The sequence below is a fragment of the Sebastes fasciatus genome, chromosome 17 (assembly GCF_043250625.1).
Source record: "Sebastes fasciatus isolate fSebFas1 chromosome 17, fSebFas1.pri, whole genome shotgun sequence".
Classification (NCBI taxonomy): domain Eukaryota; kingdom Metazoa; phylum Chordata; class Actinopteri; order Perciformes; family Sebastidae; genus Sebastes; species Sebastes fasciatus.
Genome location: NC_133811.1, coordinates 10,293,241 through 10,437,419, shown reverse-complemented (window position 1 = coordinate 10,437,419; position 144,179 = coordinate 10,293,241). Strand labels below are relative to the sequence as shown.

At 40.1% G+C, this 144,179-nt stretch overlaps 5 protein-coding genes and 1 long non-coding RNA gene across 9 annotated transcripts; 3 read left to right on the top strand and 3 right to left on the bottom strand.

Annotated features, from left to right (window-relative positions):
• The first annotated feature begins 24,710 nt into the window (after positions 1-24,710).
• On the top strand, positions 24,711-89,725 carry kpna6 (karyopherin alpha 6 (importin alpha 7)). 2 transcript variants are annotated; one of them, XM_074613932.1, is made up of 14 exons: positions 24,711-24,791; positions 78,462-78,595; positions 78,727-78,819; positions 78,986-79,085; positions 79,195-79,289; positions 79,696-79,827; positions 79,968-80,056; positions 80,181-80,280; positions 81,637-81,800; positions 81,893-81,971; positions 82,486-82,611; positions 83,079-83,206; positions 85,286-85,470; positions 85,930-89,725. In XM_074613932.1, exons 2-14 carry the CDS (start codon positions 78,497-78,499, stop codon positions 86,115-86,117), a joined length of 1,578 nt encoding a protein of 525 aa, XP_074470033.1. In that variant the 5' UTR covers positions 24,711-24,791; positions 78,462-78,496; the 3' UTR covers positions 86,118-89,725. The 2 variants fall into 2 exon arrangements, with proteins under 2 accessions (XP_074470033.1, XP_074470032.1); XM_074613931.1 differs by lacking the exon at positions 24,711-24,791 and adding an exon at positions 73,580-73,713.
• A 6,017-nt stretch (positions 89,726-95,742) lies between these two features.
• Positions 95,743-106,326, top strand: txlna (taxilin alpha). Of its 3 annotated transcripts, none has more exons than XM_074613120.1 (11): positions 95,743-95,886; positions 97,291-97,537; positions 98,133-98,393; positions 98,606-98,697; positions 101,387-101,557; positions 101,919-102,113; positions 102,276-102,395; positions 102,522-102,596; positions 102,702-102,794; positions 102,886-102,981; positions 103,365-106,326. In XM_074613120.1, exons 1-11 carry the CDS (start codon positions 95,797-95,799, stop codon positions 103,695-103,697), a joined length of 1,773 nt encoding a protein of 590 aa, XP_074469221.1. In that variant the 5' UTR covers positions 95,743-95,796; the 3' UTR covers positions 103,698-106,326. The 3 variants fall into 3 exon arrangements, with proteins under 3 accessions (XP_074469221.1, XP_074469223.1, XP_074469222.1); XM_074613122.1 differs by lacking the exon at positions 95,743-95,886 and adding an exon at positions 95,945-95,967; XM_074613121.1 differs by lacking the exon at positions 95,743-95,886 and adding an exon at positions 95,981-96,122.
• A 1,150-nt stretch (positions 106,327-107,476) lies between these two features.
• On the top strand, positions 107,477-113,339 carry eif3i (eukaryotic translation initiation factor 3, subunit I). The gene is made up of 11 exons (XM_074613234.1): positions 107,477-107,617; positions 108,760-108,852; positions 108,958-109,045; positions 109,187-109,252; positions 109,361-109,510; positions 111,080-111,207; positions 111,488-111,598; positions 112,174-112,263; positions 112,385-112,458; positions 112,637-112,729; positions 112,826-113,339. Exons 1-11 carry the CDS (start codon positions 107,615-107,617, stop codon positions 112,905-112,907), a joined length of 978 nt encoding a protein of 325 aa, XP_074469335.1. The 5' UTR covers positions 107,477-107,614; the 3' UTR covers positions 112,908-113,339.
• A 3,542-nt stretch (positions 113,340-116,881) lies between these two features.
• Positions 116,882-127,136, bottom strand: hdac1 (histone deacetylase 1). Its single transcript, XM_074613933.1, has 12 exons — positions 126,954-127,136; positions 123,071-123,183; positions 122,372-122,489; positions 122,015-122,089; positions 121,473-121,611; positions 120,757-120,898; positions 120,571-120,663; positions 120,372-120,480; positions 119,907-120,287; positions 119,608-119,763; positions 119,471-119,516; positions 116,882-117,876 (listed from the first exon to the last, which is right to left on the bottom strand). Exons 1-12 carry the CDS (start codon positions 127,000-127,002, stop codon positions 117,849-117,851), a joined length of 1,449 nt encoding a protein of 482 aa, XP_074470034.1. The 5' UTR covers positions 127,003-127,136; the 3' UTR covers positions 116,882-117,848.
• On the bottom strand, positions 123,913-126,896 carry LOC141754841 (uncharacterized). Its single transcript, XR_012590733.1, has 3 exons — positions 126,592-126,896; positions 125,241-126,527; positions 123,913-125,203 (listed from the first exon to the last, which is right to left on the bottom strand). It is a non-coding gene; the product is annotated as an uncharacterized LOC141754841 (long non-coding RNA).
• Positions 127,137-132,876: 5,740 nt separating the features above from the next.
• On the bottom strand, positions 132,877-135,298 carry marcksl1b (MARCKS-like 1b). The gene is made up of 2 exons (XM_074613198.1): positions 134,984-135,298; positions 132,877-134,043 (listed from the first exon to the last, which is right to left on the bottom strand). Exons 1-2 carry the CDS (start codon positions 135,068-135,070, stop codon positions 133,465-133,467), a joined length of 666 nt encoding a protein of 221 aa, XP_074469299.1. The 5' UTR covers positions 135,071-135,298; the 3' UTR covers positions 132,877-133,464.
• Positions 135,299-144,179: the final 8,881 nt, after the last annotated feature.

Below are 144,179 nucleotides of genomic sequence, written 5' to 3'. Positions count from 1 at the left end.
CCATTTACATGCATTTTTTTTATTAGACCGTTCATAATTTTGAAGGCCTGATAACTAATTCCATCATATTTTATTTGCTAGATTGATATAAATATATAAACATAGGACATATAGGAATAGCATTCATAGTTATGTACCTCTGATAGATCTCTGAAACCAAACCTACACACTTGATTTAGGCAAAAGCTAAACATCTGCATGCTAAAATGCTCACAATGACGATGTTCACCATCTTAGTTTAGCCTATTAGCATGCTAATTAGCATAAAGAATCAAAAGTACAGCTAAGGCTGATGGGAATGCTATTAGTTTTGCAGGTAATTGTTCATAAACCAAATTATTAGACAAATTAAAATGTTGACCTTTGAAAAAGTCAGGGCATCACCAAACATTTTACTATTTACAAATTTACAATTCATCTTAAGGGGGACCTGAATGGCTATACTAAATTTAAGGACAATCCATATACAGTAATAGCTGTTGGGACATTTAACTCAAAACCTCAACTCTCAACCTTGTGGTGGCGCTAGAGGAAAAGTCAGGGATTCACCAAAGCAGTGGGCTGCCTCCGGTTCTGAAAAGTGAAGCCAATGCAAATGGCCTTAAACTTGTATTCTTTCTAATATCCAGCAGGGGGCGACTCTTCTGGTTGCAAAAATAAGTCAAATTGTATAGAAGTCTATGGGAAAATGACCCTCACTTGATTTATTACCTCAGTAAACATTGTAAACATGAGTTTATGGTCTCAATCCCTAGTTTCAAGTCTTCTTCAATACAGCATGATGTTCATTTAGTAAATTATGGTCCCATTTAGTGTTGAATAGACCATGGCTACCTTGTGATTGACAGGTTGCTACCATGGCATTGTCTGGTCTGGGTGTGACCTTTTCACAGTACATTTTCAGTTAATGAAAAATGAGTTGCACCCTCCCGTGTCACTTCTGGTTCACTTCACTTCTGGCAAAAAAACGAAGATGGCGACTGCCAAAATCCCAAACTCGAGGCTTCAAAACGGCAGTCCACAATTCAATGGGTGATGTCACGGTGACTACGTCCACTTCTTATATACAGTCTATGCACCAAAGTCATTAGAATAGACCCCCTGGGCACACTGAATATCTTCACCAAATGTCATTTCAATCCATCCAATAATTGTTAGAGACATTTCACTAAAAAAAACGGAAAAGTCACCTCATTGTGATGTTAGATGAAAAGTTAAGAGATCACCAAACTTATTACAATTCATCCTCTGGGGAACATGAATGTCTCTACAAAATTTCACGGCAACCCATCCAGTAGTTGTTGAGATAGTTCAGTCTGGACCAAAGTAGTGAACCATCTGTCATGGCATGGCTAAAGATCCATTTAGACTGACAGCCAGAGATACTGTACAGCTGGTACGGAAGCAGCATCGCCATCACTTTCATTCCGGTAAAGGGGTGATGTTGCTAGATGAGCTAATCCAATATAACCGTTGCTTTGGGCCTACAACACAGACGAATGTGTTAACGATCGGCCAATCCCAGCTCCCTTGGCGCCAAGTCAATAACGTAAAGAATGAGGCATCCCTCGGCCTTCTGCCTTTCAGCTGATTGACGTCTAGTGCCGCGCTAATAACAACGCCGGCCTGCGGCGAGTGCCATTAACTGGAATCAAACCAATGCAAAAGTTTAGTCCACTGCAAAGCAAGGATCTAAAGAGTATGTTTCCATTTTGAAGTAAAGACGCTGATAGAATGGAATCGAGTAGAGAGACATGTGGGGAGATTATCTCATCTTACCACTGTTGGACTGATGCTGATTCAGACCCAGACATGGTGAGGGAAGGATTACTGCAGGCTTTTAGAATATCTCTTGAGAAAGCTCTTCAAAGGAGGTATTATACAAAACATCCAGCAATATCTAAGTGCTCTTTGTAAAAGTCTTACCAGTGCCCTCCTCTTTGTAGCAGTTTGTGTCTCACCTCTCCGTCTCGCTCTCTGCCTGTTCACTGGGGACACTCTAAACAAGAATTCATGAAGGACATTTGCTAATTAGCATTCCCAAACACAAAAGCAAAGCAGAGGTGAGGAATCCAAAGAGCTTGTGTGAAACAGGTGCCGAGCGGTGCGGAGGGGCGCCGGCGAGGCCTTATCGCTGGCACAGATGTGCTTGTCTCCTCCATGGCTGCATGGTTAATGATGAATGATTTCCTCTCTGTCTAAATGCTTGTTGTCACATCCCTGTCAATGATGCCGTGAGTTACAGTCTTGTAGGAGTAATGGGGTTGGCATGGCTCCAGCCGCGCGGCGTATAGCGGAGAGCCGCCGACAGAGATAGGAGAGCCGTGGAAATGGAAACTGGTTTAAAATGACATTCCCGAACATGTCAACAACAACAACCAGCCTCACTCTATCCTGCAATTTTTTTTTTTTTAAATTAGTGATGCAAAAATTGCAAGGGATTTCCTCAACTTGAGCAGCTCATTTTAATAACTCTGAGGACATAATAATTTACCTTTAACAAAATTGCTTTTTTTTTCTACTGAGACTCGTTGATGCACTCTAAGCCCTTACAGCTATGTTGAAGTGCTCAAGATGATCTTTTAATAATTACCATGAGCTAGGGGGAAATATAGTGCTCTTTACTCGACTACATTTATCTGACAGCTATAGCTACTTTGCAGATTAAGTGTTCATATCATAGATAGGGATGCACCGATCCGACTTGTTCAGTCCCAATACCTGGACTTTGGTTATTGGCCAATACCAAGCACCGATCCGATACCAGTGTTTGATTGATAAGCTGTATGCCTCTTTTATGTGTAAGGCAACATCAGGTTTGACTTAAAGTTGCTTTCCTAACTTTGTAAAACAAAATGTAACAAATAAATACATAGCCTGGATATACATTTACTGTATTCTATTAAAATAATAAATCATGCACCAGCAACTTGGTTAAAAATGTTCAAAATTAGCAGGAATTACAATTCAATTATAAACCTTTTTAATGCAGCAACAAATTTGTCAAAACAACAGGAATTACAATTCCGGTATTAGTATATAAACATAGAATTGAATTGAATTGATCGGCCCATTGTCACTGATACCCAATCCAGCTATTTGAGTCTGTATCGGCCTGATATCTGATCCGGTATCAGTGCATCCCTAATCAAACACTGTATATAAGAAGTGGACGTGGTCACCGTGACGTCACCCATTGGTTTGTGGACTGCTGTTTTGAAGCTTCGAGTTCGGCATTTTGGCTGACGCCATCTAGGTTTTTGGCTACACCATCTTGGTAAATTGCAACCAGAAGTGACATGAGAAGGTGGAGCCCAACCCAACGCTGAATAAGACACTTTTAGGCAACCAAAAAGGTTATAATTAACTTTCATGAACTGAAAACACACTGTGAAAGGGTTAGAGTTGTAAGATGAAAACACGGACTCCCAGACCGGACAACGCCGTGGTAGAGACCTGTCAATCACAAAGTAGCCACGCCCTAAAGCATCCCCTGCTTTATGGTCTATTTGACTCTAAATGAGACCATAATTTATTAAATGAACATCATGCTGTATTGAAGAAGACTTGAAACTAGAGATTGAGACCATAAACTCATGTTTACAATGTTTACTGAGGTAATAAATTCAGTGAGAAGTAGGCTCATTTTCTCATAGACTTCTATACAATCAGACTTCTTTTTGCAACCAGAGGAGTCGCCCCCTGCTGGCTATTAGAAAGAATGTAAGTTTAAAGCACTTCTGCACTGGCTTCACTTCTCAGACCCGAAAGTTGCCCACTGGTTCATATTATAAAATATAATGCATTGCTATAGATTGAACTGCCCAATGGTGTAAAGTTGTTAGAATGACCTCTACTTTGACCAGCTACAACATTAAAAGCCCTGAAAACACATTTTGTCAAACAGCTTTTTGCTCAGAGCTTTGTAGTTCAACATGAACAAGTTTTGGTTAATTCACATGGGAGATTTCTGAAAATGCGTTCGTGTCTTTGCTTTTCTCACCCGTTTGAAGTGGGTGGGAACTCTGTTGGAAAACGGTGATGTTGATTTTTCCCTGCACCAATCAGAATGCAAAATGTCACGACAGTTTTGGCATTGTTTTCTTGCGTTGCAAGGCCATTGTCAAATCTAATGGACATCCGCCCAGTCCTGATGAAGCGTAATGAAGAGGTTTTGAGTTTTAAATTCGTAATAAACAATAGTTAAGGATGTTTTTTGTTAAACTTTAACTTTTATTCGGGTCATGAATATTTAATGTTATGGGGAAAATCTTAAAACCAGATTTAAATGCTTATTACACATCGCATTGGTGTTAATAATTCAATAATATAATATATAATAAAACTCTGCTGCATAATGCATACTTTGTGATAATTTATGTACATTTTGCATATAGTAGTTTTACTTAAAACAAGATTTTGCTGGACTGTAAATTCTAGTAGTTGCCTGTAATATGAGGTTAGGGTACATAATTGGGGAAAAGTAAAAGAACAAAGGAGAGAAGAAGAAAGAGAAGAAGATGCAATAAGGCTACAAATGAAGCAGACAAGCTTCGTTAGGCTAGTTAGCTGCCAAGGCGGAAATTCAAGGCATCATTGCGGTTTTAATATTGCATGGAAAAGGTGTTAATATAATGTCTTTTTAAATGCTTTGTATGCCTTTTTTCCTCTTCGTCTGTCTTAAAGCGCCTTTTGCACTTTCATTCTTTCCCTTTTTCCTCTCATTTTCTGACTTTCAGTGAATGCCGGATCCACATAATTATGCTGCCATTTTGGCCATAACTCTCAAAAAAAAGAAAAGAAAAGACATTTAGATCTCAGCAGACCTTGCCGGTTAAATAAGTTCCCCTGCATTCCTGCACGTCTACATCAGCAAAATACATAGCATGAATGCAAAGTCTCATTTAATTAGCTGACTCTCAAAGAAGGACTTTACATCTCAAACTCTGTATTATAACAAGCTCATGATTGGCTGGTGTGATTGTCTGCGGTTGCCAGTCGCCATTCCAATTTGGCACAACATCCCGACAACTTTCAATCTCTGAGTAATGCCTTTGAATAAGAACTACTCTGAGATAATGAATAATACACAGCAGACAGCACAATAAATAAATAGGGAATGCTCACTCCAGCCCTCTATCTGTCGCCATGCAATAACAATAACTGGCACGCCGTACACTTCAACATGAAAGGTAAACAAAACATTCATTTGGGAGGTTATATTTCAATGTCATTCACTACGGCATCCCAGGTTGAACATTATTATGAAAAATAATAATGAAAAAAGGGGTTGGAGTGTCATTGAAAAGTAATAAGGCTGCATTTAAAACATACACACACTCTCTCTCTGACACACACACAAAGGATGATCCTCAAAGGAAATATAACCGTCTCCCTCTCCACTTGAAAAAAAAGAATGAATTTCAGGGTTCTAGTTGGGAGTCACCTTGAGAAGTGTTTGTGTGTGTATGTGTGTGTGTATGTGTGTGTGTGTGTCTACACTTGGGATGGATAGGATCAGGTGGGACCCTGAATGGAGCCCTGTTGAACACCTTTTTGGTGCCAAAGAAAAAAAAAATCAAATACCTCCCCGCCAGCTCTCCACGTCTTTAACGAGGACCATAAAAAATAACGAGCCATCTTAACCTTGAGGTCAGCTCAGGAAGTGAACACTCACAGTGCACTGAGCTGATCAAGGTGATCTTTTATTTCTTAACCTCCCTCCCCTCCATCCTCCTTTTAAGTGTGTCTGCCATTAACAAAGAAACTAGTGCTTTTTAAAGAGAATACAGGTCAGCTTTTTCCTCTCTGGGTGTCATCCTCTGAGCTATGAATATGGATCTGCAGTTTTGTTTTGCCTCATGTTCCCAGTTTCGATGGTGATGGATGGTAGCAGGTATGTGGGAATGTTACAATTAGCGTGCTTCATGTAAAGCTTAGCGCTGACCCCCGCGTCTGCTGCCTGTAGCGCTGTCATTAAGCCCAGCAGCTTGTGCTGCATTGTTCTCGATCTTTTTTTTTTCTCTCACCTCTCCTTTTTTCCCTCTCCCAACCATGTCTCCACGTCCTTGCTTTCATTCCTCACAAGCTAATGATCCCAGTGCACGGCGAGTTCGTCCATCTCAGCGCGGCACTTTTGTGCCTCCTCAGCACGACCCGCCACTCTGGCAGCCCTTTCAAGACAAATGATGAGCGGCGTAAACAGAAATATATAGTTCAATTTTCCTTGATTCGCTCAGAAATCTACATTTAACATCTGAACTTGATACGGAATATTTTATCACGCGGAGCCGATTAATTATTAATAACAAAGAATTGATTATGGCTGCTGGCTCCCTCGAGTTAATCTCGGCGCTGATGTGATTAGAAATAAAAGCGGTTCCTGGGAGCTGACAAATTGACAGATCGACAGTGAGCTATAAGATTAAGTTTTAAGTGAAGGGAGTGAATAAATCAAATCTTTCTACAACAACTTCAAAAACAAAAGGCGGCACATATGCACAAACTTGTGTTGTGTAAATCAGCATTCTGAGCAGATTCTTAATAATCGATGTTTGTCAAGGCCATTGCACATGACATATCCCCTCCAGCAAGACAAGCATGGAGCAAAAATACCCCAAATGAAAGCCAAAGCCCTCCATCTCCCCGACACTCTGCAAACACATGCATAGTCATTCAGCAGAGCACACACACACACACGCGCAACATCTGCTCTCGTACACACACACACATGCTGAAACACATATGGAAAAACAAACATCCTCACACAAACATGTAAACAAACACACACATGCATACAGATGCAGCAATGTGTGCTCAGTCTCTCAAGCTCACACAGGAAGTATAGATGTGCACACAAACACAGGAGTACACACACACCCGTACACACACACACTCACAAATACACATCAATGCCTGCTCTCTCTCTGTCTCTGTTACACACACACACACACACACACGCCTGGCTGTAAGTTCAACATGTCCATTACCATCCCTCCCTTGACCATCTTATGAGTCACACTGGTATATTTATAATGGAGCTTTTGAATCTTTGGTTTGGATTTCAGCTTGTTGGGCTGCTGGCGCACAATAAGACAAGCTTGAGACGATGATTGCACAGATGATTCCCTCTGAGGCTCACTTATTGAATATGTTCCAAGGATTTCTTGGATTTCAAGTCGGTGTCAAACCGTTTTTAACATAAGCCTTCTGAAAGCTTGTGCAGCGAGTGTAGTGTCTTCAAATTTAGAGTGTAGAGCCCTTTTACATCTGGCATTAAAATGTGTTTTGGGGGTGATCAGTTGCAATCGGATGGTTCTTGACCACACAAAAGTAGAGGTGTAAAACAGTGGGTCTGAAAAATGAAGCCGATGAGGAAGTGCCTTAAACGTGCATTATTTCTAATAACCAGCAGGGGGCAACTCCTCTGGTTGCAAAAAGAAGTTGAGTCTATGAGAAATGAGCCTACTTCTCACTTGATTTATTACCTCAGTAAACATTGTAAACATGAGTTTATGGTCTCAATCTCTAGTTTCAAGTCTTCTTCAATTCAGCACGATGTTCATTTAGTACATTATGGTCCCATTTAGAGTCAGATAGACCATAAAGCAGGGGATGCTTTAGGGCGTGGCTACCTTGTGATTGACAGGTCGCTACCACGGCGTTGCGCAGTTTGGGAGTTGTTTGTGTTTTCATCTTACAACTTTAACCCTTTCACAGTGTGTTTTCAGTTCATGAAAGTTAATTATAACCTTTTTGGTCACCTGGAAGTGTCTTAATCAGCGTTCAGTTGTACTTTACTCCACCCTCTCGTTTGCCAATAACCAAGATGGGGACGGCCAGAAACCAAGATGGCGAAGGCCAAAATGACGAACTCAAGGCATCAAAACAGCAGTCCACACACCAACGGGTGACGTCACGGTGAATACGTCCACTTCTTATAGACAGTCTATAGTGTAAATGCACCCAAACCACCTCTGGAGGTGGTCAGGGAGGTTTTGAGACGACATTGAACACAAGTATAAATGCAAATGCGTTTTCAATTCACATACAACAAGTACATGGGTAGAAATACACACGGTCACATCACAGTAATCGCATGGACATTTACTGTGAAGTTACAGTTAAGCACAGTGATTATACAGCAGCATACTGCTAAATCACAGTAATGTACTGGCATAACTACTGTGAGGTCACATTATACAGCTGTCATTTCACAATTACTTACTGTAAAAATGATACAGTAACTTGCTGTGAAAGTAATGCAACTAGTAGCCAGTCATTTACTGTAAATGTACAGTCAAATCATTTACAGTGTATGCTCGTAAAACTCAAACAAATGTCAGCCAAACGACTCTAAACTGAATGGTGGAAGAACATAATGTTTATGTACTTTGTGTGGTCATTTATCTTTCTGTCCGTTCCCATCTATCTAATACGCATTATGTTATGGTCACAGTAATTTGACTTTGCATTAGGACATAACAGACACTCACTTGTTCAGATAGATACTGTATGATATGGAGAAACAGAAGGAAGACCGAGACCGAGACCGAAATAGAGATGCAGTTGAGCTCTGAAAGTGATAAGGCAGCCATCTTGGAGCGAGTCCAAAGCTCTCAGCTTCCTCTTTCATATGCAGATAAAAATCTCAAAAGGCATCTGTCTTCTTTTCTCGCACAGGCAATAACAATATAATCTCCCATCACCCCTGTTGAAACTCGGCCTAACCGGACACCGTTCATCACATCTATGGCTGCCGTAATGTCAAACAAATGTTCTCAGAAGGGTGTTAACGCCTGCACGAGGGGATGCCGGAGGTTTTTCAAACTGCTCGGAGTCATCTCCTCCAAGGCTTCCTATTGTGCGCGAGGCAAGAAGTGGGTTATGGTTGCGGATTTAGCATCTCTCATTTTCCAGAGCAAAGAGGCCATTCATGTGCGCTCGGCCAAAATCTTCCCCCTGCAATGGTGAGGGATAAGCTGCTGGTGAGGACTAGTAATAGGCTTTTCACACCACAATGTTAGCAGGGGCTGAGGGCGAGTGTGTGTGTGTGTGTGTGTGTGTGTGTGTGTGTGTGGGGGGGGCTGTTTTGCCTCCGCCTCTAACACGCGCCAAGGATATGCATTCATTTGGTGCACACAGAGGGTGCTGAATGAATAATGTCTGGGTAATTAACATGCATGCAATTTTAGCCTTGATCAAGGGCATCAGGGGCTCTAGTGAATAGAGGGATATCTTATTTAAAAATGATTGCGACTTAGGATGAATGACGTGAGCGCATCTCCCAAACCCCCCTCCCCACCCCCCGCCCCCACCGGCCTCTAAATCTTTCATTCCCAAGCTTCCCGGTGACTTTTCTCATCACCTGAATCCCTTCCTGCTTGTGTAATCGCATCTCTTCTACCTCCACCCAGCTGTCATTACTCGCGTCTGCTGCTTCCCATCCCCTCCCTCCCCACCCACCTGCCACCATCCCCAAGTCCACCCCCCCCCCCCTCCCCCTCTCCCGTTCAACCCCCTCTCCACTTACCCTCCCTGTGATTACATTGCAAAATCTAACTCCGGAACCTGCAATCTTCCTCTCCCCTGCCTATACCATCTCGTCCTTATTTTTTTTCCTTCAATTGCAGTTCCCCACCCCTTCCTCCCTTTTAGTTTTGGGTTCACACAAGAAAGTAACATCTCTTCTCCTATCCCGGTGCCCCTATAATGAAATTGCTCCTCCAGCGTTGTTCCACTCTGACTTCCCCCTGTTGCCGACAACCTCATCCCCCTTTTTCCCTTCATTTTTCCATCAAGTCACTCTCCACATGCCTCGGAACCAGGAACCCTCCACAGACCCCACCTGCGCCGTCTCTTTTCATTTCCCCATACTCTCCCCTCGTCATCCCTTCTCGCTTTGCCTGCCTCCCCATTTTTTCCCTCCTTCGTTCACACCCCAACCTTCATTTCCTCCGACTGCCCCCTCCACCCCCGAACCCATCACTTTAACTACTTCTCCATCCCAATTACCAGGTAACCCCCTGCTGCAAGCAGGCCCTTACATCGCTGCCTTTTTCCCTCCCTGACCTCAAAACGCCTCAGCTCCTACCTCTTCCTTCTCCTTCCATCCTTTTTATTAAGCGGAGCCTCGTGGCAGCCGAGGGTGCCTGATGTTTGATAGCTTGTTAACGCGCATCCAAAGGAGACTCTGATTAATTCTGGCATTTCAGAGGGAATTATTCTGTATTTGCCTCCATGTCCAGCCCCCACAACCACCACCACTGGCTCCTTTTCCCTCGGGTATCTTGCAAGGGGGAGAAAAAGCCCTTGATGTTAATATGGGAAAGAGGAGGTAAGCTATGTTGGTATGGGCGATTGGAGCGGACGGACAGAACTTCAGCCTTGCAGGTTAGACAAAGATCAGTCGGACTCAAGGATGTCTCTTCTCCTGAGAGGCTGCGGCATTTGAATATGAGAGATAACAAGGCTGGACAAAAGCAGTGCTGTTTCTGTTGGTGCACGATGAAGGCAATGTGAGGTGCTGGTTTCTCGGACACATGTTCCAATTTTTATTAAAAAGGAAGTCACGCTTTTAATATTTGGAGAACCTTGGATGGCCTTTTGTTAAAACTAAATTCTTCAAGTATTTCATATTTTCAAAGCCTCTTCTTTATCTGTGTGATGTTGAAAAACTGGGTTGTTACATCTCTGCTAGCAGCGCAGTATGATTATGCACGGAAGCAAGTTGGTGGTAGTTAAATAGAAACAAGCAAAAGGATCATATCCATCTCTTCTTAATATTACCACGCATTATTATTCACAAGGGTGCTCCTGTTTTCATCATCCTTCCGCTTCTATTTCCAACATCCACCACAGTTTGTTCATCATTGTTTCATCTTTGGTCGACTACCCAGTTGGTGGCGAGCGCAGGTTCACAAGCCTCGTGGATAATATGTGTGCTAAACTAATTAGCGCCAGCCATGCTGTGATGAAACACGGGGATTTTTCAACCACTGATAAAAAGACAAGACATCTCACAAAACTCTTTGACAAAGCTGCCCTCCTCAGATGGGAGTGTGGGGAGGCAGGCTGGGCGCTCCTTTAAAATCCGGATCTGAGCGGCGCTTGAACTGCAGAAAAGCTCCTCGCTTTTAGCTCTCCTCTCCCAGGCCTCCGTCGTCACTTTTCAAAAAAAATAAACCATCATGTTCTCGTGTCATCCTAGTTGGATCCGGGGAACACGGCGTGAGAAAAGGCTCCAAACTTTTAATGACTGTTGTACCACTCAGGACTGTCTTCTTTTGCTATAGTTCTGCCTCTGATTATGCACTATGAACGAACTGTAGATGTTATTGAACTAATACAGCTTGGAGATGAACCTGCAGTGCACCGACTGATGTACATGCTTGGACAGGAATAAGTGATATTAGTGATAGTACGGCTTAAAACAGCAACGCTCTTGAACTCAGGGTGTGTAATTATCACAGCTGTAACCGAGTGCTGGGAAAATAACATTGAAATTGATCAATTGATCATATTAGTTTACTAATCCCTTAAAAAGTAACTTCTGTATTTCTGAACTTGGACTCTATTTTCCAATGTTTTTGGCCTGTCTGTTTGTTATTGCGTGTCTCGCTCGGAGAAGTCTCATTCTGAAATCTGGTCGAGTCTTGTCCACATTGTCAAAATCATCTAAATATTCAGCCATGACATTGACAGTCTTTTAGACAACACTAAATTACGCTCTCTGTAGTCCAACACAACAAACTTTGACGACACCGATGTCCCGTGGCACTCCTCGCTCCACTCTCACTCACGTTTCCATCGTTTTCTTAAAGCAACAAGCCACATGACATAATAACAAAGAGAAAGTGAAAGGTAATATTTCTCTGTAGGGTCCTTTTCATAATGTTGTCAGACAATTATAACAACAATCTGAGCCTTTCAGTGGCAAAAACAAGCACGTTTAGTGGACGTACATCGATGGTGAGCAGTTGCCTCCAGCGGTTGCAGCGCCCTCCCTCAATACTGGACCAGTTTCAAAAATTGTTGTCCCCATTAGTCACTTAGACACAAAAACATGAGAAAATAGGGTGCAGGTTAAAAAATACCAAAGTGACCCTTTAACAGCATATGGTTTTAAAGTTAAACCAACAGCTTGTATGGCAAATATTTTTTTTGTTGAACTACTTTGTGTTAAATACAGACATGTGGATGTGAGAGCCACACTGATGATGTCACAGGCCTAAACTGTTTAGTTTACCTCATGTAACATATACATCATCACAGATTGGTATAACACAAATGCAAACTTCCTGTTGAATTGGACCCATAAATTGGAACAAACGTTTGAGACAATCAAAGAAACAACAGGCCTTTTTCATAGCTGACAATGTGACTTGTCATAGAAGGAAAAGCACAGACGTTAATAAAAACATTAACAATGGCTCCGTCATATTCATGTGTCCCTGTGTGGCTTTTTGACAGTGAGCCAGCACGCACAATACCAGGAGCCTGAAACTGAAGCAGCTAAATTGGATTCAGCCATCATTCATTGTATTATTTACACCTGTGCTTTTCTTCCTGCGATATGTCAAAATGTCTTTTGTAAATAAAGGTCTATCATTTAAGGAGAATATACAAAAACATTTAAATAATTGATCAAGGTAAATACTGGGACATCCTTAAAGAGCAACAGACTTTCTACACTGACGCATCTCTGCAGTTTTTTGGCATCTTATCCCTAGATATTAGATCTGGCAGTCATCCAGAACTCATATTTGGGGGGTCTAGAGGAAAATAACTTATGTTGTACTGAACACTATAGGGACCAGGATCAATTGATAGTGTAATGAAATGACTGTGCGCATAATTCCCTAACTCAAAAAGTGGATTTACTATTGAGTTACTCTTAAAAGAGGCATTTGCCATCAGCAGATACAGACCTTTTATATAACCATAATATTATGAAACCTTCTTTGAACAATGGACTAAAAGCTTCTGAGGACCTGAGGTAATTTATATGACATTGAAAGCCTTGAGTGTTAATCCCCTGTTTAGGTCTGTGATATCATCAGCCTAATTGAGACAACTGAGCAATCTGCTACCGGGACCCCAAGTAGTTATTAGCTGTTGCTATTTGTTAACTGTTTCGTACCACCTCGACCTGCTCCTGGTGCAGCCCCGTGTCACGGCAAAGTGTGTAATAGACCCGCATGTACACCGGAAGAAAGCGTGTCAGTGTCACGTTTTGTGTCGCCGAGACTTGAATATTACAAGCCTGCATGAAGGTGCATTGTTGTGTAGTGACAGAAGTCTAACGTCAGAGCTAGTTATGTAGTATATAAAGTCAGAAAGACCACTAATTGTGGGCGGGTGGGGAGGTGGGTGGGGAGGTGGGTGGGGTCCAACAAACACAGGACTGTCAACCGGGACACCTGTGTTCGAGACCGGTGTTTTGCTTTGCAAGTTACGTTAGTGATGGTTGGCATGTGATGTTTTTCATGTGTATTCCGTACTGACGTTATGTTGTTTCCGTACGTGTTTTACTTAGTTTACCTACTTATTTTAAGCCCAACCATGGCGTTTTCCCTTAACCTAATGTGGTATATTTTCAAGTCTTGCATTAGACAGCGAGGCCCCTAATTGTAAACATATGTGAAAGAAGCAGGGCAAAGGTCAGGGGCTGAAAGATAACATGTAGGGAATACCTAAGGCATGAGTTCATATCTTAGCTCAGGGATTGGATGACCTGAACCCGATATAAGGGGGTGCGAGGGACCCAAAGGGCAGGACTTTCAGATTCGACTTGAGGCCTCCGGACTGCTATAGACGTCCGTCATGACATGTGTGGCTTGTTTGTAATAAACTCTATTATACCAGCAAGAACAGTGTCCTCGGAGCATCCTTCATCATCACTTCAACAGCACTGTCGCAGAAAAGATACGACACTAACTAAGTGGTTTTATTGCCTGAACCTAAGTCTGTGGCTTTGTTACTCCCTGCTGTTAAGGCACGTTAATACAGGCGTGTAATATTCACGTTTCTGCGAGGCAAAACGTGACACTGACACTCTGTACTCTGGTGGACAGGCGGGTCTATTACACGCTACGGCGTGATACGGGGTTGCCTGGTGATGGTTTTCAAATAAAATAGACTTGAAGAAAGCTTGAAGCAAATATACATACATATTTCTTTTTTTTTTCTTACTTTAATATGTGCTAAATGTGGACCAGCAGATCTCCTGCTTGTGTCTCCTACAAAATGATGTTCCCATACAACTTAACTGTATTCTCAGTTACGTTTCAAGGGAAACATATTTTCTCCCGCATTATGGTCGCAGTTACAAAACAGAAACATAACAAAACTACTAGGTTATATAGGTTTATAAAAAAATCATGTTTTGGCTTAAAATTACTATGTATGTTTGTTACATTATTAAAGCTATGGACATAGATGAAAATAAGTGAACATTGACTTTTGGTTTCACACTGGACACAGCGCAACAGCGGTCTCCTGGGAAAAAAGTCCTGTGTTTGTTTTACCATCCATCACCCTGGCCTCCTCCCTACGCGGACTTCCGCAGACTATCATTAAAAAACTTATTTGTGATACGTCAAAAACAAACATAGTCCGCGACAAAATATGTTTTCCCCGAAATTTAATTCACACTGGCGTTGTATGGTAACATTATTACTAGGAGACAGGGCTGAACAAGCAGCCAGTGTATGGTTTGGAGATATTTTCATCAGCATCAACAGCTAGCTTATCATACTGCAGTGCAAAGGGTGATAATTCTCTGTGGATTCATCACTACGAAAGATCCCTTTCACATACTGTACATGTCATGTAGTTCATTGTTAATATTTAAATTCTGATAATAGCCACAAGTCATTCTATTACCATAACGCAGTACTTCGTAACCCATCAGTGTCTTTATCACATTCAAATCCTCGGAAGCTCAACAGGGAAATTCGCTGAGTTTATCCTCTCAGCGTTTCTGTATCCACTCTGGTATGAGCAGGGACAGAGCATTTACCATTATACAGCAGCAGGTACATTACCTAGCTCCATCTCAAGCCCACTGCGTTGCCCTCATTAGTGACATTAATAAGTAATTCAGCTCTCTAACTTCTATCTCCCCTTTCTCCTTGTTCTATAACTGTAGACGCCCTGCCTTTGAATCTCCATCCTTTTCCGGCCCGCTAATTGCTTTCCTTCCTGCATAATTCCCCCCAGCTTGCAATATTGCCGGACACATTGTCACTGGTGGATATGTCTGACACACGGCTGGTGAGAAGTTAAATGGGGAGGCTAAATGATGCTTCGTGGCCTGGGTGATGATTCGGATGATAATGACCGCAATGATAAAGGACGCTTCTCCGGTCTAATAGCATTTGATTTCCCCGTTGGCCAGCGAGGAAAGAGATAGGAGGTATCAGGGTTGCTCATCCAGTGAGAATGACCTTTAATTTCACAACAAGGCCCCGCAGATAGCAGGCGCATCTCTCTCTACAAACCCTCATTAGATCGCAGAGCTGGGAGCAGCAGTGAAACTTTACTTGGCTGCGAGCTGGAAAAGTTTACAAGGTCAACTGCCATCACTGGGTGTATGAATTTTAAAGGATCGCTGTCGCTCTTGAAAACATCATCTCCCAGGAATAACGGGGTAGAAATGTATAGACAGAGTGAGGACGTGGTCTGAAATCAATATACAGCCTATATGTCAGCCAGAGGGGAACAAAATCGGCGCTAAAATAATCTATAAAATTCTGAACCAAAAGCACCCACTCGGTTTTCCTCGGTTTCTCCTCTGTGTTGTGAATACTCGGAGTCATACTTCATCAAAGCTTTGCACACAGCTCCCTGCCTCAGAGAGGTAATATAAGGTTAATATTTTCCCTCTGAAATCGTTTCGCGGATGACTTTAACTGGCGACGACAAGCTTTGCCAGCGAACACTGGGAAAATGTAATTTCTCCACAGTTTATTCAATTACAGAGCACAAAAAAAAATCTTCCTCCCCAATGTTTTACCCAAAGAAAATGTCTTATCGTCTCAGAGAGCTGCTCTGAGAATCTGAATCCTGTGCCAGCGGAGGATATATGTGGGTTTGCTTTACTCCACGGCACTGGAGCAGAGAATGAGGGCATAAAGCTTGTCCCCGTCCTCCCTTCGTTCCTCTCCTCTCTTGACAAAACCGAATAACCACCCTGTGTTCCAACAATAGGCTCCAGATAAGGGAAAAAAAGAGAGAATAATAACGCTCAAGTGCCATGGAGGGTATCTGTTTTTATCAACCCAGCACTCCAGAGGACGGCCTCAAAAACATTGTGTGTGCGTGTCAGTATGTGCGCGCCAACTCAATGGCAATGAAAAATAAAATTTTTTATCTACTTCCCACAGCTGCCCCTAGTGACCCTCACCGCGGCGGAGAAACACCAAAAATACTCACCGATAAGAGAGGCCTTACAAGGGGAGAGTGAATTTTAATCACTTAAGAACATGTGTTGTGGCGATACTGTCATGTTCCCTCGGCAGAGGTAGTTAGTATAACAGCACAATAGTGGAAGGACTCCGCAGGGATGCCTATATAAATATGACAGTGTTGTTTATGCATGAGCTCCTCTTGGCAGGGAGGTGAATATCCGACGCTCCTGTTTCTACAACGCAGGGAGCTTCGCCAGATATATTTGGACACGTGCTTTCTGTCTTGGAGGTGCTGTCAATTACCTGATTGTATTAGTTTGCTGCTTTTCTCCACTGTTTCTTTAACAATAGCTGTTCTGAGAGGAGGGAACTGTCTCATGCAAAGTCACACCATGTTTGAGTGTAGATGTCACAAGTGGTTTTGGAAAATGCCGTCATGCTGCAATGTCATTTCAGTCCTCTGCTGTTTTCTTCTTTGCCTTTATTAAAGGGACAGTGTGTAGGATTTGGCGGTATCTAGATGTGTGGTTGCAGATTGCAACCAACTAAATACCCCTCCGCTCTAGTGTTAACACGATACTGGAATTTCTAATTTCGATACAATGCTTAGAAAAATACCATGGGAAAAAATTGACTCAACATTGAGGGTATAACATTTAGATTTTTATTAAATTAAATTAAATAAATAAAAATAAATTAAAAAATGGTGTGTGTGTCACCTTGCTGTCGAAGAGAAGAGAGATCAGAAAGCGCAGCTGGTACCCGTGTATTGATACTGCGGAAAATGAGTATTGAAACGGTTTCAAATATTCAGCATCAATATGTATCCATTAGGGCTGTCAAAGTTAACGCGATAATAACGCATAACGCAAATTTGTTTTAACGGAACTAATTGCTTTAACGCATAAATGCAACTTGAGATTTTTAGATTGTAGCGGGCTCAGTTTTGAATCTACAGTGAAAACACTGGCATCATATGAAACTAGAAAAATCTAAGAAATCCATCGGTACCAACCATGTCATACTAGCTTGTCGCGAAGGAGGTTAAATAATGCTGCAAAGTTACGCTCAATTTTGGTTTTCAAAGGGGTCCCTTGACCTCAGACCTCAAGATATGTAAATGAAAATGGGTTCTATGGGTACCCATGAGTCTCCCCTTTACAGACATGCCCACTTTATGATAATCACATGCAGTTTGGGGCAAGTCATAGTCAAGTCAGCCCACTGGCACACTGACAGCTGTTGTTGCCTGTTGGCGGAGGGCCCGCTCCCTATGTGGATATGAAGGACTCATTCTAATTCTAACAAAAACACAACAATTCTTAGTTTCATGTGATTATACACTAATGAAAACATAGTTATGAATATTCTATTCCATTTCTGCAAATAGATACCCCGAAATGCTACACACTGTTCCTTTAACCAATAGAAGGCATTTCTCAGTTTTATTCTCTGCCTCTTTATATCTGGAATATGCAAATGAAACCATTCAGCAGCACAGAGCGTCTCAATTAAATTAGTGTTTCTCAAGAAGTCGTCTGCTTCTGTTAATTTAAAACGGTGGGTTCTGGGAGTGAACAGGCAACCCTGACAGAGGAATCAGCACCCGGCAACTCTGACATGCTACTCAGCTCCTCCAAAGGCCCCATCAGTCACCGGCGAGACAGGAAGCAGATAGAAACAGGAAGCAAGAGAAATAGTGGAGACAAATGACAGACAAGCTTGTTGGGTAATCTGACACTGTCTGATTGGACTGTTCTCTCTCCCGCTCGCTCGTGTCCTGATGGTAGATATCAGTGGAGATTCACTCTGTCCACTTTTGCTATCTGATGGTCGCGCTCATTGCTTAAAAATGCTGTAATTACGATCTCGTATGAATCTATTTGTCCCTCCATTAGGGGGAACTCTCAGAGGGCATGGCGAGAAAACAGAGACTGGATAATGAGAGCAGAGCCCATTAAAAAGCTTGAGGCTCCTCACATGATGAATTATACAGCGCATGCAAGACATACTTAAATTCTGCTTGCTGCCCGCTCGTCCCGGCCAATACACTTAGGCCCGTAATGCATGGTTAATGGGAAAGCTGGGAATATCCTGAGAGACAAGAAGTTATTTTGAAAGAAGGCACTTCAAAAAAAATATGCGGTCGGAAATATACGCTTTTAGCGCAGAGAGGTCGGCGAGTCAGGGTTCATTTATCATGTGAAATACATGGCAGAATGTCAGTTGTGCAGCTTTTCTCACTTGCGGAGGAATCAGCGGACGGTTCAGTGCGAAGCTCACGTTGTTCTGACACTAAGAGACAAATGAAGAAAAATGAGGCTCTGATGTCAGATATTATCAGGTGCTTTATTGCTGGACCAGGGTTTTGGGAGAATCGCACCAGTTGTTGATGGTACAGTATTGGCCGCACCTCAGTGTATCTGAGTCCAATTCAATATCTCATTACTTTTGGTGTGAATAGGTTGAACGGAGACGATGGTCGGTGTGTCTTGACGATACGCCAGAGTACATACAGCAAAAGGCCAGCGCTTCTTTCTGATATTAAGTATTGATTTGAAAAGATTGATCTAAACAGTATTAAAAGAGCACTGAGAGAGAACCAGTCAAGCAGATAGTGTAAAAAAAAAAAAACACCAGCAGAGACCAAAAATAAAGAAAAAAAAATTAGGAAAAGCGGCAGATACCTGAGTATGTGCTGCGAATGCGCCTGGGGCTAAAGCGATCGGAATTAAAGGGTGAGAACAAAGCGAGAAAATGGAAGGAGAAAGTGAGCCATGTAGAGAAATGCTCCAGACTCCAGGAGGTGACACTAATTGGGGTGTTGGCGGCGTAAGCTTGAGAAGGATCCTCATCTTTTTGTTGAGCTGGATTGAGGAAACGCTCACACGGTTGTGGCAGATGTCAGGAATGCTTGTTTTAGTGTCAAATCTTCACCGTTCCCATGTAGGAGAGATGCTCTCGATGTTAACAAGAAAGGCAGAATGGAAGAAATAGGGGACGGTAAGGAGAGAGAGGAAGAGCTGGGGGGTAATTTGTCAATACTACTGCTATGCTTTAAGATATGACTTAGCTCCGTGCTCTTTTTCTATTTAGTTTACGTCATTCACTCTGGGATTCACACGTTCCTCCAACCACTGCTGGCCAAAGAAAGTGTCTTGCTCAAGGGAAACGTAGTGTTTTTTTTATTTATTTCCTTTGGTTTGGTTTCATAATTTGGAATGGCCAATGTGTACCACAGTTGGTGTCAATGCTAACATCCTCTGCAGGGTGGAGTCTGTCCATTGGTGGTTTATTCAAATACCTAAAAGTGACACGAAGGCTGTGTAGTTCAAGTCATATCTCTTAAAAACAGTAGGTTTATACCATAGACTGTATATAAAAAGTGGACGTAGTCACCGTGACGTCACCCGTTGGTTTGTGGACTGCCGTTTTGAAGGGTTGAGTTCCGCATTTTGGCTGTCGCCATGTTGGTATTTGGCGTCGCCGTGTTTTTTGCAACCAGAAGTGACAGGAGAGGGTGGAGCTAAGTACAACCAAATGCTGAAGAAGACATCTTCAGGCGACCAAAATGGTATAATTAACTTTCATGAACTGAAAACACACTGTGAAACGGTTAAAGCTGTAAGATGAAAACAGGGACAACTCCCAGACCGGACAACGCCGTGGTAGCGACCTGTCAATCACAAGGTAGCCACGCCCTAAAGCATACCCTGCTTTATGGTCTATTTGACTCTAAATGGGACCATAATTTCAGAAACATGAATTACGGCATGTTGCTCTAACATTAACAATAACGTTTCATTAAAATAAATAAACCTGATTAGATTAAATCTTTTTGTCTTAAAGACAGATAACAAGTCTGTTCACAACAACTTTAATATGTCAATGTTGTGTGTTTACAGCTTGTACTGCTGCCCCCAAAATAATGTAAATAAATAAATTATTGCTGCTTTAAGAAAGTTGTTTTCAAATCAAGCTTAACAACAGGGGTGGCAGATCAGAAAATGCTAACTTCCTGACACTCAAATGGGTCAATTTGGAAGACGAAGGAGCTGTATGATTATTTCTTGGTTCGGAGGGAGACAGAACCTTCTTTCAACCAGACAGCGAGGAGCTTCACCAACACAATGCCTAGCCAGCCAGTAGCTAGCGTAGTGACAAGGACCTGATCCCTCACCTGTTTCCCACCCACAAACACTGCCACAGCTGGAAATTACACATGTTTTACCCTCTGGACTTCCCAGATGCAGCTTGATGGCAACTCTAAAAATGTTATTTATTAATTTTAGCCACCGACATATTCCTCTCCTAGCCACACTAACCCTCTTTTTTCTTTTTTTGTAGCCAACACAAGAAAGGGAAATGAGAAAATGTGATTATGTAATGTGATTGCAGAAGTTTCTTATAGTTCGGCTACAGTATTTATCTAAAAAAAGGCTTTGCATATGTAAAAACATACATCTACCTGTGCGTGTATATAAAAGACGGGACATTTTTAGCACACAGACAGAGCAATTTTCTGTAATATGCGTGTGCGGAGTTCCTACGTGCGCACTTACCTCAGGGACAGCATGATATATGGCAGGGCCTTTTAGCGGTTCCGTATTTTCTAGCTACGCCTATAGATGATCCATGGAAGTGCTTTGTATGTGTGTGTGCGCGGAGAGGGTGCGTACATGCCGTCCTTGGGGAGTAGACCTAGCTATGCGGGTCAGGGTGGCTGTGATCTGAATGGAGAGCATTAATATTTAAACACAGGCTCCTGAGGGAAAGAGACTGTAAATGATTCATGATTTATACTGTGGGCTCTCAGCAGCAAAGGCTGGAGCTCCGTAAAGATTCACTGATTCCTCCCTGCTTATGTGCCCTGCTCTGTCCTCCTGTTCCTATATGGGATGCCTTTCATCTTGCATTCAGTCTCCAAGGGTAATGTCTTCTTCACTTGCTTTTCTTGATTATTTTATTATTTATTCTTCTCGCTAACTTTCCATCATACTTTCTCGCTGTCAACTTTCTGAGCCCTTTTGCCCTAAACAGAAACATGATTTTCAATGCAGCGTGGCCATCACAGCTACAGGAAAGGAACTTGTAGGACATTGACTTTTAACTGAAGTGTCATATATTTGGGGAGGTACAATTATTTAGGTAGCAATACTGTCCGCTGATGCATTACGGGTGTTTTACATGGCCTCACAGTAGAGAAGCACTTTCACACCCATTAAAGCTGAACTGAAATTTTAATTATCCTCACTTTTTGTGTTAGAAATTTAAACTGTATGATATATGGCAGCTATTGTGCATATTTTTACATTTTTCAAAAATGGATAAAGCCGTTTTGGACGTTTTTATGGATGCGCATTAAAGCCTCTGCATGGGTGTTTCCATGGCAGTGGTTAACTGACATTTGAGGGCCGGCGTTAGACGTGCTGTTAACTTCCGTGGTGTGCTACTCCCAGAAGAACCCTGTATATCCTACCAATGCTGATACAAGACATTTTTCTTTTCCACTTTTCAACAAGCCCGCATTTCATTGTTTATGTACAGTCAGTTTTTTTTAAATCATCTACCTTTATAACAATCAAAATCCCGGCTCTGGGTTGGCGGCCATCTGCCTCGACCGAATCTGAATCACAGATACCGAAAGGTGTCCTCATATGGGTCTAACAACATTAGCTGACTGCCTGTGTGGCCGGTTGATTTGAAGTGAAATTATTAACTATTTGAGTGCCCACCCTCACAGATATTACACCAATCATCATTACAGTACCAACAACTCATTCCCAGGGCGTCAAATACCAAGACTTTGTCACAGCCGTCGGCCCACAAGGCACCCTTTAGTGCCTGTATGAGACGCACCTGGCTTTCCATTAACTACAATGTAAACCCATCCACGGCAACAGTAAACAGTCAGAGAAAGTGCGCCAGGAGTGACTGTGGTGACGTAGCTTCAAGAGCGAAAAGACACACAAAGGGCGGGCAGGAGGGGCGGTGAATGGGTCCAACAAACACGAGGCTTTCATCCAGGATACCGCTGTTTTCACTTTCACGTTACAATCAGCTGTTCGTTCTTGTTCAAGTTGGGATGAGAATGTGTTGGATATCGCGCCAAAGCATGTAATAGACCTGCCTGTCCACCAGAAGAGAGCGTGTTAGTGTTACGTTTTGCCACACCGAGGCGTGAATATTACATGTGTGTATGAAGGTACAGTATCAGCAGGGGGCAAAAAAACGTAGGTTTAGGAAAAACATCATGGTTGGCCAAAAAACAGCGTAACATGTTATAAACTAAAAAAAAAACACGTCACTAAAGTAACTTACACAACAAGACACCGGTCTCCTGGTTGCAAGTCCTGTGTTTGTTGGACCCATCCACCTCCCCTTCCGCCCACCATCAGCAGTCTTCCTCACTTTTTATTCTACGTTACTAGCTCTGAGCGTAGCATATTCACTCGGACATGTTTACATTGCAGTCAGTACAGACTACATGGCGTACAAATGACACACCTAAAGCAAGACCGGCGTTTGTATTGCATGCTTTTGCCTTGCGCATTATAGGGCATTTACACGCCTTTTCATGTGACCGGGTTGAACATTGTCAGCCGCCCCTTTGAAAACACAATTTAAAAAAAAAAAAACTTGAATTTGTTCTTGGTAATTACGATTTTGACCAAATAAGAACAGAAGTCAACACCAAGGATACATACACCAACGATATACTGATTTCTAGCAAAAAATATTTTTAATTTCAGTTCAATTTGACATTCAAAAAATAAATTTTCTCTTAGGCATTGACACATGAAAAAAAACAGAACAAAATACAAACAATATGTCTTTCTGATAAAAATGTCATCACAGGGAGGGGTAGTTTGGCGTCCCCTGTGTATAATAAATCAGATGTGGGGTATTTTCCTGAGATTCAACAATACTGTCTGCAGCCTCCGTTACTAATAGCTGGCGAGCAAAAATGCTTTAATGGTTTATCCCCCCGCTCAACACCACTGCTCCAACCCCTGCTGGTGTCAGTGTCTGTTCGCCAGGAGAGAGATGGATCGAGAAAGACAGCGGGAACTGTGTGCTGGAAAGAGAGGGCGAGAATAAGAAAGAGATGCATGGACAGACAGGTCTGAAGTGGCAGCAGTCAGCCCTGATGGAGACTGATGGGAGGAAGAGGAGATAAGAGCGGAGAAGGTGGAGGAGAGGCTGCATTCGTGAGACGCGCCGCTTGCGGAAAAGCCGGCAAGATAGATGGAGAGAGGGGCTACAGGAAAGTGAATCAGGACTCGACAGAAATGATGAGCACCGAGCACGCCTCAGTTACAAAATGGAGGAGAGGAAAGAGAGGGGAGAGAGAGAGAGCGTGGCGAGGAGAGATTTATGGAAAGAGGAAATTAGGGAGAGAAAGGAGGGGGTGAATATGTAATGAAGGCGAGGATGGCGTTCAGCTGCATTTGTGGGGCGAGGGGAAAGAAACAGGAGATGGGTTAGGTTCCCCTGTGCTTCCACGAGCACTTTACTGATCCACCACAGCCACTTAAGTCTATAGGAGCTCAGAGCCACCGAGTGCTCCGCCGTCCGCTTCATCGTGTCCACAACAATTATCATCCAACCCTCGCTCACTGCTGCAATTTCATAGACAGCGTACAGCCTGGAGGAATGAATGACAGCCATAGCACAGGGAGAATAAACACCACTCAATTAATTACAACATCACAGTTTATCATGACAACAATCTTCACTAGAGTTTTTATTCCGTTTCCGTTGCATAAATCAGGATGTAGTGAGTGTGAATGTCAGAATGACAGCATTTGATGTCATTTGGGTGTCCTGAAATATCAGCGCATGACATCCTAAGATATGTCACGGTGCTGTCACTCCCACACTGGAGACATTTTCAGTCATTAGATTGGCATTGTGACTCATTGAATATCATGACGTTTGCCTTCATACAACATTATATATGCGTTTTACTTTATACTGTTTTACAAAATTAGTCAATTCCTGGAAGATATCATCGATGTGGGTTTTTTTATGACACGGTTTTATGTCAAGACAGCCTGTTTATTTGCTTCCAGCCACCTAATTTGCATTTAGCTCAATGTGAGCTTGTCAGTTGGATGCAATGGAGACGTAGCTATTACTGTTCAGACGAGGCCTTTTAAACATGCTTCTTTTCATTATTTTCTATGGCGGAGCTCACTCAGGGGATCAGCTCGCTCCTCTGCCAAAAGCAAGACGCCCTGTTTTTATGAATGTGTCATAAGTGAGAGTTTCTCTCCTTCTGTGCAGGGAGGAAAAGATCATCCTCGAGGAATACGAGCATCCAGAATTTCATGCAGTTTACCATCAGGCTCATCGCCACCTAAAGGGGTTACCACTGTGAGTGTTTATGACTAATTAAATTATTTTAATGATGATTTCAATGATTACCTATCTGCTCAGTGTAAACACTTAGTGGTGTGTGTGCCACTGGTGGTTCGCAGCATATAGCTAATCATACAACTGCACATGAGGTAACCATTTGAAAACTCACTGATCCTCTAAGTACAATCCTCCTTCATTCAACAACTGATTATCCACATTTTCACACCCCGTATTTAACTACCTTCTATTGTTGCTTAAAAATGATTTCTATCAAGTGGACTTAATGCCTCCTACAGGTCGGAACAAAGTTCACGTAATTGCTATAATTAATTGCAGACCGTAGTCATTTAGATGAAGTGGTTCCCAACATTATTGGCTCGTGACCTTTTAAAACAAAGAAAAGTCTATCCACGGCGATTTGTCACCGGCTGCTTATTTCTGTGAGCCAAAGAGTTATAAACCAGTGTGTCACAATCAAAAAGTATAAATTACAGACAACAGAAGTGTGTGCAGCAGAAATATGTTTTTGCCCTATTGTTAAACATCTTGGCACTCACAATCATCAGGCAACTCCTTGGAGGTTGGGATTGTAAACCATATCTTTAAGTCAGTTTGGTTGGTTTTAATCTCTATAAACAGGGGCAAGATTTTGTTATTGGAAGCGTTCCGGTTTCACTTTGTAGTTCGAGTCGTATTGACCAATCACGTTCGAGCAGGCTTTGGTTGAATGTAGGTAAACAGTCCGTATGGAGAGCAAAAGAGGCGTCTGACAATGATTTAGCTTTTTATTGGCTACTTGTGAAACAATCTGGTCGTAATCTTGGCCCGGATATCCGCTGGCTACACCAGAACCACAGAAATATAGCTCCTTGCCTCCAGAGGCTCATCCGTCTTCAGACCGATAGCCGATGGGTTCTGAAATTGAATTGGTTTCACCAGTGGTTATGTAGCATGAAGCATGAAGTATACTCTACCTTATGCACTGATTTAGTTCAAAGTACTCACAGCGAGTAACATTATCGACTTAGTATCGAAGCAGGAAAAGTTAATAGTGTTTGTTTTGTCCGTTCTGGGCTACTGTAGACAGAAATATGGCGGAGCAACATGGCGGACTCCGTGAAGAGGATCCGCTCCCTATGTAGATATAAACGTCTCATTCTAAGGTGACGAAAACACAACGATTCTTATATTCAGGTGATTATACACTAAAGAAAACCTACTTATTAATATTATATTACATTTATCCTAAACGTTACAAACTGTTCCTTTAAGAGAAAGTTTCAGTTTCATAACGTCACCTGTATGTGGTCTGAGAGGTGATACTCGGGGTGTACTACTCATCCCAACACCTTTGCAATGCATCATTTTCGTTCATTACGTGAATATCTTTTGTGCAGCTTTGATGAAGTCTTAGCTGTTGTGTTTTTCCACCGAAAGTGTGAATGCGTGTTTGTATTTCCTGTTGTCGTCTAGTTCTTAGTAACTGTTATGAATTAGTATGAGTAAAACTGCTGAGCGACTTTGAAAATGTTAATTTCAGGAAATCCATCTGGACAGGCATTAAAAGACCCACAGGCACCAGAGTGATGCAGAATTCACAATGGTGCTATTTTCTGTCTGTCTAATGGTGTGAATAACACTGTGAGGAATGCTATCATAATGTAACAAGAGGCTGATCGATACACTGTCAGCTGGAAAAAAACATGCACAGCTGCAGTGTGTGTGTCCGCGTGCTTCCGTCTCCACAAAAAACACTGATGCGAAAGGCTCACAGCATTTTATTAGTGAGGTGTACATATTCATGAACTCATTCCAAGATCCACACTCACATATTTGGAGACGCACTCTGCAGTGTTGAAGGTTAACGCCTACATTTTGTTCAGATCCGTACTCCACAGATAAGGAGCTCAGTTTCAAGTTTCAGAGAGAAAAAAAGTTTTCCGCCTCCATCGTCGCTACAGGCTCTTTTGAGGCAGCAGCTAGACACCCTCCTCTGTGATTAATGACTCTCTATGAATAGAACACACGGCGTTAAAACATTTGATTGATGCTTTGACGATTGCCAAGCGTCCCTGCATACATCATTCCAGCTTTTCATTCTCCCTTTCAGACAGGGGAAGTGAGCAGCCAGTGAGCAAAAATTACTTGAGGAGAAAGCGTGCTGTTCTGATGAAGACAAAAGCCGCCTAAGTGACAGTCACATGGTGTTTTTCAAACCGCCACAACTGACTGTTTTCTAAACATCTCCCATAAACAGGAATTTTTCTAATCATAGTGTAGCAACCGTAGCTGTCAAGCTTTGGGTTTCTCCACTAAAGAGGCGTGCATGGAGGCGTGCATGGGTAGCAAGAGGAATACTCTGCATTTACAGAGTATTGAGGGTTGTGTCTTATGGCAAGGCGTTTGAACATTAATAGCTAGACAGGATATTCATTAGAGATATCTGCAACGTCATTTTGACGAAGCAAAACTCTAATTTTAGATATCCATAATTACATGTTGACTGGTACGATTCAAACTACTTTTGCCATTCATGTGTATGGGGTTTGTCATCACGGATATCCACTACTCAGTTATATCCGCAATGTGAATTACGGAACAGGGTTTTTGTTTACTAAGAATTTCGATGGTAAGTCTGCCACCATTTTTGTAAACTGCCTGTGTGCCGCACAAGAGCTCAGGGGGGGACAGGGCTTAGAAAATGGTCGGTCAATTCAACCTGTTATCATCCTCAACGTCTTAAATTTCTCCTCAAATGCCCTGACACTTTTCTTAGATGGCTTTATTTTGTTTATTTAAGCATATTTGTTGGTGCCGTGCTGGTCACCAGATGCAGCCCTACCTGTGCGTGTGTGTGATATTGTGTTGTGTTTGGAGTATACGCTCTCTGGCACCTGGTTCCATCTATAATTGATGGGCAGGGCCAGAGGACATGTCAGAGCCACTCCACACAGCGAGAGTGTGTGACAAGGCCACACGGAGTGACAGGGCAACACGCCGCTTCCTCACTCCATCTAGATTCAACACACACTTCACACATTTCTCTGCTTCTGGGACGGGCGAATCACACCGGGAAATGGAGGTAAAAATGAAGGAGAGAGGAGCAGCGCGGGGGGGGGGCGGGGCTGAAGTTGGGGGAAATATATCATGGATTATCATGTTTGTGTGTGTGTGTGTGTGTGTGTGTGTGTGTGTGTGTGTAAGGGCAAGGGCTGAATTGCAATAAAAAAAATAATGGAGCATTGAAAATGCTTCCATGCCAGATGTGCACACACACTGCTATATGCAGATATACAGATGTGAAATCCATGCATACACATAAACATTTGCAGACATGTACATTTACACACATACAGTTACTGCACACACACACACACACACACACACACACACACACACACACATTTTCAAAATCACAATCTATAGAGTAATCCTGATGATGAGGCTGTTTTCCAGCGTCTCCCAGCTGTTATGGGTGTGATAATGAGAACGTGGCACCTGGTAGACATTAAGAAGCACATCACTCTGTCTGGCGTGTCTCCTGCTTATACCTTCTCACAGCGATTTGGATGATGCTCCACGACGGAGCCAAAGACAGCCCGCTTTTTAAGCTCTTACTGGCTGCTGCCTCCTACGCAGAACGTACTGGAGAACACTTAAGCATTTAAGGCCCTAATGATCTCTATAGCACAAGTAAACTTTACAAAAATGGTTCTTATTGAACTGATGGGTTTCAATCATCTAGGCAATAAGGCAATCTGTAAATAAACACCCACATGTAACCGATGAGATGGAAAGCAGGTCCCTATACAGCTCCATATCTCTCTACTGCTCCACATGGCACTGTATTAACTAAGCCACGGGCCTCAAGTGATGTCACTTGAGGCAGCATTGGTTGAGTCTGAAGACTACAAATTTGAAAATGAAAACCATCTGGGGGTGTGGAATTAGAAAGAAGTGAGGTTACCAGACCTCCGTAGTCCCCTCCTCATCTCTGTGTCGGGAGTCACAGGATCTGAGTCACAGGATCTGTTTTACTGATTGGCTGCGGGTATTCTCTGGACACACTTTGCCACTAAATGTGAAACTTTTCACAACTTTTGTTTGCCCACACTTCGTCGCAGAGTCAAACGACCGCAGCTCGCTGAACACGGGAGCAAACGCCGCAACTTTTTATAGACATTGCATGGTAGCTCGCTGCAGGCCGCACTACGCCGCTGCTCTGGTGTGAATTCGGCAAGTACTAAGTTTATTCAGAGTTTAAAAGCCCAATTGTTTTAAATGGCCAAACACACACCAAAAGCATTATGAGGTGCGTCAGAAACCACAGGTACTTTGCTGCCAATGCTAGGTGTTAATGTTTTGCTTCACGAATAATTCAAATCACCATTACAATTATCACATACAGCATTTGCTGACATCGTGGCTCCGATCACAGCCTTCCTTCCCCATTTGCCAGCAGTGTGAAGGCCCACAGCGATAGAGGTAAAGACCTGTTTTTCTCTGCTCTTTAAGACTGAAGAGCAGATGGGAGCACGAAAAAAAAACACAGAATGTGAGGAAGGGCAGACTCAGAGATGATGGCATTTGCTTTGTCCGCCACCTGTTTGTTGTATAGGCCCAAATCACACAGCCTACAGAACTGCGAGTTGTTAAAGTGGATATAAATATACGTAATATATACCAGAAAATGAACTCACAGCATGAGCAGTAAGTATAGTTCTTTTTTCTGATTCATTCACAGGTTTCGCACAACAGATACACTTTTAATCTGTACAGGCCACATAATGGCTCCTGTTTCACCCATCACTGCTACCCAAAGTGTTTTTTTTACCCAATATGGAAAGCAGTGACAGTCACTCCACTTAGGGCTGGGCAATATATCGATATCGTGATATGAGACTAGACATCGTCTTAGATTTTGGATATCATAATATTGCGTAAGTGTTGTCTTTTCCTGGTTTTAAAGGCTGCATTACAGTAAAGTCATGTAATTTTCTGAACTTAGTAGCCTGTTCTAGCTGTTCTATTATTTCCCTTTACCCACTTAGTCATTAAATCCACATTACAGATGATTATTTATCAAAAATCTCATTGTGTAAATATTTTGTGAAAGTACCAATAGTCCTTAAATATAGTTGTAATATTGATATCGAAGTATTTGGTAAAAATATTGTGATATTTGATTTTCTCCATATCGTCCAGCCCTTACTCCACTGCCGCAAGCAGTGCTCGAAGTGGGCTGGTACTCACCGGTACGCAGCACTTGGCATATCGTGACTTTTTCTTGTGCACCGGCATTTCTCACAAGCCGCCGGCCCTCTCCATATCAGGTTCTCTCTGCGATTCATAATATACAGCGCCAGCGTTTTTGCGCCGCGCCTCAGCCGTATGAACATAAAAACAATGTGGAGAGCATCTGGACGTCACGGCAACGAGGGTTATGTAACTTACCGATACAATGTTCACGTCTTTTTTGTAAAAATAATTAGTGAACGGTTTGTCATAACTTTTTTTTATTTGTGAACAAATATAATTAATGAAACATTATTTAAAAGTTTTCTGAATCTACTCTTTTGTTTTGCAGAGTATGATTTTACAGGGCAAACATTTCCAGAAGAATGAAATGTTCAGACGAAGGCTGTGATAAATAGTAAAATAATTATTTATAGCTAATACGTTTTGTCTTTTTTGGCACTATCTATAGTAATAATAATGGTCCAATATGGTCAAATACCTTTTAAATTATCAATACAATCAATTATTATTAAATAATGATAAAAATATAAAACAATATATAACATATATTATTAAAGCTTTTTTTATGTAGATAAAAATTTTTTTTTTTACTTCAAGTGCTGTAAGTGTGGCGCTATAGAGGTGTGAAGAGTGTCTGACAGACATAACTTGTCTTTATTCCTATAGTCCCACTGGCCAAATGATTTCCAATTAATTTAAACAGAGCAAAGTACTGGAATGATTTTTGTGCCACAAGTGGGGCCATACTCTGCTTTTCTGATTGGGAATGGAAATCCATGAAACGGGAACGGCATGTTTAAGGTATCATTGTGCCTAAGCACATCTGGGGAAATCAGAGGTATCGGCAGACCGCACACTGCGTCTTGGCCTCAGCGTACCGCCTCTGGATAACGCCGGAGAATCAAAACAGCTGGAGGGAGAAAACAGGCTTACGCAGCAGAACAACTCCCCCCATCGGCTAACAAGAGGTCTCCCACGACCCAATTAGGAAGTCAAGCTGGGAAAAAAAAAAAACGAAGACGGTGAGGGTGGTTTCCATGAAGACATGATGTAGAAAAAGACAATGAGTTTACTGTGGGGACACCACATGTTGATGTGTGCAAAAATAGCATGAAGAAGGGAAAGTAGCGACAGTAGAGGAAGCTGTACCCCATATGGAGTAACCTGTATATGTGTTCAGTATAACAAGCTTAGAGGTGTTGAATAAGCTTAAAGCAGCGTGCAAGAGCAAATAAGGAGAAAGGGAGTAAGTAAGGAGACAGATTTCCAAGCAGGCCACCCGTAAAGAAAGCCTTTACACTTCACAGTGTTTGCATGCTCTTCTTTTGTGGCTCTGCACGACGTCAGATGAAAGAAAAAAAAAAATGTGCGTCACATCACACGATATGCATTTAAACCCCATACCGAGTGTGACTTACGCAACAAGAGTGAAACGTTCTTCATCAAGTCAAGCACCATGTTATTGGCCAAGAGAAGAGAGAGGGAAAGGTGTGTGGACAGCTACAGGATCATGCTGTGAAGAACACAATCAGTCAGTGGGGGGCTTAATTACAAGAGCAGTGCCGCCCATATATCCACTCTGACTGAGACGCTCTGTCTCACGGACTACAGCGCTGGCTGTTCAGCTTAAACGAATCAGTCTACGAGAAGAGAAACGGAAGTGAGGAAAGCAAGCCAACGTGTAAAGTCAAGAGGAAAAACACAGAAGGCTTTTCTCATTTTACATCTTCATCTCATCTGATCATTCAAATACACAGATATTTTCACATCGACATGGTCATCTGGAATGAAGCTAAGTGGTGTGAAAATGGTCGGCAAACGCCGCTTTGTTTCATGTACGTATCATAACAACGGCTTGTATATCCGCCGTCCTCGGTTTTCCAGTTTCCTTTTTTGTATGACAAATACATACCACCGCCGCCTGCTGGTGTGGAGATTTATTTCATCTCATGTAGATGCATAACGTACGTGACAAATTGCCGTCAGCTGTAGTCTTTACGATGTGTTCAAGTGAGACTTGTCAGCCAAGACAAGTGATGCGACGTAACAGTCGGCTTTCATAGCTGCAAGTTCTTTGATGTCGGTTTGGTGTGTCTGGGCCTTTATTCCGAAAAAGACAATATTCCTACTAAGCTGTTTAAATGGCGAATGGAAATGATATTCCACTAATATTCCCGTTTACATGCAGCCGTGCATACTCCAATTAGCGTAACCGGTGGCGGACTTGTTCCACCGTGCGAACACAGCCTCCCTCTTTCATTCCTTCAACCACCTTCTTGAAAAGGTTGGTGTCGAAAAATCCATCTTGTCAGGCTTCAAGTGATGCGTTTGTGTCTGGCAAGCCAGATCATGGACCAATCAACGGGCGTGGCTTAGATGTGTGTGATGACACGGAGAGGCGACTGTTCAATCTAAACAACAATGGCGGCTCCTTAAGAGGTTAGTATAACTGCAATAGCATCAGTTACATCAGAACTGGAGAATATGTCTTCATTGAAAGAAGAGCAAAGAACGGCACTGAAGGCTTTTCTTGATGGAAAAGATGTTTTCACTCCCGAGTCCGACTGGCCGAGTTTGATTGACAAGTACATCATTCAACCACTTAGAAAGTATTTTTTGAAAGTGCCTCCACTTTTGCAAACAGTTTCAATAATGGCTTCTCAGATGCTTCAAACCATATAGCGAGTCAGGTTAGCTACGCCAGCCTTGCACACTGTTGGCTAGTTGGTTTGTGTTCAACGCACATAGATGGTCGTAAACAGGCAAGAGTGTGTCTCTGTATACATGTTTAAAGAATGCTCCTAAAACCTGAATAATATCAGCATATCCCACATGTCTTCATCGGAAAATGCTCCATTTGAAATAAGGCCTGAATCGGACTATCCAAAAGGAATATGCTGTTTACATGACCCATATCAAATAATGAATATTGCCATATTCGGAATGATAGTGGAACATTAGTGTGCTGGTAAACATGGTCACTGTTACTCCTCTCTCTTTGCTTTCTCCACACCCTGATACATGATCATAGTAGTCCCATGATGCTTTAAATGTGTCTATCTGCACGTGTGTATTTTAGCATGTTTTTATGAAGGAGAAGAGGGAGCAAGGGGAAAAGTTTATCGCTTCATGCTTTGGCTCCATTTGCTAAATTCAATAGTTTGGAAAGTCAGAAATTTCAGTTTGTAATGCGGCTCAAGCTGGGCAGCATATGGTCTTTCTATCTCTCTGGGCGATGATGTTATTGCAAACAGGCTTGGGGCGCCTCGCTTTGGCTTCACTCAACCCTTTGACTGTCCAGGGGGATCATTTTCGCTTTTCTTTTTCCTCTCCTCAAAGGCAGATTCACCTTTCCTCCTTCGTATCGTTGTCTCGTCCGTCTTGTTTTCCTCGGTTCTGTCCTCCCGTTGCTCCGGCATAATCTTCCCCCAGAAACCATTCCAGAGCTCTTTTGTTAAAGCAGCACAGTACATGAATTTTACATGGGTTGCACACAGTCTTCTGTCAATACTCCCACTGGCCACGGCGGGTTCACTCTTCCCATACAGCCGAGCACACAAGCATACGCATTGGTGCAAATACACACAACCTAGCATGACCCCATAAGTCCATGAGAGCATGAATACAGACTCGCACACACAAATCCACATTTCTCCTCTTAGACGAATATTGAAGCATGCAGCATATTCAGAACACAGATGAAATGCCTCAGATCAAAGACGCTCTGATGGCTGCCTGATGTTTTATTGATCATAAACCATGTTAAGTATTTTTGAGGGGTGAATATTAGCTGCAAATATTATTTATTTCTGGTGGAGTTGGAATATTTTTTGCACTCAGCAGCAGTGGGTCTGACAGAGGAGATGATGCTCCTAATGTGACACATTAAAAGGAAAATCTACCCCCGAAGCACATCTCCTACATGTTACTCTTATGATTTTGGATAGTTGGGTCTATGGTTTATGGGCGTAAACAAGCCTTCAAAGGCAGGAACAAGAAAGGCAAGACACTGAAAGGCTTGTCTTTGAGAAACAAATCTAAGAGCACTTCCACGCTCTGTGAATAACAGAGTGGTAACCGTGAGCACACAGTGACAGTATCCTGGCTGATTAAGGGTACAAGTACATTTTCTCCTAACAATATTACATATAAAGTTGAATTAGATGTTAAAGCTTAGATAAATATTGTATTCTGCACAAAGACAGGCTTCACTCTATTTAATTTCTACGCATTTGACATCACAGGCTGCAGCCTCGGGTTTCTTGAGCTCTTCACAAACATTGACTGAACTGTCTGAGATCAGCGGCGAATTACACGTGTGTGATTTGTGCTTTGGGTTGGTGTTTACCTTAAAGCAGCACAAACAAGTAATCTTGGTCTGGTGGGAAAGGCTGTTTTAAAGGCGCTAAATTCCAAATTCAGAGCATATCCAACACGTTCTTTACGGTCGCAGTAAACACGTGGTTAACCTGAATTCAAGCAAAAACACTTGCTTAGGTTTTGGCAAAAAAAAACACTTAGTTTAGATAGTTAGAAACATCATGATTGGGCTTAAAATTACAACACGTTTGTAAAGTGAAAATTTAACTTTATGCACGGAACATGAACAGCGGTCTTTGGAGACGAAAGCCCTGTTTTTTTTGGACCCATCCATTTTATGATTTTCACTCTTAAACTACGTCACCACATTCCCTGACCTCTTTCTCTGAGCATTTAATATTGACGCAGATGGGTTTGCATTGTACTTAAAAGCATGGTGCATCTCATACAGACACTAAAGGGTGCCTTGTGAGTCGGTATCACACGCCGAGGGGCGTGACAAAGCGTCGGTATTTGACGCACTGGGAATGAGAACGGGCTGGCATATCTATTATTGAGGGATTTCCTCCACATGGCTCTCAACATGGCGACAGCTGAGCCGGCGGCTAGCAGCTAACGGTGCTAACAGTATGAACAGTGAAAACGATGGCAACAGTGCTGACAGAGCTAACAGCGTTTACCTAGGGGGGCGAACCAGAGGGTGGGCGTTAAGCTTCCCTGACTACGGCATGGGTCGGGACGGTGTTTTGTTTGGTCACGTGTTTTTAAGTGAAGTTTGTGACAGGTTTTCCATACGTATGTTACGTTGTTTCTGTACGTATTTTGTTTAGTTTACATACTTATTTGAAGCTCAGCCATGCACGTTTTCTTTGTTGCCTCAACCTAACTGCAGACGTTAACTTAGTTTTGTTGCGTGGCGCTCAAATGACATGCGAAAAGCCTAAAATGCGTTCTCATGACATGTGGAATGTCCGTGTAATGTGTCATTTATAAGCCTTCCCGTGACGCCAGGTTTCATTATCTGCTCAGGTAGACATTCACTATATCTTTACATTGCAAATAGTTGTTTGCTGCTATATTAATGCTCTGAATTTAAAATGTAGCATCTTTGAACCTACTTGATTGTGCTGATGATGAAGCGACAGGAAAAGACAAGGTCTACAAGGAAAGACTGAGAACACACATGGATGCGTTTGAGTGCAGTCTGAGTTTCCAGTCTGTTCTCCATCCTGTTCTCAGCTCGACGAAATGTAATTGACCTCGAACATCTACACACACCCACCCCTGCAGACAGTCGGCCGATCGTCTTTTCTGGAGGTCCTGTTCTCTCTGTTGCCATCTATTTCGAGTTAACTTGCTGATTACATTACTGAGAAAAAAAATAGGAGAGAGAAAGTTAGAAAGTTGCTCAACTTGTTCTTGCAGAGGAGGAAGTAGAGACAACTCAGAAATGGAGGATGTGTTTAAGGTTAATGTTGCTGACCTGGAAACTGTAACAGGCTTGGATTTTCTACAGACCTGCTACTTTTTTCCCTCTCTCTTTCCAACATTGACATATTCTGTGGTGTAGCTAAAGTCGAGACAAGTTCTTAGAGAATTTGGGCCTCAGGGGGAGAGCCCTGATATGCACTGTGTCCAAAATGTGAGGCGCATAATTTGGACGGGGATTTAATAACCAGAAAGCCCAGACAGAAAACTAGTAGAGTACATTATTTTAGCTAAAATTTGGTTATGGTTTAAGGGAGAGTTTCACTGACATTGATTGCTCTGGTTGAGTCCACACAGTAACATGTATTGAAGAAAACAGTGTCCCATAAATAACTTTAAATTTCCCATCAGATCAGGTGCCGTATACTGGCTCATGCATCACAGTACAGACACACAGCTTCAACTTGCTTCTTGTGCTATTTCACAGACAGTTTGTGACATTTCACCTCAGAGCTGTTTTCAATAGCCACAGTTTGCACCCTACAGTGAAGCCACTACATTATCTCTCCATGAGACATGGTTTACTATAAAAACTCTACAGGCTACAAAACACAGTACTCTTACTCTATCCCTGTTGTCTATGAAACAAATTTATACATCAATAATTTGCTTTGCCAAGTACGTTTCGGAGTAAATGTAACTGGTGCCGCTTCACTGGCAACGTCTTTTGGCAATGTCTGTGGGAAGTGTCTAGAAGGTAACTGACTGGTTAAGGTTAGGCATTTACCTCAAATAGTTACGGTTAGGCATTTACCTCAAATAGTTACGGTTAGGCATTGACCTTGAATAGTTAAGGTTAGGCATTGACCTCAAAGAATTAAAGTTAGGCATTGACCTTGAATGGTTAAGGTTAGGCATTGACCTTGAATAGTTAAGGTTAGGCATTGACCTCAAAGAATTAAAGTTAGGCATTGTCCTTGAATGGTTAAGGTTAGGCATTGACCTTGAATAGTTAAGGTTAGGCATTGACCTCAAAGAATTAAAGTTAGGCATTGTCCTTGAATGGTTAAGGTTAGGCATTGACCTTGAATAGTTAAGGTTAGGCATTGACCTCAAATAATTAAGGTTAGGCATTGACCTTGAATGGTTAAGTTTAGACATTGACCTTGAATAGTTAAGGTTAGGCATTGACCTTGAATAGTTAAGGTTAGGCATTGACCTCAAAGAATTAAAGTTAGGCATTGACCTTGAATGGTTAAGGTTAGGCATTGACCTTGAATAGTTAAGGTTAGGCATTGACCTCAAAGAATTAAAGTTAGGCATTGTCCTTGAATGGTTAAGGTTAGGCATTGACCTTGAATAGTTAAGGTTAGGCATTGACCTCAAAGAATTAAAGTTAGGCATTGTCCTTGAATGGTTAAGGTTAGGCATTGACCTTGAATAGTTAAGGTTAGGCATTGACCTCAAATAATTAAGGTTAGGCATTGACCTTGAATGGTTAAGTTTAGACATTGACCTTGAATAGTTAAGGTTAGGCATTGACCTTGAATAGTTAAGGTTAGGCATTGACCTCAAAGAATTAAAGTTAGGCATTGACCTTGAATGGTTAAGGTTAGGCATTGACCTTGAATAGTTAAGGTTAGGCATTGACCTAAAATGGTTAAGTTTAGACATTGACCTTGAATAGTTAAGGTTAGGCATTGACCTCAAATAGATAAGGTTAGGCATTGACCTTGAATAGTTAAGGTTAGGCATTGACCTAAAATGGTTAAGTTTAGACATTGACCTTGAATAGATAAGGTTAAGCATTGACCTTGAATAGTTAAGGTTAGGCATTGAACTTGAATAGTTACAGTTAGGCATTGACCTTGAATGAGTATTCCCGTTTACACGCAGCCGTTCATACTCCGCTTAACGTAAGCGGTTGAGAACTTGTTTGACCCTGTGAACACCGCCTCCCTCTTTCATTCCTTCAACCACCTTCTTGAAAAGGTTTGTGTTGCGTAATTTGCACATATCCAAAAACCTGTTGATGTCTTTCATAATGTTTAAAATTAGGTGTGTTTCTCCTCCAAACCAGACTCATCAATATTCATTTTTACTGCTTGAACTAGAGCTTGAAAGCATCATAATATAACTCAATGCAACATCCGTACATTAGCTGTTAGCTTCGTTATTTAGCCAAGCAGGACTGTGCTGGCTGCTTACAGCTAACATTACTAGCTCTCCTCCTGCCGATTTCAACACGATTTTGTTGTTCACGATGTAGCATTATCAGGACAACGGGACGCCGTTAGTCTCAAGTCCTTTATAGCTGGGCCTGAACTTGACTTCTATTTGACTAAGCATGCTTTGACTACAGCAATGGGACCACAATGTATGTCTGTCCCAGTCTGAAGAAAGCTGTCAATAACAAATACTTTTTGGAGTCCAACCATGTGGTTCAATCTCAACATATACGTATATCTGTGATATCAACCAAAAAATAAGCATGAGCAGAAAGCAGTGATTTCATCGCTTTCTCGGTTCATTGCTCATCATCTCAGCCTTATTTCTTTTCTTGTCTGTCTCTCTGTTCCCCCCCTTTATTGCTGCTTGTCTCCCTGATTCTACTTTTTGGAGGATCCGATGCCTCGCCAGTCATATTTATGAGAATAAATAGCTGTCCAATACCCTATCTCTGCCTTTCGTTCTCTGTCATTTCCTCAGATCTGTCTCTCAAATGCTTTAGTTATCTCCGGAGTCCTCTTTATCCTCCACCCACACCTCCCCCTTCCCCCGTCGCCGTTCTCTGTCTATCGCTATCTTGCCTCAGTCCCTCTTATTTTATGCCTGTCTTCTCCTGACAGAGGTGTATCACAGCAGAGGTGGCTCTCAATCTCGGAGAAGTCACTTTATCATGTAGCAGTCTGCTGCGCGTGGTGGAGTTGGTTTGGCTGGCTGGCGTGGCACGGGATTGCTGTTACATTGTCAAATGCATACACTTCTCAACCACAAATACATGCAGATGGCACCTTACAATCCTCCCCCAATCCCAAAGCCATCCCACATGCGTAAACCCTCTCTGTCTCATCAGTAACATCTCCCATCCTCCCCACCCCGCATTCTCCTGTACACACACAGCCCAGCACTACATCCCAAAGCTATTAGTTCCTGACAGCGTCCTCCATTCAGCCCCGTCTGCCCCCCTTACCCCTCCCCGCACGCTCACACAACTCTTGGGGCTCGCCTCTCTGCACGCCACGGCGCTCCCCTTTAATAGCTTTCCACGCTGCAATCTAGCCGCCCGCCCGTCGAGTCAATTGAGTGTATTATATTCGTAATTGGAGGCTATTGATTGACAGACTCCGAATGCGTCACAGGACAAAAGTGTGGGAGCTTCCAACTATGTGCACAAAAAGCAAAGCACAAAGGATTTCTTTTTTCTTTTTTTTCCCTCAGGAATCACGACAGACTAGCACACGTGGGCGTTTCTACGCTCACACAGACACTTGCACACACATGCTGACAGTTGCCAAAATGAAGCTTAAAAAATAGGAGTCCTCGGCCCAAGGTCGTTCCATCAAGAGAGGCTCTGAAATTGACTGTGAGACAGGAGAGAGATCCGTTCCAACTGTACAGGAAGAGATGGCTTAGTGCCGATCAGTATGCTTGATTTGAAGCCTGTTATGTGCTGTGTAAAGGAATTTGTTGTTGAGCCAGACATACCTGCCTCTTGTTGTGTGTACGTACGTGTGTGTGTGTGTGTGTTTGTGTACTGTATTCGCCAATTTTCAAAGCAGGCCTCATAAAAGTGTCATAACTTTACGTTAAACGACTCTGACGTGTCGTCTTCCGCTTCCCCTGCTCCCTCCTTCCCCACATTTAATCAAGATCCATCGTTCCCAGGAGTCTCGCTGTGTGTATGTGACAGTGTGTGTGTGTGTGCGTGCGGATATTTGTGAGAATTTCAGTTTGAATTAGTGCCTGTCACTTCATTAATACGCTGTCTTCAAATATATGCTCTCTTTTCATCAACACTCAACGGTGCTTTTCTGTCATTTCTTTCACAAGGTCAGACCTGGCTGGAGGTCATGCAGATAGATGACTGAGAAAGAGGAGGAAATATGGTTGGCTGATGTGAAATTGCTAGGAAAAATGGCCTTGGATCCATATACAAGACAAACAGACTAAATGTATTTTAGTAAAACAAAGAATTTAATGTTTTTCAGCTTTACCTTGTAGACCTTGGGTAGACAGTAGGTTATGATAAAAGAGTCTAGACAAACTCAAAGTATTAGGACTCATTCCTGCACTCCTCTAGAGGTACGTTTCTAGTTAGCTACGGCTCTGTACAGTTGGTCCAATAGGACATTTGTGGCAAACACATTCACATTCAATCTTTAGACATTACAATAGACAGAATAGAAAAATGGGCATGTGAAAGGTTTTTGTCTAAACTAATATATTTGATGGTATAGAATAGTGTGTTAAGTCAGGAACATGTCTACATTAGACAGTTCACAGTTAAATATGTTGTACTCTACTTCTGTGTTCTGCACTTGACACTTATGTCCCTGAAACATCCGTGTGTTTCATGTGAATTACTGCCACTACTACAGCAAAAATCCCCGGTCGTTTCTGCCATCTCAGTTTTCTTCTTCAACTATATTCAGTGTGGCGTCCTGAGGTCACAAATCCAACTAGCAACCATAGAAAAAGAGAAGGCAGTCCAGGTAGGTAAGGTGAATGAATTTACTGCTAACTGTCACCACAGTAACAGGGTCAGGGAGAGGTCAAGGGTGAGGGGCAGGGGCTGTTGGGTGTCTCTAGTGGTGGGGCCAAATTAGCCGGGGGCCCCTCAGAGGTGGCCTGGGTTGTCTGGCCCCAATTGATCCCACCCCCTCTTGGGCCGACACCACGCCAGAAATTGCCTGTGTTAGCAATTCAGCCTCGGGGAAAGGGGTTGGTAGTTAGCCGCTCCAGGTGAAGAAACAGCAAGAGCACAGCATGACACAAGCAAATGGATCAATGTATGAACACGAGATGGGAAGTTGCGAACACATTATTCAATATCACGGAAATATAATTTCAAAAACAGCAAATAGGCCTATTGGGATTTTAAAGTGATAAAGCCATAAAAATGGCAATTGGGCTTGAATTGTTCACTCAATACAAGTGAGATATACCATGGAATAATGAACTGTATATGCTGTATATGGGACACTATGGCTACTATGCAACATCTTTATTTCACTATTTAATGAATATGATTTTCTTATATTATTGTTTTAAAACTGAGACAAGTTTTAAAATATTTTTTTCTTAAAGGAACAGTTCAACATTTTGGGAAATAATCAGCTTTCTCAACCAAGAGTTAGATGATAACTTTGATACCAGCCTCATGTTTGAACAGTAAATATGAAGCTACCGCCAGGCAAACACATATATTGCCAAGAAGTGACAGTCAATTTTTTCTTCCATTGCAACATCAGTGCCCAGCAGCAAAGCTATGCCTCTGCCATATTGGACTGAAAGCGACTACCAGATACCAGTAAAACATTCGCTTAAAAAGTGTCGTACAAAAGTAAAACAAAATTATTTCTATTCTATTGTCATATTCTACCTAAATGGCCTGTGTTGAACAATAAAATATTATAAATATCATAAGCGTTTCCAGTCCAAAATGGTTGTAGCAGCTGTTTGTAAAAAAAACAAACAGTGTTTCGTCTCTTTACTTCCATACTCTTTACGCCAGGTTTGCTTAGTTTAGCTTAGCCCACGGACTGGAAATGGGGAAACAGCTGGCCTGGCTCTGTCCAAAGGCGGCAATATCTGCATACAAATTAACATGGTATATCATATTTAATTAATCCATACGAAAACCAAAGGGTAAAAAAGCCAATTTGTGTTTTTTTACGGGGGGTTGTGGTCGGGATTATTTCCTGGTCGGGCGCAGTGACTTCCTGGAATCTTGTCGTCCCGGTGAGGTTGCCAGGCAATCAGCGGAGACTCCGTAGAGTCACTGCTACTAGCCTACTAGTAGTCTGACACTCAATGACTGTGGCTATCTCTTGATGATACATACGTTTTGCTGATGCAAAACATTTTGGCTGATAGGCAACTTGAGCATAGTGTTATTTTAGTCTGGATCAGTACTTGACAATTTAGTGAATTATGTGATTGTTTTAATATTGTAACAGCTTTAATGTAGCTTGTATTTGTTTCTGAGCAAGACAAACACATTTTAAAGTGAAGCCCGAACCTGTTTTGGTTCTAACTTTATCTCTGTGCTGCAAGCCAGCGTAAAGCTTGGAGACTGTCTCATTTCTCTGCAGCCAACTATATGCTAAATTCCTCTGAAAATGGCATATTGAGATAAATAGTCTACATGTAGGGGCTTTTAGCTGAATAGTTCTTTGCAGTCTGGCTTTGTCTATGCGTTCCACACATTTCCTCTGCATGCGCTTGTAAATAAGAGGCCAAACCTCCAATATTCCCGTTATTATGTTTCCCCTTCTTTCTGTCCGTGCTGCTGTTGTGTTAGTCAGTAAACATTACAACAACAAAACACCGGCTCTGAGAGGGAAGAACGTTGACAACAATGGATCTTTTGCTTTAGATGTCAACATGTTTTCTAATTATCTATTATTGAAAGACTGGCTTCAAAACCAGTATTCATGATTGAAAATGTAATTATGTAGTTGAAACCCTTTTGTAAGCACATTTACACCTTGCTGACATTTCTTACAGCAGTTAATTAGTGATTGTTTCCATTTCATTGTGTTACAGTGACGTTTAAAGGCAATATACTGTCTGTACATTGTCAAATTCAAGACATCTCAATGTTCATGTTCTAGAAGTTGCCAGACGTATGCTTTCATGCTTTCTTTAGATATGTTTGCAATGTCGGTGCAGCCGTAACAGTACTATATGAGAGCCAGAAAGTGTGGACATATGAGGTAAAATCTATTTGAAAGCAAAGACCATTGTCAGATAAAAAGTATCTCCAATACTTTGTATTATTACTCAAATACCTTCAAAACTATTTTTTTATGTAAAAATTAACCAGCAATAATGTAAATTTATGAGTTCCTACAGATATATATACTAGTTTATTTAGAAGATTAATATTACTAATTGTTAACTCAGTGGTTCCCAACCTGGGGTTCAGGCCACCCTTAAGGGGGATGGGGGGGTGCCAAAGATCACAGGGATTTGTATGCTCTGAGGTTGTCGAAATGAAATTTGCACATGTATAACTAAAATCACAATAACACACTTAATAGATAATTTATACAAAAGTCTGTATATAAAACTATTTAAAAAGATATCTTTTTTGCTAGTTAATAGGCTACATCTTGTTTATACCCGGTATTTGTGCACAGTTGCCGATAAAGATCAGGCTACACTAATATTATATTATACTATTTGTAGGATTAGATTCCAGAGGTGGCTGTGTAGGATTGTTTCAGACTTGCGTGATCCAAACATTTCCAATTACTCCAGTGCGTTGTTAAGTCCAAAGTCAAAACTTATTGAAAAAAGATAGATGTAATCATTTCAAAAATGTACAACATGTTTATATCTAACGAAATATTCTCCTTCAATCCATATTTGTTGGCGTTTAGCCTTTCAAAAGCAACATTTGCTCTCCCGCTTGCCACACACGAAGGGAGGCATGTACTGTAAACGGGGAGGTGTAGCGGCAGTCTAAAAGCACCATAAATTACATTTATATAACCACAATAACACAAAATCTATTTCCGCCCTAACACTAATTATTCAAATTGAGGAGTTTGTTCGAGGATTTGTCTTTTTTTTTAAGGCTTTTCGGCTTTTCTTAGATACAAGAAGGGTTGGGCTTTAAGGAAAATAAGTTGGGAACTACTAGTTTAACTGATGCAGTGTTATATTTTATATGTTATATTTTATGTTATGTAATGATTCAGTGCTGGCATTTGAAAGTGGAATCATGCAGAGAAGCAATGAAAATGTCAGTGTTTATCGACATAAGAAGGAAACTAGGACAGCACACCAATTTGACTTTTTAATATTGCCATGTTGATAAAAAAACTGATGTTGGACTGTTGTTTTGATATGTATTATTTAGTATCATTGATGCTTTGGTCTTTTGACAGTACAGATGTTTTAGTGAAAGAGATGAATGCATTAAGATCTGTACTTGCAAGTGTATTGATTTGATCTGAGGAAACAGTTTGTCATGACTCCTTACGGCCAAATACCTTCTATAATTGAATATGAGTTTCTCTCTAGGTAATTTCAAAGAATATTTTACTCATAAACAGGATTATTATCCGAGGTTGTCAAATTATTGAGTCAGTAGCTGTGCCAGAGTGTTGTCGTAGCCAGTGATTGGCCCTAGTATTGCCACTTGTGACAGCAAGTACGCTTTTTGAATACCTAAAATATAGTTCACAGGCTAAATTAATGTAATTGTCGTGTATCCAGTGAATGATGGAGAGACGGGGGTAAGACAGTCTGTTTCATCAACATTTCACATGAAAGCTGTGGATGTAATGAGACGACGGCTGCTCTTTGAAACCTCCCAGCAGTCGGCCCGCTTTGATCTGCGCCGGGCCGTCTGCAGGAGTGATGTATTTCATCGGTGATCGCTCACTGCACACTTCAGCCCTTCCTCTGAGCTGAAGAGTCTCACCTTTCCTCCTCTACCTATTCATCACTCAAGGGCTTAAGGACTGCATTACTCAAACCACTCAAGTACACTTGTGAATGAGCAGTTTAGCCAACTAATGCACACTGCGTAAGCCTATTGCTGTTTCCCTAAATTTGCTTTTCGACTTAAGTGATATGATTTTTTTATGAAAGTGCATGTGTGTTGCACAGGAGGTGAGGAAATACTCAGCTGTATCATTCAGCCAGAACATCAACACTCCCGGGGAAATCAAATCCCCCTGCTTTGAGCCGAAGGGATGTAAAGTAGCCAAGGGGTTAAGTTAGAAAAAGGTTTTCCGACACGCTAAGTTATCCTACATGATCTTTGCCTGTGTCCTTTAGGGTTCATCAAGGATAAGCTATAGCCTACACTTGGAGTCTCATTGCTATTCTGGATCCAGACTTGACATTTCTCTCATTCGTTCCAAATGTGACCGTATCTGATCCAGCCGGTCTGTCAGAGACACGGTTGTAATGTCCTCGTCAAGTTTGCCGTTTGCTGAGATAAAACCTCCCTTTAGGCATGTGAACGAGCAATTTTACACACAAATACATACACTTTTTTTTATATATATGACCTTATGAATCACTTGATAACCCCCAGTCTATATTTGACTGTGTGTCCTACCATCCCGGTCCAAATCAATAAGCATGGAAATTGAGAAAAAAGTTTGAGTTGCCTCTTCTCTGATCTGTGGTTTGGATCAGAGAAAGCTTGATACCAGTTTGCATCCTGACCTTTCCGTCAAGTTGAAATGACAACTGAAACGAGATCGTGCAGATTGTTGCACATCAGTTGGCATTTTAATCATCAAAAAACCATGTCATAGCGTGAACATCAAGCTGACAAATGATCCACATTCATCCATTTACTCTTAACCCTTTCATACTTACTTTTAACCAGGATTAGGTAAATTATAACAATATGTCCAATGTTTCACCCCGTGGGAAGGCATGTAAATAGCATGACATTACAAGGACAGTCTACATGTCATGAGAACGCCTTTCAGCCTTTTTAAGTGTCATTTTTACGCCATGCAACACAACATCGGTAACAGTCGCAATTAGGTTTAGGCAACAAAACCACTTAGGTTTCTGAAAAACATTGTGGTTGGGTTTAAAATGAGTACGTAAATTAAGTGAAATATGTACGGAAACAGCGTAACAGAAGTACGGAAAACACATCACGAATGTCACTAAAAACACGTCACTAAAGTAACTACAAAATAACTCAAAAACACTTTGGAAAACGAACACCGGCCTCAAACATCCGGTCTCCTGATGAAAGTCCTGTTTTTGTTGGACCCATCCACCTCCCCTCCTGCCCACGATAAGTTGTCTCTCTCACTTTTTATTCTGCGTCCCTAGCTCTAAGCGTAGCATATTTAGGAGGATTAGTTTACATTGCAGTCAATACAGACTGTGTACCAACAACAAGCCGAAAGCAAGAACGGCGTTCTTATTGCACACAAAATGACTTGCGAATTACCGTGTTTGTCATACGCCATTCAGTGCAACCGTGTTTGTCATACGCCATTCAATGCAACCGTGTTTGTCATACGCCATTCAGTGCAACCGTGCTTACTTAATTCTTTATTTAAACAGATCTCTTTATTAAGCGTGACCAGTGCACAAGATTAAACAAATACAGCATGGACAAACACAGAGAAATTTACATCAACACACAATTTTAATACAGAAAATACAGATTGAAAAAAACAATTACAAGTGGTAGTCAAAATGCTAAAGTTTTAAAACCTTCAAAAACAAGATAAGATGTAAAGAGTATAGTATTTAAAACCATCTTTTGCAAGCTCAGTTTGACATCTTAAATCAAAATGTCCCTTTACCTGACAGTATAATTACTGTGTTTAGATGGGATCACTCAGAGGATCCGAGCTAGTTTGGCAGTTTTTCCAATAGAGCCTTCTATTAATAATGTGCAGCACAACTCTTTGGTTAAAGAGGACCATCCCACCTTTTTATATAAGACACAATGATGAGTGATGAATTTGATAAAGCACAGAACACTGTGATACACTCGGTCAAGATGCTTAAGGCGGAGGGAGAGGCGTTCATATTTACAATATCACCATAATTAAGCTCAGACATAATGGAAGATTGAACAATGGTCTTCTGATTAGCAGAAGAGAAACATGATTTGTTTCTATAAAGAAATTCAATTTGCAGTCTGATAGCCAGCCAAATCCCAAAATACAGCATTTGTAACAATGAAGAATTTCAATTTGAGCACCCTGGAGAGTTTAGATAAGGACAGTAGGCAGGATTATCTTCTGTGTTTTAGACAATAGCAAACATTTAGTTTTATCAGCATTTAAAACAAGCCTATGTTGGATGAGAGACCTGAAATGTTTAAAGTAGGTTTGTCGCGATATACCGGTATTGACGATAACTGTGATCTTTAAAAATGAAATATTTATATCATTTTAATAATACACATATGATAATTAGGGCTATTACAGTTAGTATAATAAATAATAAATAAATAATCAGGAGACCCGCCACTTTGGCAGGCAGGGAAAACGCAAGTAATGGGAATAGAGAACCGTAGTTATCTGCTTTCTTGGCATCTCATGTCTCTGTGACTATCAACTCTTCTTATTGATTCTTTCCGACAGTTACGCTGCACAATGACGTGTACGCACGCTGTATCATGTTTCAGTTTGTTTTGGACCGGAGACACTGTGGAGAGAAAAAAAAACGCTCAACCACGTGGCGCTACTAAACCTGAGGGGGCGTATCCTATTTTTCCCTGATATTGCGACACTGTGAACAACAAACCCGTGTTTAAATCAACAGGAGGAGAGTTAGTAACGTTACCTGTTAGAAGCATTAGAATCAGTTGGGCAGCACAGTCCTGATTGGATAAATAGCAGAGCTACTAGCGTTAACGGATGTGCCATTTAGTTATTATTTTGAGGCATTCAAAGTCTGCTCAGGAAAAAGGACTATCGGGCTAAGGTAAATTACAACGTTATCATGATGTGCTCAAATGTAATCTCGTAAAATTATTTTTTGACGAGAAACTTGAAATCCATAAATCCAGTTGTTTGAAAGAGATGTTTTCACATCAATATAAAATAGATATTAGAGAGGGAATTATGACCTGTTTAACTTCCTAACACTAGCTCTAAGCAGCTTGCCAAGATTTTTTTTAATCAAAGCAAATATTTAAATAATCATAATCATTTGAATTGTGTGTTTTTATGCAAATAACCACTATAGATGACAATAACAAAGTACAGTACGCTCCCTCCACGGTGTAATTCGAACACTGTAATTTACCATGTATATAATGTTTTTTTTGTAAAATATATCGAACATTGAATGACATCAGATCTAAAATGTTATTCCTTCATTTAGCGCAGAGATTTCAAAAGTGGCAGATAAAATTTCTGAGTGGCAGACCAAAAAAAATACTTGTCTGCCACAGTGGCAGGCAGTGAAAAAAGTAAATTTCAGACCCTGTGTACAGTATATAGTGAACAGAAGAGGAGCAAATAGACCCAATAGGTGCTTGGGTTTTATACTTAAGAGCACCTGATCTGGAACCACTAGAAATTGATTTCCAGCAGAGTGGTAGTCATAAAAGCATTTAATGGACCATTCATCTAAACCTAAGAATAATTTCCAGTAACATATGATCAACAGTATTGAATGCTTTAGCTTGGATATTATGCCTTTATTACATATAGAATTATGCTGAATTACTACTGAAAACATGTAAAAAGTAAAATAGAAAAAAAAAACCTGACTTAGATTGTAATTTAATCCTCTGTGAAAACAGAGTTCATAGTCAGCGACGTGATATCACTGCCAGTAATTTATTCCATGCTGCTGCAGATGCCAAAGCTCATAAAACAACGCCCCGTATGCCACACACATACACCAACCCAAGACCAGAAAGTGAGAAGGGTCCAGATTCAGTCTTGCAGACACACTTCACTACGACACCTTTTTCCTCACCCTAACTGTAGCTACTTTATGTCCGCAGAGAGACCTACTTGCAGAAAATACCTACACTGGAGTCTCTAAATTTCCTTTAGTGATCTAGGGAAAGGAGAGAGGAAGCCAGCACATAGTGTTGCCCTTTCAATGATAAAAATCTATTTTTGAATCTTTTCTCCTCTTAGAGGAAAATCTATTGTGACACCAACACTTTTCTGGACTTTTTTTTTTGCGAACAGAAGCATGACATTCACCGGAAAGGTATTGGTTTTGAAAAGGAATGCACGGCCGAGCGGACTTTAATTTATTTTTCGCTCCGTGTGTGATGTGCTTTTGATTGGCCATCAGTCGGGACGATTACTGCCAAATCAAGATGAGGGTAAATTGATGTCTCTGTGCAGGGCAAAAGCAGTTTGTTTGTTTTGTTGTTGTTGCATAGACATCAGGGATACAGTGTTCAGCTCAGACCGGCGAGGGTGACTTTGACAGCACACCAGAGGGCCCTCAGAAGACGGAGGGAAGAAATGAGAAAATGTGATGGAGGTAAAAAAGAGAGACAAGCCTTGAGAGGTGGCAGAGGCCAAGAAATGCAGACAGGAAGATCTGTGAAAGGCAAAAACTGTACGGAGGAGTAAATATAAACAGCTTTCCTCTGAGGCTCTTCATGCAATCGTCTCTGTCATATTCTGCAACGCTTTGCTCGCCTGTCACAAAAACAAGGTTAGCTGCTTTCCAGGCTTAGTGGCCCCCTTTCTGTGGCAGATACAAAATGTTTTATTAAAACCTCTTTGGAAAATGCCATGTCTTGCTGCGAAAAGAGGAACTAAAGATGGATGAAAAATAACACCGGAGGCTGACGAGCCATGAGTGACGAGAAGTTCCAGTGCTGAAATTAATTCTAAACAACGGGTTCCCGCAGAAATGACCTGCGTTCATGAGACAGACCTGAGTCACCTCGATATTTTTCAGAATGAACGCACCCTGGTGCATTTTCCAGCGGGGTCCTGTTGGGTTTAGATCCAATCTGCCAGTCTGTTTATCAAAGAATGTGCCCCAGTTCTGTGGAAAAACAGCAAAAGATGTCAGAAAGGAATTTGATCTGATAGCGGATATGGGGAATGGAAGATGAAACAGAGTTAAAATCTCGTCTGTCAAATGTCTGTGTGCAAAGGCTTTGGATTAACTCGTACTATTTGTAGCGGCAGCTGGCTTGTTGCTGTACGGCCAAGATTGCCTGCTAACATTGTGAAGTTTATGCTCTCAATATATAAATTAGAATTCCTGCAAGTGCTCGGAATTAAACCAGTTAGGTTCCAGATAGGGCTGTGAATCAATTTGAATAGTTAATCGTGTTTAATCGAATGATTGTCCATAGTTAATGGCGATTAATCACAAATTGATCACACATTTTTTTATCTGTTCAAAATGTACCTTAAATGGGAACCCACATGGGAGTGGGAAAATATGCTTGCTTTATGCAAATGTATGTATATATTTATTATTGTAAATCAATTAACAACACAAAACAATGACAAATATTGTCCAGAAACCCTCGCAGGTACTGCACTTAACATAGAAAATATGCTCAAATCATAACATGGTAAACTGCAGCCCAACAGGCAACAACAGCTGTCAGTGTGTCAGTGTGCTGACTTGACTATGACTTGCCCCAAACTGCATGTGATCATCATAAAGTGGGCATGTCTGTAATGGGGAGACTCGTGGGTACCCATAGAACCCATTTTCATTCACATATCTGGAGGTCAGAGGTCAAGGGACCCCTTTGAAAATGGCCATGCCAGTTTTTCCTCGCCAAAATTTTGCATAAGGTTGAAGCATTTAACCTCCTTTGTGACAAGCTAATATGACATGGTTGGTACCGATGGATTCCTTAGGTTTTTCTAGTTTCATATGATGCCAGTGTCTTCACTCCGGCTTTAAAACTGAGCCCACTACAACATTTGAAAGATCGAATAGTGGCCAGGCCTGATGGCGGCAGATCCAAGTTTTAAGAGGTTAATTAAAAATCGCAAGTTGCGTTAATGTGTTAAAGAAATGAGTGTCATTAAATCAAGTTTGCAATAACACATTATTATCACATTAACTTTGACAGCCCTGGTGCCAGAGTATGGATTCAACACTTGGCATCCCAATTTCCGAGTCCAACAGCTGTTTGGATGCTTCGCACCAGGGGACAGGTAGGAACCAGATCAAACTGGGAACTTGTCAATTATTTGCACATAAGTCCATTTTCTGAGGAAATAATCCATCTGTCGAGGAATAAAAGTTTGCTCCTGGAATATATAATGTACTTATGTAAGAAAATATTTAACATTTCAAAGTACCTGTTTCCCTCAGGCTATAATTCTGTAATAATTCAGCAATCTAGACCTCCTCAGGGGCCACATGCATATGTATGTGGAGGCCTTTTCGGTACGCACACCCACCAGACCATCCGCCGACACGCTGAAGTATCTCTCTAGAGAGAAGCAGCAGAGTGCAGCTGAACGCCCACAGAGTCTGCTGTAGCCGAGGCGCTGTCTGTTTAGCCAGACGGAGCAGAGAGCTGAGAGTTCCTCCACCAGAGAGTCAACCTTGTTATCCAGTGGCCGAAAAAGTAAGATCCACTGCACAGCAACAGCAGCAGGCGAGTAACATCTAGTTATCCCCCTGAGGACTCGTACAAAAAAACACAAACCCAAGCCCCATCTCATTCGCTGGGTCAATATATCGGGGGCTAATATAACCCAGGCAGACAGCCCGGGGAAGGCTGGGGACCAGAGCGAGAAGCATGTCCCAGAATTGGCAGTCCTGGTGGGGCCAACGTGGCTGAACACACACACACTGCTGCAGAGGATTCACAAGCTGTGGAGGAGAATGTGACGGGCATGCGAGATAGAGGGAGGTTATTATGAAAGCTTTGTGGAGTAATATCAGGAAAGGGTGCCCTATTCAATCACAGAGATCCAGAGGCTAAGTCTGTCATGTAATTAGATGCTCTTTCATTCCCGCTTCCCTCTGTCGCTTCTTCTTCTGCCCTTGCATACTCAATGAAACACACGCACACACACATACACTCGCCGTACAAAGCCGTATTCTCAAATAAAAGGCAGTACATTAATGAGACCCCCCGCCTCCATTTGTATGAGCATTACACTCCCGTATTAATGGCACCTCTGTTCTCGGAGTTGTGTATGGAGGGCAATGCCCCCCTCTGTGTAGCGTGACAGGCGTGACTGTTGAAATGTCACCAGGATCACAGCGGGGACGCACGCAGACACGGAGAGATGGGGAAGAGATTTAGGGAAATGAGATGAGGTTTGCGGCGGAGAGGGAAACGATGCGGAGGGGGGCCGTCAAGGGTCGCGGCGGAATGGAGGGAAAGATGGAAGGAGACGGGTAGGAGAGGTGTAGGGTCAGACAGCGGGGATTACAAAGTGAGGGAATGAGACGAGAAAGGGGTGAGGCGGCTTCCAAGCAGAGAAGACCGATGGGGAGGATGGGGAAGAGGAGGGGTGGTAGGTGAGAGGGGTTGATATAATGATACGAGGGAGAAGGAGGGAGAAATGGCAAAAGGTGAAAAGCCACGGAGGAAAGGTAACGCTCTCTAATCCATATGCACAATAATTGGCCAAGTAAGTCAATAAATTCATATCATGCCGCCGACTAAACTAAGCACGTGCCTTTATCTTATAGTGTGAGAAATGTCGGGTGTATCTAAGCCATCTGTAAAAAAGGATGAGCTCCGTTGGGGTGATAAAAGCCGGGAAAGCTGATTATTTCCCTCAGGGAGATAGCCGGCACTCTTTTACTGTAAGAGGTGAGAAAGGAACTGTGTGTGTGCTCGCATGCATGGAGGCATTTGCCGGCAGTCTATTTCTGTGCATGTTGGCGTGCGTATGTGTGATGCAGGAGGCAGAGTGTGTGGCCTCTGCAGTCGTCTGATTTACCGTAGCGGGCCTTTTAGGCTTTAGGGGAGGGAGAGGAGTGGGGCTCCTCCTCCATCCCTCCTGCCTGGTCCTCCCCCGCAGAAATGGACGTCTATTTCCGTGAAGACGCTGGGATAATAACAGTGGCGGTTCCGGGGAAATGGCTCTGGGTTATTTTTTTGCTTTTGTCTCACTGCTCTCCAGCAGGCAGGGTTTCTGGAGGCTAGCTGCCCCGTGTTTTGACTTCTTTGTGTGTCTCCCAGTGGTCTACTTTTCCCTGCTGTTCAGAGATACTGTGCTACTGTATGTGTGTGTCAGTATCTGCAGGCAGCGTTGGGCGAGTTACTAGAAAAATGTAATCAATTATTTATTATGTATTATTATGTTAAATATTTCAAATTGGAAAAGTAATTGGTTACATCACTCTACATTACTTATTACACTACTCCATCCAAGGTGCCTTTAAACAACTCCAAATCCTGCATATACCTACATGTCACATACTCTTTCATAACGGGTAGAATGGAAAAAAAAACATTGTGGTTTTACAAACAGCCATTCACGGTTAGTAAAAATGTATTGGCCATCAACAGGTAACTTAACGTTAGCCTAAGTTTGTACCTGTCGTGTATTTGGCTACCGTTGCATTGAAGTCACAGAGCTGAGTAGGGTGACCAGACGTTCCGAAAAATTCAGGACAGTCACGAATTATGAGCAGTTGTCCCGAATCTCGAATCTTATCCTGTTTGTCCCGAAAATTTGACTAAACCCAAATTTTGATTAGTTATAGCCTGATAAAACACTAAATACTTGATAAATTGATAAACAACTACGCATAGCAATGACGTTGAATTAAAACATTTATGGAGGGAAATTAAACCATCCATTGCTGACATGGAGCCCGGTGTTCCGGGACCAAAAAGCAAAAATGATTGCAGGTATCGGGACGAGTGGGGAGGGAAATACCCATGGATCATTGCTGCCAATATCCAAGCTAAGCATTTTGCAAAGTGTGCAGGAAAGCGTATTATTACTATTGTTTGTTGACACGTGACCACGGCCACTCTCAACTCCCCTGTCCCGAATTTCACGCATTCTCATCTGGTCACCATTGAGCTGAGCATCCGATTAAAAGAGAGAGCAGTTTTTAACCCCCAAAAAAGATGGTAGGATGAAATGACATAGCTTGCTCAATTTGTGCAGCATGAACCAAATTTTATTAGATTTTTTTTTAGGATTATCAGTTTTAGTATATATGGATTTTCTTTTTTTAATTGGTTCCTTTCCAATATTTTATATTTTCATATATATCTAGATTAGGAAATACAGTTGCAACTTGAGAAACAAGTTTTTTGAGGATTGTGGAGATACCTTCAGAACAGTGGTAAGTGTTGTTAAACAACCTTTGGGGGTTTTCAAAGTTCGCCGAATATTTTTATTTATTTTTTCGGAAAAATCTGATGCTTTGCTCTGTGACTTAAATGTAATGGTATTACATGAAAGGCACAAATTAACGTTAGCCCTAGCGACTGCAGACAGCATTCCAGAAGTGCCGTGTTTCCATATTTTTATTCGCATTAGAAAAGCTTCATGGAAATGGCAAAATGCGATAAAACTTCCTCAATCGCGGAAAAAAAGGTTTGGTATTTTTGCCTTGTTGAAAAAGCGTTGTGCTAATTGGATTATGGAAACACCTTTGCCGAATAAATTACGTAATTTACATACACACATCATTTTAACACATTCCCTACCACCACCACGTAATGCGCTGTTAACAGGTCGTGGTCATTTCACGTATTTCTGTGAGATCAGGCTGGTGTATGCACATGCTCATATCTGCACGATATCTTTTATCTCTTGCAAATTACACATGCTGTGTAGTGTGTGTGTGTCTGTGTGAGCGAGCATGGCTCAGTGCCCCAATTGGTCTGTGCACGGACCAGAAACTCCGACACGCTGAGCGATTGTATCCTCACACTGACTGTGAAGCAGCAGCAGCAGTTGTTCTCTGTCACCAAACTGCTAGACTCTGTCCTGCTGAGACTAACTAGAGGTGAGGCCTCTTCCTGCACTGGTTTATCCAGGTCACAGCTATGCGGTCTGGGTCTGACAGTCTCACTAATACTACCTCAGCGCTGCTGGGGAACCAGACAGGGCAGAGGAACAGACACACCTACATGCACATACACACACATAAACAAAAGCACTCACGGTAAAAAAGTTTATCTCAACTTCCCTTGTTAAGGATTAGGATGGTTCTGTCTCTCATCCTCTTTTCTCTTTTCCTTCTTCTCTGCTCTCAGAGGAGGGAGCAGTAGCTCTGCACGGCAGATAGTAAATTTAGTTTAAGTCTCCGCGGAGTGAAGAGACAGAGTATTTTTCTAATACCTTGCTACTACCTCTCTCTGTGCTCGAAAACATACAAAGTCAGCGGTTTTATAAATGCACTAGGCAGGCCTTGACGACACTTTCTTGGAATGAGATCCCTTCAGTGTTGAGGGATAAACACAGACCTTGAGTATTTAAAGTCAACATCCATACAGAAATAAAATAACAGATTTCACTGGAAGAAAGAGTAATGCAACATCCTGCTCAAGTATTGCTTTAGCTTTACTTCAATTTACAACATATTTATGGAGATTTTCTACACAAGTAGCTGATTTAAAATCGGCTTCAAGCAACATATACCAAAGACTCTATAACCTCTGAGTACCAGAGAACCTTCAATGCATTACACATGCATATTAAGCTTTGTTCAAACCCACAGAAACGTATTTTGAATTATAATGATATTCAGAATGTTTGCAGAAATGTACTGGTCTATAAAATGGAAAAAAGCTGTATCCTTTTTAAAGCATATATGACTTCAATAAAGCACAGGAAAAAGCAGACAGAAAGGAGCTTTGAAGGGAGGAATGAAGGGGAACTTGAGAGCATCTGAGTTCAGTTGGTTTAAAGAGAACACATTGTACCATTATGATCCTTCCAGTATAATTCAAGCTGATTGGGACAGCATGTGGCTTTGTCATTTTAATCTTTTACTCAATCATGTCTCCACATTAATGTTTCTTTTTCTACTCCATGCATCAAAGCTAGCCAACTTTATTTTAACAGAGGGAATAACCGAACACATAAGCAACAGCAGCATCATTGATGAATTTAGTATATAGAATGTAGTATACCTACATTAATGATGTTAAAGTTAGGTTATTTTAGGTTTGATCCACATGTCATTTACCATTGTCCATTTTTTTTATTGTAGTACTCATAGATAGCTTAATTGTAGCCTGTAACGGCTGCATTTTAAAATGGACTTGAGTTAAAAAGGAATTCAACCCAATTTTACACATCGAGATCAGTTAACAGAATAATTCGACATTTTGGGAAATACACTTATTTGCTTTCTTGCTGTGTTAGATGAAAAAATGGATACCACTCTCATATGTGTGGGTTAAATATGAAGCTGGAGGCAGGTGATGGTTAACTTAGCTTAGCATAAAGACTGGACTACTCAGCCCAACGTATCCTCATACAACGGTTCGTATGATATCTTACAAAAAGTTATTCCTCATTTTTTGTGGGTTTTCCTATGAATGTCCAGCATCAATTTCCGCTCCAGTCTTTTCAAAGTTAGTTAGGTTTAGGAAAAGATTGACTTGGTTTGGTTTATGCAACAAAACTACTTTATTGGGTTTAGGAAAAGATTGTGGTTAAGGTACGCACCAGAAGTGGCGTAACTTCAGTACGGAAGTTATGTGACAAATAAATCAACAATGACTTCACATGGGACACAAACAGCGGCCTCCTGGGCGAAAGTCAAGTGTTTTTTGACCCACCAATCCACCCAAACCTCCTCCCTACAAGGCATTTGTTGCTTTTTATACTTCTTGGTTCACAATTACATGGATTACATACGAATTGATTTCATGGGATATATACGAATTACAGTGCATTTACTTTTTGTAGGTATAGTTACGAATGGTTTATGAGAACAGCCTGGTCAACCTGTGAAAACAGTTGAAAATTGTCCTCTGTGGTTTAATCAAGTTTGAGGGATACTACAATTTATAACAGAAAGCCTGTGCTACCAATTAGGGGCATAGATTTTTTTTTAAATTGTCCAGATTGGGAGGGTCTAATGAAAAGAAGCTATTGTTGCATTATGGGAATTGTAGGATCTAGCATGTTGGAGCTTAACTTGTATGACGGATCCTCTCAAAAATCACACCATAATCATTTTAATATGTTTTTCAATGAAAATGAGAATAATGATTTAAAAATTAAAATTGCAACGTCAGTCAAAATAATCGCCATCAGGTATTTTTTCAAAATCGTTCAGCTCTTCCTAATTCACATACAAAAGTTACTGTACTTCCATCTTTGCAGATAGTGAAACACATACACATGTCTTCAATTCAATTCTATTAAAAATACTTTATTTTTCCCTCAAGGGGAAATTCAAGGCAAGCGAGCGGGCAAACAGAAATACATATAGACAAATTAATTCACACATAAAACACAATCTAAAAATACAAGTATGACATATGTTTTAGAAACTCATATAGAACTTGCGGTTTACCAGAAAGAACTGCATGTCTTTACTTTAATCTCACCCACACTTCATGAAACATAAACATTATGAAAGAGAATTGTTTTCAGAGAGTTTTGACAGGTAAAGACGGGGGAGTCCTTTTCAGAGAACTCTTTGAAAGTGATTTCTCAAGGATGCATATTTTAAATGGATCTTTGTGTTTCTGTTATAAACGTTGTGTCTTTATTTCAACTGTCAAGAATTACTTTCACTTATCTGTTATTTACGCTGCAGTTTTTTATCTTGACAAGTCATTTATTTTTCTATTGAGTCTTTTTACACTGGGATGAATCGGCATGTGAAGCATGGCAGAAATTATTCCACTTATTTCCAATGCATGAGAACTTTTTTGTGAAATCATCTCTCATTCTCTTTGACATTTCTTTTTTTTTTTTTAACATTGTTTGAAATTCTTGACACTTCTAGTATTAAAGAAGCCAAAGCCTTTGCTGATCATGTTAACATAGAACTGATCTACTTTGTCTGAGACAGTTTTCATTTCTCGACCTATCACACTGTGTCGGCTGTAGCAACATATAACAGCGAAGTATCATTATAAATACCAATATTGAGACTGTTTTAATGCCTAGCATAAAACACATTTATTAACTACTTTTATAAACAGTTGTTTTGAACAGTGTACCGTCAGTGGTCAATTTGGATTAGCAGGAAAAAAAAGCAACTCTTTCTGACCTTCAAGTCTTTCTTTAGACTGCAGACAGATTTGACACTTGCTGTGAGGGAAATTGTAGAGAAAGGAAACTTTTTAAAGCAATGAATTGAAGTGCCGCAGTGAGCAGGTGCCAGAGGCAACAAGACTCCATCAAAACCGAGTATATGTCTGGACCGTATAATATGGTCAGTCTGTGAATTTGTCGCTAAATTGTTGCAAAAATAGTCAGTGGTCATGTCTATAATGTTAAATCCAGTGGTACATGTCCACCAGGTCCGACGAGGACACTAGGGGACGCGCTGCTCTACTCAACTGACCGTTCAAGCGGTGACGTACCCGATCGTTGAATGCACCTGATTGGTCCCTGGTTTTCTGTTTGCCATTTCAAACAGGAAACAACATGACGGCCTGCTCGTAAAATTTCTGTTATTCCGTCTAAACAATCCACCAAAATCTACTTCTGAAAACATTTTAAGCAAGAAATAGGCTATGCCACTGCTGACTCTCGTTTCATTTTAGAACTAGATCGCCTAGTTTGACAGCTTGGTCCAAGTTTCGTGAGCCAGACGCATCGCGCTGGACAGGCTCATTTGCATAAAGGACTGTTCCTCGCCTTTTCATTTTGAAAGAGCAACGGCCAATGAGGAAACTCCAACACTCAGCCGACCAATAGTGTAACTTCATCACTTAGTCAGTCACTCAGTGACAGACGTTTGCATTTGTAGGGCTGGCCCTCTGCGGTCCAGCCAAAAAGCATCAATGAGAAGATGGTTGAGAGCAGAAAGAGTGGTGAGGAAAACACTGTGCCTCACTATTTAAGTCCAATGGCTAATACAGGAAAAGGTATGCTCTTAAGAGTATGCGTTGAGGCGGAAAGTAAAGGTGTGGAGGTCAGAGTTTGCATCCTGTCAAAAACCTGCAATTAATGTTTGTGTTTTTTAATTAACTGGAACCACGATCTCTTCCTAACCTCAAAGTCCACCTGAAATTAAATTGTATTTTTTTTGTCTGCCACAGCATACATATCTGCTCTGTAAATCCATTGACCTGTGTTCTCACTTGAGAAAAAAATCAAACACCAAAAGGAAGAAATTAGTATTTCATATTTTCTGGTTTCATGATGGTGCCCCTTAGTTTTGCATTATTTTGAATACCTTTCTGGTCTGCCAGACAGCAGTCTGCTACTCAGTTTTAAATTCTGGGTAAAAGTTGGATGAATTCACCAACTCTGCAGTTTTGTTCTAAACTTTGTTCTAAACGCTTTGAGTTTGCTACTGCTCTGATTTGTGCCTCTGACTGGCTTCTTCTGCATGGCAATGATGGCTGAGGCTCATGGTTATTATAGTATTAAGAGCTATCCGCCATGCCAAAATGACGGACACAACATAATTTCTCTGAAATATTGTTGAAATAATTTAAAGTGGTGGTCACAACATAAACCTATATGATTGTTACATCATCCAGGAGAGTCTCCTGTTTCTATGTTAGGTAACATTTAGGATATAATTTAAAGATAACTGGTACTGTAATCTTCTTCAAAAACATTTTTTGTTATATTTGTTGAAATTCTCATTACAATCTGACAGCAATCAATAAGCCAAATACTGACTACTAAAGAAAAAAATCCATTGTCTGTGGCTGTCGCAGAACTGTAATTCGGCCCAAATAAAATGATTACACGGTCTAAACCTGACTAAATACTTTTATTTTGAAAAAACTGGAGTGGAAATAGACACGGGGGTCACGTATTGCTGGACATTCGAAGGAAAATGAAAAATGAGGAATAACTTTGCGTAATGTATCATACGAACCATTGTATGAGGACACGTTGAATTACAAACTACAACATATAATTACAACCAATTTTCTGTGATCGTCCCTGATATTTTCACACTCTATCATTATAAAATGAATTCGATGTAATTTATCATTCAATGACTGACTTTAAGAAATATTAGAAAACAGACACAAAATCTAGAAAATGGAATCATATGAACAAACAATATTGCTTTTCAAGAAAGTCTGAAAAAAAGCCATACATAAAATGAGTGTAGTAGTATTTACTTTGCATTAATGCACACAGATCTCTGTCTCCCCATACCCTCAGCCCTTGCAGTCTTACAGCCCAACCTTCTACATCAACGTATCCTCATACAACGGTTCGTATATCTTACGAAAAGTTATTCCTCATTTTCCATGTGTTTTCCAACAAATGTCCAGCAACACGTGACATAAGTGTCAATTTCCACTCCAGTCTTTTCAAAATAAACTTCCGTCTTTACAGGAAACAACATGGTTAGGTTTAGGCATCAAAACTACTTAGTTATGGTTAGGAAAAGATTATGGTTTGGGTCAAATGAACTACGGAAGTGGCGTAGGGAAGTTACATCAGTTGACTTGTGGTTTCACATGGGGTACGAACACCGGTCTCCTGGGCGAAAGTCTGGTGTTTTTTGACCTGCCCGTCCACCTCGACCCCCTCCCTATGCTGCATTTGTCACTCTTTATACTTCCTGGTTCATGATTAGGTGGATTAAATACAAATTGTTTTCGTGGGATATATACAAATTACAGTGCATTACTATTCGTAGTTACGAACGGCGAACAGTACGACCACATCCACATCTGTGTGTGCAGAAGTAGTCCATCAGTAACCAGGCAGGCTGTGGTTAATCCAGTGTCAGAGGACACTTCTCTGCACCTACCTTACCTCCACCTCCTCCTCAACTCACCATATTAGTTCAGGAAAGTAGGTCGACCTCTAATGACTAACTTCTTCAGGCCTCTAGAGACCCTATCCTTAACAGGGAGATACAGTAGAGTCTCTATGGTCCAGACCAACTTGAGTACTCGCTGACTTCTTCATCTCAAAGGTCACATCAGCATTGACTTTCTCAGTGTAATGACACCACTAATTTCATAAGTTCATTTTGCTGATATTTTAGGAAACAACCTTGGAGTGACACCTCATTGGTGACTTCCTTGGTTGAGTCTCCACCTGGGGAAGGTACGCCATTTGAATGAGTTTTGCATTATTTGACCTTGCAGGCATTGTCGGAGCTCACGCGTATACACACACACACGCACACCATGTTAGTCCATGCCTCACAATGCCATATGGCTGTAAATGATCAAAGATCCTGTATTTGACTTTGAGATTTCTCCAGAGGAAAGCGGCGCTGCATTGGAGAGGAATTCACATTAAAAAGTCTCCAGCTGAATCTAATTGCTCCCCAGCTCCCCTCATTTCTTTAAGATGGAGCTCCTGCCATGCTGTGTGTGTGCGTGTGTCGGTATGTGTGTGAGCGCAAAAAAAAAAAAGGGAATAAGAGGCGGTGGAGAGGGGTGTATGGAATATTGGCTCTATGGTATGGCGGATATTACCTCCCTTAATAAAAGGCTGATGCCACAGGAAGACAGAGAGAGGAAAATATTCTTCACTTTTAAGATGACTTTGTCTGCTATCATCTGGAAGATAGAAAAGAAATAATGAAATAAAAGCTGACGACAACATCAGACATGGGACTGAAGCCTCTGATGGTAAAATGATTAATTAATTGATTATGGAACAAAACCAGTCCAAAGATAAGACAGACAGTTTCTAATAAAAAGGAATGCTGTTATTTATCCCATCATGGGGCATCTAAAAGATGATTTTCAGTCATAACAGGGACTGACACGTTGAGATAATGAATTCAATAATCTTGCAAATGAAGAAGTGTTGGCCTCTACTTCTTGCAAACTTTGGACCAAAGTGGTGATGTCTTTTTTTTTTGCATTGACATAACCATTACTCCAAACCAGAGCGCAGGAACATCTGATGCAAAATGTTTTCACCAGGGGAAGAGTCATTTGATTTTAGAGGAACACAAAACCACTTCACTGTGCAAATAACTGGTGTTATAGGAGTTTGATCAGGTTTTCAAATCAAATTGCTTGCATTTCTCTTTTTGCAGAGAGACAGTTTAGCTGGAAAATAGGAAAGATTTTAAGTATGAACCTAATTGTATTTCCTCAAACAGCTAGAAGGAAATGAGCAATGCATGTTTGATCATATTACATCTTGTGGTTATAATTATCTTTGCAAGGAGTACAGACACAAACACATCTATTAATCAAATAAAACAAATCAATATTGTGTTAACAGTCACATTTTCACTTTATAACATTACACTTATCATTGGTACTGTGGCGCCGTCGCAGCTCCCTCCGCCACCACAACCTCCTCCTTCATATTGTTGATTTAACTAAGATCTAATGTTCATGTATGTATTTCCAGGAATTAGATCTTGCAGCAGAATCGCGCCCTAAGACAGCAGAGCGTTTTCTGCTAAATCTGATACCCCTTTCCCACCAAAATGAACGTATGCAGTTTTTTAAACACAGAAACAAACAAAAACTAAAAACAAGCGATAGACTCGTTTCCCATTGCCAATAGATGAGTATGCCTTTGTGTTTTTCATGTGGTGTGTTGCATTCTACGTCATGAATGCCCTGGAAAACGGTTCGAAAAACAAAAACATTTTTACACGGATTACTTTTTTTATATCCGTTACTTATTCAGTCTCTCTTTCAAACTCTCAAAACAGTGTTGGTGATTGTTGGAACAGTGGAAAGAATAACAAAGACGGTTTTGATGACTTTTATGTAGTTTCTGGCGAGTTTGAATGAAGTGTGTTTTACAGTGATCAGCGAGGTAAAATTGCTGTTGTCTGACTGAAGTCTGGTGGCTTTTAGGAGAGCACATTAATTGTATGCTTTGTATGTTATAAATTCTAATAATTGTCCAAATCCCTGTTGATTTTATTAAATATATATGCACTTACACGCATGACATAGCATTGCGCCAGAAAAGAGGCGTGACAACCCAGGTGTCATGTTTCCATTTCTAACATGGTAACATTTACAACAGCTGCAGTTAGAATTGGGAATCAAAGTATAGCTTTTTTTAAGATTCACTTTTTTTTTTATTTGTTTGTTTGTTTTTTTCTTTTAAATGCATGTAGGCCTACAGGTAAATATCTTTAAAATTAAGTGTATGAACTGCACTATATGAATAAGATGGTGAACATATCTCCTAAACATCTATACTCACACGCCTTGCCTGGTTTTGTCTGTTTATACTCAATGAAAGGCTGAGCTTGTGATACATTCATTTACCTTATAATCACTAAACACAAGTTTTTACAATGATTGAATACTTTATACATTGGCAGTGTGTAAAAAAACACTGGGATAAAAAGTCCTGCATGTGTGAAGAGATAAAGCTTCCCTTTCAACTAATCATCATTTCCCAATAACAAAAGTCAGAGCTGGAGTTTTTAAAGAAGACCTATTACGCTCATTTTCAGGTGCATACTTGTGTTTTAAGTTTCTACTAGAACATGTTTACATGCTTTATTGTTAAAAAAATACAATTACTTTTCTCACACTGACTTTGCTGCAGCACCTCTTTTCACCCTCTGTCTGAAACGCTCCGTTTGAGCTCCCAGTCAAGCCCAGTCTGCTCCGATTGGTCAGCTGGCCCACTCCGTTGTGACTGGTCAACCGAACCAAACTCTTCAGACTCTAATCCAGCTCCGCTCTAACTAGCTTTGTTTGAGGGCGTGCCAAACTAGCGGCTAGGCAGGTATAATGCAAATGTGTTACTTGGTGACATCACCACGTTACGGAAAAAAAGGCGGGACTTCAATCAAGCGTTTCAGGCAGTTCAGGAGCAGTGTTTCTGTGGGGGAGAGTAACTCCCTTAGGCGTGGACTTTGGGCTTTGTAACTTTGCAGACTTTTTACATGCACAAGAAAACAATACAACACTAAAGGAAAGAGAAAAAGCACAAAAACATAATAGGTCCTCTTTAATTTATGAAAAGCCCGCTCACACTTTTCGTTGGCACTCCGTAATAATTAGGTAATTAGATTTTGAGAAATGATTCCAAATATCCAAAATATGTCACAACAATGTTTTGCTTGCTGTAATCAAAACCTATTATTAAGTATGTAATGAGGCAGAACCTCAGGTAACAAATGCTGGCGTGATACACAAACAGACACACACACAAACATGCTGCAGATAAAAGAAGGAACACACCAACGAGGATCCTGTGTGTCGAGCCTGCCAAGTGCTCACCCATAATTAGGTGGTGATGTAGTGGCTTTTGTTCTCTCTGATTAATTATCAGCAGCTTTCAGAGTATAAGGAAACAGCCAATTAACTTTATCCAGGTTCTCATTCAATTACTCAGATGCTACATGCGAAAGGTCAGCAGAGGTTGGGGTTTGGTTTGGTCCGAGTCAAAAGTAAAGAACAAGAAAGGCACGTTTCAGGCCTGTGAAAGGGCACGGAGGCAATTTGCTAATCCACTTATCATCACGCTGTGCTGTTTTTTCCCCCATTTTCTACTCAATCTGCCTGTAACATCAATAATAGAGCACATTAAAAACAAGCAAAGGCGGCGCGGCGTTATGCACAGTACGGAAATATATCCTGTTAAGTGACACGCTGTCAGAGAAAATTCAGGCCTTGCCATTTGAAGTTAACTTAAAAGCTATTTGTCTGTCTAGAAGTAAATTGTTTTCTGTGGCCATCAATTCGACACGTCCAGCACTTTTGAAAACAACAATTAATACTGTAGAGAAAAGCAAGAGCAGACTTAATTTTATTCGGTTGATTCTGTGCCCTGTCAGAAACTATTACACTGCAGAAACCTGACTGACTGGAGGAGAGCCTCTTTGGTTTCAGCTGTGAAGTTAATTAGATAGATTTACTGGAGGAAGGTGATTGTGGCAGACCAAGAGGATCAGACCGCTGTCAGGGTCAGTGGTGGTGTTATTTACGGAGAAATTCGTGTGCGTTCGGATGTCTGCAAGTGGTTGTGTGTGTGGCCGCATGGTGCACCAGACCCCTCATTACCTCCTCTCTCCAATCACAGGGGTGGATTTATGGCCACCGCAGGGAGGCTGTGAAAGCCCCGTAGTGAGGTAGTTAGGTGCTCCAGCACATCCACTGCCATACACATCACCTTTATGGTCACTCCTGTCCTATTCTTACATCAGAGCCAGCCATACTGGGTCTCAACATGCTCGAGAGCAAACATCAAACGGCTTTAATTAAAGTATCCCAGCCGGAGTCAAAGCTGAATAATTTGAAGACTATTTTTATTTCTGTGTTACATTTTCTGCAGAGGAGGCATGACAAGAAGTTGAGAGAGCTGGTATTTCAGGGATTATTACGCGGCAGCAGAGCTGAATGTGCTGTATTGTAAATAGAAAAGGAATAGACACGGTGGAATCTCCCAAGGACTTTAAAGCCCTTTGCTGCTGTGTGTTACTTATAGAAAGTCTAAAAATAAAGATACGCACATCCTCCAATACCAATGGCGAGGCCTATCGTAGGTAAATAAAAGCACTTTGAGTTAATAGGCCTTATTGAGCCGGTTCGATTGGGCTGAAATTAGCCTGTAAGGTTTAGAGGGTCGAGAGGAAGTCCTCGCAAGCCACGTGTTCATCAATTACAGTGTGTACAATGACTGTTCCATATTAATCTCTTTGCTTCATCTACTCTGCTGGCATCCGTAAGTGTTTTCTGATGCAAGACTACCACCCCCCCCCCCGCTCTGTGTCTACCTCTCTCTGACTCTTTGGCATCAGACTGGTGCATTACCGCTGCCACCTCAGCCCACGCTGTGACATTGCCGTGCCATTTCACAGGATAATTTGTTTCGGTTGGTGAGCCATCCAGCAACCAAGCGCTGCATATAGACTGGGATGCACAGGAGGATGGATGTCGGTAAGAGTCTTGGGCCCCCAAAAGAATATTACTGGGGGTCTGTATTGGGGATGCACCAATGTGAGTAAGTATTGGCACCAATACTGACTTGAACTGGGTATCGGCATTGGCATTAAATAAAGTTTCTTTGTCATGGCAATCGCTGGCCTCATGTTACATAAGAATGATTCCAATGAGTCCTACGCAATGACGTATACAGAGTTAAATTCAGCAAAAAGAGAGGACTGGCATTGGATCGGTACTTGGTATTCATAGATACCCTCAACCATGAGTTGAGGTATTGGAACTTGTATAGGGAGAGAAAAAGTTGGCTTGTTACATTCCCAGTGTGTAAACCTGCTTTGGGTCCCTAGATTCATCACAAATTTTCTCCAGGACGGATTTACATAAAGACAGACAGTGGTGGAAAAGTATTCAGATTCTTTACTTCAGCAAAAGTAGCAACAGCTCACTGTAAAAATACTCAAAATAAAAGTCCTGCATTCCTAACTTTACTCGAGTGAAAGTACAGAAGTTATCAGACAAATCGACACAAATCGTTATATTATCATGTATTATATTATCGGATTATTATTACTGATGCTTTCATGTATAAGTAGTTGTAGTTGGTGGTGACCAAAATAAGTAAAAGATCTCTCACCAGATCTTTTTCTCATTTCAACCCCTTAACTCAGGTGCATTTAAGGGTTCAATATGTTTGAAACGAAAGTTTGTACGAACTGTCGTCCGATCAAAGAGACAAGGCAAACATGCTTATTTATACTGATATGGACTGAAATAAAGTTTAGGAATAAGTGCATTCAACCATGTGGATACAACCCAAAAAAATGCAAGAATCATACATTAGAGACAATAAGAGAAAGAGTTTTTGAATTTTTATTTTATGGGCCATGGTAGAGTCTTAACAGCAGCCCGAACAGCAAACAGTTGTGATTTTGTTGAGCAGTAGCTGTGCCTCCCTCGATTGGCAGTAGCAGAGCATATTGGACAGGCTGGGGTGTATAGTTTGACCATGTCCTGGATGTAGGATGGGCCTGAGCCATTCACAGCACAGTAGGTAAGTACCATTGTCTGGAATCGGATTCGAGAATCGACTTGTAGCCAGTGCCAGGTGCGTCAGGGAGAAAGACCAGCCGGGCTGCTGCATTCTGGATGCGAGTTCTCAATGGTAATGGAGAGGTCACAGACAGGAGATGCCTTCCCCGGAAGGAAGAGCAGCTCAGCCTTGTCTTTTTTGTCTACTCCAATCCAATCACTCTGTGTCTGATTGGATTGCGGTTTAAGAAAGATGATCACACCAGGACACCCCAGTTAAAGGGTAATGGTACATGTCGACAGGGGCGCTTTTGAACACGAGGGATTGCCTCACTTCCCAGCATTGGACACTTGATGGCTGCCACTAGACACAAGGCACCTGATTGGACGAACACTTTCCTTCGTGGGCTGCTGCTCCCAGCTTCCAAACCGGGTCCAACGTGGCGGCTCGTTTTTTTCTTATATTATGAAAATAGTTCGCCGAAATAAGCCATGTAGTTGCTGAATCCGTCTTTATTTTACATCGACAAAGTTTAGTTCAAAAGTTTCTCGAGAGTTTCCAGAGGCAGCGAGTCGCTCCGGACGCCCCTGCTTTGCATTAAGTAGCCTAGACCTCAACATTATGCAAATGAGGAGCGGCCAACGTGGCACCCTGTCTCTCGAATTGTGCCGCCACGGTACCGGAATGCATTGCACGGCTGCTGACAATGAATGGGAAACATGGAAAGGACGCATCTGTGTACCCTAACATGTAAAGTGAGATCCCACGCAGCTCTACTCTTCCCGAATGAAAAGCGGTTGCCATATTTGCTCAATGACAATGTCATTTGTAGTCTCTGCTTTCAATCCGATCAATCCAATCCGCTAACAGATTTGTCTCTCCAAGTCTTTTGTCCCGTGAGGTGAAAATTATACATTAGTATTCAAATGGTTCCCACAAATCTCCCTCTCACACACAAGGAATGATCGAATGATCCACAAGAATATTCTAAAAATCACCTACTCAGCATCTTCTACTTATCGGCCCCGCCACCTGCTAGATGTCAGAAAGCGAGAGGGAGACAGAGAGAGAGAGAGGGCCCCCGTCGTCAGATAAAAAAGTAAGGAATGGACAACGCTGAATGGATTTTCAACACTGTGTTATGAAGACATATCTCCTCTTTTCCATTCACGCCCCACATGCACTGACACACTGCTCTCTCCACACACTATCCTCCCCATGGCGTTATCTCTCTCACCCTTTATTACTCTCACACAAAGCGTTCAGCACCGAGCCTTGCAGATGTTCTCCCTCCCACAGGCAGCCCAACCACATTCTCACATTTCAGCAAACTAGCCTTATTATCATATTGGGTGTAATTGAATTAAGGAGCAGTTTAGACTGGGTATATTTGCACAATCAAATAAGCACAATCAAAACTAAACTGCCTTTGACGCTTCATAATTGAGTTTTTACTCTGCAAACATGCTCCTTCATTTTGTTTGCCTCTTTATGTGGTATATATTATTTTTGTCTGGGAAGACAAAATATGCTTTTCTTGTTTCGGTATGCACCTGCAGAGATCTGAGTCCTGCTTGATGTTTTATCATGGATATACTGCCAGGAGCACAATGCAAAACCGGGAAGACATTTGCCTATGAAATCTCTCCGCTGGATAAAGTACAGTCTCCCTACAAATGAAAAGGATTTATGTCTACAGTCAAAAAAAGCATTCAGCATACAGAGATGTGCACAAAGCTCTTTTAAATGCTGCAAAATCTGGACAAAAGGTTCCCAAAAACAACCTTCTGCAGAAGAAATATAATTAAGAACCGCTGTATTGTCTTTTAAAAACTAATTTTGATGAAATTGCACTTGATCAACATAGTTGTTGCTCTCATCATGCTGTAGCAGCATTGTTAATTTGCTTGTTCAAAATGCAGTGCGGTTTTTCAATATCGCTGACTCAGGCTTGACAGGCAATGGCCACTAATGAGGTCGGCAAGAGAGGTCTTCCTTTTTGTTAATTTAGATCCTTTTTCTTTTTTTTTTCATTTTAATTTGTTTGAATTTGGATGAATAAAGAGCGTATTGATTGTAGTGTTTATTATATCTACATTAGGAGCTGATGGTGAGTGGGAGGCTACAGCAGAAGTGACTGTGCCCTGTCTACTTTACTGTAGTTTAAAACCCTTCGGTTATGTGCTTTGCTCGGCTCTTATGATTCCATTACAGAGGCAGTCTTTACTCTGTGGCATTGACTAATGGATAGCCTTTGCTTCCCTGCAAAGTGTTGGCTGCTGTATGATGTGCTTCAGCAGGCCTAGAAATGAGAAAGGTAAAGAACTCACAAAGGAGGCCCTCTGAAATCAGATTCGATGAGCCCCAGCTACAGCCCTGCAGACTGGAAATGGCCCTGTGTGTGTTTGTGTTATTTGATACCAGTGGAGAGCTGTTATCCAGCAAGCAGCGTCTTTTGATTCATCTCTGCGCCAGCACACCTGCTGAAGGCTGTGAATTCTCAGTGAAGCTCAATCCAGAGCCCATGGGTGCTCCGTGAGAGCATGGATCTATGAACAATATTGGTTCTTGTCTGCTCAGAAATTGTAATCATGGGAAAGCATCTCAGTTGTGCTACAGTTGACTTGACCTCCTGCACCCTTTCTAATAGGGGAAGGAGCCAGCCTGACAGCAGTGAATGCCCCATTACCTCCATTTTATTTGTACAACATTGCCCCCTAAAGTTTTTTCTGGTGTATCTCCCCAGGCCCCCTCGGGGGCCCATGTCAGAGGACAATGCTGTATCACAATATAGTGCAGTAATTTACCACTACCTGCTCCCAGCAAATTGACCACGGATGCACCTCACCTGTATTACTCTGTCACATTCACTTTGAGAAAAACACTGGGGAACCATGGCCGTTCACACACACAAAAACAGAGCATTTCAAAACCAGAGGGAGATAAGCAGATCCAACACAGTGAGGTATCTGAACCATGCCAAAAAGTTTTTTTTGGTTACGTTTTCCGATGAGAGGGTCATACTGTAAAGGACAGAGGGTGTCGTACCCTGTGCAGATTGTAAAGCCCTCTGAGGCAAATTTGTGATTTGTGTTATTGGGCTATACAAATAAAATTGACTTGATATTATGCTAAAAATACGCCATGCAGTTGCTGAATCTGTCTTTTTTTTTTAGATCGACAATGATTAGTTTAAAAGTTTCTCAGGAGTTTCCAAAGGCAGCGAGTCGCGCCGGACGTCCCTGATTTGAAGTAGCCTCAACCTCAACTTTATACAAATGAGGAGCGGCTAATGTGACGCCATATCTCTCAAATCGCGCCACAACGCTACCAGAATGCATTGCACGGCTGCTTACGTAGACAATGAATGGGAAACGTGGAAGGGACGGATCTATGGACACGACCCCATGCAGCTCCACTCTTCCTGAATGGAAAGTGGTTGCCATATTTGCTCAACGACAATGTCATTTTTAGTCTCTGCTTTCAATCTGATCAATCCAATCCACTAACAGTTTTGTCTCTCCGAGTCTTGTGTCCCGTGAGGTGAAAATCATACATTAGTATTCAAATGGTTCCCACAAATCTCTCTCTCACACACGAGGATTGATCGAATGATCCACAAGAATATTCTAAAGCAAACAGAGGGTATGCATTTAGTGAGATTAGTGAGAAACAGTGACTTTTGAAGAAGATTGCAATGTAAAATCAGGTCCCATTGCCCTCCCCTAATAACTGGTGTGGTACTTTAATGCTGAATGCATGAATGAACTGTTCAGCTTAGCAATTTTTATTCTTGTATCCGTTTGATAATTAAATTAATCCAGTTCTAAATTGATTATGAATATACTGTATATATTAGGGCTGTCAAAATTAACGCGATAACACGTCAACGCAAAATCGTTTAACGCCATTAATTTCTTTAGTGCATTAACGCAATCGATCTTTCAGAGGTTGTAGGGGCTCAGTTTTAAAGCTAGAGTGAAAATACTAGAAATCCTAAAGAATCCAGTGGTACCAACCATGTCATACCAGCTTGTTTCAAAGGAGGTTAAATAACGCTTCAAACATGTGCAATATTTTGGGGAGGAAAAACTGGCATGGCCATTTTCAAATGGGTCCCTTGACCTCTGACCTCAAGATATGTGAATGAAAATGGGTTCTATGGGTACCCACGAGTCTCCCCTTTACAGACATGCCCACTTTATGATTATCACATGCAGTTTTGGGGCAAGTCATAATCAAGTCAGCACACTGACACACTGACAGCTGTTGTTGCCTGTTTTGCTTTAGTTTGCCATGTTATGATTTGAGCATATTTTTTTATGCTAAATGCAGTACCTGTGAGGGTTTAGGGACAACATTTGTCATTGTTTTGTGTTGTTAATTGATCTCAATAATAAATATGTACATACATTTGTATAAATCAAAAATATTTGACCACTCATACTTGACAAATCTCCCTTTTAAGGTACATTTTGAACAGATACAAAATGTGCAATTAATCACAATTAATCATGGACCATCCAGCAATCCCTATTAAATATTTAATAAATAATAAATAACATGATAGACTTATGATGCAGTAGTACTATACTACGTATCTACCCCGTAGTATCCAATGTATCTAAAATAGGCTCCACATTGAGGAACTGCAACATTAAAATACTCTTACATGAATTTGTTTGTGATATAAACAGAATAATATAACATTCTATAATAATATAACACTGTGAAAGAAGCCATTCTGAGGATTTTCTGGACAATATCTGTCTTTTTGTGTTGTTAATTGATTTCCAATAATAAATATATCCATACATTTGCATGAAGCAGCATATTTCTCCTCTCCCATGTTGATAAGAGTATTAAATACTTGACAAATCTCCCTTTTAGGTACATTTTGAACAGATACAAAATGTGCAATTAATCACAAATAATCATGGACCATCAAGCGATCCCTATTAAATATTTAATAAATAATAAATAACATGATAGACTTATGATGCAGTAGTACTATACTACTTATCTACCCCGTAGTATACAATGTATCTAAAATAGGCTCCACATTGAGGAACTGCAACATTAAAATACTCTTACATGAATTTGTTTGTGATATAAACAGAATAATATAATATTCTATAATAATATAACACTGTGAAAGAAGCCATTCTGAGGATTTTCTGGACAATATTTGTCTTGTTTGTGTTGTTAATTGATTTCCAATAATAAATATATTCATACATTTGCATGAAGCAAGCATATTTGCCCACTCCCATGTTGATAAGAGTATTAAATACTTGACAAATCTCCCTTAATTGATCTCCAATAATAAATATGTACATACATTTGTATAAATCAAAAATATTTGACCACTCATACTTGACAAATCTCCCTTTAAGGTACATTTTGAACAGATACAAAATGTGCAATTAATCACAATTAATCATGGACCATCAAGCGATCCCTATTAAATATTTAATAAATAATAAATAACATGATAGACTTATGATGCAGTAGTACTATACTACTTATCTACCCAGTAGTATACAATGTATCTCCACATTGAGGAACTGCAACATTAAAATACTCTTACATGAATTTGTTTGTGATATAAACAGAATAATATAACATTCTATAATAATATAACACTGTGAAAGAAGCCATTCTGAGGGTTTCTGGACAATATTTGTCTTTTTATGTTGTTAATTGATTTCCAATAATAAATATATTCATACATTTGCATGAAGCAAGCATATTTGTCCACTCCCATGTTGATAAGAGTATTAAATACTTGACAAATCTCCCTTTTAGGTACATTTTGAACAGATACAAAATGTGCGATTAATCACAATTAATCATGAACAATCAAGCGATCCCGATTAAATATTTAATAAATAATAAATAACAGGATAGACTTATGATGCAGTAGTACTATACTACGTATCTACCCCGTAGTATACAATGTATCTAAAAGTGGCTCCACATTGAGGAACTGCAACATTAAAATACTCTTACATGAATTTGTTTGTGATATAAACAGAATAATATAACATTCTATAATAATATAACACTGTGAAAGAAGCGGCTGCACGATGGTGCCCTTCTGTGTGGAGTTTGCATGTTCTCCCCTTGTTAGCGTGGGTTTTCTCCGGGTACTCCGGCTTCCCCCCACAGTCCAAAGACATGCAGGTTAGATTAATTGTTGACTCTAAATTGCCCGTAGGTGTGAATGTGAGTGTGAATGATCGTCTGTCTCTATGTGTCAGCCGTGCGATAGGCTGGCGACCTGTCCAGGGTGTACCCCGCCTTTGCCCAATGTCAGCTGGGATCGGCTCCAGCCCCTCCACGACCCGTAACGGGATAAGCGGTTGCAGATGATGATGATGGATGTGAAAGAAGCCATTCTGAGGGTTTCTGGACAATATTTGTCTTTTTTGTGTTGTTAATTGATTTCCAATAATAAATATATTCATACATTTGCATGAAGCAGCATATTTGTCCACTCCCATGTTGATAAGAGTATTAAATACTTGACAAATCTCCCTTTAAGGTACATTTTGAACAGATACAAAATGTGCAATTAATCACAATTAATCATGGACCATCAAGCAATCCCTATTAAATATTTAATAAATAATAAATAACATGATAGACTTATGATGCAGTAGCACTATACTACTTATCTACCCAGTAGTATACAATTTATCTAAAATAGGCTCCACATTGAGGAACTGCAACATTAAAATACTCTTACATGAATTTGTTTATGATAAAAACAGAATAATATAATATTGTGAAAGAAGCCATTCTGAGGGTTTCTGGACAATATTTGTCTTTTTATGTTGTTAATTGATTTCCAATAATAAATATATTCATACATTTGCATGAAGCAGCATATTTGTCCACTCCCATGTTGATAAGAGTATTAAATACTTGACAAATCTCCCTATAAGGTACATTTTGAACGGGGAAAAAAATGATTAATCAGGATTAAATATTTTATTTGATTGACAGCCCTAATGTACTGTAACATATGTAATATGTTTGGTATTATATGGGGGCTATCTTGTCTCCTCTGTTGAAGGAGAGGTGTTTTGTGGTGCTGGTGCGTCCTCTGGTGGCCGGAAGTCGTCGCTATATGTTGAGGTTTCCGGCTCCGGCAGACATATTGCTGCTTACAGGAGCAAACTGTGGAAAGCTAGAAGAGAGAAAGGATTTAAAACTGATTCACATCTTCACGACCTGATACACTCAAACGATAAACGACATAATGGGTAAGCTGTTTGGCAAAATCTCGAGTAGAGATAATGTGTTCACGTGGTCACAGATCGAGCTGACATCAGTTAGTAATGATTATAAAACCATCCTGTCACTGTTGTTTAGCTAACCAGCTAGCTAATAGCTAATGGCTAGGAAGCTAACGATGCTACGTAGTGGCGCAAGATGCTAATTCACGGTAGTTCACTTTATATTAACCTGTCATCAAACTATATAGACTGTGTTTCGTGTTTTAACAATGTGTATTAACGTGAATCTTACTCAACCATTTGTTAGCCAACTTAAAGAAACGTGGCTAACAGCTAGCTCCGTTAGCACCGCGCTGTTAGCCGTCTTAGCTAAGAAGACACGCGTAACGTTACAGCTTAGCCTTGCTCTACATACAGGATATTAACCATTATGTCCAGATTGGTGGCTTGCTTGTTGACTAATTGCTTAAATTCCCTTATCTCTTTAAATGTCAGGTGTTAGCAGGAACGTTAGCAAACTGTTTAGCTGCTAATGCAACGCTAGCTCGTGCTAGCTAGTGGAGGGTTCAGACGGTATGCAGCGTTAGCTCTGTGTTCGCTGCTATTTGGTGGCTACTATGTCGATTGTAATCTTGCCAATAGACTACTAAACGACTCAGAGGAGGTTATAAGTCATCACCCATAAGATGACACACTTCAATAGTTAATAGTTATTAGGCACAGCGCTAACGTTAGCATAGCTATGTTAGCTCTTTTCTTCAAACCCCATAGTGTTACACTTTAGTGTTACTAGAATACTATTCAGTCTGTTGTTATTCTTCTATTGAACATCATTGAGCTAGTGCATTTTATGTGAAAGGAACACATGAACCATTTTGATAACATCTGTGAGTGATAGTTTTGACAGCATACTGTACACTATCATGTACATGTGACACCAGCAGGTCCCCATGTTTTCCAGAGTATTCCCGCACAGGCTTATTATGCTCGGGTTTTTGTTTGTTTTTTTCCCTTCAACATTTGTAATTTACAGTGACAATACTGGTAACTTCTTTCTCTCTCTCTCTCTCTCTCTCTCTCTCTCTCTCTCTCTCTCTCTCTCTCTCTCTCTCTCTCTCTCTCTCTCTCCCTCTCTCTCTCTATATATATATCTATATATAGATATAGATATATATATAGAGATATCTCTATATAGAGATATCTCTCTATATAGAGATATCTCTATCTATATCTATATAGATATAGATCTATATAGATCTATATATCTATATAGATAGAGATATCTCTATAGATAGATAGAGATATCTATCTATAGAGATATCTATAGATAGAGATATCTCTATCTATAGAGATATATAGAGATATATATCTAGAGATATATATATATCTATACATCTAGATATATATAGATATATACACGAATGAAAAGAGAGGCAGGGACATCTTCAATATACAAAACCATCCTGCTTCATTGTAATATTACACACAAAGAAATCAAGCTGTGACCACAAACTTCTGGTCATTATATTTTATTACTGTAACGAGTCCTGTTGCTACCGCCCTTAGGTTCCATTAGTTTTTAATATTGGAAAAGTGTCCTTGACTTTATTTCGCCCTTGGTGCTTGATTTGTCACCAAAACATGCATAGCTATGTTATCTCCGTTCCTCAGCCTTTTTCTTCCAACCCATAGTGTTACACTGTAGTGTTAATAGAATACTTTTCAGTCTGTTATTCTTCTATTGAAGAGTTTGACGATAAAGTGAAAATCATTGAGCTAGTGAATTACATGTTAAAAGGAACACATGTAACATTTTGACAGCTTGCTAACATCTGTGAGTGATAGTTTTGACATTTCTGACTGTACACTATCATGTACATGTCACACCAGTAGGTCCCCATGTTTTCCAGAGTATTCCCACACAGGCTTATTATGCTCAGGGTTTTTTGTTTGTTTTTTTCCCTTCAAAATTTGTAATTTACAGTGACAGTCGAAAACCAGTTGAAACTCATTAAATTCATAGAGAACAGTTGTTCTAATGATCCCTGGGGTAGCCCGACAGCCATTTGTGTACTAAAAATCCTACAGACTCACGCAGTGAGTTTCATTGTAATATTACACACAAAGAAATCAAGCTGGACCACAAACTTCTGGTCATTATATTTTATTACTGTAACAGGAGTCCCGTTGCTACCTCCCTTAGGTTCCATTAGTTTTTAATATTGGAAACATGTCCTTGACTTGAATCACCCTTGGTGCTTGATTTGTCACCAAAGCAGGCAGTTGTGCCTCACTTTAGTGAGACTAAATTCAAGGGTCAAGTTGGTTCATCAAAATCACAGAAATTATGCTACATAGCCATTAGGGATGCACTGATCCAACTTTTTCAGTCCCGATAGAGATACCTGGGCTTTGGGTATCAGCCAATACCGAGTACCGATCCGATACCAGCCTCACGATGTGGAAGTGACTCATTCTTTTATGTGTAAGGCAACATCAGGCTTGACTTAAACATTGATTGTTACAAAATGTAACAAATAAATACATAGATATAAATTTACTGAATTGTTATTTATTATTAAAATAATAAATCGTACACCAGCGACTTGGTAAAAAAAAATACTGAAAATTAACAGGAATGACTATTCCATTGTAAACCTTTTTAATGCAGCAACAAAACGTAAACAGGAATTCAAATTCCAGTATATAGTATATAAACATAGAATTTAATTGAATATGTCAGCCCCATTGTCACTGATATCTGATCCAGCTATTTGAGTCGGTATCGGCCCAATATCCGATCCGGTATTGGTGCATCCCTAATAGCCATGCAGATAGTTTGAGATGTATTTGAAAAGGTTTTGATACGTCTGCTGTTGAGATTTCTGCCATCACTCTACAACAGACGGTTCCCATTCCTCGGACGTTTTGGGGTAGTGGCAGAAATCTCAGTAGCAGTTAACCCAAAACCTCAGCAAATAAAACAGAATCTATCAGCATGGCTAGATACCACTAGGTCAGTGTTGGAAATTAACTTTTTTGTCGACCTGCCACTTTGGCTAGTGGATTACCAATGTTTTTTTGGCTGGTGAGTAAAGCAAATCTAGCCGCCACTTGCATATTATACCAGCATTTGGCTGGTGGCTGGTGCTAATTTCCAACCCTGCACGAGGTGTTAAGTAGTAACATGATTTAACTTAAACACCTCTGACCATTCTGCTTTCTTTCCTTTAGTCTCTAGAGACTCCTTGCTGTAGGTAGGGTCTCCTCTGAAATGCCAATGCAGACATGTCCTCTGCAGGGCTATTTCTGTGCCATCCAGCCCAAACAGCAAACAGTCAGTGCACTTCTCTAACAGCACCTAATCTAACTAACACAGTACAGAAATTAGAGCAACCTGTGCTTGTGTGCTGTCCACGCCTGTGGCTTTACCATCTGGACACATTACACACACTTGCATAAGCTTTTTATGAGGCTGCTAATGCCCTCAAACCATAACATGACCTCAATTTGCGCCACTTGTTCCGATGTTTAACCTCGGAATCCCCCGCTGTTACAATGGAGGGCTTTTGGCACAGAAGGTTGGCACCACCATGCGTTGGTGGCAGGTTTCAGTGTTGTCGCTACCTCTCTTTCTCTCTGCTGTAGCCCCGGGTGACTCAGGGATCTGCCCAGTGCCCTGTTCTGGTGGCATGACTGCACAAATGCTGAGAATGGGCAGTTTGTCCTGTGTGGGCACCGATTTATGCTAACTCTGCGTTTTAACTCTACTGAATAAATACGTTTGTTCAGCCTGCCAGCTGACTAGTTGATGAATAGCTTAGCTATGTGTGTGTGTGCGTGCATGACTGTGTGTGTGTGTTTGTATTTTTAGGCGGTGTTGTCCAGTTTCTATGAGCTTGTTTCTACAAGGCCTTTTTATATATAGACCTGTGTACGTGCTGTGTCATCATCATGACCTATAATTAGAGATGTCAAGGGGAAATAAGCACAAACTTTGTCAGTCACATATTCACTTCCCTACATATGGTGTACTCGTTAAGTTTAACTTGGATGAAGCAAGTGGTGCGTAGCAGTAGGGGTGGGAATCCTCAGAGGCCCTGCGATGCTGAAGTCACGATATGATTTTATTGCGATATTAAACATTCTGTGATATAAGTATTGCGATTTATTACCTTTTTTCAACTGCAAATTATGCAGTTTGACAACATCACTTTTATCTAATAAGATACAGTTTTCACTCTGTTTATCTTAGAGTTTTCATTCACATATCTTGAGGTCCGAGGTCAAGGGACCCCTTTGAAAATGGCCATGCCAGTTTTTCCTCACCAAAATTTAGCGTAACTTTGGAGCGTTATTCAGTGTTCTTCCCGATAAGCTAACATGACATGGTTGGTACCGATCGATTCCTTATGTTTTTTAGTTTCATATCATTATCTTCCCTCTAGCGTTAAGACTCTTTAAGAGATTAATAGTCTATATAATAAAAGATTGATACTTGACGTCCGTGTATCGATATATTTCCACGCAAAACATCGCAATACTATGCTGTATCAATTTATTTCCCCCACCCCTCCACAGCATAGTAAACGAAAACTGAAACGAAAACAAAAATAAGCTGTGAAATATATTTTTAGTAAACTGAAACTATATTTTTTTAAAAAGAAACTAAAATGAAAATTCAAAACTATTATAACCTCGGTGCACAGGTTTGTTTCCTACTTGTTTTTGTTGTGTCTTAATCGTGATGTCTGCCTGTGTCTGTGGCCCTTCAGAGCCGTCAGCCAGTCCGGCCAAAGATAACTACAGGATGAACCGCTACAAGAACAAAGCACTGAACCCAGAGGAGATGAGGCGCAGGAGAGAGGAGGAGGGCATCCAGCTCAGGAAACAGAAACGAGAACAACAGGTATTACAACAAACCTGTCAATCCCACTCATCAGATTCTGTTTGAGAGTATGTCAGTATGTAGTCTGTGTATGTTGAACATAGTATATCTTGACTGTGTCTCTGTGGGCTCTGACAATTTTTTAATCACAGCTTTTCAAGAGGAGGAACGTGGACGTCCTCAACGAAGAGGAAGCTATGTTTGAGAGTCCACTGGTGGACTCCTACAACAGCTCTCCAGCAACAGTGAGTGTCTATTTTCCTAATACCACTCACACAACATAGACAAAGAGATGCTCACACGGGACCATTGTTATTATTATCATTGATGTCTACCCTCTTTTCTAGCCTGCGGGTTGAGAATAGTGGAGTCTTTGCTGTGTTTAGAGTGCTTGTGCATGTATTGTTGCAGGAAGGAGTCATTACCAGAGACATGGTTGAGATGCTTTTCTCGGAGGACCCAGAGCTTCAGCTCGCCACAACACAAAAATTCAGAAAACTACTTTCCAAAGGTATATATTGTGTACTTGCAGTGACTCTACACAACTGTGGTGCCAGTCATGAGGTCACCATGGACCAAACAAAAATACTTACGTCCAGTTTTACCCGTGTTCATTTCAGAGCCCAACCCACCGATTGATGAAGTTATAAACACGCCTGGCGTAGTGGAGAGGTTTGTGGAGTTCTTGAAGAAGAGTGTCAACTGCACACTACAGGTCAGTTTATACACACTCATTTGCACAGTTTAGAATGCCCTCTGTGCTTGGGACGTGTACATTTAATATCTGTCAAGTGACAAATGCCCACAAAATGTGTGTCACCTGGCATGCTGGCTGGTAACATTGTCAAACAATATCAAATGCATTCCATTTAGGTAAATAAGGAAACTGCAACTTGTTGCTGTAAGCCACTATACACTGTATCTGATGATAAGCAAGTCAAAGCAAGAATAAAGCAAAGCAAAATAGCTCTGCATTAAACAAGTTCCTGATCGGCCATCATTTTTGCAGCTCTGCACAAAACAACCCCCCTTCAAAACACCCGAACTATCCCCTTTAAGACTCCATGATAAAAGATGTTTAAAATGCTATGTTTTTCCTATGACATTTTGTGCCCCTGCAGTTTGAAGCAGCTTGGGCGCTGACCAACATAGCATCGGGCACATCCATGCAGACTAAGACGGTGATTGTGGCTGGAGCAGTGCCAATCTTCATTGAACTACTTAACTCAGACTTTGAGGATGTCCAAGAACAGGTAACTCACAGTGTTATATATATATATATATATATATATATATCGTGTCCATCTTGACCATTGTGTGTGTCTGTTTGTCTTGTTCCATACTGTAGTGTCCATTAGTAACAAAAGTTTGGTGTGTTGTTTTTTTTCTGCAGGCTGTGTGGGCCTTGGGTAATATTGCAGGTGATAGTGCGGTGTGCAGGGACTATGTGCTGAACTGCGAGATCCTTCCACCATTATTAATGTAAGCCCATCTTCTTTGCCTCTGTAGAGTGAATACTTATTCAGGCCTCGAGCTTTCCTACCTATAATAACATATTTCTGATACTATCTCATGCACTGAGTTCCGTTTTTTTTTATCTTTTCAGGCTTCTGACCAAATCCACTAGATTGACCATGACTAGGAATGCGGTGTGGGCTCTGTCTAATCTCTGTAGAGGAAAAAACCCTCCACCTGCTTTTGAAAAGGTACCACTTCGCTTCATGAAGTCAACACCAAAAACACTGATAATTTTAGACCAGGCCTGCTACTTTTTTGAATTTTCAACATTTTGCTATAGATAATTGCGGCATGCATAATGCATAATGGTTTATACAACCTGGACACACAATCAAGTGCTGGATAAAGCCTGTATTTATCAGGCGTCAACTCACTGTCATTGCCATTCATGCAAAACCCGGGTTGGTTATTGACTCTCAGCTCAACTGAGTGGTTGCAACAATATTAACACTGGAGATCGAATGTTGCAGTGCAGGAAATGTTTTGTAACTTCCTATGATTTCTTTTCTTAACTTAACTTAGTAAAGTAATTCAATAACCTACACTCTGTTAAAATAGTGTCTGAGGTTTAGAAGAGCAGACCTTCTGGTTAGTAGTGCCAGAAGTCACAGCAAATGTTTACTCCTAATATAATTAAATCAATTCTAAATCAATAGTAACCAGATATTATATAGCTACTTATAAAAACCTATGTTAACTTGTTTATCTCAAAGCCATTGAGTGTGAGACACATGTGACATCCTGGTCGGGAGCAGGGTCACACAGTACAGTTGGGTTACCTGAATTGATCCATTCAGACCAACAGTAAATGCTGGTTTAGTTTCACAGCTATACCCGAAATCAACCAACTATACACACATAATTATGTATATTTGAATAATCCTCCCCTACAATCTCATACCTAGCACTGTTAAAGTAATAAACAGTATGTATATGCAGACATTTTGCAAGTAATTTCTTCTCTAAATTCCAGTCTTCAGTGCACAGACGTGCTTGAAATTTCATGTAGTTTTTTTCAGTTGGCATAATGAATAATAATAATGGTGGTATGTGTGACAAGACTGAAATAATGTTCTTGGGTATCTGCTGAGAAACCTCTTACTCCCTGTTCATATTTCGTTGACATTGAATATCCAGTGTTGCCAAGCTGCTTTTCCTTCAACTACTAATCTGCTGAACATTTCACATGATGTTTGCATGTGGTCCGTGGGCGTTCTGAATTCATGTAATGATCATATATGTTAAGGCCGCCCTCTGTTAGTCGAAGAGTCGACTAATTGGTTGACTTAGATTTCTTTAGACAATTAGTCATTTTTATGCTTTCTTCATGCTGAAAAACTAATTTCCAAGAAACTTCTGAGCACATCTCTGGTAAACACGAGCTTTAAAGTGGTGCTTTTTTGTGATTCTTTTTCGGTTTTATTGAGCTGGCGATTAAATCAGTTAATCGATTAGTCGACAAAATCGCATAAGTGTTAGTCTACGAAGAATTTCTTTGGTTGAGGACAGCCCTAATAAATCTGCATTATGTCTGTGCTGTCCAGGTGGCACCCTGTCTGCCAGTACTGTCCAGGCTTTTATTTAGCAGTGACCCAGACTTGCTGGCAGACGCCTGCTGGGCCCTGTCCTACCTCTCAGACGGCCCAAATGACAAGATCCAAGCTGTCATCGACTCCGGCGTCTGCAGGCGCCTTGTAGAGCTACTCATGTACGTACAACCATACTCTGTTGTCTTTGTCACAGTAAATATGATCTGTAAATACTTAAAAAATTCTCTCCATTAAACCTCCCTTTCTGCAGGCACACGGACTATAAGGTGGCCTCCCCTGCCTTGAGAGCTGTAGGAAACATTGTCACTGGAGATGACATCCAAACACAGGTGAGACTATTATGCAACTGAAGTTTGTTTTATAGTTCTGTCTTTGTCTGTAGCAGAGAACAGGCCCACAACTTGGAAAGACAAAAACACATGAAAGAGCCACACCATTGCATTAAATGGGATACACTCAGTTGCCTGTTTATCAAGTACACCTAGCTAAACTACAGTTATGTAGTCTTGATACAACAGTCCTGCAATAAATTCTTATAATCTCTTATAATATTCATTTTTTTAGAGAGGTGTTGATTCAACTTTATTAATACATTTTTGGAAAATGTAGTTTGGAAAAGGTATTTCTATTATTTTGTCCACCCCATTTACTGTACATCTCTGTATAATTATACACCTGTGCTGTATACTTGCACCACAAACTACATCCTTCAAAGTGATCGTGAATCAGGAGAGGTGTATTCATTTGTCAGTTTTCGTTTAATTGTTATACTTAATCTTGAACCTTTTTTTTTATAAACGTCATGTATTTTTTTTTTTTTACCTGCCTTGTTGCTGTGTATAGGTGGTGTTGAACTGCTCAGCCCTGCCCTGTCTGCTGCACCTCCTCAGCAGCGCTAAAGAGTCCATCCGCAAAGAGGCATGCTGGACCATCTCCAACATCACAGCAGGAAACCGAGCACAAATACAGGTGATAAATACACACACAGAGCTCATAGCTAATAACTCATAACCTGTGCGTTACGAGCCTGAGGTTCTCCGATGGGTCCCTTTTGTAGAGATTCCAATATCTAGATTGAAAACCTCTTTTTAAAATGTGCATTTACTTAATTAATTCCTTGCTGTAAATGTCTAATATAATTGATTTATTATATGTTCGTTATTGGATTCTGTTTTTATATTGCTGTTGTGAAGCACTTTTGTAATTATGTTTTGAAAGGTGCAAAACAAATAAAATGTATTATTGTTATTCATCACAGTCCTTACGGGCCCATGATACAGTAGTTGATATAAGATGGTTTTTACGCATTCTTTTACTACATCCCTGATCACTAGGGTTAAGTTTTGTGGAAGTTACAAATGTAAGGATCTCATATCTATGTTGAAACTGCTTTTTGAGACATTCCCCTGATTTTGATGTCTTATCCTGCCCCACAGACGGTAATTGATGCCAACATCTTCCCAGTTCTGATCGACATTCTACAGAAAGCAGAGTTCAGGACCAGGAAAGAGGCGGCCTGGGCTATCACTAACGCCACCTCTGGAGGAACACCAGAACAGATCAGGTTAGACTTAAAATAAATATACTACAGTATCTGCTAATAACAAGATCTGTGGCCTGTACTACGAAGCAGGATTTGGCGTTATCGAGGTAACTTCAGGGTTAACCCTGGGTTTTCCGTCCTATGAAGGTGTATCACTTCTTACCAGGGTAGATCACCATGGTAACTTATGCTCAACAGCTAACCTGCTCCGGAGCAGGTTATGTTCCAGATAAGAGATCAACTCGTATGAAAGCACCGCCTACTGACCAATCAAAGCTCAGTGCACGGATCGTATGGTAATATTACACACATATGAAGAAGTTTAAGTCATAATCCAGACTAAAAACAACACAGTTTAAACTGACAAATGCAGGAAGGACAGCTGGATTAATGCTGTGGGTGCTTACCGCTTTGAATTATATTTTCATACTTATTTTTTAACTTCCTCTTGAGTCCGTTTCACACCGCCTGAGGGGGGATGCAGCTGAAAGAAGGTTCAAATAGTCATACATGCCGCGCCTTTGATACTGGGCATGATTAGGTGTAATCTAGTCATCCGTTATATATTTAAATGCTATTTAAATCAAGACGAGTATATCTTACTTTTGAGTGTTCCGTTAAATTAATAACTCTGTTAATTTACGCATTCACACATCAGGAGTTTTTTCTTTTACCAGCTGTCCTTCCTGCATTTGTCAGCTTGAACTGTGTTACTTTTAGTCTGGATTATGTGTTTCATTTCTTCGTATTTGTCTAATATAGTTTACTCTTTGTAAAATGTGCCGCTCTGCCTGTCTGTCTGCAAATCTGTGGACTTGTCCATGTCTGTGATTGGTCAGATGCTGCAAACACCGCCCCGTTCATGTGAAGGCGCTCATAACCAGACTGAGAAACCCTGGGTTGATTTACAGAGTTGATAACCACCTTCGTAGGACCGCTTAGCGTGATCTCGTTTGTTAGGTTAAGTGAAGCCAGATAACGAGAAGATACCCTGGGTATGTTGAACTCGCTTCGTAGTACAGGCCTCTGGATGAGATTGCCTCTGATTTATCGCTTTGTTTCAGTAAGTTAATCGTGTCAGTACCAGATCACTCAGGTCAACTAAATGGACTAGTCAGTTGAAAGTGTTTGATGGTGAAGTGTTTAGTGATGATTGTAGAAGCATGAATAGCATATTGTCTACGAGTTGGATGAGTTTCTAAAAACCACTTGCAATGAAAATTTCTTGACATGTTCGACGTGTATTTTTACATCTGTTCATAAATTAGCACAAACCTTTCCTTGACAGTGACCGACTGAAACAAGTTTCAGCTGGTTTGAAATAATGAGTAAATATATGAAGTGATGCTTTAATTGTAAAGAAATCTGGGAATTAGATTTGGATCTCTATGGAGAAATTGTGTGATTAAAAAGTGAGAAAATAAGGCAACATTATGCACAGAGAGGTGTCAGGGTTGCTGACAATTCAGGCGATAATAGGACTGAACCATGACGATTTCTTTATCTTAAATTAATTAAATACATTTAATTAATTAGGTAAATTAAAGCAAACAAGTATTTTTTAAAATCTGTATATTAGAATAAAATCTAATGCCACTGTGTGAAAAGCCCTCCTACTATCTGTTAATCTTTGAACCAATTTCAGAGCCTTAGTATTTTCCAAATAAATAATAGTGCAACACACACACAAAAATGTAAATAGAATTTTTCACTGTTATTATTATTATTATTATTATTATTATTATTATTATTATTGCTGCTTCAATTATGGGATAATTAGGATGTATACAGTAATGTTGCTTTGGAGGCAGTTACTTGGCTGTCAAATTTGTAAGCCTTTATTTGATTACATAATGGCAAATTGACACCATTAAAAGTATGCAGAATTAGCTATGAGCATTTTCTGTTTGCAGTGTACCCATGGATGTAGAGATGACTATCACTGGATTACTGTGATACTGAAAGGAAACTTGAAAACTTATTAATGGACGTTTATTTGCAAACTAGAATAAGGACACTGTATTGTAAATCGAGTTGTGTTCCTTGAAATTAAACCTTAAGGATCACATCTGACAATGTGTTGTGTGTGTTTGCATATAGATATCTGGTGAACCTGGGCTGCATTAAGCCCCTGTGTGATCTGCTGACGGTGATGGACTCTAAGATCGTTCAGGTGGCTCTCAACGGGCTGGAGAACATCCTGCGGCTGGGCGAGCAGGAGGCCAAGCAGGAGAACAACGGCTCTGGAGTTAATCCTTACTGCAGCCTCATTGAAGAAGCCTATGGTACTGTACATGATGTCCACACAAACTCATCACTAGTTGACAACGTGTAATAGTGGGGTTTTTGTTTAAGAAATGTTGTGTGCAAAATTGCATCATATTGGACATAGACACCAGTAGGGCTGGATGTGATTTGAATTTTTACCAAAACAATACTTTTTTTCATACTTTGAGGTGGGGAATACAAACATGTTTTATCTCTTTTAATGTCTGATTTAGATCAGGAAATATCTGATCAAACAATAAGGAAATCAGTCTTAAGAATCTCACCAAGCAATAGCCAACTTTTGATACCTGACAATTATAAATACCATGGACGCATAAAGTATTTTGGCTTGATACCCAGTTCTAGAAAGCAGCAACTGGCTCTGATTATTTTTTTTCTTTTTGGAATAAAATTTCCAAGTTCTGGCTGATAATTTAGCAAAAATACAGAGATCTAACATTACTTGTTTTTTCTAGGTCTTGACAAGATCGAGTTCCTCCAGAGCCACGACAACCAGGAGATCTACCAGAAGGCTTTCGATCTAATCGAGCATTACTTCGGGGTGGAGGACGAGGACAACAGTCTAGCCCCCCAGGTGGACCAGGCCAACCAGCAGTTCCTTTTCCCACAGCAGGAGGCCCCGATGGAGGGCTTCCAGCTATAAGTCTGCACCCCTCTCCTCTAAAATACACCATTTACCCCTCCATACCTCCCCATCTCATGGAGGAACCCTAGATGCCGGAGTCAAACCTCCATGCCCTCTTCCCTGATCTACCACAAACACTCTCAGAACCCCCTCCCCCACACCCTCAGAGGAAAGCTAAAACTGTCCCGCTCTCCCGCCTAAAAAAAAAACGCCCCCCTTTCTCTCTTTACTCTCCTAAACCAATGGACTCTTGCATTGCAGACCTTTGTGCTACCTGGCCGAGGGGAGAGCGCCACACAAACTCCATTACACTTAGAAGAGGAAGTGAACGCCTCACAGCCCAAAGTGTGAGTCTGCCCTGGCTTCTAACGCACACGCAGACATCTTCCTGCCATGTGATAGCTCTCATTGGCAGTAACGATGGTTTGTTGGTTGATTTCTTTATAATACACTTTCTTTTCCAATGGGACGGTCCCATATTCAGGATTCACCCATGCATCCCTAGACTGAGTCCACAGACTGGGGTGCATGAGGTGAAATATGCCTAGCTCTTGATGTCAGTCTGACTTAGTGCAATTCAAAAAAACTAGTAACATGATCCCTTTTTGTTTTATTTTCCTCCAATTCTTATTTATCTGCACCTTTTTAGTGCTTGTGATTTTTTTTTTGATTTTTTTTTCTATACATCTTTCAACCAAGAGGCTCCCTGATCATTAAGCTGATCTCTGCATAATGCAGATGGGCAAAACAATAGGGGGTGTATATATATGTATCTGTATAGAGGGTTCAGAGGCACAAATGTCCACCCAAAGTAAAGGGCCTTCTACTGCCCAAACTAAGAAGTGTCTTTTTTTTTTTTTCCCTTCTAGCAAAATTCTTTTTTTTTTAAGTTGGACAAATTTGAGGGGAAGGGTTGACGTGGGAAGAAGTGTAAGAAAACTTAGGAAGGGCTCTGGATGGGATGTTGGAAAAGGGATTGGGTTTTTTAGAGGATATGTTTAAAGATCTAGAAAAAAAAAAATCCAGTTTTGGAGGGTGGTATAGTTAGAGATCCAATGTTCGTCGTGTGCTGTGTTATAAATAACAAAACATTTGAATTATGAAGTGATCTAACTATTAAACAAGGCAACAGCTGGGGATTTAGGGGGGGAACGTTGCCGGCAGCAAACCAAACTTATTTTTATATTTAAATGAATTCAAGAGATTGCAGATGTTTAAAGTAGGGTGAAATACAGACATTTATGGTTGTTGTCTGATTTCATTGAAGCCCAGTGTAAACATGTTGCTGCTGGTTTTACCCCCTCCCCAGCTGTATGTGGTAGGGTTTTTGCATGGTGTTATATTACCCTGCGTACAGTCACTGAGTATCCCTGGCCAAACACAGACAGTTGGCACGGAGAGATAGAGAACAGTGTGAAGAAAATACCGTGAGACTTTGCTGTTCAGAGTTCCTTGTTAAAACGCAGGAACCCGGGCCACAGCTAATTGGTTTGGTGGTGTTAACAGTGATAGTGTAGTGATGGTGATGGTGGTGGTGTTTTGTATAGTGGTAGAGTTGGTATATAACCTATGGCATTCTATATCACTATATCTTTGAGGAATGGGAATGACAACCGTTGATGATTTTTTGCATGGGTCCGTTGTGATATTGATGTAAATAGCCGCTCCTCTGCCTGGCAAGGAAAAGTGCGCCGCTTCTTCGTCCCCTCGTGGGTCTAATAACAAGCCGAGGTTTGGCCGGGGATACATCTCAAGACAAGTGACGAGCCTAACTGCAACCAAAAATTCAAGTATGAAGATATATTTGAATTTTGATGTATTTGCATTATATATATATATATGTATTTGCGCACACTTCATGCACACTTGCATACAACACCAGCAGACACTGTACACACACCTCTCACAGATGAGTGGCTAGTAGCAAGTAAAATCGTTTCCATAGTCTTTTTTTTGGAGTGGAAAAAAAAGTAGTTATTCTTTCATTTTAGTTTTAAGTTTGGCCTTTTTGGCCCGTTTTTGGTTTCATAGCACTTAGTATATTTTCTTTATTTATGAAAAACATTGCCCTTAGTTTGGTTTTAATTAAGATTTTTTGTTTTAATTGAGACGATGAAAAGAGATTTTTCTCGAGTTCAAAAGTGCACACAGGTCTCATGGAAACTTTTTTTGTTGTTTCTAGCCACATGACTTATGGTGGTTTAAATCGGCCCTGTAAACCCTGACCTGGGATCAGCTCTGCCTGCGACAGCAGCTGATCTTGGATCAGGGTTTTAGGCTTTGTGGATGGAGCAGAACTGTGGTAGTGTGATGTTTGACTGACAGGCACTGTGTGAGGAAGAGGTGGATTGACTCTATGACTATGTCCCTGTCCGAGTCTGGGAGACGCGGTTCTGTGGATTACTAAACCAGCCCTAACATTAAATCATGAAACTGTGAACAGAATCATGTTACTCTCAAAAATATATATATTATTGATTAGTCTGTTGAATATTGTGTATACTTGAAATACACTTTCATCAAAGAGGTTTTTTTTTTTTTACCACAAATAATTAATTTTTTGGATAGACAGACTTAAGCCCTGTTCAGACCTGGTATTAACATGCGTCCTGAGTGATCCGAACACAAGTGGACAGCTTTAAATATGTCTGTTCACACCTGGCATTAGAATGCGTCTCCACATGCGTCTTGAGTGACCACTTGTGATCAGATCTCACTTCCCCGCTCTATATGCAAATAAACAACACGTAGTAAAAACACGGCTAATACAGCCGACGTTGTGACGTAATATTACATGAATGTCAGTAGTAATATCCTACATATTACTGAATTCGGGCACATTTTTATTAACATCAATATATAAGGTTATTGTACCCGCGGTCCCCGAGGACCTCCACGCTGCCGGCACCGCTACCTTTGCCAGACAACAGCGGCGAACAGAGCTCCAGAGAGGATGAGAGAGAGAGTGTGAGCAGACGTCAGCTCCGTGCAAAGCACAGGAGCAAAAACACAGACACATCTCCGACAATATGATAATAAATGCACTTTGCGTGCCTCATTTGATAGTCTGTAGATATGTAGCCTATAGATAAGATATATTTTGATAAAATACAGTTGTACCAACAGAATACAGTAGAGCACAGAGGTCGTTTCCAGGCTGTGAGGCTAACGAGAGCTTACGTCTGCTTGTCTATTCACCTGAGGGGTGCAGTGAGACCCCGCGGATCCAAGCGGGATGTCAGTTTAGTAGGCGGTCCTTAATGTGGCCCAGGACACGTTCACGTACACACTGCTAAAAGAATGTGGTCTGAGTGATCGGATCTCAATGCGTCCTCAATGCGTCTTGAGTGCGTTCAAACCTGTTCTTAAAGCTGTCCACTTGTGATCCGATCACTGAGGACGCATGTTAATACCAGGTCTGAACAGGGCCTTCAATTTTTCCATTTGATTTGTTCCACTATTACATTTTTACATAGCCTTTAACTTCCTTTGACAATGCAGATTATTATAGTGTGAGGGTCCGCTATCACATATTGGGTTTAAGCATTAGCTGACATGTCAGTGAGGCTCCGGTGAGATGTTATCCACAGAACACACGTGCTCCCAGTAGACATAAGAGTTCAAATCATGAATAATTGAGCATCAAGAACTTGCATTTACACGACAGAAGTGTAGAGCAGCATTTATAACTGAAGTCTTCGATTTCACGGACAATTCTGCGCTTCGCCTACAAATAATGCCAGAATTGCAATGTTTAAAAAAAAAAAAAAAAAAAATCAGTGCATCAACCAGGAAAAAAATATTTATATTTCTGAAAAAAACGAAAAATGCACTCCTATTCACAAAAGTGCCAATCCGACCAACAAAGACTGGAGGTTCTTATGTATCTGTCTTTGACTTACAGATTTTTTTTTTTTCTTTATATCTTTTATTTACTTGAATGTGCACACATTTTGTGCAGAACATTGCTGCTCTATTTTCCTTATCTTTAAAGTTACATTATTTGCCATTGTTTCTTTGGAAAAGTGGCATACATTACTGTGGGCACCTAAATGAGGAATTGAATTAAGGCATCATAATTGTCTGGGGGGGGGATTACTTGAGTAATTGCATAAAACTGGTCTTTCCAGCTACCTGTTGTCCATTGGTGTGATGATCCCCACTATTACAGTCTTCTAATGGTTTTCACTGCATAGCTAAGCTGCAGACGTCGCGGTGGAAACGGTAGAGTGTAATATTTCGCATTTTCTCGAGGTCACGCCCCTCTTTGTGCAAAAAGAAACTCCGCGCTGATAGAAATACCGTAGTACTTCTTAGATGTGGCACATGATGCAAATTGTGGAAACTTAAGCGACTATCATAGCAGACAATTGCAGGTACTAACCTTATTGTCATAGTTTACCAAAGTTTAGTCATCCGGAAGGCTGGTTGAAATGATTTACTTGATGTCTTGTTTTCAATACTCAATTTATGTAATTGGCTCGTGTTGACCCAGTCAGTACGACTGAGAGATTGCTTCAGGCCATTTAAACCTCGCTTCTTTTCATTAGAAGCTGCAATAGCTCAGTCCCTCTCTTCTCGGTTTTATTTTTTCTTCTCAAGTACTGTTTAGGGAGTTAAAAAAAATCAAAATAATCCTGAAGACTGCAATAAAATATTGTCCAAAATCAGGCACCCCCAGAGGCAAAGATCCACCTGCAAACCGCCCTCAAAGGTGACACTCCTTCCACTGGGTGGAGCCAACAGAGGCAACTACTTGACATTTTTTCTAAGATAAAAAAATCTGGGATTCAGAAATTGTGCAGTGATTTACATTAAAAAGTATTATAAGTTAAACTATATGTATGTTCTGATACATTGACAGGGATTCAGATGCAATTCTAATCACTTCTGAGAAGTGGAGAAAAAGCCTCATCAGAACATGTCACAGGAGGAAAAAAATAAAATAAAATAGGAGGTGAGGATTCAAGCCTTTTCTGCTTTTCTTGATCTTTTTCCTGATCAGGATATTCTGGGCTATATTTTTGGATAATTGTGTTTAGAGTAAAAGTTTGTCCTAGTCAGGCTGCATGATCAGGAACCTTGTTATCTATAGGGGAATGAACAGACATCACTAAATATCTCAAATCTGACTTGTCTTCCGTCCTAGAAGCTGTTCATGTCTTTATCAAAATCTAAAGCCATGCTTGGCTTGGTCAAGTAATGTCGTCTATGCTACAAATGTTTACAATGCTACATGTTTGTAAAAATACTTTTCATATGCCATCACTGACCAGTCCCGATGTTTTCTCTGCTCTGGTCCTCTCATTTCTTTTACATGTATTTATTTTCTCTATTCTTGTTAATGATTTTTTCATTTGCTCAAAAAATTTCCCATCTTAAACTGTGACTTGACTTGACTTTACCGACGGTATGAATGAGTGACGAGAAACTTATACACTTCAACTGAACATGACACACAAACATGAACATGAAAGAAATGCATACAGGAAACAGCAACAATATTAAAAATGTAAAGGAAAATATATTGAATTTAAAATTGTTCAGTGGAAATACTGTACAAAACAAAATAAAGTTATGTTGCAACCCTTTAATGCAAATGTTTCTTCTTTCATCACTGGCATGCAATGTGAAGGAATGTTACTGTATTACATATAATTATATATATATAGTGTTGGACTGTGTCTTTATTTCAAGGAGGGAACAACCTCCATCTTGGTGAAAGTGAAAATGTTTGAAAAATTAAGTCACATGTCAATTGTCATGTAAAATATCATGTGAAATTATTTAACCCATATTACACTTTAAAGGATACGTGTCCTGATTTAAAGCTCAGGTAGCAACATGCTAACATATGTAATTAGACCATTTAGAGCACCAGTATTATATTATAGTTTTCTCTTCTTTCATGGGAGAAAAGTTCCACATTTGATAATTACATTTTTACTTCTACATTTTACGACCTCATTCAATTTTGATTTTAAAACAAAAATTGCAACTTCCACAATTTGCTAATGTATATAGTCTATAAGCGTCTTTGAGATCTTTAAAAGCGCTATATAAGTTTAATTTATTATTATTATTATATACATTAGCAAAGTGTGGAAATTACAATTTTTATCTATATTATAGACTGTTATTGCACACATTGCTATTGTATGTAATATGTTATTGTTATTCTATGTTTATACTTTATATTTTCTAAGTAAGTTGTAGTAGTCTGGTATATTTATAGTGTATTCTAATATATTCTTTATATTGTGTATACTATAGATATTTATCTCTAGTATTATCTTTATCTATATCCATCTAATTACACATGCTGCACTTTGGGTTTGGTACATGACTAAACATTTTAGTCCATGCATTTCCAAAAGCAATCTGCACTCACTGCATGTCTTTTCAAATGTTCTATTTGGTGACCTCGTTCAACCCATTTCAGCAGCAAGTGGTTAAAATAGATAGAATATTTATATTATAATAATAATTAATAATTAAACAATTAATTTTAATTTTTTTGCATATTATACAATGTGATGTTTTCTTATAAATGAAAATAACCGACGGTATATCCAAGTAAACAATTAGTGGATTTACAGAAAATTCATAAAAAGTCATTTTTAAGGCAATTCATTTCCAGCTTCACAAATGTGAGGATTTGCTGATTTTCCTTTTGAAAATATTTTAATAATTTTAATTTATCTTTTATCATTGGAATTGTGGACTATTGGTTGGACAAAATGAGCTCTGGAAACCTGTGATGGCATTTTTTCAGTTTTCAGAATCTTTACAAATCAATCAATCAATCAATCGACTAATGGATGAAATAATCAGCAGATTAATCCATAATGCATATTCATTAGATGCAGTCTTTTATACAAAAAAGTTAAAAAGTAACTCCACCTCAACCAACTACAACAGTAAAATCCTGCTTTTACATGAATGCATGAATAATAAAATCTGATCTAATGATATGATATAATATATAATAGTATAACAGTCACATGGGCCGTGTTGTGCTGTCTTAGTATTTTTACTTAAGTAAAGGATCTGAATACTTCCTCCACCACTGTGAGGCTCAGACATTGTTGCAGCTGACTGGCTCCACTCTTCTCTTATTGACTGTAAATCCAGGAGAATATGACTTCCTTTTATTCAAAATAAATAGCCTACATTTAAACTTTACATTTTTTTTTTCAAATTATTGAAATGTTATTTATTCACTTTCCAGAACTCTCCAGCATGTCACTCACAGGTACTACTGAATGTATTTATGTATTACAAGATAATACATAAATACAATACATTGTTATGTTTGCTCTGCTGGCGTTTTCATCCTTGAGTGTCCTGAAAGGCGCCACCAGATAAAATGTATTATTATTATTTATTTTATTTATTTATTTTATGTGTATTTGTTTTTTTGTTTATTTATTTTGCACAATTTAAGACTGAATAATGAATAATATACAGTGCAGGAAGAGGCAAAAAACCCACTGGGCTTATCTGAAGCTTCCACCTAGAGACAAGATTAACATAAAGAAATATTATGACTACATAATAGTGATAACAAAACAATTAGGACAAAATATACAGACGTAGGCAAAGTTGTTGGTAACGTTCCGTTAAAGAGAGAAAAACCCACAATGGTCACTGAAATAACTTGAAACTGACAAAAGTAATAATAAATAAAAATTCACTGAAAATTAACTAATGAAAATCAGATATTGTTTTTGAATTATGGTTCAGCAGAATCATTTAAAAAAACAAACTAATGAAACTGGCCTAGACAAAGATGATGGTAACATTAACTTAATATTTTGTTGCACAACCTTTTGAGGCAATCACTGCAATCAAGTGATTTCTGTAACTCTCAATGAGACTTCTGCACCTGTTGACAGGTATGTTGGCCCACTCCTCGTGAGCAAACTGCTCCAGCTGTCTCAGGTTTGAAGGGTGCCTTCTCCAGACTGTATGTTTCAGCTCCTTCCACAGATGTTCAATAGGATTTAGATCAGGGCTCATAGAAGGCCACTTCAGAATAGTCCAATGTTTTGTTCTTAGCCATTCTTGGGTGTTTTTAGCTGTGTTTTGGGTCATTATCCTGTTTGAGGACCCATGACCTGCAACTGAGACCAAGCTTTCTGACACTGGGCAGCACATTTCGCTCCAGAATGCCTTGATAGTCTTGAGATTTCATTGCACCCTGCACATATTCAAGACACCCTGTGCCAGATGCAACAAAGCAGCCCCATAACATAACCGAGACTCCTCCATGTTTCACATTAGGTACAGTGTTCTTTTCTTTGGATGCTTCATTTTTGCGTCTGTGAACATAGAGCTGATGTGACTTGCCAAAAAGCTCCAGTTTTGTCTCATCTGTCCAAAGGACATTCTCCCAGAAGCTTTGTGGCTTGTCAATATGCATTTTGGAAAATTCCAGTCTCGCTTTTTTATGATTTGGTGTCCTCCTGGGTCGTCTTCCATTAAGTCCACTTTGGCTCAAACAGTGACGGATGGTGCGATCTGACACTGATGTACCTTGACCTTGGAGTTCACCTCTAATCTCTTTGGAAGTTGTTCTGGGCTCTTTGGTTACCATTCGTATTATCCGTCTCTTCAATATGTCATCAATTTTCCTCTTGCGGCCACGTCCAGGGAGGTTGGCTACAGTCCCGTGGACCTTAAACTTCTGAATAATATGTGCAGCTGTAGACACAGGAACATCAAGCTGCTTGGAGATGGTCTTATAGCCTCTACCTTTAACATGAAGGTCTATAATGTTCTTTCTGATCTCCTGAGACAACTCTCTCCTTAGCTTTCTGTGGTCCATGTTCAGTGTGGTACACACCATGACACCAAACAGCACAGTGACTACTTTTCACCCTTTAAATAGGCAGACTGACTGATTACAAGTTTGAAGATACCTGTGATGCTAATTACAGGACACACCTTAGTTTAATATGTCCCTATGGTCACATTATTTTACATATTTTCTAGGGGTACCATCATTTTTGTCCTGGCCAGTTTCATTAGTTTGTTTTTTAAAATGATTCTGTTGAACCACAATTCAAAAACAATATCTGATTTTCATTAATTCATTTTCAGTAAATTTTTATTTATTATTACTTTTGTCAGTTTCAAGTTATTTCAGTGACCATTGTGGGTTTTTCTCTCTTTAACGGAACGTTACCAACAACTTTGCCTACGTCTGTATATAATAACAACAATAACAATACAGTAAATAAATATATATATAAAAAAGACAAGTGTTTGTGTGAGTGTGAGTGTGTGTGTGTGAGGAGGATATTGATTTAAATATCTATAAAGACTTCTTCAAACAACATTGTGAGTGGGAAAACAATAAAAAAACATAAAAACAGATACATATTTTTATATTAATATAATATATTATTAATATTAATATTTATTATTATTAATAATAATAATAATAATAATATTATGCTCCCTGTGAAAGGCAAAATTTGTGTCAAGAGTGGTCCAAGAATACATTCTTGAAATTAGTTGATGGCAATCTGAAATTTGTATTTTGTTTAGATATTCTTTTTGAAAGCCATTAATCTAATGTATTTAATCTAAAACTGTGATTTCTAGAGACGGCCTGTAGATGGCGGCAGAGCGTCGAGTCGGGATATAAACCGCCGCTAAAAACTCCAACGAAGTAGAAGAATCCAAAGTTATGACCGGAAGTGTTGTTTTTCTTCAGTCTCACGCTGTTGAGGAAACCTGCAGCTCACACACATCAGTCAGTTCCTCCTCGAGTCTGAAGGTAAACAACTCCCTGATACCACAGAAAGCTGGCTGTAATATAGAGAACAGTACACGTGTAGTCTCTCCTGTGTCTTTAGAGGTTCGTGTCCTGAATAAACGAGCTCATGTTGGATAACTGAGAGTCGTGAGAGCTAATGTAGCCGGCGAGCTACCGTTAGCAGGTGCTAGCTAACGTTAGCTAGTGGTGAAACGAAAGCTAAGTGAACACTTGATAGGAAATCTGCCATGACATCTGTAAGTACACATGTCAAGCTAAAACTAGTATTACTAACGTGTGTACAGGTTGTGCTTTGGTAACAACAAGGTCAACTAAGTAGCTCAATAACTTATTTTTCTGTTTGTTAGCTTACTTTACCTTTTTTATTTTACTTATCTTATCTTATTTACTCATTTTAATAAATGTATCTTACATAATTGTTATTCTATTAGGCACTGGTGCTAGAAATAGTACTTTTTTTATTTTATACACTTGAATTTGTTGTAATTTTGTTGTATTTTTGAGCACAATAATTTCCTTTGGGATTAATAAAGTCCTATCTTATTTAATCTTATCTTATCTTATCTTAACTAACTTGCAGAAAGATGTTACTGAATGCCCTATAAGTTAGTTAACGGTGGTTAAACGTTTATGTACAAACAATGGACTACATATAACGTTTGTTATTACCAGAATCAACATCGACTTATTAGCTTCCAGGCTTCAGTCCAGCTTTTACCAATACTTATAAAAGCAGCTTTTACATTTTAGTGTGTTAAAACTTGACCTTTGCTGTTAATACCAGACAGTTAGCTACAATAATTGCAGATGTATAGGTCTAGTTTGGTGATTTGGTTGCTATTTTAGGTGAGGCTGGCTCCTTACAGCTGAGCATAGAAAAGAAAAAAAAAAGCATGTTGTGGTGTTGTACATTTCACTCAGTCATTTGTATTAGTTAAAAGTACTGAATAGCTCTCTGTTTTAACATTGTACTTTATTTATTTATTTAAAAAGGATCCCCATTAGCTGATACCAATGACACTAGCTAGTCTTCCTGGGGTCTGAAATCAAGTACATTACATTTATCACATACGTACTATATACAACATCATATTTGTGTTACACTAATAACATTCACATTTTCTAAACATATATACATTTCACATTCATACACATCTTCCACAACCATTTAGCCTCAAGGCCCATCTTCATGGAAAAGGAACAAAAGAAAACCCATACATGACCAACACTGGACTATCGATCAGCTGCTTAAGTAATGTATTCTTAGATGGTATTTGAATGAGGATTTGTTAGAGGATTGTCGGATGTAAAGAGGGCAGCTATTCCAATGATTGATGGCACGATAAGTACCTCGGTGTCATTGCTAAGTGAGCCAATTATCACAGGTTTTTCTACTTGTTACAGATACCAGAGATGAAAAAACAAGACACTGAAGAGTCTGCCACCCAGGGCAGCGAGGATGCTCCACCTATAGCAGGAGAGATGGAGTCACCTGCAGCTGCAAAAGACAGCTTGGACAGCAACAGCCCCAAAGAGTCTGAACCACAGACGCCTCAGACAGACACACCGCCTCAGACAGACACACCGCTTCAGACAGATACACCGCCGCAGACAAACACACCGCCACAAAGCGACGAGGCGGGAAGTGAAGGTAACGTTTGAATTATTTACAGGGTAAATTGGATGTTGTTGACAGGACTGTGGACTTTGTTGTTTACCTGTCACTATGGTTGGCACATCCTGAAAGGGTACATTGATTTATAATTCTATAATATATATTTTGTAATGGATCACCATCTAATACCAACAATGATTGATATCAATGCCTAAGTGTCTTTGCACTATTTCATATTAAAAACGGCACACCAAATCCCACTTAAAAACCTGCCATTTTCATGTGATGCTCTCTGAGATCCTGACCGACTTTACTGTCTTTCAAAGGCTGTAGCAGGTTCAGTTTTAGAGCCAGAGTGAAACTCCTGATATCATATGAAACTAGAGAAATATATAAGTAACATTTCAAAGTTAAATTTCGGCGAGGAAAAGCTGGCCTGGCCATTGTCAAAGGGGTCCCTTCACCTCTGACCTCAAGATATGTGATTGAAAATGGTGTAATATTGTGTTTTAAATTGTTACAGTGCTATAAAACAGATTAAATGTCTTTGTTGCTGCACTGCAAGCGCCTCAACTTTTTGTCCGAGAGGTCACAAAAATGATTTTTTTTTTCCTCCCTTAACTGTGTCTAGTTGCAGAGGCCGCACTTTCTCAATGTGACATGGCTGAGGAGCTGAGCCGGCAGCTGGAGGACATCCTCAGCACCTACTGTCGGGAAACCATTTCAGGCGACGCCAGCTCCGTGCCCAACGGCCAGTCACACATCCCAGAGCTCAATGGCCTGGTCAATGTGAGGGGGGACGGCAAGCCAGAGGGCAAAGTCAATGGAGCTGGCAACGGAGTGGAGAAGGAGCAGAAGAAGACTCAGGAGAAGAAGAAAGTGAAGGGTCTGGGTAAGCAGTTGTTTTTTCGTTTTTTTTCATTTTGTGGATTGGTGATTGTGTAGTAGATGTTGTTTAATACAGATACAGTAACTAACTTGAAATGTATGGCATCTTTTAAACAATTTAGAGGCTAGTTTGCTAAATACACTAATTACTAGTTTTATTCTGTTTTCTAAAAGGCTCTCTCATTCTGTCCTGTCCTGTTTTCCTTGTTTATCCAGGCAAAGAGATCACTCTTCTCATGCAGACTCTGAACACTCTGAGCACCCCAGAGGAAAAGCTTGCAGGCCTCTGTAAGAAGTATGCTGAGCTGGTGAGTTTCCCACAAACAGTATTCCTTTTTATGCTCTTACTGTAAGTCTAACCTGTAGCACTACGCTTAATCTTTTTTTAAACTGACTATAAAACATTTCTAGTGTGGATATAAATAAGGAATGTCTTTCCCCTCTGCTGAGTGTAACATATTTTTTATCAGTGTGTAAAATTTAAATCAAGTAAAAATCAAACCAGTATGATTTTTATGCCTCCGCACCCGCGACAGCCTTGGCCGGACGCATTATGTTATCGGGTTGTCCATCCGTCCGTCCGGTCCATTCTCCTGAAAGCAATATCTCAGAAACGTCTGGAGGGAATTTAATCAATTTGGCACAAACATCCACTCGGACTCAAGGATGAACTGATTAGATTTTGGTGGTCACAGGTCGCTGTGACCTCACAAAACATGTTTTTGGCCATAACTCAAGAATTAATATGCTAATTATGACAATTTTCCACAAATTTTGGCAGAGGCATACAACCGCAAGGCGGTAATTCTAGTTTTTAAATCAAATCAGTAGTTAAGGAAAATTATTATCTGTGGAATAATCTTTCCAAAAATAGCAGACCTTATGTATACTCAGACATTAGTGTGGTTTTATTTTATTCAGTCAGTTTGGCAATCTGTCTGACAATCAGTAATCCACAAGAATGACCGTATTGTGAGGGAATAAAGTACCTCAGATGTTACAACTGAAATATGGTGTTTTGTTGGTGTTTTTCAGTTACATCCCAGATGGTAACTGAATTAAACAGTTTCCTGGTCTGTCTGATAAAGGTGTCTTAATGCTGATGCAAAGTCAGAGTGAAAACAGAACTACAGTGAACAGGGATCATACATTCACTGCTGCCAAATGTTTTAAAGATCCAAAAACTAACACATGCCAAGCGACAAATGCGGGTAGATTTTCCGTTTGGCGAGTTAATCTCGGAAGGCTATCCGCCACACTGGTGGGTAAACGTTTGTACCAAAGTAGTGTAATTAAAGACTAGGGTGAGAGTCTCTATCACATTTTGGTGTCATTTCAGGGTGCACTGCTTCTGTTCTCTGCTGTCAGTGTCAGAGTTTGACACACACACACAGTCTACCAGATGTGTTTTTACGCGTCTAGTCAGTGATTAAACTGACTGCCTTGAACGATCCTAGTTTGCGGCACTGTTTAGTGTACGTGACATCAGTTACTCCGCCAAACTATCGCATGTATTTCACTGGTATCCTGTTTCTGTCCTGTCATAGTGGATGGTTGTATCTCACACTGCAACACAAAAGGGCAATTTATTATTTTGGTCGGTAAAAAATATGCTTGGCCAATAGATTTTTCCATCTACCAGTCCCCTTGGCCGGTGAGTCAAAAACTTACTTTCCGACACTGCATACATAACTACTGTCTGGTTCAATAGACTATATAGAAATCACCAGATACTGTTTTGTTTGAGAACGTACTTTCTCTACTTATAAATATCCTAAAATAGATAACTTAAATAAACTCTGTGGTGAATGAATGTGTCTAGAGTGCTTAAAAAAAACAAGGATTGTTTTTGTAGCCTCGAGTTCTGAGTGAGGAGACGGAGTAGGTCAGTGGGACTTCTATGCAAACAAGGAGATTACTTCAAGGTGATGCAGCAGTCTTTGTCCAACAGAGTGAGACACAGAGTGGTGCAATGCAGACCCCAATCCCTGCTCGGGTGTTGTGTAGCATTTTGCAGCGCTAATGGTGACCTCAAATGACCTACTGGGGCTGTGTGCGCTGCTGGAGGTTCTTATATTGACTGTGTGTGTGTTTGTGCATGTATGTTTGAAAGGCAGGCCATCTGTTAGGATGTGTGTGAGCTTGAGGAAGCTGATGTGTGTGATGTGTTAGAGCTGATAGACGAAGACTGGTCTGCTGTGTTATTATTGGGTGAAGGCAGAAGAAAAGCCTCCATGTTGTTTCAGCATCATGTATGCATGTGCTGTAGTCACATTACAAAGGATGCAACGTAAGGCACATTTGTCCTAGAGGTCACATTACACTACATTTTTGAACAACTTATTAGAAAACAAAGCAGTTTACTGGAGATAATATAAGTATTGTTTTAATATTAATAAATAATGAGTATCTATCACCCCAAACAGATCAATAAATTAACCTTAAAGGCTGTTACACACCAGAACCAGGCTTTTTTTGTGTGTGATTAATTCGCACGTCAATATATTTTTTCAAACTGTTGTTTTTGTCTTTAAGTACTTCCACACTGAACGCAAATATTACACGGCAAAAAAAGCAACATTAACATAGATTTTTTCTGAATTTTCGCACCGCGAATAAAAGCATCAACCAATCACGTTGTGCGGAACCGGTTGAGTATTCTTATATTTATGAAACAACAGCACAGAGGCTCCGTAGTCCGAGCCAGGACGACAAACTTTATTACTCCTTTCAACCTTGACAAAGGCAGCACAAACCAAGATCCACTCCTTCTGTTCTTAACTTTCATGATAAAAGCCCCAGACATATAATATTCACAAGCGAGTATTTCACATTTTCATGTTGTTTATTCGTCACGCCCACCGGTGTATGAAGGTAACACATGCATGTAATCAACAAACAGCGTCACATCAAATGAGGAGAATATGTTTGTAAGGCATCCTATTTAAAAAAGGCCAATATCAGTCGCTGATTTATGTCTAACACCTCAAAACGCAGCTGGAGGAGCACCGTAACACCCAGAAGCAGATGCGAGTGCTGCAGAAGAAGCAGAACTCGCTGGTCCAGGAGAAAGACAACCTGAGGAACGAACACAGCAAGGCCATCCTGGCTCGCAGCAAGCTGGAGAGTCTCTGCAGGGAGCTGCAGAGACATAACCGCTCACTCAAGGTACGAACACTGCACCAATATCATGAATATAGACTCTTAACTGCTAAATTGATTCGATAAATTACTTCTTGCAACTATAGCCTTTCTAACGTCCAGCTTCTCTTTATTTATCAGTTTATTTAAATGTGGTCTTGGGTCCCAGACTCCTCAGATTAGCTGCCTTCATTTCTTCTGTGGAGAATACAGTGGTTTTAGTAAGAATCAATTATAGCACAGTATCTGTAGACACATTTACTGGCCAGAATTGATCTCTTTAAGATCATTCTGAGGTGAGCCAGCTTTTCTCAGGTGGAAACAGGAAGCACAACATGAACGATCCTTTTGCACACGTTATACATCTTCCGCTTCTGTCCATCTGCAGGAAGAAGGGATGCAAAGAACACGTCTGGAGGAGGAGAAAAGGAAGGAAGTGACCTCCCATTTCCAGGTGACACTGAACGACATCCAGGCTCAGATGGAGCAGCACAACGAGAGGAACGCCAGCCTTCGACAGGAGAACACAGAGCTGGCTGAGAAACTGAAGAAGCTCTATGAGCAGTACAAACTACGAGAAGAGGTTTGTGCACACTTTACTCCACCACTGCATGTTTTAAGTGCAGCATGTGAGTTCTGTTTAATTTCAAACTGCTGGTGGGATGTCTTAGAAATCACAATCATGTCAATTTCACACATTTTTACTGGGCTTTTTATTTCTCTGACCTTGTGAACCCCTCACCAGCACATAGACAAAGTGGTGAAGCACAAAGACTTGCAGCAACAGCTGGTGGACGCCAAGCTGCAACAGGCTCAGGAGCTGCTGAAGGAGTCGGAGGAGCGCCACGACAGAGAGAAACACTTTGTAATTATCCACTGAACAGGCACTCACACATTTACAAAATATGAGAAAACACAAACATTTGGGTTTTTCCTGTTTTCAGGCTTAAATGTCGGAATTATTTGTCCCGTTTCCCCCTCGTCTCTTCAGCTGCTGAAAGAAGCAGTGGAGTCTCAAAGGATGTGTGAGCTGATGAAGCAGCAGGAAGTTCACCTCAAACAGCAGGTTTCCCATCAGTTTTTTACTCTTAATAGCTCGACTATGATTGACTCTTCCTTGAAAATGTTTACATCCTAATATGATCCGACCTGTTGTGTTGTTGCTGTCCAGCTGTCACTGTACACAGAGAAGTTTGAAGAGTTTCAGACCACTTTGTCCAAGAGCAACGAGGTCTTCACCACATTCAAGCAGGAGATGGAGAAGGTGAGGCGGCTGTGATTACTGTGAGGTTGTAAGATGGAGAGTAATTAAGTAAGTTTTAAGTATTTACCTTTTTGTTTCCTTTGTGTTACAGATGACTAAAAAGATCAAAAAGCTGGAGAAGGAGACGGCCATGTATCGGAACAGGTGGGAGAGCAGCAACAGGGCTCTTCTGGAGATGGCAGAAGAGGTAAAGTAGCTTTTTGTTTTTTATTGTCATGCTCTGACCAACAACCTGAATACAACTGGCCAGTTTAGTAAATGTTAGGGCACTTTGATTCTGGTCTACCAGCATCAGGGATCTCATGGACTGTCCTAACTAACATTAAATTATCTCTGGTGACTGAAGACCAACCACACAAGCAAAAAACAATTCAATACGGTAAATGTTTTTCATTGAGATTTAGATTGTGACAAAACTAATTTGCCTCATAGAAATGATGGAAATGGGATTGGAAATATTATAACGTTTATAGTCAGTTCTCCCAAATTGTGTGAGTGGACATAACTTTAACACAAAAGCAGAACGGCTGTCATTTGATTATTTTTTATGTGTGTGTGTGTTTTCTACAGAAATCTTCGCGGGACCGTGAGTTTGAGGCACTTCAGGGTAAAGTCCAGCGGCTGGAGAAGCTGCGGCGGGCACTCAAAGTCGAACGGAACGAGCTCAACAAGAAGGTTCAGAACCTCAACGGTCAGGAAGGTGGCACGGCCGGAGCCCCCACCTCCGACCCAGGGACCGAATCCCCCTCTCCTCCACCCACGGACTCTTTACCGGAGCCCAGCAGCCACCCTGTCCCAGACACCACCACCCCCTGCTCCCAGTCCTGCCACTGTGAGCCACAACTGGACACAGGCGCCCTACTAGACGAGGCAAAGGCTCTGCCTGTCGCTGCGCAGGAATGAAGCGACGCCGCTCACAGTCTCCTCTTTCCTCCTCCAGCATCAAGCCACCAATATAACAACAAGCCACCAGCCTGCAAGCCAGTACTCCTCTGCTGGATGAAACTGATGTTAAACACTGGTTCAAGGTTCACTTGTGTCCTCCCAGCATGCCCTGCAGGCTTTATGAAGGTGACGGGCCTCATCTGTCAGTACATTTACATGCACACCATAACTCAGTTACTGTGAATAACCTCATTAAGTTAATAGTTTGATTAAAGCATTTACATAACCTAATTTCCCTGAATAATCAAATGTTCATGATTCATTTATTAGTCTGGTTAATTTCCATCCAACATGTTTTAGCACCACAGAGTGCTGCTTGTTTTTCAAGTTGATTAAATTAATTTATTAGTTTGGTGGCGCTCCAAAAAACGTGTAACACATGCTGCTGTTTGTGTATAGAAACATGGCTTTCAGTCCACAACCTGCACTGAATCAAAACATTGAAAGAAATCAGACTTGAGGGATATATATATATCACAGCAATTAAAAAGAGAAGTGACAAGAAGTTATCTATCTCTGTTACGCCCGCTTCAACCTAAACCTTAACTTCACTAAGACGACCCTGTTTATATGACGGCTGCAACAATCTGTACTAATCAAATTACTAGTGTGCATGTAAATGCACAGACTGCCTCTGTGTTGTGCTGCTTTGCTACACATTCCGTTTTTGACCTGCATCAAACACAGAACTGCTTGATAAGATAAGTAACAGTGCTGCTTGGGATGACACAAAAGCCAAACAGGTATATAAGATAAGATAAGATACACTTTTATTGACAAGAGGAGTCATCTGAGTTTGTGTGTGCATGTGTGTGCTTGTGGCCACTCAGGCCCTGTTCAGACCTAGCATTAACATGCGTCCTGAGTGATCCGATCAGAAGTTGACAGCTTTAAATACGTCTGTTCACACCTGGCATTAGAATGCGTCTCCACATGCGTCTCCAGTGACCACTTTGTGAGCCGATCTCACTTCCCCGCTCTATATGCAAATAAACACGTAAACACATGGCTAATACAGCAGAAGATGCGACGTACGATTACAGGAATGTCAGTAGAAATATCCTACATATTTGTGAATTTTGGTACATTTTATTAACATTTAAATGATGTTATTTTACCGACGGTCCCAGGGGACCTCCATGCTGCCGACACCACTGCCTTCGCCAGGCAGCGGCGAGGTACAGAGCTTCAGAGAGCCGGGGATCAGAGCGAGCGGGCGGGCTGACGGGTGTCGGAACAAAAGCACCAACACATCTCCGACAGTATGATAACAATGCACTTCGCATGCCTGACCACCTCTGAATGTGGTCTGAGCAATCGGATTTCAATGCGTCTCGAGTGCATTCACACCTGTACTTAAAGCTGTCCACTTGTGATCCGATCACACAGGAAGCATGTTAATACCAGGTCTGAACACGGGCCTAAGTTTCTCTCATTTGCATCTTGAGTGTCTGTCTGGTTTGGAGGGGTTTGAGTCACAGCTTGCAACGTTTAGCCAATCAAATTATTAATAACATAGAAATAATATAGAATTCTACAAAATGATTGAAGGAAATTTCTCATTCCGACTTGTTTTTTTTTCTTCTTCTTTTTCAGTTCTTGCTTGTAGACTATTTTAGAGAAAGGTTTCTTTGTTTTCTTGTTTGCATCACACCGCGCATTGTTTGATTTTGTGGTCTGTATTTATTGTTTAACGCATAATCTCTGATATTGAAATGTATGTATCTTACAGAGCACCACTATAAAAATAAATGTTTATTTTGTACTAATTTAGAAAATGTATAAAGGTGTTACTTTTATGACCAACTTTTCATTCCTAAATTCAGTTCAGTTGTTAGCCACGTTATTTTTTTCATGTTTTTCAGTCTGCTTATAACCTTATAAATGACAACCACTTGAAACTTGTTTTTGTGCGTTGGTATGTATGGTGTGCGTGGCTATGAATGTCTCCTCCCAGCCCTGGTAATTGCAGTAGCTTGTAATCAGGTTTTAACTCGAGAATGTTCAAGGACCTCTATGCAACGCTTGCCTCTTGGTTTTATTCTGTGGCAGTCTCAACTGACAAGCACTTAGCTGAGAATGTATATTCATTATCTCCACTGTCCTGCATGGATGTATTGTATAAACAGACAACATATCTCACAGCAGAACTTTATTTTTGCTTAGGTTTGAACCTTGTTAATTGCCTCTCTATTGTTGTTTTGACATTGAACATAACATTGTGCATCTCCCTGATGCTTTTACAAGGTGCAGTGACTGAGCCGAGTGAGAATACGGAGGTGAAAATGTTATTGGACTTCTGAATTGACTCCCGAACATGTCCATTTCTCTTCAGACATTCTCATGTACTACTCAATATGTAGCATTGGTAACAAGGTGTCAACTTATTTTCAACTTAAATAGAAACCTAATTTCTTCCATTGTCCCACAGGACAGATTCATTGTACCTCTGGTCCCGTGGTGGATGTGGAGGTTCATTGACCATGAGAAGGAACCAAAGATGTTTCCTTTTTTTTGTCTTTTGCAGTACTTTTATCTGGCCACCTGTATATTTTGTTTCTTGTTAAATAAAAGATGTAACAGTGTATATTTCAGTTGTTGGTTGATTGACCTTGTTGGCTTATTTAGAAAGGTGTTCCTTTTTTGTTTATGCTGTTTTACCATTAATTAATCAATTAATATCCACTTTAAATCCCATTAAAACACTTTAAAAGTATTTATTTTAAGGTAAAACTGATTTAGAAAGGTGCCACTTTTTTGTTTATGCTGTTTTCCCATAGCATATTGTATGTTTTACCATTATTTAATCAATGAATATCCGCTTTAAATCCCATTAATATGCCATAAAAGTTTTTTTTATACTTTATTTTTTCCCTTTTTTCAAGGTTGTTTTCATATATGCAATTTACAGTTTGTAATTACAATAGTTTATAAACCATTTTTTAAGTAAATGAGCTTATAGAGTTAAAAACAAAAAAACAAAAAAACAAAAAACAATACAAATATATGAGTAATAATACGTTTTAAAAAAAAGTTTTTATTTTAAGGTAAATCTTATTCAGAAAGGTGTTACTTTTTTTAATTATGCTGTTTACCCATAGCATATTGTATGTTTTACCATTAATTAATCAATGAATATCCACTTTAAATCCCATTAAAACACTATAAATGTTTATTTTTTAAGGTAAAAAATAATTTAGAAAGGTGTCACTTTTTTGTTTATGCTGTTTTCCCATAGCATATTGTATGTTTTACTATTATTTAATCAATGAATATCCGCTTTAAATCCCATTAATACGCCATAAAAGTTTTTATTTTTTATTTATTTTTATTTTTTTATACTTTATTTTTTCCCTTTTTTCAAGGTTGTTTTCATATATGCAATTTACAGCTCATAATTACAATAGTTTATAAACCATTTTTTAAGTAGATGAGCTTATAGAGTTAAAAAAAACACACATAACCAAAAAACAAACAATAATACAAAAATACGAGAGTAACAATAAATTGTTTAAAAAAGTTTTAATTTTAAGGTAAATCTTATTCAGAAAGGTGTTACTTTTTTTAATTATGCTGTTTTCCCATAGCAAATTGTATGTTTTACCATTAATTAATCAATTAATATCCACTTTAAATCCCATTAAAACACCTTTAAATGTTTATTTTAAGGTCAAACTGAAGGGATTCGTTGTTATGGTGATTTGAACCGTTGGAGGGCGCTCTAACGCCATACGGGCGTTCTGCACCGGAAGTACGTCATCTTCCTCTTCCTGCCTCGACTCAGGCGCCTGAAACACGAGTGTTCGTCTCTTCTCTTCTTACTAAGCGGCGCTGTGAAGAAACTGGACCGACTGGCGACACTTAACTAACACAAAATGGTTCGTATACTTCTCGGTGACCGTCTGCTACGAGTCTTATATCACCCAGAGTAATGCTCATTGTCTTAATTAGACTGTTAACTCCTGTTTAGCCAGCTGGTATCTAGCCTGGCTAACGTTAGCTCGCACATTAGCCACTGTTAGCATACCGGTAGCTAAATGCTAGCTACTGTTAGCTGCATGATCCGTGTGTGTGATGTAGGATGAATCACTACCAGCTGGTGGAAGTGGACTAGTGTACATTATGTTATGATAAGTAAGATACACCTAGGCTAACGTTTATGGCTGGTTAGATGGCTTGTATAGTTTGTCATCAGTCCCAATATGTTTCACTATTAACACCATACCATGCGTTTCCTCAAGTTATTGTTTATTGTTTATTTGTTTTGCACAATTTAAGACTATACAACATAACAAAAAAAATATACAGAGCAGGAAGAGGCAAAAAAAAAACACTGTGCATAACTGAAGCCTCCACCTAGAGACAAGATTAATATAAAGAAATATGACTAGATAATAGTGATAACAAACAATTAGGACAATATATATATATATATATAATAATAACAATACAGTAAATATATAAAAAAAAGACAAGTGTGTGTGTTTTATTTTATCTATTTATTTGTTTTGCACAATTCAAGACTATACAACATAACAAAAAAGTAAATGAATAATATACAGTGCAAGAAGAGGCAAAACACCCACTGGGCTTATCTGAAGCCTCCACCCAGAGACAAGATTAATATAAAGAAGTAATGACTACATAGTAGTGGTAACAAACAATTAGGACAAGATATATATATAATAACAACAATAACAATACAGTAAATATATAAAAAAAGATATGTGTGTGTTCCGTGGAAGTGTGTTGTTAGTGTTTGTGAGGAGGATATTGATTTAAATATCTATAAAGACTTCTTCAAACAACATTGTGAGTGGGAAAAAATAAAAAACATAAAAACAGATACATGGACAACTTGAAAAAAGAAATTACATGACAGCAAATAAATGATCAAAAATTGACCTCTACTAGTGAGGAATTTAGGAGGATGAAGATGTAGAGGTTAGTTAACAAGCTTAATGCCTTAACTAAATCTGTAAGATGGTCCATATATGCTGATGTACACTCCTCTCCACAGAGACCCATCCTGCTCCAGGGCCATGAAAGGTCCATCACCCAAATCAAGTACAACAGAGAAGGAGACCTGCTCTTCTCTGTAGCTAAAGACACGGTGAGATGATAGCTGCAGAGGATATTTTAATGACTATCATATTATTCCACCTGCAAGTTTGTTTGGTATTAACTTTATATCCATTGTTACTGTCTCCCATTGTAGGTTACCAATGTGTGGTACTCTGTTAATGGCGAGAGGCTCGGCACCTACAATGGACACACAGGAGCCGTGTGGTGTGTCGACTGTGACTGTATCCTTTCTCAAATCCACTTGTTCATGTTGTTTTTATCTCAGACAAATGTAATGTTTGATCTTGTGTTCATGTGATGCAGTCTATGGCTGTGCTAGCTGTTGTCCTATACGTTGTGCTCCTTAACGTGTGCTCTCTCAGGGGACACTAAAAACGTATTGACGGGATCAGCAGACAACAGCTGCCGACTGTGGGACTGTCAGACCGGTACGTTAAAAACAATCTGCCGTCCAACGAATCAAGTGTGTGTGTTATGTGTTTCCCAATCATTGTTCATCCTACGTCCACTAACCCCTGTGTCTCTGTGCCACACAGGTAAACAGCTCGCCCTGTTCAACACCAACTCTGCTGTCAGAACGTGCGGCTTCGACTTCAGCGGCAACATCATCATGTTCTCCACAGACAAGCAGATGGGTTACCAGTGCTTCCTGAACTTCTTTGACCTGAGGGATCCACAGCAGATCGGTACGCACCACACAATGCACACTAGGGGTGTAACGGTGCACAAAATGAAAGCATTTAAAGCGACGCACCATTCGGCTGTTCATGAAAACAAACGATATGCTTCTCTTGTATAGATTTACCTGTTATTTTCATGCACTAATTGGGATTCATGTTGATAAATATGAGTGGACAGTGACAACCATTTTGTTTCACTTTATTTGTATTTATTTCAAACATGTAACAAATAAGTAAAAAACAAAACAAGAATAACAAATGAAATGAACAGTGAACATATAGCAAACTGTCTATAAACAAATTCTCATAAACAACATAAATAAACATTACATGTCCAAAAAGGAGTAGAAGTACTTAACACTTACATGGTCCTAACCCTTCTCCATAAGTCAAACTAATTAACTCAATATTTATGATATAAACTTTCGTCAATTGTAGCCTATATTCCTTTTTTATTTCAAATCCAATATTGGTCATGAAGTAATATTTTTCACTGGGTAAATTTGCAGTGTTACAGCAGCAAAGGGAATAGTACAATAACAAGAAGCATCAGTTAAAAAAGCAAGATAGACCAATAATAAATAATTTCACAGTAAAAAAAACCTAAATATAATAAGTAGGTAGACTGAACAATTGAATTCACACACCGCGGGTGAAGCAGCCTGTCACTGAAAGAGCTGTTTATATAGCCTGCATGAAACAAAACACTGTAAGAATGCAAGATGTTCTTTTTGTAGTCGATCTTTGGAACATTTTAGTTTCTTCACCACGGCAAACCCACGTCGTCAATAAAACCCGCCGTTGCGTCATATTTTACGACGACTAGTGTAAATGCAGTCGGGTTCTCTGAGCACTGAGGGTTGTCTTTTCCTAAGTCCTTATGAATTCTCCTTCACACCTCTTCTTGACCTCATGTTTTCCATCAAGGTAAAGGAAACGTGGTTAGGAAGACATCAGGACATCATTTTTTTGTGTGTATTCTACGTGCTGCTGCATGGAACGGACCGTGACCCCCGGAACAAATACACAAATCGTTACATCCCTAATGCGACTTATCGTGATTAACTATGGACAATTGTACAATTAATCGCAATTAAATATTTTTTCCGCAGACCTACTGTAAAGCTATGATAGCACATATTCCCCTTCTTGTTATTAGTTGCTATTAAGTAGTTACTCATGCACATCTGATTTAGAACATTAGGAGAGATAGTTAGATATTTATTGATGTAAATGAGGCATGTAAGGAGATTCCAAATCATTACAAATGTTGAATTTATCTTTAAGTAATAATTCTAATATTCCTCTCTGGGGAAATATGTTGTAGCTCTTTATCAGTATTTGACAAAGTGGTGATTTCACAAGTCATTGTATGAATAGTCATTTACAATCGGGACATAATATTTAACTGAACACTTCCTGAGCCATCTGGGGATGTTCTGTTGGCTTTCACATAGAGCTGGGCCAAAATGTATTTACCTTTTGACAGCGACACTGTCGTAGAATAAATAGATCAGCATGAATATGGCTCCTCTCAGTGGTATAATGAGTGAGTCTCTCCCTCTGTCTCTGCAGAAGACAACCAGCCCTACCTGTCCCTACCTTGCGCTGACCACAAGATTACCAGTGCTGTGTGGGGACCCCTGGGAGAGTTCGTCATTGCTGGCCATGAGAACGGAGAGTTCAACCAGTTCAGCGCCAAGGTTGGTCACACTGTCTGTCTGGGAACATTATGGGAATGTAACAAACTGTTCATGTGGGGCTTAATACTAGTAAACAAATCTGATTTTGGTTATGGAGCCCAAAACAATGAACTAGAATGGTAAATACCTTCTTAGTCCACTGGCAAATGTGTCAAAATATTTCAGTGATTAAGAATATGAAAGATATAAATGTGAGATTTCAGACAACGCTTGGCTTAAAGAGAATTTTTTTTATTCAGAGACTTTAAAATTGAATGTTGTGACTGTTATTGCTGGGCAGTCTGGAGAGATCCTGAAGAAGGCCAAGGAACACACCAAGCAGATCAATGACATCCAGACATCAGTGGACCTCACGATGTTCATCAGTGCCTCCAAGGACAACACAGCCAAGGTAAGACCCCCGTCTACTCTCCTGGCTCTTTGACACCAGCGTTGCCAGATGGGTAATATTAAACTATCCTACCTGAGGCTTACAATAATCGTATTTCGAGGCAATTATTGTACGCGAGTAGGGGTAACATGATTTAGATTCTAGATCGAAATTAGCTTCTGATTCCGAGCATCAAAATTATAAGCATAAGCTCAAAGACGACACGGCGTATCTTACCGGTAGCCTGCAGCTCAAAGACGACACGCCGTATCTTACCGGTAGCCTGCAGCTCAAAGACGACACGCCGTATCTTACCGGTAGCCTGCAGCTCAAAAACGAAACGGCGTATCTTACCGGTAGCCTGTAGCTCAAAGACGACGCGGCGTATCTTACCGGTAGTCTGCAGCTCAAAGACGACACGGCGTATCTTACCGGTAGCCTGCAGCTAGCTAGTGCAAAAATGCTAACTCATTTCCAGGTTTTAGGACTCATTCCTGCACCACTTTATTGTTAATCTGATTTTTATCGTTACTTACCTGCTGTTTGATATCATACTTTGTTATTAAGCGTTGGTTGTCTTCTGTGTTTCCTCTCAGCTGTTTGACTCCGCCTCTATGGATCACATCAAGACTTTCAAGACAGAGAGACCCGTCAACTCTGCTGCCATCTCCCCCATTATGGATCACGTAAGTGAAGACTCGCACAGTAAAACGAGTAACGGCTGTTTATCCTATGACCATGTACACACTTGTTTGCCACTTGGTGCTTCGTCAAAGGCAAATTGTATCTCACGTCACTAACTTTCAGGTGGTGATGGGAGGTGGGCAGGAGGCCATGGAGGTCACCACTACCTCCACCAGGATCGGCAAGTTTGAGGCCAGGTGAGTTAAAGTGTACCTGAGATTCATTACAGAATCAGGAAGGTCAGGAAAGAACCTCCTTCCCACATTAACATCTGATGGTAAAAGCCAATGTCACAGTTCTTGGTCCCATTTCCACTATGCTAGGGTCAGTTTTTTTGAGGTGCTAACCTGTTTTTTTTCTTTACTCCACCCTCAGGTTCTTCCATGCTGCCTATGAAGAGGAGTTTGGCAGAGTCAAAGGTCATTTCGGCCCCATCAACTGTGTAGCATTCCACCCTGATGGCAAGAGGTAAGAGACAAACATACACACTGACCTAAGATGTAAAGTAGTTATTTGTGTGTGCCACTGCTAACGTTTTTCTTGTACAATGGTTATCGTTTACAGTTACAGCAGTGGAGGAGAAGACGGATACACAAGGATTCACTACTTTGACCCACAGTACTTTGACTTTGAACTAGAGGCATAAACAGTCCGGATAAACAGACAACACCGCTTCAGCTAACATCGTACTCAGTCCAGTCAGGAAGAAGGATTAACGGACTGAAGTGCTATTTACAGTCTACTAACCACCTCGCCTCATTCCCTTCATCTGAACTCATCTATAATCAGTGTACTTCAAATAAAGGTAAAGAGGTTGACCGCATCTCAGTGACAAGAATTTTTTGGGTGTTTTGTAAAGTAATTTTCTAACATCACTTGGAAACTGTCTCGGTGGGTTCAGAAGCAAATTTTTTTTTTTGCCCTCGATCTGCAGAGCGTTTGTGACTGGACTTGAAAAACCCACTCCCCCTGATTCCCAAGTCTATTTAATCTGGTTCTACAAATTAGTAGAATTTGAGTTGATATATTTTCTGTTCTGCCATTCCACCACAAGTTTCAATAAAATTACTGAATTCAAGTTGTGTCTGTGTGATCTATGCAGCTCACAATCAATTCATTGACATAAATAAAATCCTTATGTAATATAATGCAATCTAAAACAAAAGCAAATAGAATTTCCACCAATGAGTCAAGTTGCAGTTTACATCCATGTTTGTCCAAAATGACATCACTTCATCATTTTATCCTATTAAGACATTTGTAGGAAATTGTCATAATTAGCATAAGACTTTTTTCAAGATATGACTGACTTTAAAAATAAATAAAATAATAATTCAACATACAGTGTAACGCGCGTATAATTATCACATCTGTCTGGGTCAAATTGATGACTATAAGCAGATGATTATTATAACCAAATTTTTCTTGTTGTGCACCATTTGACATGTAGTGTAAAGCGCTTTGAGTAGTCGGAAGACTAGAAAAGCGCTGTATAAATGCAAGTCCATTTACCATTTCTAATGCAGATTACCATTTAATTGATATTTGTATAATTATTACATGAATACAAAGTAATGAAACGGACCGCTTCACTATTTACTGGCTCGCTGCCTTTTCCCTCACCAAGGGTGAGGCATTGCCGTTTTTGGCCGGCCCTGCAGCGCAAGCGTGCAGGCAGAACGACGTCCCTTTGCCGGGGCTCCTCACTCGCTCAAAGGAGCGAGACAGTAACCGGTCTGTATGAACTGCCAGCGCTACGGTGCTGAAAAGTTTCACTTACAGGGCAATACGTGACCAAGCATTATCAATCCACGTCACTAGGGTGCTATCAACATATACTATGACTTTTTTTCAACATAATATACTATGACTTTTTTATAAAAAAAATGTCAACATACCATGACATTTTTTCGACATGCTATACACAACTTTTCTTGACACATTATACTATGACATTTTACCGCGATACTATACCGTTTCCCTTTTCGACATACTATACTATGACTTTTTTTCAACATTCTGTACTATGACATTTTTTCCTCACTCTATACTTTGACTTTTCTTTCTACATGCTATACTAAGGCTTATAAACTATTTCTATGACATATTATACCATAACTTTTTTTTGACATACTATACTATGATTTTTTTCAACATACTATGACTATTTTTTCGACAGAATATACTTTAAAAAAGTCATAGTATAGTATGTCGAAAATTCTACCATTCTACAATATCATTTAGCAGACGCTTTAGTCCAAAGCGACGTACATCTGCAAGTTCGTACAACACAGGCAAGGATCTAGATAGTAAGTGCCAACAGCTTCGAGTCTGATCAGACACAGGTGCCGACAGAGGCAATGCAGAGGGTGTATAGAAGTATTTTCTTTGTCATCGTCATCATCAACATTATCAGCAAAGCCATCAATGTCATCATCATCATCATGAATATCCTAATCAACATCAGCAACATCCTCAATATTATCAATATCATTGTAATCAATGTCATTAGGTGCGTAAATGTTCAAGAACAAGCTGGGTCTTAAGCATTAATTATTTATCATGAAAACCAAAGCGTAGCATGGCGAAAAAAAAGTCATAGTATAATGTAAAAAAAAAGGCATAGTATAGTATGTCAAAGAGTCATAGAATAGTTAGTTGAAAAAAAGCAATAGTATAGGATGTCAAAAAAAAAAAACATTGTCATGTGACAGGTTATTTTTTTCCCTACTGATGTGTTGTTGCAATAGTAATCCTGCTGCTACGTGCATACTATAGTATGTCGAAACAAAGTCATAATATAGTATGTCGAAAAAAGAGTAACAAAAAGTCATAGTATTGTGTCCAAAAAAGTCAGAGTAGTATGTCGAAAAAAGTCATAAAAAGTCACAGTATAAAATTTTGATAAAAGGTCATAGTATAGTATGTCGAAAAAAAGTCATTGTATAGTATGTTGAAAAAAGTCATAGTATAGTATGTCGAAAAAAGTTGTAAAAAGTCACAGTATAGTATGTCGCTATAGTCATAGTATAGTATGTCGATAAAAAGTCATAAAAAGTCACAGTATAACATGTTGATAAAAAGTCATAGCATAGTATGTCGAAAAAAAAGTCATAGTATAGTATGTTGAAAATAAGTCAGAGAATGTCAAAAAAAAAGTAATAGTAAAAAAACGTCATAGTATGTGGAAAAAATTGTCATAGTATAGTATGTCAAAACAAAGTCAGTGTAGCGTGTCATAAACAGTGTAGCATGTTGAAAAAAGTCCTAGTATAGTATGTCGAAAAATGGTCATAGTATAGCATGTAAAAAAAAAAAAAAAAGTCATAGTATACTATGTCGATAAAAGTCAGTGTCGTTTGTTGAAAAAAAGTCACAAAAAAGTTATAGTATAGTTTGTCGAAAAAAGTAATAAAAAGGTCATAGTATCGTAAGTCAGAAGAATTCATAGTATAGCTTGTCGAATAAAAATGCCATTGTATGTCGAAAAAAAGTCATAGTATAGTATGTACAAAAACGTCAGAAAAAAAGTCTAAGTATAGTATGTCAAATAAAGTCTGAAGACGTCATATTTTAGTACGGCAAAAAAAATAATTTAATATGACAATTTTTTATAAAAAAAGTTGAAAAAGTCATCATATAGAATGTCGAAAAAAAAGTAATAGTAAAAAAACTTCATAGTATGTGGAAAAAAAGAGTCATAGTATAGTATGTTAAAACAAAGTCAGTGTAGCGTGTCATAAACAGTGTAGCATGTTGAAAAAAGTCCTAGTATAGTATGTCGAAAAATGGTCATAGTATAGCATGTAAAAAAAAGAAGTCATAGTATACTATGTCGATAAAAGTCAGTGTCGTTTGTTGAAAAAAAGTCATAAAAATGTCACAGTATATGACGAAAAAAGTCAAAGGACAGTATGTTGAAAAGTCATACCATAGCATGTCAAAAAAGTCATAGTATAGTATGTCCAAAAAAGTCCCCAAAAAAGTCATAGTATAATATATCGAAAAAAGTCTTAATTTAGTATGTCGAGGATAGTCATAAAAAAGTTATAGTATAGTATGTCATAAAGAAATACCAATAAAAGTCATGGTCTAGTATGTCAAAGAAAGTCATACTATAGAAAGCCATAAAAAGTCATAGTTTAGTATACCAGAAAAGTCATACAAAAGTCATAGTATCATCTGTCATAGAGATGGCATAGTATATATGTTATAAAACTAAAATTACCGCCTCGCAGTTGTATGCCTCCGTCAACCATTGAAATTCAGTTTACATCTATGTTTGTCCAAAATGTCATCACTTTTTAATTTTATCGCTGTAGACATTTGTGTGAAATCGTAATAATCAGCCCAAAATGTGTTTTGTGTAGTCACAGTGACCAAAATCTAATCAGTTCATCCTTGAGTCCAAGTGGATGTTTGTGCCAGATGTAAAGAAATTCCCTCAAGGTGTTCCTGAGATATCACGTTCACAAAAATGGGACGGACGGACAACCTGAAAATATAATCCCTCCGAACACGGCTGCCGCCGGTGCGGAAGCATAAAATTAGAATATAAATAATTATACATGTGTTTTGGTTTTTCTATTCAGAATGTATAAATCGTGACCTCGGCAGGGAAAAAGTGGATCAGTTTTCTTTATTTTTATTACAAAGTTATGATAATGCACATTTCACAAGGATAAAACTCCAAAACAACCGCATGTAGAGCGGCCATTCAATCAGCTCACTCCACCGTTGTGTATAATGGTACAAAATATCTAAAACAGGTCACTCACTTCCAAACATAAGCCTCTTTTAGAGGTTCACACCCATTCATGCTTCAACATACAAACAATGCAGGAAGAAAAAAAACACTGACCAGATATTCATAGGGCGATGGGCTAAGGGAACTGTTCGTGATTTCAAATAAATAGAGTAGAGATCAGGGTCTGTCTGGGTAGAGGGCGCAATATGTACATGCTAAAGGCGAGATCATTCTAAACATGCATTCACTGATAAACTAACGCAGCAAGCCAAACAACAGTTTGCCAAATGCTGGTTATTCTAACAGTCTCATAAATAGATGTTTAAAAACTAACAGAAAAGCCTTTTTGCATGTGAGCACTAGACTTATAAATCATCTACATCTCTGCAGCTATTTTTACGCGAGCCCCACAAACTTGTTTAAATCTGAAAATACCATGATAGGAACAGTAATAATCTGAGTGCTTTTCTTCACATTAGAAGCAGACCTGGTTCACATAATAACTGAGAAAAGGATTTGTGTCATTTGTTGTATACTACATGGAGCTCCAGTTGGGTGGGGTTTACACTCAGGACAGAGAACAGAGCAAATTTTCAGTAAGAAATTCATGTTAAATTGATTGAATGAGCAGCTGTGGTTGTGGAACGCCCACTCAACTGGTGCTTCACTGAGGTTGGAAACAAATGTAAATAATACAGTGTAAACCAGGTTTACCCATAAGAACACATAATAAAACAGGAATAGAAAAAGGGTCCTATCGTGGCAGCAGAAGAATATAAGAGGAATATCAGTGTGGCTTGAGGGCAACAGTACAACTAACCAGTTCTCCCGTGTCAGACTTCAAGTTGTCTTCACCTCTTCTTTTGGTCTGAAACACAAACAGTTCAGAAGTTTAAGCAACGAAAATACCAGACAGTGTCAGTCTACATAACTTCTCTTCACTTCTTTGTACAACAGCTTTGAGACCATGGGTCATCCCAAGTCTCTTAAATTGCATCCATGTTCCTCTCACTTTGCGTCTTTTCCTTGCATCTTAACCCCTAGTACCGAGGATGCATTGAGAGACGCATGCAAGGAGAGGAAAGAAAGGAAATGTGTTTTTAGAGAAACGAGACGTCCTTTTCTCTGAAGAGTCACGTGAAGAAACGTCCGTTTCTGATGACGGCCTGGATTAAGTGTCTGCAAAAATGTGCACTGTACTAATAAAAGGCACACAGTTATCACTGGCAGAGCAGCAGTGTTTTCTCTCTGTAGCCTGTTACCTGTTTAACAAACACCTGTTCATGAATAACAACCTGCATTCTGTATTTACACTGTGTGCCGTGTCCTGCTTAGAGGCACAGGAACCCTTTTCTCAGGCAGAATGCTATTATTTATTCATTAATTGCATCTGCATTTATTGATATTCTAATCATTAATTAATTATTTAATAACCCAGAATATGATTATGATATCTTTTGAACATTGGAAACTAGGAAAAATTGAAGTTATGTAACTCATATCAAACCCGTCGCTCAGGAAGCCTCACATGTGACTGAATGGAAATGACGATAAATTATGTAAAAATTGTTTCTTGCTGACAAACAGACTCTCCTGCTCTCTGACTTTAATTGTATCCTTAATAAAAGTTAATGTGGGAAAAATCTGATCATGAAAATAAGTTGTTTGTGGTTCTTTTGTTGTTCAGACCTACAATTAACAGATTTTTAACTAGATGGTGAATCAGAAAACAGATAACAGATTAAACTCAAGTGTATATTATGAGTGTTTTCCCTCCGGTATGAAACTCCAGTAATGTTACAGATCAGTCCGATCAGCTGCAGCGTCCAATCAATCACTGATATTAAGGGGGCGTGTCACATGGTGAAAGACTTCAGTGAAGGCTCCACAGAGCAGAAATAAGAGCTTTGAGACAGCCTTCAAGACGGCAGACCAGATTGGATCGAGGAGTGAAGAAATATCAAATAAGAGACTTGGGATGCACCCCATGAGTGTTTCGTAGGACTTACATTGACGCTTTGTTGCCATCCTTCAATGGTAACCATCTCATCACTCTTCTTCATTTATAAATGTATAATAAGATGAGATAAGAAGGTCTAATATTAGCATTATATCCCCCGAAACACAAAAGAAAAGTGGCCAGCAAAGGTCCCACAAGGAGAATTATTTCCCATACAAGCTTTCTATTCATGCAACCTGATTCCTTGACTTAAGGACTTGAATGTGTCTTAACTTGGCAGCCAGGACGTGGCCTCTTCGTGTAAACTTTATGTTGTGAATCTAAAATGGTTTAAATCTGGTTGTAAATACATTTCAGCATTTATTTTATTCAATAGTGCATATCTATTACAGTGGTGCACATTGAGAACTAGTAGAATACGTTTTCACTATACCAGGTTTGAAACATTTTTATATTCTAAGAATGTTTAATTAATCAGATTTTTAATTTGCATCTCACTTACCCTGAGGTGTCCATCTTCTCTTCCTCCTTCTCCTCCTCTTTCACTTCTAAAAAAGGCAGAAAAACAATTATTTTATTTTGATTATCTGAATATATGTCCATCTACAAATACCAATTGGACGTGTGAATAAGTCTTACCTTTCTTTTCCTCTCCTTCCTTCTCTTCCTCCTTCTTCACTCGTTTCACCTTCTTGTGGTTGGCTGCGTTCCTGCGGCCTCCTCCCTGCCCCTCCGCCTCATCCTCAGAGTCAGAAAACTCCTCCTCACAGGCTATCCTCTTGTCGTGGGCCCGGACTGAAACACAGAACATACGCTGTTCGACAAAGGCATACTTACATACACAGACTAGAACTCGACCACAGTGTGTTGTGTCCAACTCAGGCATATTGCGTAACTATTGCCTGTGATCCCGTCTAAAATCTATGCCTGTTTCTTACTAGAGACACGTTTGTCAGAGTCCTCCTCATCGTCGTCTCCGCTGTCTTGGTGGGGAGCATCCTCGGGGATCGCCTGCATCTGGACACCAGGGGCGTGAGGCAACATACGGAGGTTTTCAAACAGACGCTGCTTGATCTTCTCCAAGTATTCGTTGGTGTTCTGGTTGGTCATGTTGGACGGGCTGATGTGCAGCTTGAAGTCGGGCCCAAAGTACTCAAAGTAATCGTTGTAGGGCAGCTCGTTGGGAATGGAGCAGTCCAAGGCGACGGCGGTTTCGTACGTCCAGCAACGGGCCACGTTGCGAATGGTGTAGCCTCCGCCACCCAGCATCAGCAGGGGCAGGTTGAAACTTTTGATGTACTCGACACATTTGGCATGGCCTGGAAGAACACACACATATTAAACTCTCCAAAATACAAAAGCACTTTTGAGTATTTTCTTGGGAGAGTGAATTGTGTTTATACCTTTGATGGTGAGGTTGAAGCAGCCTAATCTGTCTCCAGAAAGAGAATCGGCTCCACACTGGAGTACAACAGCACTTGGCTGGTACATCTCCATGACTTTAGCCATGATCTAACACACACACAAACATGCATATTAACAGATTTGCTCAGAGAGAGTGATTGTGGTGATTACATAGTACCTACATAAAAGCAGACTTACAGGTTTGAAGATAGCTTCATAGGACTCGTCATCGATACCGTCTCTAAGTGGGTAGTTTACTGCATAGTACTTGCCCTTTCCAGCTCCGATGTCCTGCACACATTGAAGGTATCATTGAATTACTGCCCACATACGCACAAGATACACAGATGATCTTAGAAGGAAAAGTAGAACAAACAGAATTACCCTTAAGTCCCCAGTGCCAGGGAAGTATTCCCCATACTTGTGGAAAGAGACAGTCATGACCCTGTCTGTGGTGTAGAAGGCCTCCTCTACCCCATCACCGTGGTGGATGTCAATGTCTATATATAACACCCTTTGGTGGTACCTAGAGAGGAGAGAGAATTCAGTTAAGGACATCTCAAAAGGCACTCAAATAATATGGCACCAAATGTATATATCAGGGTAAAAAACAGACAGCCGCTACAAGATCACTGAAGTTTAATTTGCTCTGGTAAGCACTTCCACAAGACACCTCAGTCTACTTTTTTCAGCAATGCATTAATATGGGAAAAAAACTAATTTGGGTATATAAATAGTCCGAATGCATCTAATGTCCACTCATCCAAACAACCTCCGAAAGTGGTCCAAAGTGCCTTTCGGACACCTTAATAGCAAAGTGAAAATGTTGTACGTCTATCTAAAACTAAACTAGAAGTGCACTCGGAGAGCGCAGACCTCCGCCAAGGCAGGTTTCATGTACGTCGCTGAAATGATTCAGAAAGTGACAGCACGTTTATTCTATACTCCATTCATGTCGCTACTGACAGGCAGTTACTGTTTACCGTGATGACTCCTGGTGCACCCTCGCAATATGCGCGTACATGAGCAAGTTGCAGTATTTTTTCCATCATGTTATATAGCCTCCAGAATAATATCAATGTTTGTAGACAGCAGCTTACTTGAGCAGCTCGAGGATGGCCAGGACGATGTCGTTGACGTAACAGAATCCTGAGGCTTCAGACTTCTTGGCGTGGTGGAGTCCGCCAGCCCAGTTGATAGCGATATCTGTCTGCTGCTTGTTCAACTTCAATGCCCCAGCTAGAGGACAGAATGAACAGAGTAAAAGATACAATATGAGTTTAATGTACTTTGGTGTGTTGAGCCAAATGTCTTCTCTTGTCTTAACATTTATAAATCTAAAGTGATTATTATTATGGTTTTTTTTGTAATCCATCATAGATTTTCTGAGCATCCTCTGGACAGTGCTGCATGCACATATTCTCCTCAGTGAGGTCTGCCACAGGTTGTTGAAATTATACTTGTTTAACTTAGTCCAAGACACCATATTCAAATTTAAGATGCCTTTCAAAACCACTTTTTAGGCCAGGATTAGCCAGACTAAATTGAGGCCTATACTTCAGATTTATTCCATGCACAGTCATAAATGTCCCTCTTGTTTGAGGCCAGGGGGATTATGGGAAGTGTGGTTGGAATAACTCACCGACAGATCCACCTGCTGAGAGCTGGCAAAACTCAAACAGACCATCAAACACTGGACAGTCCTCTCCGACATTGACTGTGAGAAAAAGAACAAGACAAAAAGATTTAACATATGTGGACAGTAAGAATACTTTGGAAGAAAGATAAGATATTCCTTTATCAGTCCCGCAGTGGGGAAATTTGCAGTGTACAGCAGCAAAGGGGATAGTGCAAAAAAGAAGATGCATCAGCTAACACAGTAAAAAAAAAAAAAGGAGCAAAACAAAGTCTAACAAAATATGAACCATTTAAAAAGAAGGAAGTATAAAAATAGGAGCAGTATATACAGTATTGACAATAAAAAAAAGCGAACACTCACATCTCTGCATCTGTTTGCTGTACTCAGACATGTTGTCTGGTCGGATGGACCTCAGGAACTTAATGTAGTCATCACTGTGATATTTCGTCATCTCTTCACCACTGGCTTTGTGTGGTCTCTGGAAACAGACAGAAAGATGATGAGGAAGAAAGCGAAGGCTGACACTTCACATCATTTGTCAGTAGTCATTGGGTTTGTCCGATTTTGCATACGGTGATTGATTGTCTCTAGTCACTTACATGTGTACAAGGTCATCCAAATATGCAACATTTACCAACTAATGGTCTAGAATAGCCAACCAAATATGAAAAATACCTGCATCACAGTCAGAGACTATCAACAATTACACATCTTCTTAGTCAGCAACCAACTAACTGCTAATACTTTCTGGGTTGAACTCACATTTGAATTTACTGTATGTTCCACACGTGCATTACTAATTACTGTACTTATTTGACCACTGGGCCGAATCAAACTGAAACATGTGACATACAGATGTCGACAGTCTGTAGTGAAGGTTCATGATGAATGCGTACCATTACACCCCTCATACGCAATTAAAAAATGATGCAAAATTCCCTCAATTCTAGCTGGAATCTTTAAAGCTGCAAAGGTGTAATATTCTCTTGAGAAAGCATGATGACACATACAGTGTATGGATCTGAGTGTTGGGAGTTTGTGTAGAGGGTTATAACTCACATATATCTCCATTTTCCTGTACAGTCCATAGTTGAGAAGGAGGTTGTGTGTCATGCGAATCCTGTGGGGTTTCATGGGATGGCCCTGTCCGTAGTAGTAGTTCCCCACATCACCTTGGAAAAACAAAATTATCCATAGTTTAGTTTAACATTACAAAATTTGCTTGAAAACCTATTGTCAGGATGCATTTTGCTCTCCTTTGTGACGACAACTTCATGCCAAACTCCATTTAAAAATGTGCCGTTTATCTGCAAATGTTGTATACCTTTAAGTAGGGCTAAAGACAGTTTGACAATTTTGTGAAACAGGATGAACCAGTCAATCCAATCCACCAAGCCATTTTAGTTGCAATGTTTCGCCTGTTATTCACACAATCTTAAACTGCACATTAAACTGTGGACACAATTATGTGGACATTATTATCTGTCCTTTGTCCAGGCCCCCTCCCTAGAAACTGTACAACACCTTTCTAGGGAGGGGGTTGGGGGGACGACAAAAGAGGAAGGTCTGCAGGACAGATAATGCACACAGTGCACTTTCATAGACTAAGCTACTGGAGTTATCCTGCACTATACTCATTTAACAGCCTCTTCTGCACTATATTCACTTTTTAATAGTCCTGTATCACAGCTGTTACCCTGCACTATATTCAGTTTTAACAGTTTTCTTCATCTCCTTGTACTTTTTATATCTGGTATATTTTTTTGTACTTTGACCTAACTTTTTTACTGCCTTTTTACTAACATGTTTTTGCACTACGAAACTGTGATGCTGGAAACTTGAATTTCCCTCGGGATCAATAAAGTTACTATCTATCTATCTATCTATCTATCTATCTATCTACCTACCTATCTATCTATCTATCTACCTACCTACCTACCTATCTATCTAACATGACCTGATGTTAAAATCTCATAAATAAAAATTGGAGATGGTTAATGTGCTTGACTGTAGCTTGAATTATTCATTCATCTGCTACTTGACCTATATGCTTGCTAGCATAGGACATCTCGTCTCCTCGTGTCCTCTTCTCCTTGTGTCCTTGTCTCCTCTCTCTCCACCTTTCCTTTTGTCTCCTTCACTTAACTCTTATACTCTCGTCTCCTTGTGTCCTTGTCTCCTCGTCTCCTCCCTCTCCACCTTTTCTTTTGTCTCCTTCACTTAACTCCTATACTCTCGTCTCCTCTCTTTCCTTTTGTCTCCTTCGCTTAACTCCTCATTTCTACTCTCGTCCCCTTCCCTTTCCTAGCCTCTCCACTGGTGTCCTTGTGTACTTCACCTCTTTACTCATTTCCTTGCCTCTTGTCCTCTCTCCTTTCTTTTATTCTGCTACCTCTCCTTGTCACCTTTCTCGTCTCCTTTCCTTTTGTTGTCCTCTTCTCCTCACTTGTCTCTATTTTGTTTACTTCCTCTTTTCTTACCTCCTCCCTCCTTCTCTACCAGCGTCTCCTTTCCTAGCCTCTCCACCTGTGTCCTTGTGTATCTTATCTTCAACTTAACTTCACCTCTTTACTTGATTCCTTGCCTCTGCTACCTCTCCTTGTCTTACTTTTGACATCACCTTTTGTATGTAGCATTTTATTTGTGTTTATGCATAAAAGAAACGGCAAATGCAATATATAACTCTAACGGCACTTATTGGCACAGCCAAAATTTGCTTGAAAACCTATTGTCAGGATGCATTTTGCTCTCCTTTGTGGCGACAACTTCATGCCAAACTCCATTTAAAAATGTGCCGTTTATCTGCAAATGTTGTATATACCTTTAAGTAGGGCTAAAGACAGTTTGACAATTTGGTGAAACAGGATGAACCAGTCAATCCAATCCACCAAGCCGTTTTAGTTTCAATGTTGCTCCTGTTATTCATACAATCTTAAACTGCACATTAAACTGCGGACACTAACCTGACCTGATGTTAAAATCTCACAAATAAAAATATTGGAGATAGTTAATGTGCTTGACTGTAGCTTGAATTATTCATTCATATGCTACCTGACCTATATGTTTGCTAGCATAGGACATCTCGTCTTCTTTTCTACTTGTGTCCTTGTCTACTCGTCTCCTCTCTCTCCACCTTTCCTTTTGTCTCCTTCATTTAACTCCTATACTCTCATCTCCTTGTCTACTTGTGTCCTTGTCTACTTGTCTCGTTTCCTCGTCTCCTCTCCACTTTTTCCTTTTGTCTCCTTCACTTAACTCCTATACTCTCGTCTCCTCTCTTTCCTTTTGTCTCCTTTGCTTAACTCCTTATTTCTACTCTCGTCTCCTTTCCTTTCCTCCTTTCCTAGCCTCTCCACTTGTGTCCTTGTGTGTCTTGTCTTCAACTTAACTTCACCCCTTTACCCGTTTCCTTGCCTCTGCTACCTCTCCTTGTCTCCTCTCCTTGTCATATGCTACTTGACCTATATGTTTGCTAGCATAGGACATCTCATCTCGTCTCCATGTGTCCTCGTCTACTTGTGTCCTTGTCTACTTGTCTCCTCTCTCTCCACCTTTCCTTTTGTCTCCTTCACTTAACTCCTATACTCATCTCCTTGTCTACTTGTGTCCTTGTCTACTTGTCGCCTTGTTTCCTTGTCTCCTCTCTCTCCACTTTTTCTTTTGTCTCCTTCACTCAACTCCTATACTCATCTCCTTGTCTACTCGTCTCCTCTCTCTCTCCACCTTTCCTTTCGTCTCCTTCACTTAACTCCTATACTCTCATCTCCTTGTCTACTTGTTTCCTCGTCTCCTCTCTCTCCACTTTTTCTTTTGTCTCCTTCACTTAACTCCTATACTCTCGTCTCATCCCTTTCCTTTTGTCTCCTTTGCTTAACTCCTTATTTCTACTCTTGTTTCCTTTCCTTTCCTCGCCTCTCCACTTGTGTGTCTTGTCTTCAACTTAACTTCACCTCTTTACCTGTTTCCTTGCCTCTGCTACCTCTCCTTGTCTCCTCTCCTTGTCATATGCTACTTGACCTATATGTTTGCTAGCATAGGACGTCTCATCTTCTTGTGTCCTTGTCTCCTCTCTCTCCACCTTTCCTTTTGTCTCCTTCACTTAACTCCTATACTCTCATCTCCTCGCCTACTTGTGTCCTTGTCTACTTGTCTCCTCTCTCTCCACCTTTCCTTTTGTCTCCTTCACTTAACTCCTATACTCTTATCTCGTCTACTTGTGTCCTTGTCTACTTGTCTCCTTGTTTACTCGTCTCCTCTCTCTCCACTTTTTCTTTTGTCTCCTTCATATGTTTGCTAGCATAGGACATAGGAGTCAATGACCAGACATGTCATTAGATATTAAGATTTGTTTTCACATACAATGATAAGAAGATGATTAGAAAGCATGACAGTAACCACAGTTAACACAAGCATTTAAGCAGCTAAACCATCCTTCTTTCACTTTCTACACTCAACATTACATACAGTATGTAGCTGTAACTTGTCACTGAATAATCAAACTAACAACCCAATGCACCTGGTCCCCACACACTGAACAACCCAATGCACCTGGTCCCCACACACTGAACAACCCAATGCACCTGGTCCCCACACACTGAGCAGATGAGCTCCAGATAACGTTACATCATGTCTCCTAGGTTACCAGGATGAACAAGCTACAAGTCACTATCTGATAAAAGGTTTAAGACATTAAGGAAAGTGTTTCTGGTTGTTGAATAACTTGACCGGATGAGACAATGCGTGCAGCTTCAAGCTAAGCTAAGCTAAGCATACCATGTAGCTATGCTAGGCTAGTTAGCCAATCAAGCTATGCTACACCGGCTAGCTGGCTAGCACGCTCTGCTCTGCTCACTTCCTAGATAACAACATGTTCATTTTATAAACATACATTACTATACACTATACTATTAGAGAGACTGAAGTGCACAAGTTGGATATTTACCGTCATAGTAATAGCAAACTTTTTTCTTTGTTCCTTGAGACAGCGCCATTTTACACCAATTTACCCCTCTGTGTGTGTTTGGTGCCCGCCGGTTCCTCTCTGCTCGGTGCACCGGAGAGCAGCGTGAAGCTCTCCTCAGCCAATCACCGAGACAGAGACCCGCCCGGCTGGAAGGCGCCGGGATACAAATCAAGCACCTCCCGAAGTTGCAGCTACAACCAGACAGTGTCTAGACTAGTCTGGTGTAGAGAGCACACAGAAACAACAGTTGTGTCTTTAATTTAATCAGTGATGTAGAGGCAATCCAGTTTATAATGTCCAGCAATTGATAAACAATTAATCAGTTAATGACATACATGAGCATCTGTCTTGCTGCCCCCCTCTGCAGGGAGATCATAAGTCACTGGGGTTCAGTGTGATGCCATTTGATTGTGCTAAATGAGGACACAAATATGAATGTGAATTAGCATAATAATGTTGGACATTTTTTTTGCATTTCATATTTCTGGAATACATTGTGATATGAATACATTAAATACAAACCCTGTACCACTCCGAAATCCCCAGGATGTGTCCTAAATCAAACCAAAAAAAAAGAAAATGCAGATATCATACTCGTAAAAAAAAATCACAGTGTCTAGAATGGTATATAGAGCACACAGCACTATAGTTTTGTCTTTAATTCAGTGATGTAGAGGCAAACCAACTTATAATGTCCAGTAATTGATACACAATTAATCAGTTAATGTGCATACATGAGCATCTGTCTTGCTGCCCCCCTCTGCAGGGAGATCATAAGTCACTGGGGTTCAGTGTGATACCATTTGATTGTGCTAAATGAGGACACAAATATGAATGTGAATTAGCCTAATGTGGGATATTAGCAATAACCTCAATCAACTGTCCTCCCTCCATGACTGCTTAACAGCAACCAAAGACTAGATGTCTCGCAACTTTCTCCACTTAAACCCGGGTAAAACAGACATTCTTTTAATAGACAATTTTGCTACAGCAGTTCATCAGTTTATTGGAGCACTTCAATCCAATATCAGTCCTACAGCTAAGAATCTTGGTATCATCTTTGACTGGAATATGACTTTTAACCATCATGTCATTAAACTTGTCCAGACCTGCTTTCTCCAGCTAAGAAACATTGTAAAAATCAGATGGATCTTGAACTATTAATTCACACTTTCATATTCTCCCGTCTAGACTATTGTAATTCCCTCTACAACTGCCTCAGTCAATCTGCTTTAAATCGCCTTCAGGCGGTTAAAAATGCAGCGGCAAGATTATTAACCAGAACTAGCTGTCGGTCTAGCTGTCGGTCTGTTCTGGCATCCCTCCATTGGCTCCCTGTAAAATTCAGAATCAACTTTAAGATCTTGCTTATTACATTCCTGTCTATTCATTGATGGTTTAATTATGTAGTTTTATTCATATATAAATGTATCTAAGCTTGGATCTTGGCGTCTGAAATCTCCAATATGCCTAACTACTAGGGCTGTCAATCGATTCAAATTTTTAATCACGGTTAATCGCATGATTGTCCATAGTTAATAGCGATTAATAGCAAATTAATCACACTTTTTTTGTATCTAAGGCAGATCTGTCAAGTATTTAATACTTTTATCAACATGGGAGTGGGCATACTGTAAATGCTTGCTTTATGGAAATGTATGTATATATTTATTATTGGAAATCAATTAACAACACAAAACCATGACAAATATTGTCCAGAAACCCTCACAGGTACTGCATTTAGCATAAAAAAGATGCTCAAATCATAACATGTCAAACTGAAGCCCAACAGGCAACAACAGCTGTCAGTGTGTCAGTGTGCTGACTTGACTATGACTTGCCCCAAACTGCATGTGATTATCATAAAGTGGGCATGTCTGTAAAGGGGAGACTCGTGGGTACCCATAGAACCCATTTTCATTCACATATCTTAAGGTCAGAGGTCAAGGGACTTCTTTGAATATGACCATGCCAGTTTTTCCAAAATTTAGCAAAAGTTTGGAGCGTTATTTCCCCTACAAGCTAGTATGACATGGTTGGTACTAATGGATTCCTTAGATTTTTTAGTTTCATATGACGGCGGTATCTTCACTCTAGCTTTAAAACCGAGCCCGCTACAACCTAAAAATCGCAAGTTGCCCTAATGCGTTAATTAAGTTAGTGACGTTAAAACGAATATGCATTAATGCGTTATTATCGCATTAACTTTGACAGCCCTACTAACTACATATGCATATTGCCTCCATTATTTCATCAAAACATATAACAAGACAACTTCAGGTGAAGACCTTTAAAAACTGAAAATACCACATTTTATTTCTGTATGTTTTTCAACAACATAGACATATCTACATTCATTTTATTTCATTAGTTTATTTGACAGGGACAGCTCTTATTGATCAAGACATTTTAAAAAAAATTACAGTTTTCATCAGTTGTCCCTGGTCCCAGATGTTAGGAAGGCACCCTAAAATAGAATAAAATGACGTTTACAAGAAGATGCATTGAATATACAGTAGGTCATGTGTTTTGGCCATTCATATAATGTCAGACAGGGACATGTACAAATGCATGTTCTTGCCAATTTCTGTACAATTTAAAACACAGCCATAAACATAATTTGAAGAGTGCATGAAATGTATATTTCTCTAAACGTACTGACTGTCCTGTTTTAGTTTAGTGTACAATGAGACTGATTATGCGTATTGATGCAGGCTTAGTACTGGAACAGATTGGGAAGCCAGACAATAGGTTATCAGCTTTGTGTCGTTCCACACAATGACCACCAGGTGACGATGTAAACTCACTTGTGTTTGACTGTAATCTCTGCAGATCCCAGTCATTGCTGAATGAGAAATGCAGCACCCATGAGCTGATCAGTCACAGAATCTCATGTATAGTATGCAGTGCAAACAAAACAAGCGATATAGAGGATAAACAAAAACGCTGGAAAGATTAACTCATTGTGGATCAGCCATGAATATTACAGTTTACCGTAGCTGCTGCCAGCGGTGTGTGGAAGATTTACAAACTGAGTTGTGATGCTTTTGCTTGCTATTTAAAGGCGGTTATTATAAAATGAATCTACTGTTTGAGCTTAAGAAATCGTCCGCCTCAAGAGGCAGAGAGCTGTATCAATGTGGAGCCACAGCTTTGTTTCAATAATTCATAATTGTTTGAAGGCTGGGTCCAAATGTAGCTCAGATCTCAACTCATCATATCACCATGTGAACTAGGTCAGTCCATCCAGAGCGGGATTGCTGTGTTCAGTTAGCCGTGTTCAGTCGCCTCCATCAAATGGAAAGAATACTGTAGATATGAAGGAGGAGGAGCGAGTTGGCAGAGGTAATGGAGCTCATCTCAGGGCCAAAAGACTAATAGAAGGTCAGGGGTCACTGGAGCTAACATGGTGGTGTTGGTGTGTTCAATTATCTCCAAACCAATCAGCCACAAACATGTGGGTGTTTCTTGCTTCAGAGAGAATCACAGAATGACCTATGTGACGTGTCGAGGGAGTGCCACATGGAATCATTTGACACCTAATCTCATATACTGTAAATGTTTTCACACATATCATCTGTCACTGTCATATAAATACTGTACATAATCATCCAGTCCATGTATCAGTATTTATTTCTTTGCACTCTTTATATTGTTAACAACTTACAGAACACCTGACTTATATAAAGATGTTTTATTTTCATTATATTGTTGCTTTTTATATATATTTATGTTTTTTTCACTACCTGTGTCTATTCTTTACCTTTATTTGTCCAGCCTTTATGTCCTTGTTCCTAGCTGTTATTTCTATTTTTGTGTAAGTACATCGAGAGAGATGCAAAAAATGGAGTCAAATTCCTTGTATGTGTGCACACATACTTGGCCAATAAAGGGGATTCAGATATCAGTTAAGATACTGGACTTTTGCGTTGATTATTAGTGGTGGATTATTGTCTTTGTTGTCTATTTATTTATGTTTCTTTATGTTAAGGACAGAAGGTGTTGTAGGTAAACTGTACAGATTGTAAAGCCCCTTGAGGTGATTTGTGATATTGGGCTATATAAATAAATTGGACATGTCTGTTTGAAGCTTGGTGAGTGACAATCCAATAATGGCTAATAAACACATGCATGAGTAGAATAAAACTTTATTGATGTCAAAGTTGGGCTTATCAGATTTTATGGGTAGCACTAATGAACTTTACTGTGATGTCACCACCTGGGGTTAAATGATTTGCTAATGTCACATCTGATACTACTGATGTAAAATCTACTGACCGTAAAACATATTTGACTATGAATGAAAACTTAAAACTCAAAAATTCTAAATTGGCATAAACTATTAGATTATTCAGACATTTTAAATTTATTCCAATTGTTGATTTTTTTTTACATTCATCTTTTCTTTTTTTACATTTTATTTGTTGTATAGTTTATTTTATTTTTATATTATTTTTATACTGTGAAATATATTTACTGTTTTTTTGGTAATGAAAAATCTGAACATGTACGTTATGTAACTACTATATTGAACTATCTTAATAAATTATTGAGAAAAAAAACCCAACTATCAAGAGTATGCGTTTCCTTGTGAAAATGCCATATTAAAGCAAAACTATGTCACTGTGCTGAATAAAAGCCACTGTAGTCACATGTGACAATTATAAGATAATGGTGGTAAATGGTAAAATGTAGTGTAACAGCACCACAAGTAGAAAACTGACCTCAGTCATGTCAGTTACATCGTTTTACTGGCATCTGGTAGTCGCTTTCAGTCCAAAATGGTGGAAGTGTAGCAATGCTGCTGGGCGCTGATGTTGCAATGGAACCAACAATTGACTTTCACTTTTGGGCAATATACGGCTGTGGCTCAGAGGGTAGAGCAGGTTGTCCACCAATCGGAAGGTCAGTGTTTCGATCCCTGGCTGCTCCGGGTCACATGTTGATGTGTCCTTGAGCAAGATACTAAACCTCAAATTGCTCCCGAAGGCAAAGCCATGGGTGTGTGAATGAGTATTTAGATTAGATCCTGAAGGGCAAAGTTGGCACCTTAGCAGCCTCTGCCATCAGTGCATGAATGTATGGGTGAATGCTGACATGTAGTGTAAAGCGCTACAAAATGCAAGTCCTTTTGCCATACGTTCTTTGGTTGAACTGAGAAATGATGTGTTTTATTGTTTATGAATTCAACTTTAAATTTGTAAAAGGAAGAATGTGTTATTTAATCTTTCAAAAGGTACTTAGTCTTGCTTTAAATTGGGTTTTGAGGTTGAATATGGGAGGACATGGTGTAGCTGCTCTGATTTAAGTTTGTTTCTTCTTTATTCTTTCATTTGTCTTATATGCCGACACCAAAGCGATGTAAAATGTCAGAGTCAATGAAGCATCTGCTTTTACACGGTGTCTCTTCAGTTTCAATTGTGCATTAAGTGGATGAATTAAAATTGTGTATCACTAATCCTTACTTTGCTACTACATTAATGGGTGTTTGTTGACACTACAGTTCTATAAAAACCTTTAATATGACGAACAGGCTCCAGACTCTCTCATTAATGTATACTACTTTATAACAAATGCAATGCATGATGTAAATAACCATAAAGACACAATAAACGGGCAGGTAACCAACATTTATTTACCATTATCAACTTTACAATAAAACCAGTAACATCTGTCAACATTAGCAAAATAAAGAACAGAAATCAATCCAATGTATTTACAGAGACAAAGCAGATTCAGGCTCACATACGACAGATAAACAACTCTGCTTCATATCAAACCGCAACAGTGAACATAGCAAGCTTAAGTGTTCTTTTTTTCATAGTAAGGTAAAAATCAAAGTTGTCTATTTTTTTTTTCTCTTTAAACAAACAAGTAATAGCTTCTCTGAATCTTTAAGATGGTTCTCTATAATACACCACAAAATACTTCAAATTTGGGTTAAAATATAGGAATGTAAAAAGTTGGCGAGTCTCTTTAATTTTTCTGATTTCATTTTTTTTCTTTTTTTTTGCTCTATTCAACAGTCATTTCAAGTGGTGGTGGTGTCCTAGTTTCTTATCTCTAGCTTCATTCCTTCAGGAAAGGAGGCATCTTGATCTGCAGATTTTTTTAGGGAAAAGATGCTCCATCCTTCATCCGTCTATACTTCATGGTGTCATCAGCTCGCGTTCTAGCCATTTAAAATCCAACTTTCCACATAGCGAACCAACCCCACAACCTAAAAACTCAGTCCAGGTCCAGATGTCGAGCAGTAACCAGGGAAGTGATCTAGTGAATCTAGTCTGTCGTCTTGTTATCATGACGAAAAGTGGCACGTCGAAGGAGTCTCTCACATACATGTGTATATATTTACATATACATATATCCATATACATATGTATACATATACACATATATATATAAATATATATATATATATACTCTTTAAATTTTCTCTCTCTCTCTTGAAAAACAGTTCACCCAGTTCATTGTGAGCTTTTAGGTACAATCACTCTTTCTTTTCAGAGGGAGCGGGGGTCGAGCTGCTCTCCTCTGTTGGTTTCGTGGCCTCGGGGGCCGGGGCAGCTGCTTCCTTGGCCTCCTCCTTGGGGGCCTCCTCTTTAGCCGGCTCCTCCGCCTTTGGGGCCTCGGGTGCAGCGGCGGCAGCACCAGCAGCAGCAGCAGCCTCCTCCTTCACCTCCTCCTTCTTCTCCTCTGCAGGAGCAGCGGCTCCGTTCTCGGCGGCAGCGGCCTTCTCCTCAGTGGGGGTGGCGGTGGCGGCGGCAGCAGCAGCAGCCGGTTCCTCTTTGACAGCCTCGCTCTTCTTGGTCTTCTTCAGATTGAGTTTGAAGTTGAAGGACTTCTTCAGGGAGAACTTCTTCTTCTTCTTCTTGGGGGTCTCCTTGGCCGCAGCCTCGCCTCCTTCGGGTTTGGCCGCCTCTCCATCAGCAGCGGGCGCCGGCTCGATGGCGTCTCCTCCAGCGCTGGCTTCAGGCTCCTTGGCTGCCTCGGCTGAGCCATTGGTGGCAGCAGCATCCCCATCAGGCTTTGTGGAGACGTCACCATTGGTTTTCACGTGTCCATTCTCCTGGGGAACAAAAAAAAAGGTTGACACCAGATTAGTTCCAAATCTGACACAGAAATCTGACACAAAACCTCTCTGCACATGCATGAAAAACAAAGGGATTTTTAGAAGTGTATTTTCTCATTTTCTCCTCAGAGCATCGTCGTGCTCATCAATTAACCACCGTGTCGCCTGGCTGGCTCAGAGGCGACGCCTTGCAGTACCCTAATCAGGCGATAGGCGGCGGTAGCGCCTCACAGACCGCCTAAAGGTACCAGACAGACAATCGGCTCAACAAAGACAAGACTGGAGAGCTCATCGATGGAAGAATGAAAAAACACTTCCAATTGATGCTTTTTTCCCTTTTTTTTTTTTTTTTTACCAAAATAAAAATTGATATTGCTTAATTAATACAATTAATATTAAAGCAAAAAAAAAATTGTGACTTGATAATAAATTAATATGTAGGATACTATACATTCATAATGACCCAATAATAAAAGTATCAAATCTATGACTAAAAATGTGACTCATCTCACTGAAATTTTTGGAAAGTCCCAATAAGACCCGGGTCCAGACGACAGCCAGGCGTTTAAACAGGGAGGAGTGCCTACGTGCTGCCTGAGCTGCCCCCCCACCCCCATCCCCCTTTATAATGCCTGGCACTATCACACACGTTGTGCGGATTTTGGGTTAGACTTCACAAATAAACACAACTTGTCAACCGAGATAAATAACAGATAGCTCTTCTTTTTTTATTTTTTTTATTTTGGGGATGCTCTGTGACCAACCCCATCAGGAGACAGAGATGCTTTAAAAAGCCCCACCTGACTTGCCCCAAAATGTCCTCACATTTATTAATTCAGCGTCGAGTAAATGTGTTAAATTAATGTTTTTCTGTGATAAATTCAACTTGTATGGATTTCTACTTATGTCTATTGACAATAAATAGTGTAATTATTACCTGGCCATTGGTTTTGACAGCTGCACCATCAGCAGCAGCAGCGTTCGCCTCCGCGGCCACGTCTCCTTTGGATGCCTGGGATCCCATTGTCTTCTGTTGTGAGTTTCTGTTGTCTTCTAAAGCAAATTAAAAAGAAAAACTAAAAAAGAGTGGTGATAAGTTAATCAAACTCCAGGGCGAGTTACGTATCCAGCAGGTGAAAAGGATGAAAAGTGGTGGTGTTTTTTTCTGTTGCTGCTACTACTTCCCTTCGGTTTGCTCCTGTTGTCACCCCGGTAGAGAGAGACCCTCTAAACTCAACACTGGTTGAACGCGACGGTTCAACATACAGCAGGTTCAAGGCGCCACCCGTGGGCGGGACCTGTTGAGAGCTGGACCAATCAGCGAGCAGTCTGAGGGGCAAGTCTAGCCAGCTCCTGGCCAATCACCTCTGACTCCACTAATTGTCCCCGCCCTCTCAGGAGGACCCCCAGCAAGGAAATCAATTTAGTTTAAGCTGAATTTAGTGTTTTTAGAGGCTTGAAAGTAAAAAAATAAAAAAATAATAACATGATAACAAGATAAAAGAGGATTTTTTTTCTTCCATGAAATCATTTTCTCTCCTTTTATCAGTGTGTCTGTTACTGTGTGTGTGTTCATTTACTTCTGTTCTTATGATGGTTGAGTCAAAGATAGATAGATAGATAGATAGATAGATAGATAGATAGATAGATAGATAGATAGATAGATAGATAGATAGTAACTTTATTGATCTCGAGGGAAATTCAAGTTTCCACCATCACAGTTCCATAGTGCAAAACATGTTAGTAAAAAGGCAGTAAAAAAGTTAGTACTGCAAAGTACAAAGTACAAAAAATATATACCAGATTTAAAAATACAATATAGTGCAGGGTAACTCCAGTAGCTTAGTCTATGAAAGTGCACTGTGTGCATTATTATCTGTCCTGCAGACAGATAGATAGATACATAGATAGATAGATAGATAGATAGACAAATAGATAGATAGATAGACAGATAGATAGATAGACAGATAGATAGACAGATAGATAGACAGATAGATAGACAGATAGATAGACAGATAGATAGATAGATAGATTATTGTGTTACAGCAGCAGGTTATTTCAGGCAATGCACAGGAAGAGTACATACAAATGTACATGTCAAACACTATAGAGAAATATTTCAATAGAATACAGCATATAAAGAATATTAGAATACACTATAAATATACCCTACTACTTCAACTAGCATAAAAAAATCTAAATTATAAGCATATAGAATAACCCACTATATACATTAGCAAGTGTGCAATAACATAATATATACATTAGCAAAGTGTGCGAGATACTATATGCATTAGTAAATTGTGCAAGTTACAGTGTTTTCTTCTTTAATAACAAATATTTTATGTAGTGAATGTGCAAATTTTGCAAAAGATGTGCAAAATTCAACGTGCAAGAATAATATAGGACGAAAACAGGATGGAGTGTGGAAAGATGAGGTATGGTCCAAACTCAGGGCATCTTGCTCACAATAAGGCAAAAATGAGGACTACTTAATGGTTAATTATTACAGCATTTGCATGTGTGGGTATGTAAGTATGTGCAAGTGCCTCACTACACTCGGAGTACTATAGAAGTTGGTGTAAACATAACAAACCTGTAATAGGAAAGAGTGAATGAGTTTTGAAACGCGCTCTATTGACTCTGGTAGCTCTATAAAATGTAGTAATGTACTTACACAGCATCCACATTGACTGATACCTAAATGACAGTACTAGTAATTGATACCTAAATGGCAGTAGCCCAGTTCTATACAATTGATTTATATAGCGCTTTTCACAGACATACATCACAAAGCACTTAACAAGATCATTATGCAAACATAGAAGAAAGAGCTCATATAAAACTGCGGTGACCACACGAGCCACATGATTTAAGAAATTAATAAAGAAAACAGTGCATAAAGGAAATAAACACAGTACATAATAAATACATAAAGTGCAAACCTGGTATATACACGATGCTAGGGCTGCAACTAATGGTTATTTTCATTAGCTGCATGATCTGTAGATTATTGTTTTGATTATTTTGTCTATAAAATGTCAGAAAATAGTGAAAAATGTCTGTTAGATTTTTTCCGAGCTCAAGTTGATGTATTAAAGTTGCTCTGTCCAACCAACAATCCCAAACCCTCCAAAAATATTCAATTCAAAATCATTGAAGACTAAGAAAAACAGCAAATAACAAGCTATTTTTGTTTTATTTTATTTTTTTCTTGACTTAGTAATGACATAAATGATAAATCAATAATCAAAAATGTTGCAGATTAAGTTTCTGTTTATCGACCAATATTTTAATCAACAGATTTGGTTTCAGTTCTAGTTTGTCTCAGTTCATTGCATGACATAATGCACTCCACTGTTTCACTTTTGAGTATTTCTTAAGAAAGCAGGGAAGTTTCTGAGTGAGGCTCTTTTGGTTTCATTACCACTAAAGATACTCACATTAGAATCTGATTCAGCACTTAGTCAGAGTTTCGGTAAAATCTATTACAACAGGTGTTGCAAGAAGCATATTTTTGTCGGATGTCTAATACAGCCGTGATTCAGGTTCCTGTTATGAAATGACAAGACAAGGTGTGGTTGATGAGCACCCAGTAACATGCATGTACAGTATATATAGCAAAATATGTTTAAAAGTGTGAAGATGTTGATTTCATACACATAAACTTATCCAGTAACAGAACACCTACAGCTCAACATGTGACCAACTTTCATTCGCTGTAGCTGGCCAGTTAGCACGGCAATGATTTGAAATAAGTGAATTATGATGGTCATGAGATCGGGGTCACGGTCTCTAAGAAATAAATGCAAAATATGTGACAGATGACATGAGGCAGGACGAGAATTCTGACAAAATGTACAGGTGAAAAGTTCAGTAGTAATAGGTAGAAAATGTGGATTTTAAATGCTTCCTGCGCCTACTTTCCCCTTCTCTCCAGCACACCAGTCTAATCTCTGGCTATCCGTCTCCACCAGTAGGAGCAGCTGCATAGTAAAATGGACCCACTTTTGTACAATGGTGAATAAGGGTTTAATCTATTGTTCCATGTTGTGCTCTCATTGTAGGCATGGGGACATGGTGATCTGCCTGGAGAACAGGATCAGCGTCGGGACTAACAGCCTGTCATGCTGTCTCCTCATGGCTCCAATGACTAGATGTGTTGTTCACTTCCGCTTGTCAACAACATACCAGGAGCAAAATATGTCAATGTGATGATCATGCACATTCCATCTGATCATTTTCTCCCACACACATTCCTCGCAACAGCTGTTAAGGCTACAAATCTCAGTTACGGGAGGAAAAGACTTCAGTGTTCAATGTCACAAACGATCTTTGCTGCGACCAATCAGCCTAATTGATTTCGCAAGACTTGGGAACATTGGAATGCGTGACAACAGCCCGTCTTGATGCTAAAGCCTCCAGCTCTCCACATCACATGGAAGTTAATGCAAACTTTGACCACGTCACATAACTATAAGGAAAAATATGTGTTTCTAATGCAGTTATGTGAGTATTCAAGCATTTTATCAATGTGGTATACACCATATTGTAAATACAACATTATATCAGCTATTGGTTGAAGTCAATAGGCCAAAATAGGCATGTATATACATTATATGTGCACAAGAGTGGACACATGAATAAATAATGGGAACATCCGAACACTATACCCATAAATGATTGTTGAACATCTCATATCAAACCAATGACGTTAAAGGAATAATTTGCTTAAGTTTTAATGCTTATTTCCCCAAATATCTAACTATTCCCTTTAATATGCTGCTAGAACAGCCCTAGTCGTCTAGGAAGTCTTTCCACACCAACCTTGGAAAATCATTTCTTTATGGACCTCGCTAGTTTGTTCACAGGAGCATTGTCAGGTTGAAACAGAAAAGGGCCTTTCCTAAAACTGTTGCTACAAAGCTGCAAGCACACTATTGTCTTAAATGTAATTTCAGGCTAAAGCATTTTAATGGTCGTGTCTAGAAGGTAACCCACAAATGGCAAAATCCGGCAACTGCCCAACGACCTATCCCGAAACGTTCTCATCCCAACTCGTCACATTCCGCCGCTTTGTCACGTGCGTTGGCGTCACTTTAGGATTAAGCAACAAAACCACTATAGTTAGGTTTAGGAAAGAACAACATGGTTGGGCTTAAAACTACTATGTTTGTACAGTGAAAATTAAAATATCCAGTGTCTTTTCACTCTTTAAACTACGTCACCACACTCCCGGCGCACTTTCACGGAGCGTTTACTGTTGCCACGGATGGGTTTACATTGTAGTTAATGGAACGCCTGGTATATTTAAGGGGTGCCTTGTGCGGCGGTATCGAAACGCCGATGGCTGGGACAAAGCCTCGGTATTTGACGCCCTGTGAATGAGAACGGGCTGCCTATCCGAACCTTAACTATTCAAGATCAATGCCTAACCTTAACCATCTCACGAGAGTTGTGGGTTACCTTCTGGACACAACCCATTTTTATTTCCCTCAATTGTAACTAAGGAGCCTAACAAATCTACAAAAAACAGGCCCTAAATTAAGAGTACACAACTTTATGTGGGTAATGATGTCCACATACTGGACACATGTTGTGCCTTGGTAACATTTATTGAATTATGTTGAAGGTATGCATATTTGTTCTTGTATTATTCACAAAACTCTGTAATTTTTAGCAGCACGTCATTAATATAAACAGGATTATAATGGAGAGTTGTGGTTTTATTGCTGTGTTAGCGGGACTGGATTTTTATAAGCATCTTAATGTGATAAAACATCAATCAAGCCTTCTTCTTCTGTGCTTTCTTGGCCCTCGCTGCGCTTGCTTCATCACGCTGAGATGACAACCTTTTCTCACACACGTATCACGCTGTATCTATCTAGCCGGCCTTGTAAATGTCATAATAATGTGTCCACTGTGTACTGTGGAATGCCTGGCACGCAGGCCCTCCCATCTCCTCAAGCCATCTTCTCCTGTGAATGGGCTTCTTTGGCCTGCTTGAGGTTACTCAGCCTTGGGGCGCAGACGCCATCATGGTTAACTTTTGCAGATGGAACTACATCAAGTGCTCCTTTCTTCTTCTTCCATGTAAACCCACTGCATGTGTGATGGCAATGACGGCGGTGCTGAGGGCAGTGACGAGGCGCAGGCTCATCGTCTCTTCATCAGCGCACTTGACACTTTGCTCTGTGTAATGTGTGTCTGTGTGTGTTTGCACATGTGCGTCTGTGTGTTATGAGCATATAAGGGAAGCATTGTCAGGGGACCAGTGAGCGTCAGGGGGTGAAAGGCACAGAGAAGCAATCCTTCACACATAGACACACATTATGCACCCGCACACACATGCATACAAAGCAAGGAGGGCATCAGCTGTGACAGAGTTCATATAGATGGGCCGAGGGTTGGAATGCAGAGAGGAGGGAGGGTTTTCTGATCTGTATGATAGAGTCGAGGCCTTAGATGGAAAGAGAGAAAAGGTGGGAGAGAAAGAAGACAGCCAGAGGTATTGTAGGTGCAGACGTTGTTTGGATGTAGAATGACGTGCTGATAGCTGGGTGAAAGCATCAGGTATAGCCAGCGGATGTGATAAGAGGTCATCAAACAACTATTAACAAATCTCCATGAGGGATGGATTCTGGGATTGGGAGGAGGAGGGCAAGATGTAGATAAAAATGATACAAGAGCAGGGAGGATGCATAAAGAAAACTGGAAACAGGAGAGTCATATTTAAGGATGAAAGGAATGGGTTTCTTCTTTCGTTCTAACTATAGTTATAGTTATAGCTATAGTTTCTGAGTGATTTACTTAATCGGGTTGCACCATTAAGTCTAAGAGACCCGCGGGATCGCAGGCAATCCCGACTGACTTTACTGTCTTTCAGAGGGCTCTAGCAGGTTCAGTTTTTGGGCTAGAGAGCTATATACCATATGAAACTAGAAAAACCTAAGGAATCCATTGGTGCCAACCATGTCATGCTACCATGTCGGGAAGGAGGCTAAATAACGCTCCAAAGTAGGGCTACATTTTAGCGAGGAAAAACTGGCATGGCCATTTTCAAAGGGGTACCTTGACCTCTGACCTCAAGGTATGTGAATAAAAATGGGTTCTATGGGTACCCACGAGTCTCCCCTTTACAGACATGCCCAGTTTTTAATAATCACATGCAGTTTGGGGCAAAAAACATGTAGTTTTTTTCATGCAGTATACATTTTCGTCTATTCTAAAATTATGTGTTGGAGTATTTCTGCATACTGGGGTTCCTAAAAAGTCTTTTAATTACATAAATTGTGGAAAGCTGAGACTCTTGTGGATCCAATGAGCCCAATTGTATTCATGTGTGATGATGTTAGTCCCCATAGCAGCCATTTCATTGTAATGAGTCCATTTTTAAAAAATTTGACATCAATGTATAAAATGACCTGTGGTGACCTCTAGGATATTCACAGCCTCATGAAACTACAAAAACACGGCATCCCTGCAGCACTCTATGGTAAAGAAAAGATCATTAAAATGAGTAAAAGACAGTATCAAGGATGATTCATAATGTTTTTTTTAATGTCATTGAATGAATCATGCACGCCTTTTTCAGTGGAGGGTTCAGTGCTGTTTAGTATAGGCAAACAACTAATGACATTTAAATTTCCTCCGAGGAAGTCACCTAACTCTCCCATGGCTGTGTGTTTTACTGAGTCAGGGTGTGCCCAAGTGAGCTGGGTACTTTCCCATCAGGTAGTGGTGTCACAGTAAATAAGAAGGTGGGGAAAGTGAAAGTATCATGTTATCTTCACAAACACCCACCACCAATATGAAACAGATCATTTAGTTTCCATAACAGGACTTTGACACAAACACAGGATGATTTATAAATGATTTTCCAGGTTTAAATGATGGAGAAATCGTGTTTTCCAAATCAAAAGGTTTAGTTGAATGTTTATGGTTTGCTAAACTAAAGCCTCCACCATAACTCCATTCAAGTTTCAAAGTGCAGACATCGGATTAGTCTCTCAGCTTGAACCGGTCATTCACCACCAACCACCTCAGACAGCCGGAAAAGGATTATTAAGATCTTGTTACCTCATTGGAAGTGTAATTGAGCCAATCATACCCTTTAGCTTTCTCCATTGCTTCTTGCACCTTGTCACATCGTGCTAAACTGCTCAGCCTCAGGGGATACTAAGTTGTTCCTGCCCTTTGACCCGGTCTTCTATCACCCTTAGATCGCATGGTTGTAGGTCGTTGCCTGAGGCTCCTCATGTCAATCATGAGTGCTGGCTTCATCTCTGGGTCACTGTTACCTGCCCCGCGGCTTTTATCCCGTGGCAGTCGTAATTTATTTTCATCTCAGCTACTTCTTTTAAGTTATGTATGATCCCAAACCCCACCCCCTCACTCTCTTTCTGGCTGCCGTCAATGAAGCTTTGTGTATGTATTCCTGGATGTTGGGCTGCGGGTGAGCCCCGTCTCCCAAAGGCTTCATTGTTCTGCGCTTTATCACCCTATGGGTGAGCATCACAAGGTATCACTGGCTGGGTAAAGACAATAGACTGTACATAAGAAGTGGACGTAGTCACTGTGACGTCACCCATTGGTTTGTGGACTGCCGTTTTGGAGCTCCAAGTTTGTCATTTTGGCCGTCGCCATCCTGTTTTTTTGCAACCAGAAGGGACACGAGAGGGTGGAGCTAAGTACAATTGAACACGGAAAATTTTCAGGCGACCAAAAAGGTTATAACTAACTTTAATGAACTGACAACACACTGTGAAAGGGTTAAAGCTCCACGACGAAAACACAAACAACTCCCAGACCGGACAACGCCGTGGTAGCGGCCTGTCAATCACAAGGTAGCCACACCCTAAAGCATACCCTGCTTTATGATCTATTTGACGCTAAATGGGACCATTGTTTACTAAATGAACATCATGCTGTATTGAAGAAGACTTGAAACTAGCGATTGAGATCATAAACTCATGTTTACAATGTTTACTGAGGTAATAAATCAAGTGAGAAGTAGGCTCATTTTCTCATAGACAAACAGATATTTTTGCAACCAGAGGAGTCGCCCCCTGCTGGCTATTAGAAAGAATGCAAGTTTAAGGCACTTCTGCGTTGGCTTCACTTCTCAGACTCGGAGGTAGCCCACTGGTAATGACAGTGAAGGAAAGACAGGCAGTGGGGACAAAGGATTATGGGTATTAAATCAGCAGAAACTGAGCTGATCACTGAAAAGAAGGTTAATGAATGCTATTTCTGGATGATGCCATCATAAACAAACAAGCAGTTTAATGTTTGGGTGATTAAGTCAAACATTTTTGAAAGGCTTAGACTACTGTCCCTGCCCTGGATTATAATCAGACATTTTAATTAAAGCCAGCCTGTGGTCAATATCTCTTAAGTGCTCGCTCAATCGTATAAGCACTGATTCCCAGACCTTGCGGAGGGACAATAGATAGCATATGGCTTAGCGTTTGAGCTGACAGATGTCCACGCTGTACAAATAGAGAGCAGAAAAAAATAAAATAATCATGACTTTAGCTTTGAGCCCGAGTGGCCTGGGGTCAAAGGGGGTCAGAGTGAGGGTGCAAACAACAATGGTGCAAGGAAATGGGGAGGTGGAGTGTTGTAGTACACCGGTCTTGTTAAATACCAGCTAAGTAGGTCACATTAACATGTTGTCTGGAGTGACAAACAAGCAGATTGACTTTACAGTTACAGTGGTTTATTTTCCTATTTTTTTTCTGGGATTGAGAGGTTTCAGAGTTGACAGTCTAAAAAGTCCAAAGAGCAGTTTCAGAGAAGTGTTTGGGGCTTTCCATTTACAACTCAAATACTACTGTTGACCCATTTAAACCAATGGATCACCCTGCCAAGCATACACATTTTACTTTCACTTTCTGCCCACTTCTTCTTTATCACGTTCTCATTGAGGCTCGGTCAGAGGTGGGGAATCCCTGTGGGGATTTCCCTGGAAGGTGTTTATGTGTATGTGTCACAGTGTAAATACTTTAGTAGAGAAGTAGAAGTTCTTTTTTTTTATTGTTGTAAAAGCAAGCTGGAAATCTCCCTGTTTTTTTATGGAGTATTACTATAAGCCTTGACTTGGAAATAGGCCTACATTTACAGGAAATAAG

What these genes read in the sequence shown, in the direction of transcription:
- kpna6 (XM_074613931.1), top strand. An exon ending in GTGTCAACTGCACACTACAG is followed by an intron (nt 79,290 to 79,695) that starts GTCAGTTTATAC and finishes GTGCCCCTGCAG; the next exon opens with TTTGAAGCAGCTTGGGCGCT. An exon ending in TTGAGGATGTCCAAGAACAG is followed by an intron (nt 79,828 to 79,967) that starts GTAACTCACAGT and finishes TTTTTTCTGCAG; the next exon opens with GCTGTGTGGGCCTTGGGTAA.
- txlna (XM_074613120.1), top strand. Translation starts at nt 95,797, where the DNA reads ATGACCGGAAGTGTTGTTTTTCTTCAGTCTCACGCTGTTGAGGAAACC. An exon ending in TCAAGCAGGAGATGGAGAAG is followed by an intron (nt 102,795 to 102,885) that starts GTGAGGCGGCTG and finishes TTTGTGTTACAG; the next exon opens with ATGACTAAAAAGATCAAAAA. An exon ending in TTCTGGAGATGGCAGAAGAG is followed by an intron (nt 102,982 to 103,364) that starts GTAAAGTAGCTT and finishes TGTTTTCTACAG; the next exon opens with AAATCTTCGCGGGACCGTGA.
- eif3i (XM_074613234.1), top strand. An exon ending in TCTCCCCCATTATGGATCAC is followed by an intron (nt 112,264 to 112,384) that starts GTAAGTGAAGAC and finishes ACTAACTTTCAG; the next exon opens with GTGGTGATGGGAGGTGGGCA. An exon ending in TTCCACCCTGATGGCAAGAG is followed by an intron (nt 112,730 to 112,825) that starts GTAAGAGACAAA and finishes TATCGTTTACAG; the next exon opens with TTACAGCAGTGGAGGAGAAG.
- hdac1 (XM_074613933.1), bottom strand. Translation starts at nt 127,002, where the DNA reads ATGGCGCTGTCTCAAGGAACAAAGAAAAAAGTTTGCTATTACTATGAC. An exon ending in GCCATCCTCGAGCTGCTCAA is followed by an intron (nt 120,899 to 121,472) that starts GTAAGCTGCTGT and finishes TCTCCTCTCTAG; the next exon opens with GTACCACCAAAGGGTGTTAT. An exon ending in CTGGCACTGGGGACTTAAGG is followed by an intron (nt 120,664 to 120,756) that starts GTAATTCTGTTT and finishes CAATGTGTGCAG; the next exon opens with GACATCGGAGCTGGAAAGGG.
- marcksl1b (XM_074613198.1), bottom strand. Translation starts at nt 135,070, where the DNA reads ATGGGATCCCAGGCATCCAAAGGAGACGTGGCCGCGGAGGCGAACGCT. An exon ending in CTGTCAAAACCAATGGCCAG is followed by an intron (nt 134,044 to 134,983) that starts GTAATAATTACA and finishes TTTGTTCCCCAG; the next exon opens with GAGAATGGACACGTGAAAAC.